The 144179-nt window shown below is 43.3% G+C and overlaps 2 protein-coding genes and 1 long non-coding RNA gene across 7 annotated transcripts in view; 2 read left to right on the plus strand and 1 right to left on the minus strand.

The window, feature by feature from the left end:
- The first annotated feature begins 14495 nt into the window (after window positions 1-14495).
- On the plus strand, window positions 14496-24811 carry LOC133538834 (uncharacterized). Of its 2 annotated transcripts, XR_009803122.1 has the most exons (8): window positions 14496-15705; window positions 16243-16377; window positions 19532-19607; window positions 20503-20580; window positions 21114-21191; window positions 21722-21800; window positions 24370-24441; window positions 24558-24811. It is a non-coding gene; the product is annotated as an uncharacterized LOC133538834 (long non-coding RNA). The 2 variants fall into 2 exon arrangements; XR_009803121.1 differs by lacking the exon at window positions 14496-15705 and having other exon boundaries at window positions 15768-16377.
- Window positions 24812-35473: 10662 nt separating this feature from the next.
- On the minus strand, window positions 35474-70885 carry LOC133538835 (neuronal pentraxin-1-like). Its single transcript, XM_061880672.1, has 5 exons — window positions 70414-70885; window positions 68770-68977; window positions 47488-47726; window positions 38784-38963; window positions 35474-36456 (listed from the first exon to the last, which is right to left on the minus strand). Exons 1-5 carry the CDS (start codon window positions 70828-70830, stop codon window positions 36235-36237), a joined length of 1266 nt encoding a protein of 421 aa, XP_061736656.1. The 5' UTR covers window positions 70831-70885; the 3' UTR covers window positions 35474-36234.
- A 65792-nt stretch (window positions 70886-136677) lies between these two features.
- The window catches only part of rptor (regulatory associated protein of MTOR, complex 1), a 480971-nt gene continuing 473469 nt past the window's right edge, over window positions 136678-144179 (plus strand). For all 4 annotated transcript variants that reach the window (XM_061880673.1, XM_061880675.1, XM_061880674.1 and 1 more), the window contains exon 1: window positions 136678-137095. The gene's annotated coding sequence lies outside the window, so the exon portion shown is untranslated. The remainder of the gene's footprint in view (window positions 137096-144179) is intronic.

Genomic DNA, 144179 nt, shown 5'->3' on the forward strand with positions numbered 1-144179 from the left:
TGATTTGTCTTTGTTGGAAATATAGCTTGGTCCAATTTGTTATATATTCAAACAAAGTGCAGATTGGATTTTAACCTATTTAAAACATATCATCAAAATTCTAAAATTAATCTTAGTCAGGAAACATTACTAATGATATTCCATAAATTATTTTTAAATTTTTTTCAAAATTAAAAGTGTACGACGGAATGATGGACCGAAATACCCATTTTTTTATTAATATAGATTTATTTATTAAAGGCAAATTGAGCAAATTGGCTATTTCTGGCCATTTATTTAAGTGTGTATCAAACTGGTAGCCCTTCGCATTAATCAGTACCCAAAAAGTAGCTCTTGGTTTCAAAAAGGTTGGTGACCCCTGATATAAGATATCAAACAACAAAATATTGATCTGATTCTGATACTAAACCCTTGGTATCGACCTCCATGTGTTCCTTCACTTCTTCCCCTCCTGTTATTCTATTCTGTGTTATGTGTTTTATGTTGCACCATTGCACCAGGTAAACTTCCTAGTTTGTGAACCCGTTCTCAAACAATGGCGATAAAAAAATGTCTGATTCTGATTCTGATGGTCAATGCAGCAGACCACTGCAAGGCTCGCCCCCCGGCCCCTGAAGATAATGTCAATCTCTCAAGTAAAAAGTAGTTTTCTTCCTGACGACTGAAAAGTGGCATGATCATGTTGACAGTGTAAGACTCTGCGGGGACCGTAGGAAGGCGAGTAGGCTCGCTGTGAGAATAAAGAAGGAATGGTACGTCTGCCAAAGTCGTGCTGGCAGAAAGTGGGAGTAGAAGAATGTGAGCGGCTGCCAAAGATGTGGTGACTAATGTATCAAACCTGAAAATACACCAAAATATAGACTCTTGTTATAACAAAAGAGGAGCGATTGTTGTTGTACTTCCTAATGTACAGCAGTGAGTCCCAAACACTGTTCCGAATGATGTATCTTCATCTATTCTAAGACATGCCCAAATAAGGGTAACAGGTGTATAAATGTTTGTTTATGTTAGAATAATTGTCTCTAAGTTATCACAAAACTTTGTGTTACATTGAGTTCAGCTCTCCCGGCGAGCAGACAAAAGCTGTCTTTGATCCTACCAAACAAAAGGCTTGTAAAACTCCACTGTGTAGGATGGGAAGCAACATGAAGGTGTTCGGTTTCTTTGATGTATTGTATTCCACAGAAAAGATTTTGTCTTGACCCGAGATCTACAAAGCGGAGAGGAAGCCGGACCTGATTCCTCTCCAGGGACCTTTTCTGTGAACTCTTTTACGACCTTTTCTTTGAACTTGTTAAGGTCTTAGTCAAGATGGGGGGGTGGGGGGGTGACCCTAGGATACAGAGACTGGGGTGACCCAAGGATGCAGAGACGGGAGACAAGGTGGAACTACAAAAATGAAAGAAGGCAAAGCTCTTGTTCTACCGAGCTATCTGCATGCCTACTCTCACCTATGGTCAATAAATGTGGGTCATGACCGAAAGAGTAAGATCGCGGATACAAGCGGCCGAAATGAGTTTTCTCAGAAGAGTGGCTGGCATCTCCCTTAGAGATTGTGTGAGAAGTGCTGAACTCCTCAATATTTGCACCTGGCTCGCTGACAACAAGCTATCCATACACTTGGGTAAAACGGAATCCATCCTATTTGGGTCCCATATCAAACTTAAGAAGGTCAGTGACTTCACTATAAAAGTGGGTGACATTGTTATCACCAGGAAGGATGAGATCACCTACCTAGGTTCCATTCTAGAGGCTAATCTTTCCTGTGATAAAATGGCAACCAAGGTGATCAAAAAGGTCAACCAAAGAACAAGATTCCTCTACAGAATCTCCTCTCTGGTCAACAAAAGCACCTTGAGGATTCTAGCGGGAACTCTCATTCAACCCTTCTTCGATTACGCTTGCACCTCCTGGTACCCCAGCACCTCCAAAATCCCCAAATCTAGACTCCAAACATCCCAGAATAAGCTAATCCGGTTACTTTTAGACCTCCACCCCAGATCACACCTCAATCCAACCCACTTCTCCAAAGTGGACTGGCTCAGGGTGGAGGACAGAGTAAAACAACTTGCACTGAGCCTAGTCTATAAAATCCGCTACACCTCCTTGATACCGAAGTACATGTCAAAGTACTTCCTTAACGTAGATGACCGCCATAACCACAACACCAGGGGGAGCTCCACAAACCACGTTAAACCCAGATTTCGATCTAACAAAGGTCTTAACTCATTCTCTTTCTATGCCACATCAATGTGGAATGCACTCCCAACAGGTATAAAAGTAAGTGCATCTCTCTATTCCTTCAAAACCGCTCTAAAACAACACCTCCAGGCAACTTCAACACTTTACTAATACCCTCCTCCATTCACATCCCATCTCCCCGGATTATAAACAACTCAAATGTACTTCTAATGTATATACTTGTTCTTATGCTATCTGAACTCACTATGTTTGTTCTCTGCTGGCTGTACATATCCTACTAAATAAGACCTACACTGTTTCAATGTCCACATTTCTCTGTTGATGCAATTGTTGATGACTGAAGTTCTGATATCAACCAAAGCTCCTCATCCCACCCCCCGGATTGTAAATAATGTAAATAATTCAATGTACATACTATGATGATTAACTTGTGTGATGACTGTATTATGTTGATAGTATATATTTGTACCATGAATTGATTAACGTGGACCCCGACTTAAACAAGTTGAAAAACTTATTCGGGTGTTACCATTTAGAGGTCAATTGTACGAAATATGTACTGTACTGTGCAATCTACTAATAAAAGTATCAATCAATCAATCAAAAGTTCAGTCACCCGAGAGGGACTCGGAGTAGAGCCGCTGCTCCTTCGCTTGGAAAGGAGCCAGCTTAAGTGGTTCCGGCATCTGGTGCGGATGCCTCACGAGCGTCTCCCTAGGGAGGTGCTCGTTGCACGTCCCACTGGGAGGAGACCCCGCGGCAGGCCAAGGACCAGATGGGGGGGATTACATCTCCTCACTGGCCTGGGTACGCTTCGAGATCCCCCAGGAGGAAGCTGCTAATGTTGCTCTGGAGAGGGAAGTCTGGGGGTCTCTGCTGGAGCTGTTGTGCCCGCGACCCAATTCCAGATAAGCGGTTGAAGATGGATTGATGGATGGAAAAAATGTAATCAGACAAAAGGGATAACTAAGGGCGATGGGGCAGAAGCGCACACCATGTAACCTGGACAAAATATGTTCCTCAGAGGTCGACAGGAGAAAAGGCCAGGGCGCACTGAACAGGGCAAGAGTCCAAGAAAATAATCCCCTTTACTTTAGGGAGGTTAGGAAACAAACACAGAAGAGGTTAGGAAATTTAGGACTTAGTGGCAACAACACACCAGGTGTGGTCAGGTGAAGCAGGCGCATGCACGAGAGGGATTCAGGATACATTAACCGGCGAGGCCAGGCTGTCGGTGATGAGCCTAGATACTGGCGGGCTCTTTGCGAGCAGGTGTGCTTCAAGGTCCGCCCCTCGCCGAGGACGAATCACTAAATACACAGGTGAAGACAAGAGGAGAAGGCAGGATAAATCTTAAAACACAACAGAACTGTTTGTAATCATGGCTGTTTACGACACCTGTCCCTTAGAAACAGCTGTTGCCATGTAATAGGGCAAAGTCCAAATAAAAGAGAAATTAAGGCTGTGAGACACCAAAATATAAAGGGGAGTGATTAAGGGCACAAACAGGTGAGGACGCTAATCAATAAACCAAAGGCAGGTGTGGCTAATCAGCACACCTAGAAACAGGAAAGTAGACAAAAAGGAGCACACACTGGGACTATAATATAGTCTGACCATACGCCCTCTTTTCCCCAGGAAAATTCGGCATTTTGTGTCAAGGTTGCGTGTATTTTCAATGTACGTACAGGGTAAAGAGGGGTTAATAACAAAACAAATAGTGAAGGTGTGCTCACGCAGCAACATTTGTGAGGGAGAGGCAGAGACAGAGAGAGCGAGAGAAGGAGGTCGTGGATTGATTGTCAATCAAGGCATACTTGGTCAACAGCCATACAGGTCACACTGAGAGTGGCCGTACAAACAACTTTAACACTGTTACAAATATGCGCCACACTGTGAACCCACACCAAACAAGAATGACAAACACATTTCGGGAGAACATCCGTACCGTAACACAACATAAACACAACGGAACAAATACCCGGCAACCCTTGCAGCACTAACTCTTCCGGGATGCTACAATATACACCCCTGCCCCCCACCCCAACCCCAATTACGTCACATCAAATATTCCACTTTGTAAAATATTTTTGGTGGAAGATTTTACATATTTTGCATGTTTGCCATAAAAAAACAGTGTTATCCATAGCCTGGGGCACTAATACACCCCCATACCATCACAGATGCTGGCTTTTGAACTTTACACCTGTAACAATCAAGATGGTTCTTTTACTCTTTGGTCCAGAGGACACGACTTCCACAGGTTCCAAAAACAATTTCAAATGTGGACTCGTCAGACCACGGAACACTTTTCCACTTTGCATCAGTCCATTTTAGATGAGCTCGGGCCCAGTGAAGCCGGCGGCGTTTCTGGGTGTTGTCGATGAATCGCTTTCCCTTTGCATAGTAGAGTTTAACTTGCTCTTACAGACATAGCGACAAACTGTAGTTACTGACAATGGTTTTCTGAAGTGTTCCTGAGCCCATGTGGTGATATCCTTTACACACTGATGTCGTTTTTTTGAGGCAGTATTGCCTGAGGGAATTCAATGTTGGTTTTCAGGCTTGCCGCTTACGTGCAATGATGTTTCCAGATTCTCGGAACCTTTTGATGATATTACGGACCATAAACGGTGAAATCCCAAAATTCCTTGCAATAGCTCGTTGAGAAATGTTGTTCTTAAACTGTTGGACAATTTGTTCACGCATTTGTTGACAAAGTGGTGACCCTCGCCCCATCCTTGTTTGTGAATGACTGAGCATTTTCATGGAGACTGCTTTTATACCCACCACCTGTTCCCAATGAGCCTGTTCACCTGCGGGATGTTGCACATAAGTGTTTGATGAGCATTCCTCAGTCTTTTTTGAAACATGTTGCAGGCATCAAATCTCAAATGAGCTAATATTTACAAAAAAAATAACAGAGAGTTTACCAAGTCTATTCAATTGAATATAAGTTGAAAAGGATTTGCAAATCATTGTATTCTGTTTTTATTTACCTTTTACACAATGTGCCGACTTCACTGGTTTGGGGTTTTGTATGACATTTCATATTTTAAAGTCAAAACATTGCCTCTGTAAATTCAGTTTTAGGGCATATTATATTTCAATATCCCTTATCGTATGTGTGATATGGTGATGTGTTTGCGACCTGTGTGCTTGATGGACCGACTCTCCTTGCACACAGGAATGATGAATGCGATGAGGACTGCAGGCGACCCCGTGCCTCCTCAATGTCCCCCCACGTCCGTCCCTCATGTCCCATTCCTGCTCCTCTGCCATACATATTTCAGTCAGGATTCAGCAGGGGAGTGAGTGGCAGTGGTTTAGGGCCCGGCGTATTAATAAATCAAAGCCGAGGGATGTGGAGGGATTCTGTGCTGAGTTGGCAGTTATTAAAGTAAGCCAAAGCTCCTGCAGGTCAAAGTCTCACATGTTGTTGTTCCTCTCTCCAGAGCAGGGGGATCCTCAATATTTCTTGACTCGTCCGAGCTCCCCCACAATCCAATCCGTTGTACTGTCATGATTATCCAAATGTGTGTTGGATTTTTGCTTGTTTTCAGTCAACTATGTCAAGTATTCTTTATGCCACATCAATCAGTCAATCAAAATGTAAAGAGTCCTTACAGTAATCACAGGTCTGGACTAATCAATCAATGTTTATTTATATAGCCCTAAATCACAAATGTCTCAAAGGACTGCACAGACCACTACGACTACGACATCCTTGGAAGAACCCACATAAGGGCAAGGAAAACTCACACCCAGTGGGCAGGGAGAATTCACATCCAGTGGGACGCCAGTGACAATGCTGACTATGAGAAACCTTGGAGAGGACCTCAGATGTGGGCAACCCCCCCCCCCCCCCCCCCCCCCTAGGGGACCGAAAGCAATGGATGTCGAGCGGGTCTGACATGATACTGTGAAAGTTCAATCCATAGTGGCTCCAACATAGCCGCGAGAGTTCAGTTCAAAGCGGATCCAAGACAGCAGCGAGAATCCCGTCCACAGGAAACCATCCCAAGCGGAGGCGGATCAGCAGCGTAGAGATGTCCCCAACCCATACACAGGCGAGAGGTCCATCCTGGGTCCCGACGAGCGGTCCATCCTGGAACTCGACTCTGGACAGCCAGTACTTCATCCATGGTCATCGGACCGGCCCCCCTCCACAAGGGAGGGGGGGACATAGGAGAAAAAAGAAAAGAAGCGGCAGATCAACTTGTCTAAAAAGGAGGTCTATTTATACAAATGAGTTTTAAAGTGAGACTTAAATGCTTCTACTGAGGTAGCATCTCGAACTGTTACCGGGAGGGCATTCCAGAGTACTGGAGCCCGAACGGAAAACGCTCTATAGCCCGCAGACTTTTTTTTGGGCTTTAGGAATCACTAATAAGCCGGAGTCTTTTGAACGCAGATTTCTTGCCGGGACATATGGTACAATACAATCGGCAAGATAGGATGGAGCTAGACCGTGTAGTATTTTATACGTAAGTAGTAAAACCTTAAAGTCACATCTTAAGTGCACAGGGAGCCAGTGCAGGTGAGCCAGTATAGGCGTAATATGATCAAACTTTCTTGTTCTTGTCAAAAGTAATGACAGTTTTAGTAATTTTCTTCTGTTCTGCATTGTTTCCTGGCTTGGTGCTCTTATTTAGTTCATACTTCCTTATTTTCTTGCACCTTTACGTCTATTGGTGCTCTTATTTAGGTTATACTTCCTTATTTTGTTGCACCTTTACGTCTATTGGTGCTCTTATTTAGGTCACACTTCCTTATTTTGTTGCACCTTCACAATCTAATTTTGTTGCACCTTCACTATCTATTTTTGTTGCACCTTCCCCATCTATTTTTGTTGCACCTTCACAATTTATCAGTGCTCTTATTTAGGTCGTACTTCCTTATTTTGTTGCACCTTCACGATCTAATTTTGTTGCACCTTCACCATCTATTTAGTTTGCTTGCTATTACACCTATACTATGCTTCAAATTAGAGATGTCCGATAATATCAGACTGCTGATATTATTACTTAGATCAAACTTCCTTATTTTGTTGCACCTTCACAATCTAATTTGTTTACTTGCTATCACGCCTACCGTATTTTTCGGACTACAAGTCGCAGTTTTTTTCATAGTTTGGCTGGGGGTGCGACTTATACTCAGGAGCGACTTATGTGTGAAAGTATAAACACATTACCGTAAAATATAGAATAAGATTATTTAGCTCATTCACAAATATCAAATAAGATTATTTAGCTCATTCACACTCCTCTCTGAGCTGCCACCTTACCGTGGTAGAGGAGTTTGCGTGTCCCAATGATCCTAGGAGCTATGTTGTCTGGGGGCTTTCATGCCCCCTGGCAGGGTCTCCCAAGACAAACAGGTCCCAGGTGAGTGATCAGACAAAGAGCAGCTCAAAGACTTCTATGGAATTACAACAAAATGAACTCAGATTTTTCTCACCCGGACGCGGGTCACCGGGGCCCCGCTCTGGAGCCAGGCCCGGAGTTGGGGCACGATGGCGAGCGCCTGGTGGCCGGGCCTGTCCCCATGGGGCCCGGCCGGGCACAGCCCGAAGAGGCAACGTGGGTCATCCCTCCAATGGGCTCACCACTCATAGGAGGGGCCATAGAGGTCGGGTGCATTGTGAGCTGGGCGGAAGCCGAAGGCAGGGCACTTGGCGGTCCGATCCTCGGCTACAGAAGCTAGCTCTTGGGACGTGGAACGTCACCTCACTGGGGGGGAGGGAGCCTGAGCTAGTCCGAGAGGTAGAGAAGTTCCGGCTGGATATAGTCGGACTCACCTCGACGCACAGCAAGGGCTCTGGAACGAGTTCTCTCGAGAGAGACTGGACCCTCTTCCACTATGGCGTTGCCGGCAGTGAGAGGCGGCGGGCAGGGGTGGCAATTCTCGTTGCCCCCCGGCTCAAAGCCTGCACGTTTGAGTTCAACCCAGTGGACGAGAGGGTCGCTTCCCTTCGCCTTCAGGTGGGGGGGACGGGTCCTGACTGTTGTTTGTGCTTACGCACCAAACAGCACATATTCCGTACAATTGACCACTAAATGGCCACCCGAATAAGTTTTTCAACTTGTTTAAGTCGGGGTCCACGTTAATCAATTCAGAATACCCACCCTTTTTGGGTACACTCGAGGGAGTACTGGAAAGTGCTCCCCCGGGTGATTCCCTTGTCGTACTGGGGGACTTCAACGCTCATGTTGGCAACGACAGTGAAACCTGGAGAGGCGTGATTGGGAAGAATGGTCGCCCGGATCCAAACCCGAGTGGTGTTTTGTTATTGGACTTTTGTGCTCGTCACGGATTGTCCATAACAAACACCATGTTCAAACATAAGGGTGTCCATATGTGCACTTGGCACCAGGACACCCTAGGCCGCAGTTCCATGATCGACTTTGTAGTTGTGTCATCAGATTTGTGGCCTCATGTTCTGGACACTCGGGTGAAGAGAGGGGCGGAACTTTCTACCGATCACCACCTGGTGGTGAGTTGGCTGCGATGGTGGGGGAGGATGCCGCACAGACCTGGCAGGCCCAAACGCATTGTGAGGGTCTGCTGGGAACGTCTGGCAGAGTCTCCTGTCAGAGAGCGTTTCAATTCACACCTCCGGGAGAACTTTGAACATGTCAAGAGGGAGGTGCGGGACATTGAGTCCAAGTGGACCATGTTCCGAACCTCTATTGTCGATGCGGCTGATTGGAGCTGTGGCCGCAAGGTTGTTGGTGCCTTTCGTGGCGGTAATCCCAGAACCCGTTGGTGGACACCAGCAGTGAGGGATGCCGTCAAGCTGAAGAAGGAGTCCTATTGGGTTCATTTGGCTCCTAGGACTCCGGAGGCAGTGGACGGGTACCGACGGGCCAAGTGGTGTGCAGCTTTAGCGGTCGCGGAGGCAAAAACTCGTCCATGGGAAGAGTTCGGGGAAGCCATGGAAAACGACTTCCGGACGGCTTCGAAGCGATTCTGGACCACCATACGCCGCCTCAGGAAGGAGAAGCAGTGCACTCTCAACACCGTGTATGGTGCGGATGGTGTTCTGCTGACTTCGACTGCGGATGTTGTGGATCGGTGGAGGGAATACTTCGAAGACCTCCTCAATCCCACCAACACTTCTTCCTTTGAGGAAGCGGTGCCTGGGGAATCTGTGGTGGACTCTCCTATTTCTGGGGCTGAGGTCGCTGAGGTAGTTAAAAAGCTCCTCGGCGGCAAGGCCCCGGGGGTGGATGAGACCCGCCCGGAGTTCCTTAAGGCTCTGGATGCTGTGTTGCTGTCTTGGTCGACAAGACTCTGCAGCATCGCGTGGACATCGGGGGCGGTACCTCTGGATTGGCAGACCGGGGTGGTGGTCCCTCTCTTTAAGAAGGGGGACCGGAGGGTGTGTTCCAACTATCGTGGGATCACACTCCTCAGCCTTCCCGGTAAGGTTTATTCAGGTGTACTGGAGAGGAGGCTTCACCGGATAGTCGAACCTTGGATTCAGGAGGAACAGTGTGGTGTTCGTCCTGGTCGTGGAACTGTGGACCAGCTCTATACTCTCGGCAGGGTTCTTGAGGGTGCATGGGAGTTTGCCCAACCAGTCTACATGTGCTCGGGAAGTCCTGTGGGGAGTGCTCAGAGAGTATGGGGTACCGGACTGTCTTATTGTGGCGGTCCGCTCCCTGTATGATTAGTGTCAGAGCTTGGTCCGCATTGCTGGCAGTAAGTCGGACACATTTCCAGTGAGGGTTGGACTCCGCCAAGGCTGTCCTTCGTCACCGATTCTGTTCATAACTTTTATGGACAGAATTTCTAGGCGCAGCCAAGGCGTTGAGGGGATCCGGTTTGGTGGCCACGGGATTAGGTCTCTGCTTTTTGCAGATGATGTAGTCCTGATGGCTTCATCTGGCCGGCATATTCAGCTCTCACTGGATCGGTTCGCAGCCGAGTGTGAAGCGACCGGAATGAGAATCAGCACCTCCAAGTCCGAGTCCATGGTTCTCGCCCAGAAAAGGGTGGAGTGCCATCTCCGGGTTGGGGAGGAGACCCTGCCCCAAGTGGAGGAGTTCAAGTACCTAGGAGTCTTGTTCACGAGTGCGGGAAGAGTGGATCGTGAGATCGACAGGCGGATCGGTGCGGCGTCTTCAGTAATGCGGACGTTGTATCGATCCGTTGTGGTGAAGAAGGAGCTGAGCCGGAAGGCAAAGCTCTCAATTTACCGGTCGATCTACGTTCCCATCCTCACCTATGGTCATGAGCTCTGGGTCATGACCGAAAGGATAAGATCACGGGTACAAGCGTCCGAAATGAGTTTCCTCCGCCGGGTGGCGGGGCTCTCCCTTAGAGATAGGGTGAGAAGCTCTGCCATCCGGGAGGAGCTCAACGTAAAGCCGCTGCTCCTCCACATCGAGAGGAGCCAGATGAGGTGGTTCGGGCATCTGGTCAGGATGCCACCCGAACGCCTCCCTAGGGAGGTGTTTAGGGCACGTCCAGCTGGTAGGAGGCCACGGGGAAGACCCAGGACACGTTGGGAAGACTATGTCTCCCGGCTGGCCTGGGAACGCCTCGGGATCCCCCGGGAAGAGCTAAACGAAGTGGCTGGAGAGAGGGAAATCTGGGCTTCCCTGCTTAGGCTGCTGCCCCCGCGACCCGACCTCGGATAAGCGGAAGATGATGGATGGATAGCTCATTCACGTAAGAGACTAGACGTATAAGATGTCATCGATTTAGCAACTATATGTTATAGTTATTTGAATGACTCTTACCATAATATGTTAGGTTAACATAGCAGGCATCTTCTCAGTTGGTTATTTATGCCTCATATAACGTACACTTATTCAGCCTGTTGTTCACTATTCTTTATTTATTTTAAATTGCCTTTCAAATGTCTATTCTTGGTGTTGGGTTTTATCAAATACATTTCTCAAAAAAATGTGACTTGTACTCCAGTGTGACTTATATATTTTGTTTCCTTCTTTATTATGCATTTTCGGCAGGTACACCTTCACCATCTAATTTTGTTGCACCTTCACCATCTATTGGTGCTCTTATTTAGGTCAAACTTCCTTATTTTGTGGCACCTTCACAATCTAATTTTGTTGAACCTTCACCATCTATTTTTGTTGCACCTTCCCCATTTATTGGTGCTCTTATTTAGGTCATACTTCCTTATTTTGCTGCACCTTCACGATATAATTTTGCTGCACTTTGACAAACTATTTAGTTTGCCTGCTATTACACCTATTTTATGCTTCAGAATAGAGATGTCCGATAATATCGGACTGCTGATATTACTACTCAGGTCAAACTTCCTGATTTTGTTGCACCTTCACCATCTATTTAGTTTACTTGCTATTACACCTATTTTATGCTTCAAAATAGAGATGTCCGATAATATCGGACTGCTGATATTATCGGCCAATAAATGCTGAAAAATGTAATATTGGAAATTATCGGTATCTTTTTCAGAAAGTAAAATGTATGACTTTTTCAAACGCCGCGGTACAGAGTGGTACACAGACGTAGGGAGAAGTACAGAGCACCAATAAACCTTGAAGGCACTGTCTTTGCGTGCCGTCCCAATCACATAATATATACGGCTTTTCTCACACACAAGTGAATGCAAAGCATACTTGGTCAACAGCCATACAGGTCACACTGATGGTGGCCGTATAAACAACTTTAACACTGTTACAAATATGCGCCACACTGTGAACCCACACCAAACAAAAATGACAAACACATTTCGGGAGAACATCCGCACCGTAACACAACATAAACACAACAGAACAAATACCCAGAATCCCTTCTAGCACTAACTCGTCCGGGAGGCTACAATATACACCCCCGCCCACCTCAACCTCCTCATGCTCTCTCAGGGAGCGCATGTCCCAAATTCCAGCCTTCTGATTTGAGGCATGTTAAAAAAAATAATGCACTTTGTGACTTCAATAATAAATATGGCAGCGCCATGTTGGCATTTTTTTCCATAACTTGAGTTGACTTATTTTGGAAAACCTTAATGCAATCACAACAAAATTAGGCATAATAATGTGTTAATTCCAAAACTGTATATATCGGGATCGGTTGATATCGGAATCGGTAATTAAGAGTTGGACTTTTGAACTTTGCGTCGATAACAGTCTGGATGGTTCGCTTCCCCTTTGACACGATCTTGAATATTTCCAAAAACAATTTGAAATGTGGACTCGTCAGACCACAGAACACTTTTCCACTTTGCATCAGTCCATCTTATATGATCTCGGGCCCAGAGAAGCCGGCGGCGTTTCTTGATTTTGTTGATAAATGGCTTTCACTTTGCATAGTAGAGCATTAATTTGCACTTACAGATGTAGCGACAAACTGTATTTAGTGACAATGGTTTTCTGAACTGTTCCTGAGCCCATGTGGTGATATCCTTTAGAGATTGACGTTGGTTTTTGATACAGTGCCGTCTGAGGGATTAAAGGTAACGGTCATTCCATTTTGGCTTCCGGCCATGCTGCTTACGTGGATTTATTTCTCCAGATTCTCTGAACCTTTTGATGATATTATGGACCGTAGATGTTGAAATCCCTAAATGTCTTGCAATTGCACTTTGAGAAACGTTGTTCTTAAACTGTTTGACTATTTGCTCACGCAGTTGTGGACAAAGGGGTGTACCTCGCCCCATCCTTTCTTGTGAAAGACTGAGAATTTTTTGAGGAGCTGTTTTTATACCCAATCATGTCACCCACCTGTTCCCAATTAGCCTGCACACCTGTTGGATGTTCCAAATAAGTGTTTGATGAGCATTCCTCAACTTTATCAGTATTTATTGCCACCTTTCCCAACGTTTTTGTCACATGTTGCTGGCATCAAATTCTAAAGTTAATGATTATTTGCAAAAAAAAACATGTTTATCAGTTTGAACATCAAATATGTTGTCTTTGTAGCATATTCAACTGAATATGCGTTGAAAATGATTTACAAATCATTGTATTCTGTTTATATTTCCATCTAACACAATTTCCCAACTCATATAGAAACAAGTTTTGTAGGTTTAATCCAAGTCTTTCTCCAGCAGAACGTGACTTTTCAGTCACGTCCGTATCCTCTCTCCCCCCCTGCTCCCATCCGCTTACTATTAAAGACAACAGACCATTAGATTAACGCGTACCACCTGGGAAATCTAATCTTCTGTCAGCTGTGTCTCGCCGCCAGCACATGCCCAGACCCCCATCCGAACGGTACTCCTCCTCAGCACCATAGACAGAGGCGGTGGCCTTTGCTCCTGCAGAAGTGCTGGCCACACTTCCCTCCACATAGACATATCGTTTAATTCATGTCATGGAGGAAAAAGGGCAGCAGAGGAAATCGTGTCCAATTCCAGCATGGTTCAAATGGTCCAAATACAAAACTTCAGCACTGGTAATTATTCACCTCAACAGTACAGCGGTAGATGGATCACTGAGTCCTCTGTTTTCCCGCCACATATTATGTATGGGAGCAACGTACGAGGCTACTGTGTATAGATGTTGTAATGAAAGGCATTTATGGGTCTTGGCAATGTGCAGTCCACATTTAGAGGAAAAAAATGTGTCTTAGGGCAAAAGTTAGTTTGTGACGAACCCCAAGATGCAGAGAAGAAGGCAGGCATTTTGCAGGTAAACATGATTTCATTTATCACTAAGACAAAACCGAACAAAAGGGTACAAACAAAAGGCGCGCAGGAGGCGGATAACAAACTTGGCTATGAAAAAACAAACTGGAAGCGGGGAACAAAAGACAGTAAGCTACAAAAAGCTACCGAATATAGCTTCCCGCTACACTGCATTGACACGACCAGTAGGAACGACAAGTAGAAATGACATTGACATGACAATAATCCAGCCCAGACTGGATGGGAAGGCAGGTTCAAATAGCAGCTGGCTGATTGACACCAGGTGGGGCCAGGTGCCAATAAGCCACAGCTGAGAGGACACAGCACTCAGGAAGACGGGCAGGAAACAGAACTAAAACAAGAGCCCTGACAGGAAATACTACACACACACAGAGGAAAAACTAAAACACAACACAGTGTGTCCAAACTTTGGGCCTAATTATTTATGTTTTTTTGTGTCTGTATGTGTATGAGTGTATGTATGTACAGTATATATATATATATATATATATATATATATATATATATATATATATGAATATATGAATATGAGCTATGTTTATATGTTGTCAATACTCCATGTTTTATCGTTCATAGTTAATATCGTATATATCCGATTATTGTCATGTACTTTCTGGGTGTCTCATTCAGTAAAAAGTGTGTGTGTGTGTGTGTGTGTGTGTGTGTGTGTGTGTGTGTGCGTTTGTCAAAGTGACATATGGGGACATTTTTATGAAATTTCACCTTACATATGAGGACCTGTTGAAATATGGGGACATTTTCCATGTCCCCATATTTCCCGCAATGCTATCGTGTTCTAGACCCTCCCAGCATGTTCCCAGACCAAAAATCTCTGAAGTCTTCATTTGTCAAATTTTCAGAAAAAGTGTGTGAAAGTGTGTTTAATTTTTTTGGTCACCTTCGATTTTGCCCCTAGTGGCCATCTTTGCTATTATGACACACACACACACACACTTGTCCTCATATGTCATATGTCCTCATATGTCATGTGGGTCAGAAACTCACACACTCCAACATTTTGAAAAACATCTAACCATTACAGCAATGAACATACTCTTGAATTCTGAATTAAATAACAACACATTTTCAACTGATCTGATGATCTCATCCTTTTTAGTGTTAGTTTTATCTATTAATTTGGTTTATCTGGAGAGGATTTGGGCTAGACAATTAGTAATAAAGGGATTATGGTGATGATTTAATTTGTTTGATTCAGTATTTTACTGTATTGGACTTTTTGCTATTCTGTTGACTAAAATACAATGCCGCACAATAATTGCTTTAAATGTGCCTGAAATGTAGGTTTTTGCATAAAAAAAAAACAACCTTCAACCTTGATTGAGACAAAGGCAATAATTCAAATGCAATTCAAACTACATCCAGTATTTAATATTTTCAAATGGTTACAATAGCACATTATTTGGGTATTTTTATCTTTGGGGCAAATTTAGGATTAATATGGGGATTGTTTTTGGAGGTATTCACTTTACATGGTGTTCAAGACGGTTACTTCCGCCCACTCTGAAGAGTCTCGGCGTCTGATTGGTCCAATTTTCAGTTAGGCGACGCCTGATTGGCCGCTGGACGATGTCTGCTCCTAACAGAGGGCTAAATCACTAGTTAACTATTTTCATCATGGAAGTTATACAGCTCATGTATCACACTTAATATTGAATATATATAAAAAGGGTTTTCCAAAAGGACCATTTATAATCGAAATACACAACTTCACACACGATTTTGAGCACAACAGAGCGCTCAGTGAACATCACTTCCGGGACCTGCATCACCGGAGGGGGACATCTATCTTGGCCACAAACCATCTTTGACAGTCTTCGACAGCATGGTTGAATCAGGTGAGCATAAAATTGAGTTTAACGTAATTAAATAGACCAATGTTTTTTAACATAGGAAAATAGTTCATTATAATCAACAGTTAAATGTTGTTGTTATTAATTGCAATCAGATTTGATTTTATGAGGTTAAATTAAGCATTTCAGTTCTGGGCCAAGCCCAAGGCATTTAACTTTTTTTTTTTAAAGTTGCATGGAAGATTATAAGTAGCAGTGATTGGCACACACACACTAGGTGTGGTGAAATTATTCTCTGCATTTGACCCATCACCCTTGATCACTATGCTAGTAAACCTTTTCTTAATTTTAAACAAGACAGACTAGAGTTCTTCAAATTGTTTATACTTTTTCTCAAATACAAATATTTCAAGCTGATAAGCACTGTGGAGTTGGCATGTTACTGATATTGTTACATTAGTTCTTTGTTTGAGAAGCTTCATGTCTGCATTGAGCCTAAATTTAACAGTTTTTGAAGGGTTTAGTTCTTTGTTTTATTTCTGTGTCACTGACTTTTTTCATTTTTATGTGTGGATTTGTTAGGCGCATCAACACATGATATAGACATCGTGCCCAAAAGAAGAGCGAGACGTAATCCTGAGGCTGAAGCCACCGAGTTTATTTGATCTGGATGTGACAAGTCTTGTTTTAAGGCCCAGTGGATCAATGATTGGAAAGGTATGTCTTGTTATGTAACATATCAATGGTAACTGTATCAACATCTCATTTGGATCATTTCCTTACTGTCTAATAGAGGTTGTATTATATGGCTTTAATTAGAAGTGTTTGGAATAACAGCGTTCCACGTCCCAAGAGCTAGCTTCTGTAGCCGAGGATCGGACCGCCAAGTGCCCTGCCTTCGGCTGCCGCCCAGCTCACAATGCACCTGACCTCTATGGCCCCTCGGAGTCTTGTTCACGAGTGGGGGAAGAGTAGATCGTGAGATCGACAGGCGGATCGGTGTGGCGTCTTCGGTAATGCGGACGTTGTATCGATCCGTTGTGGTGAAGAAGGAGCTGAGCCGGAAGGCAAAGCTCTCAATTTACCGGTCGATCTACGTTCCCCTCCTCACCTATGGTCATGAGCTTTGGGTCATGACCGAAAGGATAAGATCACGGGTACAAGCGGCCGAAATGAGTTTCCTCCGCCGGGTGGCGGGTCTCTCCCTTAGAGATAGGGTGAGAAGCTCTGCCATCCGGGAGGAACTCAAAGTAAAGCCGCTGCTCCTCCACATGGAGAGGAGCCAGATGAGGTGGTTCGGGCATCTGGTCAGGATGCCACCCGAACGCCTCCCTAGGGAGGTGTTTAGGGCACGTCCAACCGGTAGGAGGCCACGGGGAAGACCCAGGACACCTTGGGAAGATTATGTCTCCCGGCTGGCCTGGGAACGCCTCGGGATCCCCCGGGAAGAGCTAGACGAAGTGGCTGGGGAGAGGGAAGTCTGGGCTTCCCTGCTTAGGCTGCTGCCACCGCGACCCCACCTCGGATAAGCGGAAGAAAATGGATGGATGGATGGATGGTATAACAGCGGTATATGAAAACGATGTTACTAATGCTGTTACTTTTACCGGGAACGAGTAATCTAATAACTTTTATGTACGCTACAACGCTGTTACGATGCGTTTTATGTAATCTGGCATGCTACTTTTGATGTGATTGTATGTCAACAAGACAGCGTTAGAAGCACAAAAGGTTTAGTGCAGGTAATATCTTTTTACTAATGAAAGCAACCCCCGGAAGTAATTACGAACACGATATCAAATAGAAAGAGGCCTCATCCACACGCAAACAAAAACATTCAACAGAACTATCTTAACTGCCACTGCTAAGCTAAAAAATACAGCTGAACTATTTTGCTATGTCTGGGCGCTGACGTCCCACGTCACTTGGCAAAAGGCACAGCTTTTTAAAGGCACACACACACTCTGCTCTCATGAAATGTCTCTCAACTGCATATGCTAGATATTTAAAACTTTTCTTTTTCAAGTAACACATTAATTACAAACCCCGTTTCCATATGAGTTGGGAAATTGTGTTAGATGTAAATCCAGACGGAATAATTTTTTTTACAAATAATAATTAACTTAGAATTTCATGGCTGCAATACGTGCCAAAGTAGTTGGGAGAGGGCATGTTCACCACTGTGTTACATCACCTTTTCTTTCAACAACACTCAATAATCGTTTGAACTGAGGAAACTAATTGTTGAAGCTTGGAAGGTGGAATTCTTTCCCATTCTTGTTTTATGTAGAGCTTCAGTCGTTCAACAGTCCGGGGTCTCCGCTGTCGTATTTTACGCTTCATAATGCACCACACATTTTTGATAGGACTGCAGGCCGGCCAGGAAAGTACCTGCACTCTTTTTTATGAAGCTGAACACGTGCTGAATGTGGCTTGGCATTGTCTTGCTGAAATAAGCAGGGGCGCACATGAAAAAGTTGGCGCTTAAATGGCAGCAAATGTTGTTCCAAACAGATGGGTAACTTACAGATGTGTAAGTTACCCATGCCTTGGGCACTAATGCACCCCCATACCATCACAGATGCTGGCTTTTCAACTTTGCGTCGATAACAGTCTGGATGGTTCGCTTCCCCTTTGGTCCGGATGAAACGGTGTCGAATATTTCCCAAAAAAATTTGAAATGTGGGCTCGTTAGACCACAGAACACCTTTCCACTTTGCATCAGTCCATCTTAGATGATCTCGGGCCCAGAGAAGCCGGCGGCGTTTCTGGATGTTGATAATTGGCTTTCGCTTTGCATAATAGAGCTTTAACTTGCACTTACAGATATAGCAACAAACTGTATTTAGTGACAGTGGTTTTCTGAAGTGTTCCTGAACTCATGTGGTGATATCCTTTAGAGATTGATGTCGGTTTTTGATACAGTGCCGTCTGAGGGATCGAAGGTCACGGTTATTCAATGTTAGTTTCCAGACATGCCGGTTACGTGGAGTGATTTCTCCAGATTCTCTGAAACTTTTGATGATATCATGGAGCGTAGATGTTGAAATCAGTAAATTTCTTGCAATTGCACTTTGAGAAAGGTTGTTCTTAAACTGTTTGACTATTTGCTCACGCAGTTGTGGACAAAGGGGTGTACCTCGCCCCATCCTTTCCTGTGAAAGACTGAGCATTTTTTGGGAAGCTGTTTTTATACCCAATCATGGCACCCACCTGTTCCAAATTAGCCTTCACACCTGTGGGATGTCCCAAATAAGTATTTGATGAGCATTTCTTAACTTTATTAGTATTTATTGCCACCTTTCCCAACTTGTTTGTTGCGTGTTGCTAGCATCAAATTCTAAAGTTAATGATTATTTGCACCAAAAAAATGTTTATCAGAGTGAACATCAAATATGTTGTCTTTGTAGCATATTCAACTGAATATGGCTTGAAAATGATTTGCAAATCATTGTATTCTGTTTATATTTACATCTAACACCATTTCCCAACTCATATGGAAACGGGGTTTGTACTTAATTTAATAATTATTTACATTTATGAAAGAGTAATTCTGTTTGTAAATGAATTTTTAGTCAAGTAACGACTATTATTATTCCTTTTTAAAACAGATATTCCAAACATTGTTAATTGATAAACTGTTTTATCAGGATATGGTGTATTTGCTCTTGCATCAATTTAAAAAGTTTCTTTTCGGGTCGAGTACCGAGGGAAGTTCATCTCAAGACATGAGCGGGACAAGAGACAGAAACCCTCTATAAATATCTTTACTATTTATCTGGCATTATATGCACATAATGTTAACAACAAAAAGTGCTGATAATGTTATAATTAATAAGTTCTAACATTATTTTTATGTGTTTTGTTGCAGACACCAACTGTTGATGTTCTATCTCAACATTCTCCAGATTCATGTGAGCGATAAACCGACTTCATCCCTCCAACAGGTTATTACTTGACTATTTTACTATCCATCCATCCATCCATTTTCTACTACCTGTCCCTTTTTTGGGTTGGCGGGGTGTGCTTGAGCCTATCTGAGCTGCATTCGGGCGGAAGGCGGAGTACACCCTGGACAAGTCGCCACCTCATTACACGGCCAACACAAATAGACAACATTTACACTCACATTCACACACTAGGGCCAATTTAGTGTTGCCAATCAACCTATCCCCAGGTGCATGTCTTTGGAGGTATGATGAAGCCGGAGTACCCAGAGGGAACCCACGCAGTCACGGGAAGAACATGCAAACTCCACACAGAAAGATCACGAGCCCAGGATTTAACGATTTGTGACGCACATGCACTAACCCCTGTTCCACCGTGCTGCCCTATATCTGCTAAAAACTTGACACAACCTATACTTCAAAAGACATTTAATCCTTTTAACCTCTCACAGATCAGTTTATATGACAACATTTTTTAAGCGTACATCCATGTTAGTCTGTGGAATTTACAACTCATGTTTAGCAAAACAGGAGATGTTACAGGTCAGCAACATGAATTCTATATGTGATCACTTGTCATGTACTCATATTGTTTGAACTAAAAAAGACTTCAGTGTGTTTCATATAAGGTCCTCATATTTTTCTGAACCACATTAGTGTGTGTCACAATGTTTAATTCAAAGCTTTAAAATGAGTGTTTCAATCCAGGTCCTCATATTTTCTGAACCACATTTTAGTGAATGTTACATTCTTAAATAATAGTCTAAGAGCTAAAACGCTATAATAATCTTTACTGTTTATGTAGAATTATATGCTCAGAATATTATCAACCAAAAGTGGTTGTTAATGTTATAATTAATTAGTTCTGACATTATATTTTTGTGTTTTGTTGCAGACACCAACTGTTGGGGTTCTATCTCAACATTCTCCAGATTCAGATGTGAGCGATAAACCGACTTCATCCCTCCAACAGGTTATTACAAGTCTATTTTTACTATATCTGCTCTAAATGTGACCCAACCTATATTTTGAAAGACATTTATTAATTTTAATCTCTCACAGATCAGTTTATATGACAACTTTTTCGTAAGGGTACATCCATGTTAGTCAGTAAGGAGTTTGGAACTCATGTTTAGCAAAACAGGAGATGTTACAAGTCAACAACATACATTCTACATGTGACCACTCGTCATGTCCTTATATTGTTTGAACCAAGAAAGACTTAGGTGTGTTTCATATAAGGTCCTCATATTTTCTAAACCAGATTAGTGTGTGTTACAATGTTAATGTCCAAGCTTTAAAATGAGTGTCTCAATTCAGGTCCTCATATTTTCTGAACCCGATTTTAGTGTGTTTTATATTCTTAATTAATTGTCTAAGAGCTGAAACTCTGTAATAATCTTTACTATTTATCTGGCATTGTATGCTGAGAGTTTCATCAACAAAAAGTGCTGATAATGTTATAATTAATTAGTTCTGACATTATATTTTTGTGTTTTGTTGCAGAAACCAACTGTTGAGGTTCCATCTCAACATTCTCCGGATTCAGATGTGAGCCATTAACTGACTTCATCCCTCCAACAGGTTATTACATGTCTATTTTTACTATATCTGCTCTAAATTTGACCCAACCTATATTTTGAAAGACATTTATTTATTTTAATCTCTCACAGATCAGTTTATATGACAACTTTTTCGCAAGGGTACATCCATGTTAGTCAGTAGAAAGTTTAGAACTCATGTTTAGCAAAATAGGAGATGTTACAAGTCAACAACATAAATTCTACATGTGAGCACTCGTCATGTCCTTATATTGTTTGAAGCAAGAAAGACTTAGGTGTGTTTCAAATAAGGTCCTCATATTTTCTGACCAGAAATGTGTGTTACAATGTTAATGTCAAAGCTTTAAAATGAGTGTCTCAATTCAGGTCCTCATATTTTCTGAACCAGATTTTTGTGTGTGTTACATTCTTGATGAATTGTCTAAGAGCTGAAACTCTGTAATAATCTTTACCCTTTATCTGGCATTGTATGCTCAGATTTTTATCAACAAAAAGTGGTGAGAATGTTATAATTAATTAGTTATGACATTATATTTTTGTGTTTTGTTGCAGAAACCAACTGTTTGAGGTTCTATCTCAACATTCTCTAGATTCAGATGACAGCCATAAACCGACTTCATCCCTCCAACAGGTTATTACATGTCTATTTTTACTATATCTGCTCTAAATTTGACCCAACCTATATTTTGAAAGACATTTATTAATTTTAATCTCTCACAGATCAGTTTACATGACAACATTTTCGTAAGGGTACATCCATGTTAGTCAGTAGGGAGTTTGGAACTCATGTTTAGCAAAACAGGAGATGTTACAAGTCAACAACATAAATTCTACATGTGAGCACTCGTCATGTCCTCATATTGTTTGAACCAAGAAAGACCTAGGTGTGTTTCATATAAGGTCCTCATATTTTCTGAATCAGATTAGTGTGTGTTACAATGTTAATGTCAAAGCTTTAAAATGAGTGTTTCAATTCAGAAAATGCAGTGCCTCTTGTTTACAGCCGGTTTCTGCAGTGCTGTTTTCATTGATCAAAGTATTTTTTCGGTGGTCGTGTTTTTGGTACATAACTTGTAAATAGTGAGCAAATAATAGGCTATATATATATATATATATAAATACATTCAAACCCCGTTTCCATATGAGTTGGGAAATTGTGTTAGATGTACATATAAACAGGATACAATGATTTGCAAAGAATTTTCAACCCCAATTCTGTTGAATATGCTACAAAGACAACATATTTGATGTTAAAACTGCTAAACATTTTTTTTGCAAAGAATTTAGGGATTTTACCATCTACGGTCCGTAAAATTATCAAAAGGTTCAGAGAATCTAGAGAAATCACTGCACGTAAGCGATGTACTGCATTAAAAACCGACATCAGTGTGTAAAAGATATCACCACATGGGCTCAGAAATACTTCAGAAAACCACTGTCAGTTACTACAGTTGGTCGCTACATCTGTAAATGCAAGTTAAAACTCTACTATGCAAAGCAAATGCCATTTATCAACAACACAGAGGAACGCCGCGGGCTTCGCTGGGTCCGAGCTCATCTAAGATGGACTGATGCAAAGTGGAAAAGTGTTCTGTGGTCTGACGAGTCCACATTTCAAATTATATATGGAAATTGTGGACGTGGTGTTCTCCGGAACAAAGAGGAAAATAACCATCCGGCACAAAGTTCAAAAGCCAGCATGTGTGATGGTATGGGGGTGTATTAGTGCCCAAAGCATGGGTAACTTACACATCTGAGAAGGCACCATTAATGCTGAATGGTCCATACAGGTTTTGGAGCAACATATGTTGTCATCCAAGCAACATTATCATGGACGCCCCTGCTTATTTCAGCAAAACAATGCCAAGCCACGTGTTACAACAGCGTGTCTTCGTAGTAAAAGAGTGCGGGTACTTTCCTGGCCCGCCTGCAGTCCAGACATGTCTCCCATCGAAAATGTGTAGCGCATTATGAAGCGTAAAACACGACAACTTAAGCTGTACATCAAGCAAGAATTGTAAAGAATTCTACTTTCAAAGCTTCAACAATTAGTTTCCTCAGTTCCCAAACATTTATTGAGTGTTGTTAAAAGAAAATGTGATGTAACACAGTGGTGAACATGCCCTTTCCCAACTACTTTGGCACGTGTTGCAGCCATGAAATTCAAAGTTAATTATTATTTGCAAAAAAAAAAAAGTTTGAGTTTGAACATCAAATATGTTGTCTTTGTAATGCTTTCAATTGAATATGGGTTGAAAAGGATTTGCAAATCATTGTATTCAGTTTATATTTACATCTAACACAATTTTCCCAACTTTTTTGTATATATATTAGGGCTGGGCAATGATTAAAATTTTTAATCGAAGTTAATCGCACTATTTCTCTTATTAATCGCGATTAAATGCATTGTATACGCAAAGCCCAATAATGAATTCAAAAGTAGTGTGTAGTGCACCTTTATTGGAATATTCTCCCACATGAACAAAAGCGCCAAAACATTTGTTGAGCAAACACAATTTAAATCAGTCCTTGTTAAACAGTAGCAGTTAAATAGCAAATTTTATGAAAATCAACTCAAAAAATGTAAATACAAACATTTAAGCTTATTGCCACTGCCAGGGTATTTAAGTTATCCTGTTTGTTATGGAAAATAAATATAATCTACATACAAATCTCTGAGCCACAATCATAACATCTGAACAGGCAATTTCTGAGCTAACAACAGAAACATTTTTTTTTATCAGGGATCTTATGTTTAAAAAACTTATATTATAGGTAGTGGGCTGTTTTAGGGAATTTTTGATCAAATTATCCGTAGTAGCAATATTAATAATGTTGTGTTTATTCTGCGTAGTGCACTTAAAATAATTATGACCATATCTGTTTGCTTGGTGCTTTGATAAACTGAACACATATACATGGTACTATATTGTGATGTTATGAGCCAGGGGAAAAAAGAACTACCCTACCCAGCATGCAACAGGAGTGATGAGCATGCGCGGTAGCCCGGTATAGGTTGTGTCGCCATGACGGCATCTTGTATGTTGTGATATGCACGCTCTGAAAGCAAACGTTAAGAACTCAGCCAACACTCCTGGTCTGCATTATTCATAAATAGACAGACAACACATACTCCGCTGCTTCACAAAGCACAATATGTTAAATGTTTACTTTTACAGTTTTCTAATTCTTCCTTTCAGATTGACAGCAGGACAAATCGCTGGAAGTGGGTATGTCTCAAGCTTCTTCCACTTGGTCCACTCCAAAGCGGGGTAAATAAATAATCCACATCATTTACTAGAATATTATATTACGTTTTGCACCTTTTCACTGTGTTATAGTCATTTTTCCTTCAGTAAGAAATTGTATTTTGTCTCCTTTATGACAGCTGCAAAGGGGAAGAAGTGGAAGGAGTTGAATGACACATGTTGCATTTTGTAACTGGCAACAAAGTACCAGGTAAAAAAGATTGTGAAGCCTGCCTCCATAAAGAACTAGTAGCTCTACAGGACAGAGATTGGCTTGCCATCAAGTACTACATCCATAACAGAATTATATTAAAAAAAGGGAAAAAAAATGTTTTCCCACATCTTCTGTGGTAGTTTGAGTATGTTACCAGCAATTAAAAAAGCAAAATAAACAGCAAGCGTTTTGTATTTATTCCAGATAATTCTTAGCGACAAAATCCACAAAAACAATTCAGTTACACTTAGTTGACAATTACATTTTTACCCATGTTTCTTTTAAACTCTTCTTGGTTTTAGATTACAGTAGCATGGGATTTGGATTTTTTTTTTTAAATGACAACACATCAACTAAACCAACTCAGGTGGTTTTGTTAAGTCTCTGATGTCATTAGCCTCATATGTCACATGAACCTGAAATCTTAAACACTCTGTGACGTCATGGTTGTCATATTTCACAAACTTGAAATCTTAAACACTCTGTGACGTCATGGTCATCATATGTCACATAAACTTGAAATCTTAAACACTCTGTGACGTCATGGTTGTCATATGTCACATGAACCTGAAATCTTAAACACTCTGTGACGTCATGGTTGTCATATGTCACATGAACCTGAAATCTTAAACACTCTGTGACGTCATGGTCGTCATATGTCACATAAACTTGAAATCTTAAACACTCTGGTCTTCATTTGTCACCTAAACCTGACAAGTCCTCATATGTACCATAAAAATCAGGTTCAGAAAAAAACAAAAGAGTTGCAAAAATCTCAATAGACCACTGTGTTTCTAAAATTCTGGTTCACTAACCGTCTGATTCCCAGGCCTGCAGGACCATTGGAAAGGCATGTCCCCATATGTCACGTTTTTGTCATAAGTCCTCATATGTCACCCAAACACGTATGTGTGTGTGTGTGTGTGTGTGTGTGTGTGTGTGTGTGTGTGTGTGTGTGTGTGTGTGTATATATATGTATATATGTGTACATGTGTGTGTATATGTATGTATGTACGTTTGTATATATGTTTGTATACAGCAGGGTCACCAGGTGGCCTGTAAGGACCAGATGAGTCGCCCGCTGGCCTGTACTAAAAATAGCTCAAATAGCAGCACTTACCAGTGAGCTGCCTCTATTTTTCAAATTTTATTTATTTACTAGCAAGCTGGTCTTGCGCTGCTCGACATTTTTAATTCTAAGAGAGACAAAACTCAAATAGAATTTGAAAATGTTACGGTCCTCTTCAAGGTTTCTCATAGTCATTCACATTGACGTCGTACTGGGGTGAGTTTTTTCCTTGCCCTTACCGCTACTTGCTCTGTACCGCGGATGTCGTCGTGGCTTGTGCAGCCCTTTGAGACACTTGTGACTTCGGGCTGTATAAATAAACATTGATTGATTGATAATATACCCTGAGATTTTTGGGTTCAAATAATGCCAATAATGCCATTTTTGTGGTCCCCTTTATTTAGAAAAGTATCAAAGTATTGAAATAATCTTGGCACTGTTACCTAAAAATTGGTATGGGGACAAGACTACTTTGTATTTGCCCAGGTCTGTTGAATGCATCTTATATGCACAAGATTGTGTGACGATGCCACTCTGTATGATGTACAAGAGACAAAAAGATGACAGAAGCAATCTATCAGTGAGAGCAGGGGGGAAAAAAACATCCTCATATGCGCTGCAAAACAGATCAACAGCATAATTACAGAAGTCTCTGTGGCGACATAAAGAGCATCTGTCACTCCCTCTTCCTGTTTGCACCAATCCATGTTCCTGCAGCTGACGGCTCATTCAGCGTCACTTCACTTAAGCCATCAATTTGCTTTTACGATGCTTTTTAAGTTTGCCTGTTTACACATGCGTCTCTGCGGTGGTAAAGGATATAGAACGGAGACAACTTCTCTACTTTTATTGGGCAGCTTGAGCTCGGTCCAAGATGACTTGGGGTTCCAAAGCGTCAACGCTATACTGGGGCGGTACCGCTAAGGTTGGTAGGGTGGTCGTGCCAGCAACTTGAGGGTTCCAGGTTCGATCCCCGCTTCCAGCCATCCTAGCCACTGCCGTCGTGTCCTTGGGCAAGACACTTTACCCACCTGCTCCCAGATCCCTTTAAACATTGGTTGAAATGTAACTTAGATATTGGGTTTCACGATGTAAAATGATCGGGTATCGCGCGGTTGACAGCGAGACAGAACAGAAGAGACTCGACGTGGATCTGCTGGTCCCACGAGAATCGTACCACTTCAGCTGGGTAACCGACACAACTGAGGGTCAAATCAATAAAGATAAAACTGCGTGACATCCGGAATCACCCTTTATGAATATTCTTCTTCCTACGAATGTTGAGTAGCAACATTTTAATGTGACAATACTCCAACACATTCAAACATATTCTCAAAATCAACATTTTTCCAGCACCCATGTAATTTCTTTTAAATGAAAACAGTCCTGCAAATCCCAAGAATTCACCTCGTATTTGACATTTTCCAAGCGCAAAGTTCATCCAAAACATTCCTATTCCACACATGTTCAGCCCATTTAAAGCATTCCAGCATCAAAACATCAAAGACTGTTCTTACAGTGTACAAATTTAAATGTTTCCCACTATTTGCGGTATGGCTCGGTTGGTAGAGTGGCCGTGCTTGAGGGTTGCAGGTTCGATTCCCGCTTCCGCCATCCTAGTCACTGCCATTGTGTCCTTGGGCAAGACACTTTACCCACCTGCTCCCAGTGGCCACCCACACTGGTTTACATGTGACTCAGATATTGGGTTTCACTATGTAAAGCGCTTTGAGTCACTAGAGAAAAGCGCTGTATAAATATAATTCAATTCAATTCAATTCAAAAGCGCTTTGAGTCACTAAAGAAAATGGCTATATAAATATCATTTGCGATTCGCTTTGCTTCGCAACACTTGCTGTTGGAGAGACGCTACTGTAGTCTGGTAATGGACTACTACCCTGTTCCGCAACCCGCAGACTCTTTAGCGCCGCCCTAGTGACTCTCTGGAGCTTTTTCAAAAATGTGTGAACAATGGAAAAAGATGAAGGGGGAAAGAAAACATTTTTTGTTTTAATATGGTTTCTGTAGGAGGACAAATATGAAACAAACCTCTCTAATTGTTATAAGGCACACTGTTTATATTAAACATGCTTTACTGATTCGAGTATTTTGCGTGCGCCGTTTTGTCCTACTATTTTTGGCGGTCCTTGAACTCACCTTAGTTTGTTTACATCAGGGGTCACCAACTAAAACACAACACAGTGTGTCCGAACTTTGGGCCCAATTATTTATGTTTTTTTGTGTCTGTATGTGTATGTGTGTATGTATGTACAGTATATATATATATATATATATGAATATATGAATATGAGCTATGTTTATATGTTGTCAATACTCCATGTTTTATCGTTCATAGTTAATATCGTATATATCCGATTATTGTCATGTACTTTCTGGGTGTCTCATTCAGTAAAAAATGTGTTTATGTGTGTGTGTGTGTGTGTGTGTGTGTGTGTGTGTGTGTGTGTGTGTGTGTGTGTGTGTGTGTGTGTGTGTGTGTGTGTGTGTGTGTGTGCGTGTGCGTGTGTGTGCGCATGTGTGCGTGTGTATATGTGTATATATATGTATATATGTATACATGTGTGTGTATATGTATGTATGTATGTACGTTTGTATGTATGTTTGTATACATCAGGGGTCACCAACGCGGTGCCCGCGGGCACCAGGTAGCCCGTAAGGACCAGATGAGTCGCCCGCTGGCCTGTTCTAAAAATAGCTCAAATAGCAGCACTTACCAGTGAGCTGCCTCTATTTTTTAAATTGTATTTATTTACTAACAAGCTGGTCTCGCTTTGCTCGACATTTTTAATTCTGTGAGAGACAAAACTCAAATAGAATTTGAAAATCCAAGAAAATATTTTAAAGACTTGGTCTTTACTTGTTTAAATAAATTCATTTATTTTTTTACTTTGCTTCTTATAACTTTCAGAAAGACAATTTTAGAGAATAAATACAACCTTAAAAATGATTTTAGTATTTTTAAACACATATACCTTTTAAATTCCTTCCTTTTATTTCCTGACAATTTAAATCAATGTTCAAGTATTTTTTTTTAATTATTATTGTGAAGAATAATAAATACATTTGAATTAAATCCTTCATTTTAGCTTATGTTTTTTCGACGAAGAATATTTTTGAAATATATCTTCAAACTTCTTATGATTAAAATTAAAAAAAAATATTCTGGCAAATCCAGAAAATCTGTAGAATCAATTTTAAATCTTATTTCAAAGTCTTTTTAATTTCTTATAAAATTTTTGTTCTGGAAAATCTAGAAGAAATAATGATTCGTCTTTGTTAGAAATATAGCTTGGTTCAATTTGTTATATATTCTAACAAAGTGCAGATTGGATTTTAACCTATTTAAAACATCCATCCATCCATTTCTACCGCTTATTCCCTTTTTTTGGGGTAGCGGGGGGCGCTGGCGCCTATTTCAGCTACAATCGGGCGGAAGGCGGTGTACACCCTGGACAAGTCGCCACCTCATCGTAGGGCCAACACAGATAGACAGACAACATTCACACTCACATTCACACACTAGGGCCCATTTAGTGTTGCCAATCAACCTATCCCCAGGTGCATGTCTTTGGAAGTGGGAGGAAGCCGGAGTACCCGGAGGGAACCCACGCATTCATGGGGAGAACATGCAAACTCCACACAGAAAGATCCCGAGCCTGGATTTGAACCCAGGACTGCAGGAACTTCGTATTGTGAGGCAGACGCACTAACCCCTCTGCCACCGTAATGCTCCTATTTAAAACATGTGATCAAAATTCTAAAATTAATCTTAATCAGGAAAAATTACTAATGATGTTCCATGAATTCTTTTTATATTGTTTTCAAAAAGATTCAAATTAGCTTGTTTTCCTATTAAATTTTTTCGGTTGAATTTTGAATTTTAAAGAGTCGAAATTGAAGATGAACTTTTTTTTCAAAATTGTATTTTAATTTTTTACGTGTTTTTTCCTTTTTTAAAACCGTTCAGTTAAGTGTTTTTTTCATCATTTATTCTCTACAAAAACCTTCCGTAAAAGGCAAAAAAATGTACGACGGAATGACGGACAGAAATAACAATTTTTTTATATACATATAGATTTATTTATTAAAGGTAAATTGAGCAAATTGGCTATTTCAGGCAATTTATTTAAGTGTGTATCAAACTGGTAGCCCTTCGCATTAATCAGTACCCAAGAAGTAGCTCTTGGTTTCAGAAAGGTTGGTTTACATGTATAACTTTCTCCGACTTTCTAAGACGTGTTTTATGCCACTTCTTTTTCTGTCTCATTTTGTCCACCAAACTTTTAACGTTGCGCATGAATGCACAAAGGTGAGTTTTGTTGATGTGATTGACTTATGAGGAGTGTCTAATCAGACATATTTGGTCACGGCATGACTGCAAGCTAATCGATGCTAACATGCTATTTAGGCTAGCAGTATGTACATATTGCATCATCATGCCTCATTTGTAGCTATATTTGAGCTCATTTGGTTTCCTTTAAGTCCTCTTAATACAATTTATATCTCATGAGACACTATCTGTATGTAATATGTCTTTTAATTTGTTGCGGCTCCAGACGGATTTGTTTTTGTATTTTTGGTCCAATATGGCTCTTTCAACATTTTGGGTTGCCGACCCCTGCCCTAGCTCTTTAGCGCCGCCCTAGTGGCTCCCTGGAACTCTTTCAGAAATGTGTGAAAATTGTATTTTTTGTTTTAATATATTTTCTTTAGGAGAACAAACATGACCCCAACCTTCCTTATTGTTAGAAATCCCTCTGTTTGTATTAAACATGCTTCGCTGATGAGAGAGTTTGGTGACCGCCGTTTTGTCCTACAAATCTCAGCGATCCTCGAACTCGTTATTGTACAACTTTTTCTGATGTTGCCCCGGAAAAATGTGTTTCATCCCACCCGTTTTCTGTTGTGTTTTGTCCACCAAACGTTTTATGCTGTCCGTGAATGCATAATGGTAAGCTTTGTTGAATTTATTGACTTGTCTGGATTGCTAATCAGGCATGTTTTGGTCAATGCATGATTGCAAGCTAATATGCTACTAAGGCTACATACTGTATTCATGTGTTCGTCCTTCATTTTCGAAGATGACTAGGTGACTTCACATTGATTTGTGTTTGCGAAGATGGCTGATGAGGCCGATCCTTGTACGGAACGACTGCAGTTAGGGCAGGTTATAGCTGGAGGGTGGCTGGCTGAGAGGGAGGAACTGTCACTGGTCTTGCGGAGCTGTCGTTTCTGTTCGGCTTCATGGATGCGTTTTTCCTTGAAGTCTGCTACATCATGCCAGACTGCAGAGTCCCAGTTTGAACAGAGTTGGGGATCGGCTTCCCAGGTCTCTGGGTACAGAACACAGACCTTGAGACTGATCTTTAGGGTGTCCTTAAAGCGTTTCTGCTGTCCACCCATGAGCGCTTTCCATGGTGCAGTTCACCGTACAGAAACATTTTTGGTAGGCGTTCGTTTGTCATACGGAAGACATGGCCAGCCCATCTCAGCTGGGAACGCCTGAGGATGGCATAGATGTTCTCTATCTCAGCCCTGTGGAGGACTTCAGTGTCTGGGATCTTGTCCTGCCACCTGATGTTGAGGAGCCTCCTGAGGGAGCTCATGTGGAAGGCGTTGAGTTGTTTAACATGCCGGCTGTATACAGTCCAGGTCTCACAGGCATACAGCAGGGCGGGTAGGACAACAGCACGGTAGACCTTAACTTTGGTCCGTAGGCTGAGCCCTCTGCGCTCCCAGAAAAAACTGCGGAGTCAGCCAAACGCAGCACTTCCATTCACTGTCCTATGCATGACTTCCTCGTCGATGTTGCCCATGCGTGACAAGGTGCTACCCAGGTAGACACATTTTTCAACAGGTTTGAGCATCATTTGTTGCATGAATTGATTAACTTGGATCCCGACTTAAACAAGTTGAAAAACTTATTCGGGTGTTACCATTTAGTGGTCAATTGTACGGAATATGTACTGTACTGTGCAATCTACTAATAAAAGTATCAATCAATGATGGGAAAATCCAAGATGGCGCCAGTATGTGCTGTGGCTTACCGTCTCTCGCTGTCAGCTCTGTTTGTTTTTGTGCTGTTCACGTTTTTTGTTGTCCCTGTCAGCTCACTGTTGGTGTATGATCGCCAAACGTTGATCGTGACAAAGGACAGCCTTGGCGGGGTCCAACCCTCACTGGAAACGGGTCCGACTTACCGCCGGCAATGCGGACCAAGCTCCGATTGTACAGGGAGCGGACTGCCACAATCAGACAGTCCGATACCCCATACTCTCTAAACACTCCCCAAAGGACTTCCCGAGGGACACGGTCAAATGCCTTCTCCAAGTCCACAAAGCACATGTAGACTGGTTGGGCAAACTCCCATGCACCCTCAAGGACCCTGCCGAGAGTATACAGTAAAGCTGGTCCACAGTTCCACGACCAGGATGAAAACCACACTGTTCCTCCTGAATCCGAGGTTCGATTATCCGGCGTAGCTTCCTCTCCAGTACACCTGAATAGACCTTACCGAGAAGGCTGAGGAGTGTGATCCCACGATAGTTGGAACACACCCTCCGGTCCCCCTTCTTAAAGAGAAGAACCACCACCCCGGATTGCCAATCCAGAGACACCGCCCCCGATGTCCACGCGATGCTGCAAAGTCTTGTCAACCAAGACAGCCCCACAGCATCCAGAGCCTTAAGGAACTCAGGGCGGATCTCATTTACTCCCGGGGCCTTGCCGTCGAGGCGCTTTTAAACTACCTCAGCAACCTCAGCCCCAGAAATAGGAGCGCCCACCACAGATTTCCCAGGCACCGCTCCCTCATAGGAAGACGTGTTGGTGGGATTGAGGAGGTCTTCGAAGTATTCCCTCCACCAATCCCCAACGTCCGCTGTCGAAGTCAGCAGAACACCATCCGCACCATACACGGTGTGGACAGTACACTGCTTCCCCTTTCAGAGGCGGCGGATGGTGGTCCAGAATCGCTTCGAAGACGTCCGGAAGTCGTTTTGCATGGCTTCCCCGAACTCCTCCCACGTCCGAGTTTTTGCCTCTGCAACCGCTAAAGCCGCACACCGTTTGGCCTATTGGTACCTGTCCGCTGCCTCTGGAGCCAAAAGAACCCGGTAGGACTCTTTCTTCAGCTTGGTGTGCATAAAATGTGGATGGAGGGTTTTTGAAGGCTACAAGGCTGACTCCCATTACCTGCGTCTTTCAAACATTTTTTTAATCATCTTTAAACTCGTTGACGCCTTGTGTGGTGTTCGGGTCTGTGGGACCCGTTTTCACTTTTTATCCCCAAAAAATGATACAATTGATTAATTGTTCAAACTCAGACTCACTGATTTGGCTCATTTTCTGTGAAGAACATATGTCCGAATACATATTTAATGACTACACCATATACCCCCCTACACATTTCTGTTACATATAAGATGTCCGGGTCCACTGGACCTGGGGCTAATAGAAGTGTAGAAATTGATGTTCTATGTATCACACACACACACAAACAAAGCAGGCCTAGACAGGAGGAGGACAGCGTGTATGTTGACAGAACATCAGAGGGTCAAATGTGCGAGAAAATGAGAGCAGACGGTGTTGACAAACAATGTTGCAACCTTGTGTGAGAACCGCAATTGCAGAAACACAGAAGAAAAATCCTTGTGGGTTGTAGAAACTGACACAGAAATTTTCCGTGCAACGTTCATATTGTTGTTACTCAGCCAGCGTTTGTGGGTCTGATGGACCCGTTGCATTTCGTGGATTTTAATGCCTCACAATCAAACACTTTTATGTTAAAATACTGAACCAGTGTTTACCTTATCCCAATAAACGTCTGTTAAAATACTGAACAGATGTTTACCTTATCCCAATAAACATTTGTTCAGTATTTTAACATGAAAGTGTTTGACTGTGAGGCATTAAAAGCCACAACATGCAACTGGTCCATCAGACCCACAAACGCTGGCTGAGTAACAACAATTTGAACATTACACAATGGTTCAAAGAGACGTGTGTTCTTGTCTTTTATTATAAAAATTCTGAACAATAGGCTAAATTCCCCCACAAAAAAGTGCAGTTCCTCTTTGAAGTCTTATTTACTCTCCCTCTACGTGTCCACAACATCAGTCATTGCAAGACTAAGCAGGTTGGATATCTTGTTGAAAGGAAGTGTGTATTTTATTCAATAGATTTGAGATCCTTCTGCTGTTTGTTGATTTATTGACTTTTTCCTCACCTTCAGCTTCTCCTGCTATGGAGGAATCTCTCCAGGGGACTTTGCCACATTGTCACACGCCAGCCCTGGAAATGCTCATATATGCTCTGCGGCGGCTTCAGATCTATGTAGCCCACCCCGACAAGTGTAGGATGCAGAGAGGAAGGAACGATAAAAACCTTTGTCAGTATTTGTCAGAGGATCCTAAAGTAAGTGCTGAAAGAAAGGTTTAGGGTTAGTATTTCTGTGGTGTCACCTCCTATTCACTTTAATCCCTGCCTGGGTTCATCGTCCCTGAATTGGAAGATGACCGATCTCTAAATGCCAAGAGTTCCATTCCGTACTGCAGCTAATGATGCTCCTCATATGTAAGCTGGAAAGACATTGTAAGACATAACTCATCATCATCGGCGGTCACTCGAACGAGTATGACGGTCCTCCTGGTAGGGGTCTATCCCTTTAATGGAGGATGCCTGTGACTGGTACACAAAGAGTCACTACACGATCCTTGACAGAATCCGGTCAGGGTCCAGTCGCATGGAGTTCAAGACGACTGGGGACCCTTTCCTTTTGCAGCCTTCTTCCGCCTGCTCCGCCGTTGAGGTCTTCAACGTATCCCTGGCTAGGGGGCAGTCAACTAATAGGCCTTTGCCAAGGGTCACCTGGGGTAATAGTAGTAAAGGAAAGGGGTTAACCTCTTAGTGTCCCAAGACCCCATAGAGGAGCCGCCACTGCCAAATGCACTTTAACGTCATGCCCAGGACACAACACATAACTACATGATTTGTCAAGCCATATAACTAGCTAAGATTATGTAAGAAGTAGCTTAATTGAATTTGAACTTTGGATCAAGTTTCAAAATAACTTGTGCTCCAGCATTATGTGTACTGTCCATACAGTGCAGTGGAACCTCCATTTTAGATTTACGATTGAATAGAAATATGCTTGTCGCCATTTACAAATGTTTTAGCCACCCATTGTTGTTTTTAATAATTTATATATATATATATATATATATAATAATTAACCATTTTAATGGCCCTGCGATGAGGTGGCGACTTGTCCAGGGTGTACCCTGCCTTCCGCCCGATTGTAGCTGAGATAGGCGCCAGCGCCCCCCGCGACCCCGAAAGGGAATAAGCGGTAGAAAATGGATGGATGGATGGATTAATAAAACAATATTGTCTTTGCAGTCCATTCAATTGAATATAGGTTGAAAAGGATTTGCAAATAATTGTATTCTGGTTTTATTTAGCTTTTACACAACGTGCCAACTTCCCTGGTTTTGGGGTTTGTATAAGCAGCACTTTGTCCGTTTTTTTTTCAACCAGGATCAGTTTATTTTGTGAACCTACCAAGGGCATAAAGCATTTGAGAGCTAAGCTGATAAGGCACAACTGTGTTCCCCTGTTTACAGAATAGCAACCCCTTAGATTTTGAGAAGGGCCTGAGAGAAAAAAAATGAAATGAATAAAAAGCTGGGGTTGAAGAGCACTTTGTTCGTGACCTTCATGAGCAGATTGGGTAACCACACACAAGACCAACATGAAAGTATCACAATTTTATTACAAAAATTAAATTCTTCATCTCTCAGGTTTGCCATGCTTGGAGCATATAACAATGCAGTAAAAAACCCACGCCCAGAAAAGATAGTAAAGCAGATTTCAACAATGCTTTCACAGCACTCTGTCTTTCATGCTGTTACTATACAGATACTGTAACATTCCTAATACACAGCAGTACAAACACCTGCGGAAAACATGTCGGATGACGATCTGCGACAATCAACTTAACCAAGCTCAAGAAAAGAGGAAACGGAAAGCCATAAACACGGACTTTGCTGAATATTTGTACCAGGCCAAGGCACCCAGGCTTTGTGACAAGTTGGCGACATTCTTACAGAAAGACTTTGAAGCAAACGACAAATAGAAAGTTGCTTGTGATGGATCCGATCCTTCCGTTCTTTTTTGTCCGTCACAGTGCAAGTTCCGGGTTGGCTTGACAGCCTATCCGGATGGTTTTCTTCCCACGCCAACAACCATTGACAAGAATTAGCAACAATGATCCTCGCTTGGTCGATGACTTGTCCCGACACAGGAAGCCAAAACAAAGAACGAACTTGTGCTTTCAATTGAACTCAATGTTTTTTTTTTTCTGTTGTTCGGCACATAAATACTTAGGAATGGTAAAAATCCCAGGTTAAGCTTTACAACTAAAGTCAAGATCCACTGGCCTCTAAACAAACATCAAATGAAGACGAGAACGACAAAAGCTCAGAAAACGCACAGAGGCCAATCTCTTCTCAGTTCAGTTGGCTGAACGACAAGGCTCGAACGACCATTTGGTGGCTCCGCCGAATATTTCGATGCTGCTCTCCGTCCAAGAGAAGACGTTGCCGGTCAGCGCTTTGCTGTTGCACGTGGCCAAGTTGTAGATTTCGGTGATGGACAACTTCCTGTTCCAGATGTTTAAGTTCGCTAGTTCGCCCACGAAAGCTTGCGTTGCATCAAAGCCTCCTCCCAGTATGTCCTGTGAAAGATGCACAGAAACACAAAGAGGTTTATAAACAAGCTCCTGTTCTGTGTGATAGGATAGGATAGGATAGGATAGGATAGGATAGGATAGGATAGGATAGGATAGGTCTTTATTGGTATTGCAACAAGTACAACAAAACTATGTTTTCAGCACAAACCCGTTCAAGATTAGACATACAAACAGTGTACAGGGTTACAAATACAATCTAGACTGGGCTCTTAAGGGGGCCCAGTCTAGAGTGGGAAAAAACCTCCATGCCATGCACACACCAACATGTTACATATAATCACGACAACTCGCAACAGAGGGTGGGGGGGTTGGGGCCCTGGAGGTCGACTGCTGCTATGAAGCGCTGCCAGCCGTCCATCACCCCGAAGGGGATTTAAGAGGTGGTGAAGGCGTGGGGTGGGAGACTGGGGGGACGTGTGTGTGTGTGTGTGTGTATATGCCCGTTGTCTTGGGTGTGTTGATGTTGTGTCCATAGGCCTGGGGCCGTTCTGCATGCAAGCAAAAGTTGGACTCCAGGTGTCGTTGAGGAGGGAGGGAGGTCAAAAGCGTCCATCATTGAGGTGTCCTTGGGGATATTTTCAGAACAGCCTGCTCCTGCGTCAAGGCCATTCCAGGGAGTCAAATCAAGAGTAGGATTTTTGTTTTGCCGTGAGCAGACATTACAATGGCTTGTCTGTTCTATTTGTTCTGTTCACTGAGGCCCCTTCTACACCGGCTAAGGTTATCCAGGGTAGATCCCACCTAACCTTATCCTGGTCTACACACACAATGGTCGTTTAAGAAAACAGGAAGTGGCACCGGGGTTATACCAACCATAGAAAACTACAGAAAACTTACCGGTACTCACAAATAAGGAGAGCAAAATGTTGATATATATTTGCAAGGCCATTTTCAAGAGGGATATTTAAAGATAAAATACATCTTGTGAGACGGAATCGACCAAAACCGGAAGCTTCAGAATCAACTTTCACATGAATCGACCGACTACGAACAACTACCGACTACGAGTGGTACCCATGACTTATACGGCGTCGAATGGGTACTAAAAATTGCGAGTTCGAATATTTAGTTTAATATTTTCAGGCTTCATTTGTTTTACATAATTCTTTTAATTTTGACAGTACCACGTAAGATATGTTTGAATTGCTGAAGCGTGTTTATTGAATGTTAAATGTGCCGAAAAATAGACCGCTTTGTACACTGTTGAGGGGTTTCAATGACCAGTAGGGTGCAAGTGTGTTTCTGTATGGTATTTCTCCAGCCGTGTTCATGTGGTGACATCAATTACGTTATTTTGAGAGGTGAAGTCGGACTAAGTAGGACATCGCTGAAGTGTGTGTGTGTGTCTGTATATGCATATATATATATGTGTGTATATATATATATATATATATATATATATATGTATATATAAGTGTTTGTATGTGTGTATATATACAGTATGTGTGTGCGTATGTGTATGTATATGTGTGTGTGTGTGTGTGTGTGTGTGTGTATGTGTGTGTGTGTGTGTGTATATGTGTGTGTATATATATATGTGTATTTATGTGTTTGTGTGTGTATATATATTTGTATGTATACATTTTTATATATATATACATTTATTTGTATATATATACATTTATAAAATATACATGTATTTATATATATATACATTTATTCATATTTATATAATATACATACATACATATATAGGTGTATATATGTATGTATACATGTATATTGTGTATATATATGTATATTATATATATGTATATTGTGTATATATATGTATATTACATATATGTACATATGTTTTTTGTGTATTTATATATGCATATTATATATATATGTATGTATGTATGTATGTATATGTTTGTATATATATATATATATATATATATATATATATATACATATATACATATATATATATATATACATATATATATATATATATATAAAAATACATACATACACACAGATACTATAGCTAGTATAGACACTTACGTCATGTGTTTCCTTCATTACAACACTTATACCAGACTTTTAAAGTAATTTTGATAGTAGGTTAATTTAGCTAATATCGACACTTACATCATGTGTTGCCTTCATTATAACAGTTAATTTAATTTTTTGCGGCTCCAGACAGATTTTTTTGAAAGTATTTTTGGTCCGATACGGCTCTTTCAACGTTTTGGCTTGCCGACCACTGCTAAATACATTCCGAGCATGATACCCCCTAACCTTCACACACGTGCACACCAACACACATTTAACTGTCCTGGGTTATATTAAATACAGTTTGTGTATTTACAAAAGCTGTACTGCACCTGCTCTTGTCCAAGGACCAGCACCCCCTCCGGTTTGATGGGATGATACGGTGCCAGATTTTCCCCGTTTCCCCTCATCACTCCGTCCTGGAAGGCCTCCCACATTCCATCTCGGGTCGTCCACGTGATGCAGAGGTGATGCCATTTGCCATCGTTGATGAGGAACGGCAGCTTTGCAACCTGAACAAGACACATTTTGAGACTTAAAGGTACTATCAGACAGGTTTTATCCGGCCCGCGGGATGAGTTTGCTAAATATAAAAATGAACCGAAATTTTTGAATGAAAGAAACGGCTGTTCTGAATGTGTCCACTAGATGTCACAATAGCAATTTTTTGAATGTTTGTAGATCAGGGGTTGGCAACGCGGCACCTGAGCCACATGCGGCTCTTTGATCACTCTGATGTGGCTCGGCTGCATATTTGCCGACCCTCGAAATTTTTCCGAGAGGTTGTCTGGATTTAAGCATTCTCCGGTTTTCAGCCGCATAATTATTTTAAGGGCGTGTCGACAAAGCTTTTAACGTATTCTTAAACATAACGTCGTGCGCGCCTTCACACAATGCTATCCGCGTGCCAGCCGGTCACATGTAGGATACGACCCCTGATCGCATACATCATCAATTGCAAGGCATACTTGTTCAACAGCCACACATGTTACACTGATGGTTGTGATATCAATAACTTCAACACTCTTACTAATATGCGCCACACTGTGAACCCACACCAAACAAAAATAACAAACACATTTCGGGAGAACATCCGCGCTGTAACACAACATAAACACAACAGAAGAAATACCCAGAATCCCATGCATCTCTTACGGGCCACGTAATACACCCCCGCCCCCCAACCACGCCCACCTCAACCGACGCACAGAGTGAGGTGTTTGTATATATATATATATATATATATATATATATATATATATATATATATATATATATATATATATATATATATATATATATATATATATATATACGATCGGCCACCGTGTTCAATGGAGAAGTCTGATCTACAAAATTTGCAGGCAGCATACCCCTTCCCCTCCGAGCTGTCCTGGATGAACTGAAATGATTTTTTTCCAATCATTTTGGAACTTGCAAGCGTACCTCTTCTTCTTACTCGTCGTCGCCATGTCTCTTCTTCGTTCTTCTGCTTCGTCTCTGTTATGTTTTTTTGGACATACTACTTGCCGTAGTTTTGAAGCAATGCATGATGGGAATCCGAATGTTGTGTGTCAGTGTATTAAGGTGCCGGCTGGAATAAACACACGCTGAGAAATAGCTCCGTGCCTGCGGTATAGCTCAGTTGGTAGAGTGGCCGTGCCAGCAACTTGAGGGTTGCACGTTCGATTCCCGCTTCTGCCATCCTAGTCACTGCTGCTGTGTCCTTGGGCAAGACACTTTACCCACGTGCTCCCAGTGCCACCCACACTGGTTTAAATGTAACTTAGACATTGGGTTTCACTATGTAAAGTGCTTTGAGTCACTAGAGAAAAGCGCTATATAAACATAATTCACTTCACTACTTTATGGGTTATAGATTAACCTATGGATAACGGAGACATATATAATAGTCTCCTTTTCAGGTTGTAGAGGACGCTAAAGGCACGCCCTCAATATTGTTGTCCGGGTGGAAATCGGGAGAAATTCGGGAGAATGGTTGCCCCGGGAGATTTTTGGGAGGTGCACTGAAATTCGGGAGTCTCCAGCGAAAATCGGGAGGTTTGGCGAGTATGGTTTGGACCATATTTGTCAATAAATTTTGGTAACTTCTTTATTGCCGAAACACGTCTTTTTAAAATATGGACGTAACAATAGCAAAACAGACTTAAAAATAGTTTTTCATTCTCTTTGATGACACACAACGGTTGGAGCAAAACAAATTTAATAGTGCAAAACTCAAAAACCAGTGAAGTTGACACGTTGTGTAAATGGTAAATAAAAAGAGAATGCAATGATTTGCAAATCCTTTTTAACTTATATCAACTTGAACAGACTGCAAAGACAAGATATTTAACGTTCTAACTGAGAAAATTCTTTTTTTTTTGCAAATAATCATTAACTTAGAATGTAATGGCAGCAACAAATTGCAAAAAAAGTTGGCACATGGGCATTTTTACCACTGTGTTACATGGCCTTTCCTTTTAACAACACTCAGTAAACGTTTGGGAACTGAAAAGACCAATTTTTGGAGCTTTTCAGTCGGAATTCTTTCCCATTGACGTACAGCTTACGTTGTTTAACAGTCCGGGGTCTCTCTTGTGGTATTTTAAGCTTCATAATGTGCCACACATTTTCAATGGGAGACAGGTCTGGACTACAGACAGGCCAGTCTAGTACCTGCAGTCTTTTACCATGAACCCACGCTGTTGTAACACGTGGCTTGGCATTGTCTTGCTAAAATAAGCAGGGGCGTCCTTGATAACGTTGCTTGGATGGTAACATATGTTGCTCCAAAACCTGTACGTACCTTTCAGCATTAATGGTGCCTTCACAGATGTGTAAGTTACCCATGCCTTGGGCACTAATACACCCCCATACCATCACAGATGCTGTTTTTCAACTTTGCGCCTACAACAATCCGGATGGTTCTTTTCCTCTTTGGTACGGAGGACACGATGTCCACGGTTTCCAAAAACTATTTGAAATGTCGACTTGTGAGACCACAGAACATTTTTGTACTTTGCTTCAGTCCATCTTAGATGACATTGGGCCCAGCGAAGCCGGCAGCGTTTCTGGGTGTTGTTGATAAATGACACAATGTCCACGGTTTTCAAAAACAATTTGAAATGTCGACAACACTGATAACACTGGCTTAAATGCTGTTTTGTTTTATGCAGCTCTGTATTGGTCTCACGTGCTCTTTGGTGTTCAGTATATCCTACTTGATAGCAATGTTCCCTCTAAGCCAGTGTTTCTTAGCCATTGTAGGGCCGCCAAGAAATATCTGCCAGCTTTGGATTGCGTGGGTTGCTGAGGTGATCAGTTGTAGTACAGTTTTCCACCACCTGTGGCAGTAATCACAATATCAATCGGAAGGAGTCTAGAGCTAAAGTCATCAAAGTTTCTTAAGCGCAAAAATTATATTAAAGTGTTTTCATTTTAATTTTTAATTTTCATTTTAGCACTGCGTAATTGTATGTGAATACCTTTTTTTGTCAGTTTTTATTATTCCCTTCTTTTTCAGTGTATTTAATTATTTTTATAATGGGCCTTGATATTAATCGTCGGAATTAACACAAGGTTTCATATCGTTTGACAAGGTTTATCCTGTTAAAATGTTAGTAGGTTACATATAATTATTGAATACGATTCAAATTAAAAGTGGCTAGGCGTGGCTAAGAGGGGAGGAGTATATTTATAGCTAGAATTCACCAAGTCAAGTATTTCTTACATATATATATATATATATATATATATATATATATATATATATATATATTACATATATATACATATATATATATATATATATATATATATATATATATATATATGTGTGGGCTTCACGGTGGCAGAGGGGTTAGTGCGTCTGCCTCACAATACAAAGCTCCTGCAGTCTTGGGTTCAATCCCAGGCTCGGGATCTTTCTGTGTGGAGTTTGCATGTTCTCCCCGTGAATGCGTGGGTTCCCTCCGGGTACTCCGGCTTCCTCCCACCTCCAAAGACATGCACCTGGGGATAGGTTGATTGGCAACACTAAATTGGCCCTAGTGTGTGAATGTGAGTGTGAATGTTGTCTGTCTATCTGTGTTGGCCCTGCGATGAGGTGGCGACTTGTCCAGGGTGTACCACGCCTTCCGCCCGATTGTAGCTGAGATAGGCGCCAGCGCCCCCCGCGACCCCGAAAGGGAATAAGCGGTAGAAAATGGATGGATGGATGGATGGATATATGTGTGTGTGTGTGTGTGTGTAAATAAATATATATATATATGTATTTTTATTTATATATATATATATATATATATATATGTGTGTGTGTGTGTGTGTAAATAAATGAACACTGAAATTCAAGTATTTCTTATATATATAACTACAATTCACTGAAAGTCAAGTATTTCTTATATATATATATATATATATATATATATATATATATATATATATATATATATAATTCTAGTTTTATATATATATATATATATATATATATAAGAAATACTTGATTTTCAGTGTTCATTTATTTACACATATACACAAATAACACTCATCTACTCATTAAAGAATTAAGGGTTGAATTGTCCATCCTTGTTCTATTCTCTGTCACTATTTTTCTAACCATATGCATGTACAGTAGATGGCAGTATTGTCCTGTTTAAGAGTGTCACAACATTGCTGTTTACGCCAGACAAACTGCTTTAGGGCAGACGAAAACGTGACTGCTGTTGTTGTGTGTTGTTACCGCGCTGGGAGGGCGTTAATGAAACTGCCTAAAATAAACCCACATAAGAAACCAAGAACTCTCCCTCGATCATTCTACAGTTATAACGTCATTGGGCAGACACACTGTTTATATTGTGGGAAAGCGGACGTGAAAACAGGCGGTCATCACTCAGGTCCGCATGGCCTCTCCGCCTGAATTTCCGGAGATTTTCGGGAGCAAATTTGTCCCGGGAGGTTTTCGGGAGTGGCGCTGAATTTCGGGAGTCTCCCGGAAAATCCGGGATGGTTGGCAAGTATGGCTACAATATATTACAAAAAGTCGGACCCCCAAAATGTACTGTTGGACCCCATTTTAATGACTTGATGGGGTCCCCGGGACCCCATTTTGAAAATTCCTTCCACCAACACTGCTGTCAACAGAGAAGAAAAAATGTTTTGTTCAAATAAATGTATTATTGAAAAAGCAAGTTCAAGTATCATTGGCAAATGTTCACCTAGTCCCGGCCTTGGCACGCATATATTTGTCCTCTTTGGGATTTCACAATATGGTCGGCGTAACATAAATTGGGTTATCAAAACAACCCAGCATTTTTGTGTGTGTATGGTGTGTTTATAAGGAACGTAAAACGACACCTAATAGCAGACATTTTTTGGCGTTTTGTTTCGCAATATTATGCAGAAGCAACTTTTCTTACCTTCTGGTACCTGCTGATGTGTATTTGGGATCTGCATAAGTCCTGAAAATTTGAGCGCTTACGCCATTGTAGTCCGTGATGACACTGTAGTCGATAAGCTTATCTTCTCGTTATGGGACATTCATCCTCCGCTGTTGCCATTTTGTAATGTAAAGCAGTTGTCATGATCTGTGGTCCGGATCATGTTTTGTACTTTCTGTTAGTTTTGGACTCATTTAGTTGCTGTTTGTGCACCTCTGAGTTTGTTTTGGTTGCCATGGTTGCTCATTATGTTCACCTGTCTCTGATCAGTGTTCGCCCGCTCACCTGCTTCCGAGCACTAATCAGAGGCATTATTTAAGCCTGCCTTTGCCGGTCAGTCGGCCTGGCGCTGTCAAGTCTTGTGATCATGTTCTGTTTAGTTATGTTCTGTTTGTTTTTGACTCCATTAGCTCCTATTTTTGCCCATTTAGTTTCCAGTACAACTCATTAGTTTCACCTGCCTCATTTGTTTGAACGCACGCACCCGTTGTTAATCATGTCACTATTTAAGCCTGTCATTTTCTGTTGGTCGTTCCGGTGTCACCACTCTTGTTTTTGCTCTGTACATGCCATAGTTTGTACTGATCTTCATTGTTCATGCTGCTTTGCTCATGTCACAGTAAGTGTTGTTTATTTTATGTTCATAGTTTATGTTTAAGTATTAGCTGTGTTCCCCGCGTTAAGTTTTGTGCCTCCACTGTGAGTGCCTTTTGTTTGTAGCTTTTGAGTTCTGATTAAAATCATGTATTTACCTTCACCCCATGTCCCGTGACTTTCTTTTGCATTCCAGGACAACAAACCCCACCCCAGTCCACGTTCTGACAGGCGTCATTGTTTGCTACATGCAACCTGTCTACGGACGTTTTGCTTGTCTACTAGCCAATGCTAAGTGGTAGCCTTGTGTTCGTGAGTATGACTTGTCTCAAGTCCATGCTAAGTTTGAGTTTATTTGGAACATGCAAGCATACAACATGATACATCACAATTTCCGGTTTCTCTTTTCAACATGTTCGAAAAGTAGTAGGAAGAAGCAGAGCTTGTTCAATCCTACATAACCGTTGCTTAAACTTCACTTCCTGTTCACAATTTATTCCCGAAATACTCCATAAGTAATCACAATACAAATAAATAATACTCGGTGAAGTAGGGCATATTTTATATGACGAGATAAGTAAGATTATTTTGAGAATGAAATAAATGAAATAAATTCAGAATGTTTATCAAGTGATAGCGATAGCTCCAAGTGCCGTCGGCTTGTTTTCCGTTTTTTTGTACTCCTTTGATTTTTTGGAGAATTAAATCATGTTTTTACCTGCACGCTTTGTCCGGAGTGGTCCGTCTGCATCCGGGAAAATGACCCCCGCAGTAAGCCTCGAAAACCCTGTCGTGACAGTAGTGTAAAGTTCTAACTTATATCTGTCAGTAAACTCGCCATGAAAGCGCTAAAACATACCGGTGTAGTGAGTTTACATTATTCACCCAAGGAACTTTAGTTATTAGAGAGTTCCGGTCGAACGGTTTTTCATGGGACACATTTCCAACTCAGCCTTCCCGGTAAGGTCTATTCAGGTGTACTGGAGAGGAGGCTGCGCCGAATAGTCGAACCTCAGTTTCATGAGGAACAGTGTGGTTTTCGTCCTGGTCGTGGAACTGTGGACTAGCTCTATACTCTGGACAGGGTCCTTGAGGGTGCATGGGAGTTTGCCCAACCAGTCTACATGTGCTTTGTGGACTTGGAGAAGGCTTTTGACCGTGTCCCTCTGGAAGTCCTGTGGGGAGTGTTCAGAGAGTATGGGGTATGAGACTGTCTGATTTTGGCGGTTCGCTCCCTGTATGATCAGTGTGGATGGACATTTCCACCGTTGTTGTTGCACCAGTGAGCCACGGATGAGGAGATGCTGCTTCGTTATTGATTAAAGTAATGTCTGAACGTCATTAAAACAGTTAGCGCCATTTTTTGACACTTCTTCCACTCCCGTCCTTGCACGCTACACCGCTACAACAAAGATGACGGAGAGAAGACGCTGAGCCACTGTCAGAAAGCGGCTTATGCAACATTTTGACCAAAGAACCACCATCACATGTTATGTAGACCACATGGAAGTGTTTTACATTCAGAAAAAAATCACAATATCAGGCCAAACTACTGCAAGAACATCCAGAAGCTGCAATACATACAGAATAGTGCTGCTAGAAACCTGATGAGAGTGCGGAAATACGACCATATCACACCAATTCTCAAATCCCGTCACTGGCTTCCTGTTCCACTCAGGATTGAATACAAAGTCCCCCCCCCCCTCTACCTCAAAGAACCACTTGCTCCCAAATCCTCCACACGACACCTCCGCTCCGGACAGGCTAACCTCCTCCAACCTCCGAGGACAAAGCTATGGACAATGGGAGACCAGGCTTTCTGCCTGTCAGTCTGCGGAACGCTATCCCTGACCACCTGAGGGCACCAAAGACTGTGGATGCTTTTTAAAAAAAGACCTATCTTTTTTTTAAAAAAACAAAAAAGTTTTTTTTAGATATATGCATACTTGTTCTAGCTATTAGACTGTTTTAGTTTTCATTTCATTTTTTTTCTATTATCTTTTTTTTTCACCTGGGGATTGGTTGATGGCCCTGCGATGAGGTGGCTTCTTGTCCAGGGTGTCCATCGCCTTCCGCCCGAATGCAGCTGAGATAGGCACAAGCGACCCCCCCCACCCCCTGCCACCCCAAAAAGGGACAAGGGGTAGAAAAATGGATGGATGGATGGGATTGGTTGATTGGCAGCACTAAATTGAATGTTGTCTGTCTATCCGTGTTGGCCCTGCAAAGAGGTGGCGACTTGTCCAGGGTGTACCCTGCCTTCCGCCCGAATGCAGCTGAGATAGGCTCCAGCACCCCCCGTGACCACCTGAGGGCACCTCAGACTGTGGATGTTTTGAAAAAAAGGCTTAAAAACCTTTCTTTTTTTTAAAAAAAACAAAAAAGTATTGGGGGATATATGCTTACTGAGATAGGCACAAGCAACCCCCCCCCCCCTCCACCCACCCACTGCCACCCCAAAAAGGGACAAGGGGTAGAAAAATGGATGGATGGATGGGATTGGTTGATTGGCAGCACTAAATTGGCCCAGGTGTCTGAATGTTGTCTGTCTATCTGTGTTGACCCTGCGATGAGGTGGCGACTTGTCCAGGGTGTATATGCCTTCCGCCTGAATGCAGCTGAGATAGGCACCAGCATCCCCCACGACCGCAAAAGGGACAAGCGGTAGAAAATGGATACATGGATCTTTTTGTTTATTTTTTTTTTAATACACTGTAGCACTTTGATGTTGTTTACTCAATGTAAAGTGCTTTTTTACAAATACAATCTATTATTATTATTATTATAATAATATAACTCCTTTCAAGGCGCCTTATATATGAAAATAAACCTGAATAGACCTTATAGTCTTATAAGGTCTATTGGCCTATCTCACTCCTGAAAGATTGTTATCGGCAGCATAAAATCCTGATCCCGAATCGCTCCATTTATTTATTTGCAATCCAACCCAAACTTTGCAACCCATTGAGACGTGCAAGGAAAAAATTTGCTGCAGCTGCCATACCTTGTCGTTAATGAGGAACTCCATTGGGTTGTTCCCCCATTCGATCAGCACCAGCTCGTTGGCCTGCCCGGGGACGGCGTAGGAGAAAGGTGTTCCGACCCCCGGCGAGGCGTTGGATTTGATCCACAGACACACGGTGAGCGAGTACATCTCGGGCAGGCTCCTCTTGGCTTTGGCGTACATGTAGTTGGTTCTCAGGGGGAAGGTCAGCTGGAACTTATCAGCCGGTCTGTCTTTGCCTGGGTAGGAGAGGAACATCGGGGGTGTCACATTCAGCTTCTGTGCACTCAGGCTACTGTTACTGTTTGCACGGCTGTCTTTAATGGAGCAGCATTGTGCTAATAATGAAGAATATTTGACCGACCACACTTCCTGTTACATACCTTTTTACAGATACACATAAATGCAGAGTAGTTTTTGTATTTCTAGGATTTGTGTTTGGCTCCCTCTATTACACAGGTGTCAAATTGAAGGAAATAATGCATATATTTTTATTCAAAATTATCTAATATTGTAACAAATATCATGATAATAATATTCATCTTATTACGCTTATCTGAGGTTGGGTCGCGGGGGCAGCAGCCCAAGCGGGGAAGCTCAGACTTTCCTCTCCCCAGCAGTGTTAATTTTGTTGACGAAAAATTGTCCTCATAGTTATCGTCAACGACCTTTTTTTTCTGACTAAAACGAGACAATAACTAAAAAAAAATAATTTACGTGGACAAAGACCATGACGAGGTGTATTGACATATTCGTCGACGAATAAAAACGAGAGGAAAATGTCTGCCGGAGACGAGATCCAATCGGAACTCATTTGGTTAGGAAGAGGCGGAAGGAGTTGGGTAGAGAACCAATCAGAGCGACGTGGTAAGGAAGTTACGTAAACGTAGTTTGCGTTTGAGACTGACCCGGGAATGTGCTGCAGAAGACAACATGTCAACGCCGGGGAGGAAGAGGAGAGAGGACATATGGGGAAATTTTATATTTGACGTCACAGATAACAAGACGCGGTGTAACAAAATGCAGCGCCAGGATTACAGGGAAAAACACAACAAACTTGAAGCGACATTTACAGTCGAATCACCCCGAAATCCACACACAGGTAAGCATTTTCCACAACATACAACTCACTCGACGTTATCCCGTTTACTACACGGCTTACTCCTGAAATACTAAATTTGAGACATGATTTTCGTCAAAATACGACTTGTATCGGTGATTTTTCCGCTGTTTTGCTTTGACTTTCAGAAATTGAAGGGAAAGTTTACATATTACCCTTTAGTCGACTAAATCTACTGTAGTTTTTCTCGACTATAATCTTAGGATATTTCGTCAACTAAAACAATTTAAATAACTAAATTATGACAAAAACTAAATTACATTTTAGTCAAAAGACTATGACTAAAACTAAATCAAATTTTGCTGTCAAAATTAAAACTGCTCCCCAGCCACTTTGTCCAGCTCCTCCAGGGGGATCCCGAGGCATCCCCAGGCCAGCCGGGAGACATAGTCTTGCCAACGTGTCCTGGGTCTTCCCCGTGGCCTCCTTCCGGTCGGTTGTGCCCTAAACACCTCCCTAGGGAGGCTTTTGGGTGGCATCCTGACCAGATGTCCGAACCACCTCATCTGGCTCCTCTCCATGTGGAGGAGCAGCGGCTTTACTTTGAATTTGTCCCAGATGGCAGAGCTTCTCACCCTATCTCTAAGGGAGAGCCCCGCCACCCAGCGGGGGAAACTCATTCCGGCCGCTTGTACCCGTGAGCTTGTCCTTTCGGTCATAACCCAAAGCTCGTGACCATAGGTGAGGTTAGAAACGTAGATGGGCCGGTAAATTAAGAGCTTTGCCTTTCGGCTCAGCTCGTTTTTCACCATAACGGATCGATACAGCGTCCGCATTACTGAAGACGCCGTACCGATCTGCTTGTCGACCGCACGATCCACTCTTCCCTCACTCGTGAACAAGACTCCGAGGTACTTGAACTCCTCCACTTGGGGCAGGGTCTCCTCTCCAAATTGGAGATGGCACTCCACCCTTTTCCGGGCGAGAACCATGGACTTGGACTTGGAGGTGCTGATTCTCATCCCAGTCGCTTCACACTCGGCTGCGAACCGATCCAGTGAGAGCTGAAGATCCTGGCCAGATGAAGCCATCAGGACCACATAATCTGCAAAAAGCAGAGACCTAAACTTAAATCTCCTCAACGCCCTGACTGCGCCTAGAAATTCTGTCCATAAAAGTTCCAAACCCTAACCCTAACCCCTAACCCTCATTGGAAACATGTCCGACTTACTGCCGGCAATGCGGACCAATCTCTGACACTGATCATACAGGGAGCGGACCGCCACAATAAGATAGTCTGATACCCCATACTCTCTGAGAACTCCCCACAGGACTTCCCGAGGGACACGGTCAAATGCCCTCTCCAAGTCCACAAAGCACATGTAGACTGGTTGGGCAAACTCCCATGCACCCTCAAGGACCCTGCCCAGAGTATAGAACTGGTCCACAGTTCCACGACCAGGATGCAAACCACACTGTTCCTCCTGAATCCAAGGTTGGACTATCCGGCGTAGCCTCCTCTCCAGTACACCTGAATAGACCTTACCGGGAAGGCTGAGGAGTGTAATAATATAAGTAATAATAACATTTTAAATGTTTTTAATGTTAATAATGAATTATTAGTTATATTTGAGTGAATTTCGGTTGAAAATTTGGAAAATTTATGGGTTCTTCCGAGGATGTCGTAGTCGTAATGGTTTGTACAGTCCTTTGAAACATTTGTGATTTAGGGCTATATAAATAAACATAGATTGATTGATTGATACAATCTGTAATAATAATCAACTATCAATTTGCGTTTCCTGATCATGTAACACAAGTTGTAATATTATACATTACAAGCTTATTTTGTAAAAATAAAAACAAATATCTAATTGACTTATGATTTCTGAGCAAGTTATCCAATAAATTGTTAATTATAAAAATTACAATATATTTTACAGTAAAAAAATAAAATAAAATAAGCTGCTCAGTCTTCAGATGTCTATCATTAAAAACATGGTACCTCTTTTGTATTTACAGTAATTCACTATAAAAAAAAAAAAATTTTTTAAAAACAGTCATAGGTCTTACTTTAAAACTGGCTGCTATGTTGCCAGAATCTTACCATAAAAAACAATGGTCTCATTTTTCTTTAATATGCTGTAAAAAAAAACAACAACAACAAAAAAATAAAATAAATTCGACAAAGAAATTCCAGCTATTTTTATTTTATTTTATTTTTTTATTTTTTTTACTGAGTGCATAAAAAATTATGTAATGTACAGTACAGGCCAACAGCTTGAACACACCTTCTCATTCAAAGCGTTTTTAATTTTATTTTCATGACTATTTACATTGTAGATTGTCACTGAAGGCATCACAACTATGAATGAACACATGTGGAGTTATCTACTTAACAATAAAAAAGGTGGAATAACGGAAAACATGTTTTATATTCTGATTTTTTCAAAATAGCCACCCTTGGCTCTGATTGTTTTGCACACTCTTGGCATTCTCTCCATGAGCTTCAAGAGGTGGTCACCTCAAATGGTTTTCACTTCACAGGTGTGCTTGAAGCTCATGGAGAGAATGCCAAGAGTGTGCAAAGCAGTAATCAGAGCAAAGGGTGGCTATTTTGAAGAAACTAGAATACAAACCATTTTTTCAGTTATTTCACCTTTTTTGTTAACCCTTCTATTATGTTGAGGGTCAATTTGACCCATTTCAGTTTTTGTGTTTATCAAAGTACTGGTTATCCTTTCTTTTTCTTGCTGAAATGTGGTGACTTTTCCTCATCTATGGTCATGAACTAGTGTGTAAAATCTGGACACTTTGTTGTGTAGTGGAATGTCTTGCAGAGTTTGTATACAAAGATGATGTTGCGGGTCATTTTGACCCTGACGCTTTAATGTGGGTAAATAGCCAAAATAAACAAGTCTCTTTGATGTACTTTTTACTTTGATGTACAATTGTTTGTACTTTGATTGCCTCTGAGACCCAGAGCCAGGTGTGTGAAGAGAGGAAACTTTCTCACGCTTGTCCTTGTCACTGTTCTCATGTCATCTCTTTGACAAACTCACCAAAAATGAACTCCAGAAGTATGACATCTGAGGAGACAAGGACAGGTGTGAGAAAGTTCCCTTTCTTCACACACCTGGTTCTGGGTCTCAGAGACAATCAAAATACAAACAATTGTACATCAAAGTAAAAAGTACATCAAGGAGACATGTTTATTTTTGGATCTGAACATTAAAGCGCCTGGGTCAAAATTACTCACAACATCATCTTTTTATACAAACTCTGCACAAACATTCCACTACTCAACAAAGTGTGCAGATTTACACACCAGTTCATGGCCCTAGATGAGGAAAAGTCACCAGATTTCAGCAAGAAAAAGAAAGGATAACCAGTACTTTGATCAACACAAAAACTGAAATGGGTCAAATTGACCCTTAACATAATACAATTGGAATAAAATATGTATTGTATGTCACTTTTCTAAATGTTTATACAACCTAAAATAAAATTGTTATTGGTTTAACCTGTTTTCTTGACTGTTTTAAGTGCATTTACACAGTACGGGTCAAAACGACCCGCAACATAATCAATGTCATTTTTTCCAACATAATACATAACTCCTCATGTGTTCATTCATAGTTGTGATGCCTTCAGTGACAATCTACAATGTAAATAGTCATGAAAATATAGAAAACACATTAAAATGAGAAGGTGTGTCCAAACTTTGGGCCTGTACTGTATTAAAATAATATCATGAGTGAATCCTTATACATTATTCACGGTGAATAATCTATGAATATATGTGGCTCTCACTGAAAACGACCTTGACACCCGTACTCTACTGCCATGATGATGTCAACAATTGTTTGACACCCCTTGACGAGTCATTATTAACTGAGTACTTTGTTTTGTTTAAAGTACGCAAAAGTCATACCGTATTTCCCGGACCATAGGGCGCACCGTATTATAAGGCGCACTGCTAAAGAATGGTCTGTTTTTGATCTCTTTTCATATTTAAGGCGCATTAAATGAGTCATAGGTTTTTTATTCCTTCTCAATGTAAAATACTTCTGTCAGAGTTCCCCTAACAGTTTGTCTATGTTTTAGTTTTTTCCTCTGCATTTGTCTGTTTCCTCTGTGTTTAGTAATTCCTGTCTTTAGTTCCTGTCTAGTGCTCTTATTTTGTCAGCTTCCTGTCTTGTTCTCTGAGTGCTGTGTTCCTCCTCAGCTGCGGCTGATTGGCACCTGGCCACACCTGTTGCCAATCAGCCCGCTTCTATTTGTACCTCCTTTGTCTTGTGTCAGTTGCTGGATCATTGTATTGTCGTTGCCTCATGTTTGATTGATTGATTGATTGATTGATTGATTGATTGATTGATACTTGTATTAGTAGATTGCACAGTTCAGTACATATTCCGTACAATTGACCACTAAATGGTAACACCCGAATAAGTTTTTCAACTTGTTTAAGTCGGGGTCCACGTTAATCAATTCATGGTAATGTCACTCTTGTGTCTTTGCTACCTGTCGTGTCGGGCATTATTTCAGCTATTACCTGTCGTGCTACATCTTGTCCTGGTCGTCGTAGCGGTAAGCTGTTTTTGTTAGCCGTTAGGTATTTCCAGTTTTTCTGTTTGTTATCCTCTAGCTTCCATGCTAAAGTTCCTTTTTGTTTTTCTAGCTCCCAGTGCTAGCTCTCTTAGTTTGTTATTCCGCCCACGTGCGTGCTTTTTGTTTGTTCTTGTGTAGTTTTAATTAAATCATCTTTTCATATACCATGCCTGCCTCCGTCTCTGCATCTTGGGGTTCAACAACAAATAATCCTGACAACTTCCTTGTGGTCTACACAACATGTCATGGTGGTTCTTTGGTCAAAATGTTGCGTGGATGATGTTTTACAGATCAGGACGCACCGTTTTGTGGGCGGTCTAATTTACGTGGGTCACCTTCGACAGCGTCTTCTCCCCGTCATCTTTGTTGTAGCGGTGTAGCGTGCAAGGACGGGAGTGGAGGAAGTGTCAAAAGATGGAGCTAACTGTTTTAATGACATTCAGACTTTACTTCAATCAATAACGGTGAATGTGTCCCGTGGAAAACCCTCCGACAGGAACTCTCTAACTAAAGTTCCTTGAGTGAATAATGTAAACTCACTACACCGGTATGTTTTAGCGCTTTCATGGCGAGTTTACTGACAGATATAAGTAAGAACTAGAGATGACCGATAATGGCTTTTTTGCCCATATCCGATATTCCGATTTTGTCCAAATCTTAATTACCGATTCCGATATCAACCGATACCGATATATACAGTCGTGGAATGAACACATTATTATGCCTAATTTTGTTATGATGCCCCGCTGGATGCATTAAACATTGTAACAAGGTTTTCCAAAATAAATCAACTCAAGTAATGGAAAAAAATGCCAACATGGCACTGCCATATTTATTTTTGAAGTCACAAAGTGCATTATTTTTTTTAACATGCCCGAGAGAGCACGAGGTTGAAGTGGGCAGGGCTGAGGGGGGTGGGGTTGAAGTGGGGGGATAGGGGTTAGCGGGGGATGTATATTGTAGCGTCCCGGAAGAGTTAGTGCTGCCCAGGGGTTCTGGGTATTTGTTCTGTTGTGTTTATTTTGCGTTACGGTGCGGATGTTCTCCAGAAATGTGTTTGGCATTTTTGTTTGGTGTAGGTTCACAGTGTGGTGCATATTTGTAACAGTGTTAAAGTTGTTTATACGGCCACCCTCAGTGTGACCTGTATGGCTGTTGACCAAGTATGCCTTGCATTCACTTGTGCGTGGGAAAATGCGTAGATATTATGTGATTGGGCCGGCACGCAAAAGCAGTTCCTTTAAGGTTTATTGGCGCTCCGTACTCCTCCCTACGTCCGTGTAACACTCCGTACAGCGGCGTTCTAAAAAGTCATACATTTTACTTTTTGAAACCGATACCGATAATTTCTAATATTACATTTTAATCCATGTATCGGCCGATAATATCGGCAGTCCCACATTATCGGACATCTCTAGTAAAATCTTAACACTACTTTATATTAGAAATGGCAACTGTGGAGGATGAATGTCTCATATGGTAAATGGTAAGTGGGTTATACTTGTATAGCGCTTTTCTACCTTTTTAAGGTACTCAAAGCGCTTTGACACTATTTCCACATTCACCCATTCACACACACAATCACACACTGATGCGGGAGATGCCATGCAAGGCCCTAATCAGGGCCCATCAGGAGCAAGGGTGAAGTGTCTTGCTCAAGGACACAACGGATGTGACTAGGATGGTGGAAGGTGGGGATTGAACCAGGAACCCTCAGGTTGCTGACACAGCCACTCTCCTAACCCGCGCCACGCCGTCCCCATAACAAGAACATAGAGAAAAAGAAGAAGCTTATCGACTACAGCGTCTGCACGAACTACAAAGGCGGACTTGCGCAAATGTTCAGGACTTATGCAGATCCCAAATACAGATCACCAGGCACCAGAAGGTAAAAAAAAAGTTGCTTTTGCATAATATTGTGGAACAAAACGCCAGATAATATGTCTTACCTTATACACACACCATAATAATACTCCTATGTTGAAGTTATGAAGAAGTGCGGCTTCATAGCTTACCAAAGTCGTACTAAAACATTTTTATACATTTTTGAGCATTGTGTGTAATGTTCTATATTTTCAATGGAACATTTAAAATGGTGTTGTTTACTTGAGTCAAATTGCAGTCTACACATATCTTTAGTGTGTGACTGCCATCTACTGGTCACACTCATTACACAATGGACCAAATAAAATAGCTTTGAGGTCTAGAATTATTCACCTCTGGGTTATAAGGCGCACTGTCGAGTTTTGAGAAGAAAAAAAAGGATTTTAAGTGCGCCTTATAGCCCGGAAAATACGGTACATGTGGAAAAGTATGTCTTTGATTAAAATGTAATGTAGCGTGTTTGCCCAATTATCTTGGGTGTGATGATGTAATGTTTTTTTAGACTGGGGCCGATCTGCAAAAGTTTGACTCCAGGTGTCGTTGAGGAGGGAGGGAGGTCAAAAGCGTCCATCATTGAGGTGTCCTCGGTGGTGTTTTTTACAACGGCCTGGTCCTGTTTCCACAGCGTCAAGGCCATTCGAGTGAGTAAATTGTAGATTAGGATGTTTGTTTTCCGCGAGCAGACAAAACAATGACTTGTCTGTTCTGTCCGTCCATGCTGGGTGCTCTCAAATTCAATTCAATTTTCCTTTTCAGCAAGCTTCACCATGATGTGATCCATCTTGCGATTCAGTAGAGAAATGGCCGCAGTTTATGTTCCCACAGCCCTGCCCAAACCATCCTTTGCGACGAACAGCCTTTGGGCTCAATAGTCTACATATTGATCCGGCCTTGTAGTTGCATGTGACATGGACGTGGTATCAGATCAATATTGAAGTTGACAATACAGAATCGTCCCTGACTTATGGGATTTAGGAAATACGAGAAGCCAGGCTGTAACTTCCTGTCTATGTCAGCGCTTCAAACCAAGAACCAATCCTATGCCTTCTTTAGATTGATCAACGTGGTACGCTAGGCTCTTAGGGCCTCTCAAATTGAAATTAAATACCGTTGTTGTAGCAAAGTAAAGCAATCTTTTACTTTTTTTTTTCCAAAAATATATAGCAAAATACAAGTAAAAGGCACATACATTTTAGTATTTGTACTTAGTAACAAACATGGTGGGCCAACAAGCAAATTTTTTCTCAAAGAAAGCAGTGTGGAAATGTCGCATACATGCTCAGTTCTCTGCTGTGGAAATGCTTCCCACAGGGATTTGGGTGAAAGTTAGTTCAGAGTTCCTTAAATAGTCCATGAAAAAGTTGTCAAAACAAACCAAAAAAATGCGGAGAAAGTTGTTCAGATAGTTATTCTTGAGCCCAGTCAAAAACACAAGCCGCCGGTTTAGGATTTGTTTACCTTTCTGATCCTATATTTGTTACATATGAGCAGTTTGGAATTAATTTGTGCTTTCTTGCTGTATGTTAAAATTTTTATCATCAATTTAGACACATGTATTATCTTATTTAGTCACATTTAATATGTTGTAGTTATTTACTCATGTTTAATATATATAGTCACATTTAATATTTTTATTCAGTCAATTTAATATACTGTAGTTATTTAGTCATGTTTAATATATTTAGTCACATTTAAAATGTTTTATTCAGTCACATTTAATATACTGTAGTTATTTAGTCACATTCAGTATATTTAATTTAGTCAAATTTAATATACTGTAGTTGTTTAGTCATGTTTAATATATTTAGTCACATTTAATATATTTTATTTAGTCAAATGTAATATACTGTAGTTATTTAGTCATATTTAAAATATTGAGTTACATTTAATATACTATAGTTATTTAGTCATATTTAAAATATTTAGTCACATTTAATATATGTTATTTAGTCAAATTGAATACACTGTGGTTATTAAATTATGTTTAATATATTTAGTCACATTTATTATCTTAGTCACATTTAATATATTTTATTTAGTCAAATTTAATATACTGTAGTTATTTAGTCATGTTTAATATATTTAGTCAAATTTAATATACTGTAATTATTTGGTCACAATTAATATATTTTATTTTGTCGAATTTAATATACTGTAATTGTTTAGTCGTATTTAATATATTTAGTCACATTTAATATATTTTATTTAGTCAAATGTTTTAATATACTGTAGTTATTTAGTCATGTTTAATATATTTAGTCACATTTAATATATTTTATTTAGTCAGATTCAATAAACTGTAGTTAATTAGTCATGTTTAATATAATTAGTCACATTTAATATACTACAGTTATTTAGTCATATTTAATATATTTAGTCACATTTAATATATTTTATTTTGTCAAAAATTAATATACTGTAGTTATTTAGTCATGTTTAATATATTTAGTCACATTTAATATATTTTATTTAGTCAAAAATTAATATACTGTAGTTATTTAGTCATGTTTAATATATTTAGTCACATTTAATATACTATAGTTATTTAGTCACATTTAATATATTTTATTTAGTCAAATTTAATATACTGTAGTTATTTAGTCATCTTTAATATATTTAGCCACATTTAATATATTTTATTTAGTCAAATTCAATATACTGTAGTTATTTAGTCATGTTTAATATAATTAATCATATTTAATAAATGTTATTTAGTCAAATTTAATATACTGTGGTTATTTAATCTTGTTTAAATTATTTAGTCACATTTAATATACTAAAGTTATTTAGTCATATTTAATATATTTAGTCACATTTAATATATGTTATTTAGTCAAATTTAATACACTGTGGTTATTTAGTCATGTTTAATATATTTAGTCACATTTCATATATTTCATTTAGTCAAATGTATTACTTGGTGGTTATTTAATCATGTTCAATATATTTACTCACATTTATTATCTTAGTCACATTTAATATATTTTATTTAGTCAAATTTAATATAGTGCAGTTATGTAGTCATGTTTAATATATTTTATTTAGTGAAGTGTGAAGTGAATTATATTTATATATACTGTGGTTATTTAGTCCCATTTAATATATTTTATTTAGTCAAATAGAATATACTGTAATTATTTAGTCATATTTAATATATGACTAAATAATTTGACTCAATAAATATATTTTATTGAGTCAAATTTAATATACTGTAGTTATTTAGTCATATTTAATATATTTGGTCACATTTATTATAATTTTTTCAGTCACATTTAATATATCTTATTTAGTCAAATGTTTTAATATAATATAGTTATTTAGTCATGTTTAATATATTTAGTCACATTTAATATATTTTATTTAGTCAAATTTAACTCACTGTGGTTATTTAATCATGTTTAATATACTTAGTCACATTTATTATCTTAGTCATATTTAATATATTTTATTTAGTCAAATTTAATATACTGTAGTTATTTAGTCATGTTTGATATATTTTATTTAGTCACATTTAATATACTGTAGTTATTTAGTCACATTTAATATACTTTATTTAGTCAAATTTAATATACTGTAATTATTTTGTCATATTTCATATGTTTAGTCACATTTAATATATTTTATTTAGTCGAATTCAATATACTGTAGTTATTTAGTCATGTTTAATATAATTAGTCATATTTAATACATTTTATTTAGTCAAATTTAATATACTGTGGTTATTTAATCTTGTTTAAATTATTTAGTCACATTTAATATACTAAAGTTATTTAGTCTTATTTAATATATTTAGTCACATTTAATATATGTCATTTAGTCAAAATTAATACACGGTGGTTATTTAATCATGTTTAATATATTTAGTCACATTTCATATATTTTATTTAGTCAAATGTATTACTTGGTGGTTATTTAATCATGTTTAATATATTTAGTCACGTTTATTATCTTAGTCACATTTAATATATTTTATTTAGTCAAATTTAATATACTGCAGTTATGTAGTCATGTTTAATATATTTTATTTAGTCACAATTAATATACTGTAGTCATTTAGTCACATTTAATATATTTTATTTAGTCAAATTTAATATATTGTAATTATTTAGTCACATTAAATATATTTAGTCTCATTTAATATATTTTATTTAGTCAAATGTTTTAATATACTGTAGTTATTTAGTCATGTTTAATATATTTAGCCACATTTAATATAATTTAATTTAGTCAAATTTAATACTTGGTGGTTATTTAATCAACTGTAATATATTTAGTCACATTTATTATCTTAGTCACATTCAATATATTTTATTTAGTCAAATTTAATATACTATAGTTATTTAGTCATGTTTAATATATTTTATTTAGTCACATTTAATATACTGTAGTTATTTAATCACATTTAATATATTTTATTTAGTCAAATTTAATATACTGTAATTATTTAGTCATACTTAATATATTTAGTCACATTTAATATATTTTATTTAGTCAATTTTTTTAATATACTGTAGTTATTTAGTCATGTTTAATATATTTAGTCAGATTTAATATATTTTATTTAGTCAAATTTAATACACTGTGGTTATTTAATCATGTTTGATATATTTAATCACATTTAATATACTGTAGTTAATTAGTCATGTTTAATATATTTAGTCACATTAAATATATTTTATTTTGTCAAATTTAATATACTGTGGTTATTTAATCATGTTTAATATATTTAGTCACATTTAATATACTGTAGTTATTTAGTCACATTAAATATATTTTATTGAGTCAAATTTAATATACTGTAGTTATTTAGTCATATTTAATATATTTGGTCACATTTATTATATTTTTTTCAGTCACATTTAATACACTTAGTTTTTTTAATCATTTATAATTATTTAGTCACATTTATTTTATTTAGTCACATTTAATATACTATAGTTATTTAGTCACATTTAATATCTTAGTCACATTTAATATATTTAATCACATTTACAAAAATGTTTCCAGTCACAATTGATATACTGTGGTTATTTAATCCTGATAAATATATTTAGTCACATTTAATATATTTTATTTATTCAAATTAAATATACTTTAGTGGACGGTATAGCTCGCTTGGTAGAGTGGCCGTGCAAAGCAGCTTGAGGGTTTCCAGGTTCGATTCCCGACTCGGCTATCCTAGGCACTGCCGTTGTGTCCTTGGGCAAGGTACTTTACCCACCTGCTCTCAGTGACACCCACACAGGTTTAAATGTAATTTAGATATTGGGTTTCACTATGTAAAAGTGATTTGAGTCACTAGAGAAAAGCGCTATATAAATATAATTCACTTGAATCACTTGATATGTTGCTGGAACTTATCGCTGGACAAGAAAACAACCTAAAAATCTGATTCAACATTGACACGAAACAATCACTTCACACCTGCAGATGCCGGATTATAAATGACCAAGTCATATTTGGAGCTCAAATAACTAACAACTAATGTTATACCTCCTTTCAGTGGCCTGTCAATCAATCAATCACTCAATCAATGTCTATTCATGTAGCCCTAAATCACAAGTGTCTCAAAGGGCTGCACAATCCACAACGACATCCTCGGTTAAGAACACTCATAAGGGCAAGGAACAACTCACAACCCAGTGGGATGTCAATGTGTATGACTATGAGAAACCGCAGATGTGGGTGACCCCCCCTCCTCTAACATAATAGTGAGAGTCCAGTCCATAGCGGATCTAACATAATAGTGAGAGTCCAGTCCATAGCGGATCTAACATAATAGTGAGAGTCCAGTCCATAGCGGATCTAACATAATAGTGAGAGTCCAGTCCATAGCGGATCTAACATAATAGTGAGAGTCCAGTCCATAGCGGATCTAACATAATAGTGTGAGAGTCCAGTCCATAGTGGATCTCGCATAATAGTGATAGTCCAGTACATAGTGGATCTAACATAATATTGTGAGAGTCCAGTCTATAGTGGATCTAACATAATAGTGAGAGTCCAGTCCATAGTGGATCTAACATAATAGTGTGAAAGTCCAGTCCATAGGAGATCTAACATAATAGTGTAAAAGTCCAGTCCATAGTGGATCTAGCATAATAGTGTGAGAGTCCAGTCCATAGTGGATCGAACATAATAGTGAGAATCTAGTCCATAGTGGATCTAACATAATATTGTGATAGTCTAGTCCATAGTGGATCTAACATAATAGTGTGAGAGTCCAGTCCATAGTGGATCTAACATAATAGTGAGAGTCCAGTCCATATTGGATCTAACATAATAGTGAAAGTCCAGTCCATAGCAGATCTAACATAATAGTGTGAGAGTCCAGTCCATAGTGGATCTCGCATAATAGTGATAGTCCAGTCCATAGTGGATCTAACATAATATTGTGAGAGTCCAGTCCATAGTGGATCTAACATAATAGTGAGAGTCCAGTCCATAGTGGATCTAACATAATAGTGTGAAAGTCCAGTCCATAGGAGATCTAACATAATAGTGTAAAAGTCCAGTCCATAGTGGATCTAGCATAATAGTGTGAGAGTCCAGTCCATAGTGGATCGAACATAATAGTGAGAATCTAGTCCATAGTGGATCTAACATAATATTGTGATAGTCTAGTCCATAGTGGATCTAACATAATAGTGTGAGAGTCCAGTCCATAGTGGATCTAACATAATAGTGAGAGTCCAGTCCATATTGGATCTAACATAATAGTGAAAGTCCAGTCCATAGCAGATCTAACATAATAGTGAAAGTCCAGTCCATAGCAGATCTAACATAATAGTGAAAGTCCAGTCCATAGCGGATCGAACATAATAGTGTGAGAGTCCAGTCCATAGTGGATCCAAGATAATAGTGAGAGTCCAGTCCATAGTGGATCTAATATAATCCTGAAAGTCCAGTCCATAGTGGATCGAACATAATACTGTTAGTCCAGTCCATAGCGGATCTAACATAATAGTGTGAGAGTCCAGTCCATAGTGGATCTAACATAATAGTGAGAGTCCAGTCCATAGTGGATCTAACATAATAGTGAAAGTCCAGTCCATAGTGGATCTAACATAATAGTGTGAGAGTCCAGTCCATAGCGGATCTAACATAATAGTGTGAGAGTCCAGTCCATAGTGGATCTAACATAATATTGTGAAAGTCCAGTCCATGGTGGATTTAACATAATAGTGAGAGTCCAGTCCATGGTGGATCTAACATAATAGTGAGAGTCCAGTACATAGTGGATCTAACATAATAGTGAGAGTCCAGTCCATAGTGGATCTAACATAATGATGTGAAAGTCCAATCCATGGTGGATCTAACATAATAGTGAGAGTCCAGTCCATAGTAGATCTAACATACTAGTGAGAGTCCAGTCCATGGGGGGCCAGCAGAAGACCATCCCGAGTGGAGAAGGGTCAGCAGTGCAGAGATGTCCCCAACCGATGCACAGAAGAGCGGTCCAACCCGGGTCCTGACTCTGGACAGCCAGCACATCATCCATGGCCACCGGACAACATATTCTGGTTGTTTTTAATGAATACTTAGGCTTAATGTTGGTCATTATTGTGGTACTTGGTGAAGACAGTTTGAGAACCACTGTATTATCTTATTGAGGAGAGGATTGTGGTTTGTGCAGCCCTTTGAGACCCTTGTGATTTAGGGCTATATAAATAAACATTGATTGATTGATTGATTGATACATACTTTGGATATTGCACCATGCTCTCAGACAAAAGCTGTCCTATCTACTAAGCCTGTGAGCAGGAACTGATTCATTGAACGTCTTCGACAATCCAAACAGTCCAGTGGCGGTCCATTCCACTGCAGACTGGCTAAAAAGTTATACACCACGTACAAAAAGTTAGGAATAGGGATGTCCGATAATATCGGACTGTCGATATGCTTTAAAATGTAATATCGGAAATTATCGGTATCGGTTTCAAAAAGTTCCGGTTTGGTAACCGCAGGATTAGGTCTCTGCTTTTTGCAGATGATGTGGTCCTGATGGCTTCATCTGACCGGGGTCTTCAGCTCTCGCTGGATCGGTTCGCAGCCGAGTGTGAAGCGACCGGAATGAGAATCCGCACCTCCAAGTCCGAGTCCATGGTTCTCGCCCGGAAAAGGGTGGAGTGCCATCTCCGGGTTGGGGAGGAGACCCTGCCCCAAGTGGAGGAGTTCAAGTACCTAGGAGTCTTGTTCACGAGTGAGGGAAGAGTGGATCGTGAGATCAACAGGCGGATCGGTGCGGCGTCTTCAGTAATGCGGACGTTGTACCGGTCCGTTGTGGTGAAGAAGGAGCTGAGCCGGAAGGCAAAGCTCTCAATTTACCGGTCGATCTACGTTCCCATCCTCACCTATGGTCATGAGCTTTGGGTCATGACCGAAAGGATAAGATCACGGGTACAAGCGGCCGAAATGAGTTTCCTACGCCGTGTGGCGGGGCTCTCCCTTAGAGATAGGGTGAGAAGCTCTGCCATCCGGGAGGAACTCAAAGTAAAGCCGCTGCTCCTTCACATCGAGAGGAGCCAGATGAGGTGGTTCGGGCATCTGGTCAGGATGCCACCCGAACGCCTCCCTAGGGAGGTGTTTAGGGCACGTCCAACCGGTAGGAGGCCACGGGGAAGACCCAGGACACGTTGGGAAGACTATGTCTCCCGGCTGGCCTGGGAACGCCTCGGGATCCCCCGGGAAGAGCTAGACGAAGTGGCTGGGGAGAGGGAAGTCTGGGTTTCCCTGCTTAGGCTGTTGCCCCCGCGACCCGACCTCGGATAAGCGGAAGATGATGGATGGATGGATGGATGGTTTCAAAAAGTAAAATGTATGACTTTTTAAAACGCCGCTGTACGGAGTGGTACAGAGCGGCAATAAACTTTAAAGGCACTACCTTTCCGTGCCGGCACCAATCACAAAATACCTACGGCCTTTTCACACACACAAGTGAATGCAAGGCATACTTGCTCAACAGCCATACAGGTCACACTGAGGGTGGCCGTATAAACAACTTTAACACTGTTACAAATATGCGCCACACTGTGAACCCACACCAACACAAGAATGACAAACACATTTCGGGAGACCATCTGCACCGTAACACAACATAGCAAATACTCAGAACCCTTTGCAGCACTAACTCTTCCGCCTCTCACTCAACCCCGCCCACCTCAACCTCCTCATGCTCTCTCAGGGAGAGTATGTCCCAAATTCCAAGCTGCAGTTTTGAGGCATGTTCAAAAAAATAATGCATTTTGTGACATCAAAATGCATTTTTTTCCATAACTTGAGTTGTTTTATTTTGGAAAACCTTGTTACATTGTTTAATGCATTCAGCGGGGCATCACAACAAAATTAGGTATAATAATGTGTTCATTCCACAACTGTATATATCAGTATCGGTTGATATCGGAATCGGTAATTAAGAATTGGACAGTATCGGAATATCGGCAAAAAAGCCATTATCGGACCTCACTACAGCTTTCGGTTGAAATTTCATTATGAAGCTAAAACCTTTTGAACACACACGTTTGGCGTTTCAAAACTTCTTGTCCAAATTTTTCTAAGAAGAAACTGAACAGCCCAAAAACTTGTCAAGTGAAAAATATTGTCACATTCCCGCAGAATGTAACTTATTTTTCGGACTATAAGGCACACTTATAATCCGGGATAGTTTGGGTTGTGCTTACCGACCTCGAAGCTATTTTATTTGGTACATGGTGTAATAAGTGTGACCAGTATATGGTAGTCACACATAAGATATACTTGTAGACTGCAATATGACTCAAGTAAAGAACACCAAAATGTTACATGTTTCATTGAAAATATAGAACATTACACACAAAAAATCAAAAATCTATCAAAATGTTTTAGTACGACTTTGGTAAGCTGTGAAGCTTGAGGGATTGTACTGTGCTTCAACATAGGAGTATTATTATGGTGTGTGTATAAGGTAAGACATATTATCTGGCGTTTTGTTTCGCAATATTGTGCAAAAGCAACTTTTCTTACCCTCTGGTACATACTGATCTGTATTTGGGTAATTCCTAAAAATTTGCACGCATCCGCCTTTGTAGTCTGTGCCGACAACGTAGTCGATAAGCTTATCTTCTTGTTATGGGACAGTCATCCTCTGCTGTTGCAATTTCTAATATAAAGTAGTGTAAAGTTCTTACTTATATCTGTCAGTAAACTCGCCATGAAAGCACTAAAACTGTCAAGATCCGTGGTCCGGATCATGTTTTGTTATGTTCTGGTAATTTTGGACTCCGTTAGTTCCTGTTTTTGTGCACCCTTGTTTGTTTTAGTTACCATAGTTGCTCATTATTTCCACCTATCTCTGATTAGTGTTCGCCTGCTCACCTCTTTCCCGAGCACTAATCAGAGACAGGTGGAAAGAATAAGTAACCATGGTAACTAGAAGAAACAAGGGTGCACAAAAACAGGAACTAATGGAGTCCAAAACTTACAGCAGACGGATCATGACAAAAACATACCGGTGTAGTGAGTTTACATTATTCGCCCAAGGAACTTGAGCTATTAGAAAGTTCCGGTGAGATGGTTGTTTACGTGACACATTTCCGACGTTGTTATTGCACTAGGTAGCCAAGGATGAGAAAAATTATTAAAAAAAAGAACCATAGAATTGAATTGTTCATACACCATATGAAATGTTATTAAATCACTCATACACTAAATCGAATCATATGTACCGTATTTTTCGGACTTTACTCAACATAGGAGTATTATTATGGTGCGTGTATAAGGTAAGACATATTATCTGGCGTTTGTTTGGCAATATTATGCAAAGGCAATTTTTGTTACATTCTGGTACCTGCTGATCTGTATTTGGGTAATTCCTAAAATTTTGCACGCATCCGCCTTTGTAGTCTGTGTCGACTCCATAGTCGAAAAGCTTATCTTCTTGTTATGGGACATTCATCCTCTCCTGTTGACATTTCTGATATAAAGTAGTGTACAGTTCTTACTTATATTCGTCAGCTAAAACTGTCATGATCCGTGGTCCGGATCATGTTTTGTTATGTTCTGTTAAATTTGGACTCCATTACTTCCTGTTTTTGTGCACCTTTGTTTGTTTTAGTTATTATGTCCACCTATCTCTGATTAGTGTTTGCCCGCTCACCTGTTTTCCGAGCACTAATCAGAGACAGGTGGAAATAATATGTAACCATGGTAACTAGAACAAACAAGGGTGCACAAAAACAGGAACTAATGGAGTCCAAAACTTACAGAAGACGGATCATGACAAAAACATACTGGTGTAGTGAGTTTACATTATTCGCCCAAGGAACTTGAGTTATTAGAGAGTTCCGGTCGGATGGTTGTTTACGTGACACATTTCCGGCGTTGTTGTTGCACTAGTGAGCCACGGATGAGAAAAATTATTTAAAAAAAGAACCATAGAATTTAATTGTTCATACACCATATCAAATGTTATTGAATCACTCATACACTAAATCAAATCATATGTACCGTATTTTTCTGACTTTACTCAACATAGGAGTATTATTATGGTGTGTGTATAAGGTAAGACATATAATCTGGCGTTTGTTTGGCAATATCATGCAAAGGCAACTTTTGTTACATTCTGGTACCTGCTGATCTGTATTTGGGTAAGTCCTAAAAATTTGAAAGCATCCGCCTTTGTAGTCTGCGCCGACAACGTAGTCGATAAGCTTATCTTCTTGTTATGGGACAGTCATCCTCTGCGGTTGCCATTTCTAATATAAAGTAGTGCAAAGTTCTTACTTATATCTGTCAAAAAACTCGCCATGAAAACGCTAAAACTGTCATGATCCATGGTCCGGATCATGTTTTCTTATGTTCTGTTAGTTTTGGAATCTATTAATTCCTGTTATTGTGCATCCTTGTTTGTTTTAAATACCATGGTTACTTATTATTTCCACCTGTCTCTGATTAGTGTTTGCCCGCTCACCTGTTTCCCGAGCACTAATCAGAGACAGGTGGAAATAATAAGTAACCATGGTAACTAGAACAAACAAGAGTGCACAAAAACAGGAACTAATGGAGTCCAAAACTTACAGAAGACGGATCATGACAAAAACATACCGGTGTAGTGAGTTTACATTATTCGCCCAAGGAACTTTAGTTATTAGAGAGTTCCATATCAAATGTTATTGAATCACTCATACGTACATACACTAAACCGAATCATATGTACCGTATTTTTCGGACTATACTCAACATATGAGTATTATTATGGTGTGTGTATAAGGTAAGACATACTATCTGGCATTTTGTTTCGCAATATTATGCAAAAGCAACTTTTCTTACCCTCTGGTACCTACTGATCTGTATTTGGGTAATGATCCATGGTCCGGATCATGTTTTGTTATGTTCTGTTAAATTTGGACTCCATTACTTCCTGTTTTTGTGCACCCTTGTTTGTTTTAAATACCATGGTTACTTATTATTTCCACCTGTCTCTGATTAGTGTTCGCCCGCTCACCTGCTTCCTGAGCACTAATCAGAGACAGGTGGAAATAATAAGTAACCATGGTCACTAAAACAAACAAGGGTGCACAACAACAGGAACTCCATCCATCCATTTCCAACCACTGATTCCCTTTGGGGTCGCGGGGAGCGCCGGTGCCTATCTCAGCTACAATCGGGTGGAAGGCGACGTACACCCTGGACAAGTCGCCACCTCATCCCAGGGCAAACACAGATAGACAGACAACATTCCCACTCACATTCACACACTAGGGGCCATTTAGTGTTGCCAATCAACCTATCCCCAGGTGCATGTCTTTGGAGGTGGGAGGGGCCTATCCCAGGTGCATGTCTTTGGAGGTGGGAGGGGCCTATCCCTAGGTGCATGTCTTTGGCGGTGGGAGGAAGCCGGAGTACCCGGAGGGAACCCACGCAGTCACGGGGAGAACATGCAAACTCCACACAGAAAGATCCCGAGCTTGGGATTGAACCAAGGATTACTCCGGACCTTCGTATTGTGAGGCAGACGCACTAACCCCTCTGCCACCGTGAAGCCCACAACAACAGGAACTCATCGAGTCCAAAACTAACAGAACAGAACGGATCATGACAAAAACATACCGGTGTAGTGAGTATAAATTATTTACCCAAGGAAATTTAGTTTTTACAGAGTTCCGGTTAGACGACCCCTTTAATGCACCTCATAATCCAGTGCGATTTTTGTATGAAAACAGACCTGACTAGACCCGCTCATCGGCAGTGCGCCTTGTAATCCGGTGCACCCTATGGTCCAGGAAAGTACGGTAGGCCTTTCTCTGACTGCAGTCTGGCTGCTGCAACTCATGTGGCCCTCCAAGCCTCTCGGAACATTCCGTTTGATGCCTGTGGCCAAGTACTGTGGATCAAGTTCAAAAGTGTAGACCTGTAAAGTTTTCAGTGGGTTCTATAACGTCATACTAAAAGTTGACTATCCCACACTAGTTATGTGTGTGGTATCCCATAATGTGATACGGTTTTGTTGCTTTTTCTGTATCTTAACAATAAGTCACGGGCTATTAGAAATTGAGCTTCTACCTGCAAGTTAAACGTGGAACATCAGCATGTAAAATCTTAAGATATGCAGAGCAATGCGGCTCCTCTCCCTCTCAAGGCGGTGCGGCAGCAAACACATCCCAGCCCGCGAGAGTTCATCAAATATTTTGTTTCTGGAGGACGCGGCGCCCTTGAGCAACGACACCAAGTCAAACTCCTCGCCAACGCACCTTTCTCCAGGTCTGTGATGCGGTGGTGCAGCGAGGTGAGCGTGGACTCCACGCGGTTGCGCTGCTCGCTGTCATTCCTGGAGCCGCTCTTGGACTCCTCCAGCGTGTTGACCCGGGACAGAACCTGCTTCTCCATGTCGTCTATCTTGTTCTGGAGCAAATCCTTCAGGCTGTTGGCCTGCACGCTGTTGTTCCCCCGGCTGTAGTGCTGCAGCGCACAGCGGGAAGGAAGCTCAGATGAGGGAGAGGGAATCTGCTGGAAGTCTGCTTTCAAATCAGCGGATGTTTACGCTCTGCGTCAAATTACCGCAGCGCACTTTCCCGTATCTGCACTCTCGCCACGTTATCCAATATAATAGATGTACTGTATCGCATGTCCTGTATCTCCAAATAGCAATTGTGCTGCTTAAAGACATTAAGTGTTATTTTATACACTTTGCAACTGCACTGACTTAAACCTGTGTGTGTGTGTGTGTGTGTGTGTGTGTGTGTGTGTGTGTGTGTGTGTGTGTGTGTGTGTGTGTGTGTGTGCGTGCGTGCGTGCGTGCGTGCGTGCGTGCATGTATGTATGTGTGTATATACGTACGTATGTGTGTATGTATGTATGTACGTACGTATGTATGTATGTGTGTATGTATGTATATGTGTATGTACGTACGTATTCATGTATGTATTTATATATATGTGTATGTATGTGTGTATGTATGCACATATGTATGTATGTGTGTATGTATGTATGTACGTATGTATGTGTGTATGTATGTATGTACGTACATATGTATGTATGTGTTTATGTATGTACGTACGTGTGTATGTATGTGTATGTACTGTATATATGTATGTATATATATGTGTATGTATGTACGTTTGTATATATGAATGTATGTACATATGTATGTATGTATATACATATGTATGTATTTATGTATGTTCCTATGTATATATGTATGTATTTATATATATATATGTATATATTTGTATTTATGTGTGTGTATATATATATGTGTGTGTGTATATATATATATATACATATATTTTTTGTATTAATGTAATATAATAAAACAACAATTATTACAAAATGCCTACAATTATATTATATATATTTATAACATGACTACGTATGTTCTTCTTTTGTACACTTTGCAACAGCACTGACTTTAATATATATATATATATATATATATATATATATATATATATATATATATATATATATATATATATGTGTGTATGTATATATATATATATATATAATAAAACAACATTTACAACAATTATTACAAAATGCCTACTATTATTGTATTTATAACAAATGACTACATATTTTCTTCTTTTAATGTAATAAAAAAGTTATTTGTTATTTAATTTCTTGAATACTTATTGTCAATAAATCACTCTTCTTTTTAAACGTATTAATTATAATATATTTGTGATGACTAAATTACTATTATCTTTATTTTTTTCAATTGCATCTCATTAATTAAATACTTAATACGACCCTATCTTGTTGCATTGTGCAGGGGTTTCTATAAAAAAGAAATATATCAAGTTCCAAAAAAAAAAAAAAAAAAAAAGTTCCACGCGTGGCTGAGGTTTACCGCCAAAAGCAAGGCTATATTTGCTGTGATTGTGTAAGTTGCCTACCTCGAGGTTCTCCAGTCTCTGTTTGAGAGTCTGTAAAGTGTGTCCCAGCTGGGCCAGGGTCTCCGCAGTACCCCGGGATAAATCCCCCATGGTGTTCTTGGAGCCCGGCCGCCTCCCGCCGGGTCCCGCCGGGAAGCTCTGACTCTCACAGCGGGTCAACTTGGACGTGAGCTCCCTGATGGTCTCTCTCTGGTGGATGATGGTCTCCTTCTGCTGCAGCACGGTCTCCCGCAGCTGCAGGACCGTCGACTTCAGGTCCTCCGCCGGTCCGCTGCTCTGCATGGAGGCCGTGCACAAGTCCACGTCTTTGGGCACTGACGTGCAAATAAACTGCGTCTGTCCCGCGTCTTGCGCCCGTGTCCCGGCGGCGGCGGCCAGGCAGAGAAGCAGAAGGACTTTCCACGCGGGTCCGTCCATGATTCGACGACGCGAGTGAGCTTCAGCACCACGGAACTGTCCAGTGGAGCCGGGACGCGCAGCCGTGCTTTATATAGCCGACATGACGCAACTCCGCCGGGCCAGCCCCTTCTTTCAAGTCGTGGCGCACACGCCCACGCCGCGGGTGGATGTGCAGCACCCGCGTGTTTGTTCCGACTGCCGCTCCGAAGCAACAAAAGACGTGTACAAAATAATCACGTTCACTCCGTGTGGGAGATGCGGGGAATGAGTGGGTAATGTGGACAGCGTGAAGAGATCAGCGTGGGGTCATGTGGAGAGAGGAGGCTGAATGCCATCCAAACAAGTGACTTTTTTTTTGGTGGGAATGACTGAAAGCGGGTTGTGTTCAAAGTGCAACTCCGGGGCCCATTTGTGGCCCGCAGCTCTTTTTTTTATTTTTATCTTTTGAAAGAGAGAGAGAGAGACAGAGAGAGAGCGAGAGAGAGACCCTCATATATATGTATATATATTTATGTGTGTGTGTGTGTGTGTGTGTGTATACATACATATATATGAATAAATGTATATACTGTGTATACATATATATGTATATATACATACATGTGTATATATTTGTATATACTGTATATTTATACATACATATATGTATGTATGTATGTATATATGTGTGTGTGTGTGTGTGTGTGTGTGTGTGTGTGTGTGTGTGTGTGTGTGTGTGTGTGTGTGTGTGTGTGTGTGTATACGTATATATGTGTGTGTGTACATATGTATAGTATAAAAATGTGTATGTATATGTGTAGGTATGTATGTATGTATGTATATATATATACATATATATATATACATATATATATGTATATATATATGTATATATATATATATATATATATATATATGTATGTATATATATATATATATATATATGTATATGTATATATATATATATATATATATCATCAATCAATCAATCAATGTTTACTTATATAGCCCTAAATCACTAGTGTCTCAAAGGGCTGCACAAACCACTACGACATCCTCGGTAGGCCCACATAAGGGCAAGGAAAACTCACACCCAGTGGGACATCGGTGACAATAATGACCCAGTGGGACGTCGGTGACAATGATGACTATGAGAACCTTGGAGAGGAGGAAAGCAATGGATGTCGAGCGGGTCTAACATAATACTGTGAAAGTTCAATCCAAAATGGATCCAGCACAGTCGCGAGAGTCCAGTCCAAAGCGGATCCAACACAGCAGCGAGAGTCCCGTTCACAGCGGAGCCAGCAGGAAACCATCCCAAGCGGAGGCGGATCAGCAGCGCAGAGATGTCCCCAGCCGATACACAGGCAAGCAGTACATGGCCACCGGATCGGACCGGACCCCTTCCACAAGGGAGAGTGGGACATAGGAGAAAAAGAAAAGAAACAGCAGATCAACTGGTCTAAAAAGGGAGTCTATTTAAAGGCTAGAGTATACAAATGAGTTTTAAGGTGAGACTTAAATGCTTCTACTGAGGTGGGATCTCGAACTGTTACCGGGAGGGCATTCCAGAGTACTGGAGCCCGAAATGAAAAAGCTCTATAGCCCGCAGACTTTTTTGGGGCTTTGGGAATCACTAATAAGCCGGAGTCCTTTGAATGCAGATTTCTTGCCGGGACATATGGTACAATACAATCGGCAAGATAGGATGGAGCTAGACCGTGTAGTATTTTATACGTAAGTAGTAAAACCTTAAAGTCACATCTTAAGTGCACAGGAAGCCAGTGCAGGTGAGCCAGTACAGGCGTAATGTGATCAAACTTTCTTGTTCTTGTCAAAAGTCTAGCAGCCGCATTTCGTACCAACTGTAATCTTTTAATGCTAGACATGGGGAGACCCGAAAATAATACGTTACAGTAGTCGAGGCGAGACGTAACAAACGCATGGATAATGATCTCAGCGTCTTTAGTGGACAGAATGGAGCGAATTTTAGCGATATTACGGAGATGAAAGAAGGCCGTTTTAGTAACACTTTTAATGTGTGCCTCAAAGGAGAGAGTTGGGTCGAAGATAATACCCAGATTCTTTACCGTGTCGCCTTGTTTAATTGTTTGGTTGTCAAATGTTAGAGTTGTATTATTAAATAGAGGTCGGTGTCTAGCAGGACTGATAATCAGCATTTCCGCTTTTTTGGCGTTGAGTTGCAAAAAGTTAGCGGACATCCATTGTTTAATTTCATTAAGACACGCCTCCAGCTGACTACAATCCGGCGTGTTGGTCAGCTTTAGGGGCATGTAGAGTTGGGTGTCATCAGCATAACAGTGAAAGCTAACACCGTATTTGCGTATGATGTCACCTAGCGGCAGCATGTAGATGCTGAAGAGTGCAGGGCCAAGGACCGAACCCTGGGGAACTCCTCACGTTACCTTAACGTAGTCCGAGGTCACATTGTTATGGGAGACACACTGCATCCTATCAGTAAGATAAGAGTTAAACCAAGACAGGGCTAAGTCCGACATACCAATTCGTGTTTTGATACGTTCTAATAAAATATTATGATCGACAGTATCGAAAGCAGCGCTAAGATCGAGGAGCAGCAACATAGATGACGCATCAGAATCCATCGTTAGCAATAGATCATTAGTCATTTTTGCGAGGGCTGTCTCCGTGGAGTGATTTGCCCTGAAACCGGATTGAAAGGTTTCACATAGATTGTTAGACACTAAGTGTTCATTGAACTGCTCCGCAACAATTTTTTCGAGGATTTTTTAAATAAAGGGAAGGTGAGACACCGGTCGGTAGTTTACCATGAGGTCAGGATCGAGGTTAGGTCTTTTAAGAAGAGGATGAATAACCGCTTTTTTGAATGCTAGGGGAACAGTGCCCGAGGAGAGTGATAACTTTATAATATTTAGCACTGATGGACCTAATAATACAAAGAGCTCCTTGATCAGTTTCCCAGGAAGAGGGTCAAGTAAACATGTTGTCTGTTTTATTCCATTTACACGTTGTAACAATTCCTCTAATGCTATTTCCTCAAAACGAGAGAAACTATTTTGGAGGGCAGTATCCGCCGTATATACCATCGTATCAGTGTTAATAGAACCCCGTTGTAGCTGGGACGCATTGTCTTTAATCTCCTTTCTAATGACTTCAATTTTCTTACTAAAGAATTGCATAAAGTCATCAGCTGAGTGGGTGGAGCTAATGGAAGGGGTCCCTTGTTGGGTTAGCGATGCTACCGTACTAAACAAAAATTTAAGATCGTTTTTATTACGGTGGATCAGATTTGAGTAATATTTAGCTTTAGCTAAGGTAAGCATGCGTTTATAAGTTATTAAACCATCACTCCATGCTTGATGGTGCACCTCAAGTTTAGTCGTGCGCCATTTGCGTTCCAGCTTTCTACATAATAATTTCTGAGCTTTAGTTTCTTCTGTAAACCACGGGGTACGCTTTTTTGGAGCCTTTTTTAACTTTAGCGGTGCTATGTTATCAATGGTTTCGCGCAGGGCGTCGTTAAAGTTGTTAGTGAGGTTATCAATAGAGCCCACATATTTTGGGAATGGTACCATTACCGAGGGCAGTAGGTCAACAAGAGTTGTCGTTGTGGCCGTATTAATGTTGCGGCTGCTATAGCAGTTATTATTATTATTAGTTTGACGAAAATGCGTCTGAAACTCGAATTTTATAAGGTAATGATCGGACAATACTTTAGTATACGGGAGTATCGTAACTTTGGAAACGGTGATACCCCTGACAAGCACTAGGTCTATCGTATTACCGTTGCGATGCGTGGGTTCATTTATTATTTGTGTGAGACCACAGCTATCAATTATAGTCTGGAGCGCTACGCACGGTGGGTCCGATGGGGTATTCATATGGATATTAAAGTCCCCCATTATGATTATATTATCGGCGTGTGTCACTAGATCAGCAACGAACTCTGAGAATTCATTGATAAAGTCCGAATAGGGCCCTGGGGGGCGGTAGATAACAGCCAGGTGTAGAGGCAGCGGTGTGACAGACCTCATAGTAAGCACCTCAAACGATTTATATTTATTATTTATGTTAGGACTAAGGTTAAAGTTTTCGTTGTATATTAGTGCGACCCCCCCACCCCTTTTAAGAGGACGGGCAATATGCGCATGTGTAAAGTTAGGAGGACATGCCTCATTTAGCGCAAAAAAGTCGTTTGGTTTAAGCCAGGTTTCGCTGAGACCGATGACGTTAAGATTGTTGTCTCTGATGATATCATTAACTAACAACGTTTTGGGAGACAATGATCTTATGTTTAAAAAATCTATATTATAGGTAGTGGGCTGTTTTAGGGAATTTTTGATCAAATTATCCGTAGTAGCAATATTAATAATGTTGTGTTTATTATGCCCAGTGAATTTAGTATAATTACGACCATATCTAGGAATTGATACGACGGGAATTTTCCGATTGTTTGATTGTTGCTTTGATAAACTGCACGCATCATGGTTAGCCACCTCAGTAGTACACATGTTCCGATTGTTTGTTTGTTGCTTTGATAAACTGCACGCATCATAGTTTGCCACCTCGGTAGAACATATGTCAAACTCTGAAACAATCAAAGCAGAAAAAACTTGTTCTAATTTAACTGACTCCTTACCCAGACCAGTAGTCTCGCATCTTCCATTTAAATCCGGCTTCAGGATGGAGGGAAGTGGTGTTCTGTGGGGATTAGCCTTCTGCTTTGTTTTTAGCCCCGCTCAACATGCGCGTTTCCGATCACACCGCTGGCGTCTGCTCCGTAGACGGCCCCCGCTGCTACTATACTCCGCTGCTTCACAGGCCGCTGGATGTAGCCGCCGAACTATTCCCGTGCTATTTAGCAGGTGTAACAAGCACGCGTCTATCAGTCCAAAACGGCCCGATATGTCCACATCCAGAAGTGTCTGGCGGTCGTACGTGATCACGGAGTGACCACGATGTGAGCCAGCCATGAAGTTTGCAGAATTGTCCGGTATTTCTGCCAAATGTTCCATCTTTAGCAAGAGCTCCGTGATGTTGCAGCCCGTCCGGGCGCCGCCATCTTGATTGTATATATATATATATATATATATATATATATATATATATATACAGTGGGGCAAAAAAGTATTTAGTCAGCCAGCGATTGTGCAAGTTCTCACACTTCAAATGATGACACAGGTCTGTAATTTTCATCATAGGTACACTTCAACTGTGAGAGACAGAATGTGAAAAAAAAAATCCAGGAAGTCACATTGTAGGAATTTTAAAGAATTTATTTGTAAATTATGGTGGAAAATAATTTGGTCAACCATTCAAAGCTCTCACTGATGGAAGGAGGTTTTGGTTCAAAATCTCACAATACATGGCCCCATTCATTCTTTCCTTAACACGGATCAATCGTCCTGTCCCCTTAGCAGAAAAACAGCCCCAAACATGATGTTTCCACCCCCATACTTCACAGTAGGTATGGTGTTCTTGGTATGCAACTCAGTATTCTTCTTCCTCCAAGCACGACGAGTTGAGTTTATGCCTAAAAGTTCTATTTTGGTTTCATCTGACCACATGACATTCTCCCAATCCTCTGCTGTATCATCCATGTTTCCATTTTGGTATAAACTCAACTCGTTCTGTTTGGAGGAAGAAGAATACTGAGTTGCATCCCAAGAACACCAGACCTACTGTGAAGCATGGGGGTGGAAACATCATGCTTTGGGGCTGTTTTTCTGCTAAGGGGACAGGACGATTGATCCGTGTTAAGGAAAGAATGAATGGGGCCATGTATCGTGAGATTTTGAGCTAAAACCTCCTTCCATCAGTGAGAGCTTTGAATGGTTGACCAAATACTTATTTTCCACCATAATTTACAAATAAAGTCTTTAAAATTCCTACAATGTGAATTCCTGGATTTTTTTTCCCACATTCTGTCTCTCACAGTTGAAGTGTACCTATGATGAAAATTATAGAACTCTGTCCACATTTTAAGTGGGAGAACTTGCACAATCGGTGGCTGACTAAATACTTTTTTGCCCCACTGTATATACACATATATACACATGTATATGCATATATGTGTATATATACACACATATATACGCATTTATATACATATATATAATATATATATATACATATATATCAATATATATATATGTATATTGATATACATACATATATATATATACATGTATGTATATATACACACATATATATATATATATATATATATATATATATATATATATATATATATATATATATATATATATATATACACACACACACACATACAGTCCAGGCCAAAAGTTTGGACACACCTCATTTAAAGCGTTTTCATGACTATTTACATTGTAGATTGTCACTGAAGGCATCACAACCAGGAATGAACACATGTGGAGTTATGTACTTTACAAAAAAGGTGAAATAACTGAAAACATGTTTTATAGTCTAGTGTCTTCAAAATAGCCACCCTTTGCTCTGATTACTGCTTTGCACACGCTTGGCATTCTCAATGAGCTTCAAGAGGTAGTCACCTGAAATGGTTTTCACTTCAAAGGTGTGCTTGAGGCTCATGGAGAGAATGCCAAGAGTGTGAAAAACTTTTTTTTTTGTTGTTGTTGTTTTTGCAAATAGTCTTTCACTTAAAATTTGATGGCATGCAACACATTGCAAAAAAGTTGGCACAGGGGCATTTTTACCACTGTGTTCCATGGCCTTTCTTTTTTGCAAACACTCAGTAAATGTTTGGGAACTGAGGAGACTCTTTTATTAAGTGGAATTCTTTCCCATTCTTGCTTGATGTACAGCTTAAATTCTTCAACAGTCCGGGGTCACCTTTGTGGTATTTTAGACTTCATAATGCACCACACATTTTCAATGGGAGACAGGTCTGGACTACAGGCAGGCCAGTCTAGTACCCGATGCTTTTACTATGAAGCCCTGCTGTTGTAACACGTGGCTTGGCATTGTCTTGCTTAAATAAGCAGGGGCGTCCATGATAACATTGCTTGGATGGCAACATATGTTGCTCCAAAACCTGTATGTACCTTTTAGCATTTTAGTAAGTTACACATCGGCGACGGCCTTGGGTAACTTACCATCACAGATGCTGGTTTTTTAACTTTGCGCGGAAACAATCCGGATGGTTCCTTCTGGAGGAGGTGACGTCCAAAGTTTCCAAAAACAATTTGAAATGTGGACTCGTCAGACCACAGAACACTTTTCCACTTTGCATCAGTCCATCTTAGATAACAAAGCAAAGTCGATTTTTGAGAAAATTAAAGGATTTTATTTGTGCCTTATAGTCCGAAAAATATGTTTTCTCAGTGTTGATTTTTGATTGTGTCACACCGCGCTGAGGGATGTCTTGTCTTGGTTTTTCTGTCTTGTGATTTGCATGTTTTATTTTGAAAAGCAATTCCTCTTGTGTCACCAGTCTGACGTCATCCCTGACCCTTGATTGTTTCCACCTGTTTCCCATTACCCTCATGTTCCATATAAGCCTGTGCCTCCCCTTGTTCTGTGCCAGATTGTCTCGAGCGTTCGTGCCTGTCTAGCCTCCATGTTCATGTTCACGTCCATGCCTTGCCTCGTCCCTCGTCTACTTCCTTGGATACTGAATTCCGCTGTAATTTTGAATTTAACTTTTTCTCCTCCTCAGAGCGACTTTTGTTACCTAGCCTTTGTTCTTCCGAAGTGGGGGAGTTATGATTTTTTCCTAATAATATTTCCGTCCTCAAAGTTTTTGAGTGATTATTTGTTTACCTTTTTTGGACTAAGATAAGAGTAGATGTTTTTTATAGCAATTGTTTTCTTCCTCCTGTTGGCGCGTTTTATGTTAAACTTTCATAGGCGCTAATTATAGTTAGTCATTATTTTCGTATTTTCCTTCTTTTTAGGAGTGCTTTTCGGTTGTTCCCCTTTTTGGAACCTGACTTTTTTTTGCTCCTTATAGGTTTGGTATATTCTGGCTCCGGAGGTTTAAGAGTTTTCAAAATAAAAGCTTTATTAAGAATCTCATCTCTGCATCTGAGTCCATTCCTTAGTCCAAGCCTGACAGATTGGGCCCAGGATCCTTCTGTTGTGGAAAAGTTGGGCCAAGTGGTTAGAAAGGTAAATAACCTCTACTTTATGATATCATATGTGTAAATGGTCTTTAGGTTCAACAACAAATGTGGAGTCGTAGTGTAGTGACTGACACTTAAAGGGAACTTTCCAGTTAGAATGGATCATGGGTGTGTTAGTTAGTTGTCACTGAGTGAGGGAATTACTGCATGTACAAAAAGCTCTCTTCTTGCTCGTCGCGGCACGCCTTTCGGTGGCCGGTGGCTGCGTCTTCCGCGGGGGCTCATGTCTCTCTGAGTCGCTCTGGGTTCCTCTCCTACTTCTGCCACGATTGTTCCTCCTTCTCCCCTTTTATGCTGCAGCAGAAGATGCAGAGATTGAGAGCAGGTGTGTCGTTTACGCACCTGTCTCTGATGGCTGCAGTGTCGCTCCAAGCGTGCCCCCGCCTCTCCGCTCCGCTGCATGCTCCGCCTCCTGGCCGCCATCTCGGTTAGGACCACTGTCTGTTCTATCCTGCTGTCGGCTCGTCGGCTCCGTCTCTCCACAATCACATTCTTTAAAAAAAAATCTATAAAATATTTTTTTGCCAAATTTAATGCGACGTTATGCCTGGTACGTTTAGCACACCCCTTATTTTTAAGTCTTCTTTATAATCCATAGTCATTGTTAGGTTCAAACACTGATGACATCTATTAAACAAGACAAGAAGCAAGGAATCAAACAGGGAGAGAATTAAATTTGGCTCAATTGAGGAGAAACATCTGGGCTGTACTATCGTACAGTCTCCATCACGCTCCTGTACGCCGCCTCTTTTATTTGGACTTTCCCTGATTGCATGGCAACAGCTGTTTCTAAGGGATGGGGGTCGTAAACAGCCATCGCCATTGTCACACAAACAGTTTAAAGAAAAGGTCGGTTCAAATAAGAGGTCGCCTGGAGGGGAGGTTTGTTTGGTCATGCTTCCTCTCCTCTTTGTAGTTCTCGGGTCAAGGCAATATCTCTCCTGCTGATTACAATACAACAAAGAGACGGAACACCATCATGTTGCTTCCCATCCTACAAAGTGGAGTTTTACAAGCCTTTTGATTGGTAAGAACAAAGAACAGCTTTTTTTTGTCCTCTCGCCGGGAACTCATGGCAACACAAAGTTTTGTGATAACTTAGATGCAATTATTCTGACAGTCATGTTAAAAGCAGCTAGTATGAATAAATAAATGATAAATGGGTTGTACTTGTATAATGCTTTTCTACCTTCAATGTACTCAAAGCGCTTTGACACTAAATCCACATTTACTCATTCACACACTGATGGAGGGAGCTGCCATGCAAGGCGCTAACCAGCACCCATCAGGAGCAAGGGTGAAGTGTCTTGCTCAAGGACACAACGGACATGACAAGGTTGGTACTAAGTGGGGATTGAACCAGGGACCCTCGAGTTGCGCACAGTCACTCTCCCAATAGAATAGAATAGATCTTTATTGTCATTGCACAAGTACAACAAGATTGATTTTTTGGTACAATTCCCGCTAAGAGCAGACATACGTTACAGGGGAGGACAAGACGAGACCACCAACGGATCAGCCACTTACGGCGCTCCTTAAAAAGGTGAGAAAAGGGTGACATTGGGAGAGAGAGGGGGAGTAAAAAAAAATATCAGTCTAAGGCTAGACCCTCAGGAGGGGTCCAGACTGAGTCCAAGGAAAAAACCTCACATATCACACCGACTTGGAACAGAGGGGGGGGGGGGTGGGTTTGAGGAGACTCACTGCCGCTGTATAGCGCTGCTCAGCCATCCACAGCCCCAGAGGAATTAAGCAGTGGTAAGGGCGTTGATTTCAAGGGTGGGGGTCATGTATGCCCAATTGACTTGGGAGAGAGGATGAATGTTTTTGTATGACGGAGGCCGATCAAAGTTCGACTGCAGGTGTTGTTGACAAAAAGGAAGGTCAAAAGCGTCTATCTTTGAGGAGTCCTCGGAAGATTTTCTTCAGAACAGCCTGTTCCTGTGTCAAGGCCATTCAAGGGAGTCCAAATCGTAGATTAAGAAGTTGTTCCTATGTAGTGTGTCTTCTCCGTGCTTGTAGTAATTTCTGAGTAATTTCTTTGGTTAATCCGTTCCCTAATTGAATTCCACATATTGATATGCTAAATGTTTTAGGTGTTGTACGAGCATCCAGATATTTTAAATGAGATTTTCCTCTAAGATTATATTTCTCTCCAAGTCCGAGTTCATGGCTCTCGCCCGGAAAAGGGTGTAGTGCCATCTCCCGGTTGGGGAGGAGACCCGGCCCCAAGTGGAGGAGTTCAAGTACCTCGGAGTCTTGTCCACAAGTGAGGGAAGAGTGGATCGAGAGGTCGACAGGCGGATCGGTGCGGCGTCTTCAGTAATGCGGACGCTGTATCGATCCGTTGTGGTGAAGAAGGAGCTGGGCCGGAAGGCAAACCTCTCAATTTACCGGTCCATCCACGTTCCCATCCTCACCTATGGTCATGAGCTTTGGGTTATGACCGAAAGGACAAGATCACGGGTACAAGCGGCCCAAATGAGTTTCCTCCGCCGGGTGGCAGGGCTCTCCCTTAGAGATAGGGTGAGAAGCTCTGCCATCTGGGAGGAACTCAAAGTATAGCCGCTGCTCCTCCACATGTAGAGGAGCCAGTTGAGGTAGTTCAGGCATCTGGTATGGATGCGACCCGAACGGCTCCCTAGGGAGGTGTTTAGGGCACGTCCGACCGTTAGGACGCCACTGGGAAGACGATGTAGACTATCTCTCTCGGCTAGCCTGGTAACGCCTCGGGATCCTCCGGGAAGAGCTGGGCCAAGTGGCTGGAGAGAGGAAAGCTGCAACGGGGTTCTATTAACACAGATACGATTGTATATACGGCGGATACTGCCCTCCAAAATAGTTTCTCTCGTTTTGAGGAAATAACATTAGAGGAATTGTTACAACGTGTAAATGGAATAAAACAAACGACATGTTTACTTGACCCTCTTCCTGGAAAACTGATCAAGGAGCTCTTTGTATTATTAGGTCCATCAGTGCTAAATATTATAAACGTATCACTTTCCTCGGGCACTGTTCCCCTAGCATTCAAAAAAGCGGTTATTCATCCTCTTCTTAAAAGACCTAACCTCGATCCTGACCTCATGGTAAACTACCGACCGGTGTCTCACCTTCCCTTTATTTCAAAAATCCTCGAAAAAATTGTTGCGGAGCAGTTAAATGAACACTTAGCGTCTAACAATCTATGTGAAACCTTTCAATCCGGTTTCAGGGCAAATCACTCCACGGAGACAGCCCTCGCAAAAATGACTAATGATCTATTGCTAACGATGGATTCTGATGCGTCATCTATGTTGCTGCTCCTCGATCTTAGCGCTGCTTTCGATACTGTCGATCATAATATTTTATTAGAACGTATCAAAACACGAATTGGTATGTCAGACTTAGCCCTGTCTTGGTTTAACTCTTATCTTACTGATAGGATGCAGTGTGTCTCCCATAACAATGTGACCTCGGACTACGTTAAGGTAACGTGTGGAGTTCCCCAGGGTTCGGTCCTTGGCCCTGCACTCTTCAGCATCTACATGCTGCCGCTAGGTGACATCATACGCAAATACGGTGTTAGCTTTCACTGTTATGCTGATGACACCCAACTCTACATGCCCCTAAAGCTGACCAACACGCCGGATTGTAGTCAGCTGGAGGCGTGTCTTAATGAAATTAAACAATGGATGTCCGCTAACTTTTTGCAACTCAACGCCAAAAAAACGGAAATGCTGATTATCGGTCCTGCTAGACACCGAACTCTATTTAATAATACAACTCTAACATTTGACAACCAAACAATTAAACAAGGCGACACGGTAAAGAATCTGGGTATTATCTTCGACCCAACTCTCTCCTTTGAGGCACACATTAAAAGTGTTACTAAAACGGCCTTCTTTCATCTCCGCAATATCGCTAAAATTCGCTCCATTCTGTCCACTAAAGACGCTGAGATCATTATCCATGCGTTTGTTACGTCTCGCCTCGACTACTGTAACGTATTATTTTCGGGTCTCCCCATGTCTAGCATTAAAAGATTACAGTTGGTACAAAATGCGGCTGCTAGACTTTTGACAAGAACAAGAAAGTTTGATCACATTACGCCTGTACTGGCTCACCTGCACTGGCTTCCTGTGCACTTAAGATGTGACTTTAAGGTTTTACTACTTACGTATAAAATACTACACGGTCAAGCTCCATCCTATCTTGCCGATTGTATTGTACCATATGTCCCGGCAAGAAATCTGCATTCAAAGGACTCCGGCTTATTAGTGATCCCCAAAGCCCAAAAAAAGTCTGCGGGCTGTAGAGCTTTTTCATTTCGGGCTCCAGTACTCTGGAATGCCCTCCCGGTAACAGTTCGAGATGCCACCTCAGTAGAAGCATTTAAGACTCACCTTAAAACTCATTTGTATACTCTAGCCTTTAAATAGACTCCCTTTTTAGACCGGTTGATCTGCCGTTTCTTTTCTTTTTCTTCTATGTCCCACTCTCCTTTGTGGAGGGAGTCCGGTCCGATCCGGTGGCCATGTACTGCTCGCCTGTGTATCGGCTGGGGACATCTCTGCGCTGCTGATCAGCCTCCGCTTGGGATGGTTTCCTGCTGGCTCCGCTGTGAATGGGACTCTCGCTGCTGTGTTGGATCCGCTTTGGACTGGACTCTCGCGACTGTGTTGGATCCATTATGGATTGATCTTTCACAGTATCATGTTCTCATATGTTCTCATAGTCATCAGTATCATCAGTATCACAGTATCATGTTCTCATAGTCATCATTGTCACCGACGTCCCACTGGGTCATTATCGTCACCGACGTCCCACTGGGTGTGAGTTTTCCTTGCCCTTATGTGGGCCTACCGAGGATGTCGTAGTGGTTTGTGCAGCCCTTTGAGACACTAGTGATTTAGGGCTATATAAGTAAACATTGATTGATTGATTGATTGAATGTCTGGGCTTCCCTGCTTAGGCTGCTGCCCCCTCAACCCGACCTCGGATAAGCCGAAGAAGATGGATGGATGGTTATATTTCTCCTCTTTTGCTGAGAAGAATTTGTGGTGGGCGTGTCCTACGGACCTACAGCGAAGCGGGGTGTGGCAGAGCCGGCTTCGAAATTAGCGACAGGTGAGTGGTTGACACAGCTGAGAGTGTTTGTCTAATCACCTGTCGCTCTGTTAAAGGCAGCAGTCGGGAAGGAGAGAGGAGGTTGTTGGTGGTGGAGCGCGAGAGAGAGCGAGATTGACCGACTCCAAAGAATTGCTGAAAAGCACAACAGACGATTTATTGAAAAATAAAAACAATGTTGAGAACCCGGAAGAAGCCTGTCATGTCAGTGCTTGGTGGTCCGGACAACCCGGAAGCAAGAGTCTTCCACAGAATTGTTGTACATTCTTGAGTGGCAGGTTATAGTTTGCTTTATACATCTTTTTAGCTATTGGAAGTATATTGTATTACCTTTTTGTGGAGGAACAAAAAGGCTGTATTTCTTTCTGGGCGGGAGGGTGCTGTTTTGGTACTAAATAATCTGACTCCTCTGGATTTTTAGACTGCTTCTTGATGCTGCTATTATAGCATTGTGAGGGCTGGTCTCCTAAAGCTTTAGTAAATCTTGATGGTATTGCCTTCTGTCCTTCTTACTCAACGCATATGTCATCCGAAAGAACTTGGGATGGACTGGTGTGTTTATGTCCCTGGTCGGACGCAACAGTATGACGAAATGGTCGCGCAGATCTTTAAGACGCAACCTTTGGAATCAAATTTGAGTAATAGGATATTGAGACTGATTTGGTGGATTTAAAGCAGGGGTCTCAAACTCAATTTACCTGGGGGGCCACTGGATGCAGAAACTGGGTGAGGCTGGGCCGTTAGAAAAGATTTCTTAAAAAAAATCTAACATGCACTTTTTAATGAGTTCACCATCTCACTCACCATGTTACTAGCTTTGACTGCGGCCTCGGTAGGCTGGTATTAAAATGTGCAACCCGGTTCACTCGCTCATCTCCCTGGTACTTTGCATACTCCTCAGCATGTCTAGTTGTGTAGTGACGTCTCAAATTGTATCCCTTGTGCACCGCAACTTTCTCTGTGCAAATAAAACACGTCGGGGTGCCGATGTGCTCAACAAAGAAATATTGCATCTCCCACTTTTCCTGGAATTGTCTTTGCTCATCACTAACCTTTCTGGCTTTGAAAAATACATGTTTGGGGTTGTGGAATATATTTGTATTTTGCCCACGCACTGAGAATAATATTATTTCCGCAATGTGTGTCGTACCGCATTTCCTCCCGACAGCAACACGCTGGTCGGCGTATAATAGCCGGGAAAGTACCTGGACAGCGAGCGCAAAAAAGTGCCTCGGAGTGTTATTTGGCGTCATATAGAAATATATGTAGTGTTCATCGTGTGAGACAATACAAATTAAACAATAAAAAAACAAATCCATCCAACTTTTTCCGCTTATCAGAGGTTGGGTTACGGGGGCAGCAGCCAAAGCAGGGAACCCTGCCTTCGGCTGCCGCCCAGCTCACGTTGCACCCGACCTCTGTGGCCCCTGCTATGGGTGGTGAGCCCATTGGAGGGGGGACCAACGTTGCCTCTTCGGCCTGTGCCCGGCTGGGCCCCATGGGCGCTCGCCATCGTGCCCCAACTCCGGGCCTAGCTCCATTTTTATTCTTCATAGATGTCTTCGAGCTGCTCTTTGTCTGATCCCTCACCTAGGACCTGTTTGTCTTGGGAGACCCTACCGGGGGCATGAAGCCCCCGGACAACATAGCTCCTAGGATCATTGGGACACGCAAACTCCTCTACCACGGTAAGGTGGCAGCTCAGAAAGAAGTAAAAAAAAAAAAAATAACGGTTTGAATGGCAAGGCAAGGCAACTTTATTTATATAACACATTTACAATTAATTTTAAATTAAGCCAAACCCAAAACAAAAAAAAAACAAAGAAAGAACACGAACAATGAATGAGCGGAACAAGATAGTGGAAAAGCAATATGGTAAAAGGAGTCGAATAAAAAGTAAAAAAAAAAAAAAAACGCTAAATAAAAATAATAATAATAAAAGTGCGCCAAATTGAAAAACATAAAATAAATATGAAAAAAAAAAAAGATACAAAAATAAAACAAAATGGTCCAGGTTATTGGGGACTCTTATTACTGACGGACAGGTGTTGCGGTGTGACTGCAGCCAGGCACGTAAGAAAACCCTTGTCTCCATGGCAACGTCTCTGTCGCTTTCACTCATTGGGTGGTATAGCTCGGTTGGTACAGCGGCCGTGCCAGCAACTTGAGGGTTCCGGGTTCGATCCCTGCTTCTGCCATCTGAGTCACTGCCGCTGTCTCCTTGGGCAAGACACTTTACCCACCTGCTCCCAGTGCCACCCACACTGGTTTAAATGTAACTTAGATATTGGGTTTCACTATGTAAAAGCACTTTTGAGTCACTAGAGAAAAGCGCTATATAAATATAATTTACTTCACTTCATTTTCCGCTTTTCCACTATTGCAGGGGTAGGCAACCCAGAACGTTGAAAGAGCTATTTTGGAGCCAAATAAAAAAAAAATCATCTCTGTTTGGAGCCGGAAGCAGGGAGTTTACAGTTACGGTATAGCACAATTAGCCCCAAACGGGCTAACATCATAACTGACGTGTCACACGTCCTATTCGCTCAGCGACTCTCTGATGGAGTACCAGCGCTGGGGTCCAGTGCACCACAGTTTTGTATTGTCGCTCGGTCCTTCGGCGCAGTGCTTTGGAAGCTACCCGGACCGCTCGTCTCCCCGCCCCGGACTGTTTACAGCGGCGCCGGGGGAGGGAGCAAGGGAGAGAGAGAGAGAGAGAGAGAGAGAGAGAGAGCGAGAGAGAGATGGGAGAGAGAAAGGGAAAGAGAGAGAGAGCGGGTCTAGTGGAAAAGCGGCAAAAAGTTTCTCTGCTTGCATCACGCATGTGACATCAATGTTCGGCCCTCCAGAGCCACATTCCACATACACCGTGCTACCGTAACTGTAAACTCCACGACATTTTTTGTTATTTGGCTCCAAAATGGCTCTTTCAACGTTCTGGGTTGCCTACCCCTGTGTGGAGAGGCGAAGCCTGAGCGGAGAAGCGGGGCGTGCCGGGAGCGACGCTTGAAGCGAGATCAGGTGCGTGGCTCGCACATCGGGACACAATTAACTCATCTCCTCATGACGTATAAAAGGGGAGAAGGAGGGGAGATCGAGGCAGAAGGAGTAGGAGAACCCGCAGCAATACCTGAGGACAGTTAGCGACAGAAAGCAAGCCGAAGACAGGGACGACGCGGCCGGCTGAAAGGGAGCGAGGAGCGAGCAGGTGAAAAGGAGCTAAAAGGCAACCCGATCGCAGACAAGCTTGTGTTATTATAAGAATAAACAGAAGTCAAACCTGCTCAAAGCAATGTCCTTCCTGAGTGGTCCATGGAACCTGCACGACGACAGCAAGAGTCTGTCACACCCTGCGTTAGTGGAAAAGCACACAACGCTGTCAAGCGCCATTCATATAAAACTTTCATATATGGGGACAGCATGGCCCTGTTGGGAGAGTGGCCGGGCAAGCAACCTGAGGGATCCTGGTTCAATCCCCACCTACTACCAACCTCGTCACGTCCGTTGTGTCCTTGAGCAAGACACGTCACCCTTGCTCATGATGGGTGGTGGTTAGCGGCTCGCATGGCAGCTCCCGCCATCAGTATGTGAATGTGTGTGTGAATGGGTGAATGTGGAAATAGTTTTTATTTTTATTTTGGTTCTATTCAAGAGGTTTTTTCCTCACGCTCGTGCTGAAAGCGGGAGAAAAATTGACCTGTGAGTCCACTTTAATTTGTTTAATTATCGACCCGGTGCGTTGTAATCAGCAAGACGCCCAGCTCCAGGCGAGCGGTGGCACGTGTGAAGGATGGCTATAGGCAGACATGCGGAACATTCTCCCGATGTCAGCAAAAATATTTTCATTAAAAGCCTGCGACGGGGAACGAGGTTTTAAAAAAAAAAAAAAGAACGACAACAGAGTGGTTGGCCACACCAATCTCAAGGTTGTGAAACAACTGTAACTAACAAGCTTGACGACTTACTGCAGGATTCAGAGGACGACCTTCTTCCTTGAATCTGTTAAGTGAGCAAAGCTTGGAGCATGACCCACAGGATACAGAGGTGGCAGGCTAGGTGCAGGTAAAAATTCATTTAATGAGAAAAAACACAAGGAATGCAGAAGGGGAGGTGCAAAGCACAAACTCTAACATGTACAAAACCCAAAACCGGTGAAGTTGGCATGCTTTGTAAATTGTAAAGAAAAAACAAATACAACTATTTGCAAATCCTTTTCAACTTATATTGAATTGAATGGACTGCAAAGACAAGATATTTAATGTTCCAACTTTTGTAAATAATCCTTAACTTAGAATTTAATGGCAGCAACACATTGCAAAAGACTTGGCACAGGGCAATTTTTACCACTTTGTTACATGGCCTTTCCTTTTAACAACACTCAGTAAACGTTTGTGAACTGAGTAAATTTTTAAGCTTTTCCGGTGGAATTATTTCCCATTCTTGCTTGATGAACAGCTTAAGTTGTTCAACAGTCCAGGGTGTCTGTTGTGGTATATAGGCTTCAGAATGTGCCACACATTTTCCATGGGAGACAGGTCTGGACTACAGGCAGGCCAGTCTAGTACCCACACTCTTTTACTATGAAGCCACGCTGTTGTAACACATGGCTTGGCATTGTCTTGCTGAAATAAGCAGGGGCGTCCATGATAACATTGCTTCGATGAAAACATGTCTTTGCCTACTTTGTCTTGTTATATTCTTATTTTACTGTTATATTGCTTTTTATTTTTTATTCTTATTGTAATATTTCTCTATTTTGTTTCCATTTAAACCCCCATTATTTACTTTTTACTTTTTTAAAATTGATCTCAACTCTGTACACTGCTGCTGGAATTTTAATTTTCCTGAAGGAACTCTCCTGAAGGAATCAATAAAGTACTATCTGTCTATCTATCTATCTAACATATGTTGCTCCAAAAGCCGTATGTACCTTTCAGCATTAATGGTGCCTTCACAGATGTGTAATTTACCCATGCCTTAGGCACTAATACAACCCCATACCATCACAGATGCTGGCTTTGAAACTTTGCGCCGATAATAATCCGGATGTTGTTGTTTTTTTCTCTTTGGTCCCGAGGACATAACCTCCACAGTTTCCAAAAACAATAAAAAATGTGGACTCGTCAGACCACAGAACACTTTTCCACTTTGCATCAGTCCATCTTAGATGAGCTCGGGCCCAGCGAAGCCTGCGGCGTTTCTGGGTGTTGTTGATAAATGGCTGTGGCTTTGCATAGTAGGGTTTTACAGTAACTTGCACTTACAGAAGTAGAGACAAACTGTAGTTACTCACAGTGGTTTTCTGAAGTTGTTCCTGAGCCCATGTGGTGATATCCTTTACACACTGATTTTGCTTTTTGACGCTGCGCCGCCTGAGGGATCGAATGTCACGGGCATTCAGTGTTGGTTTTCGACCTTTCTCCAGACTCTCTGAACCTTTCGATGATATTACGGAATATAGATGCTGAAATCCCTAAATTCCTTGCAATAGCTTGTTGAGAAATAATGTTCTTTAACTGTACAATACAGACCTTGCATACCGTGCTACCATCTTTTGGTGTTGACATGTTGATCAAAAATGTGCATCCCGTGCTTGGCCTTTACCAGCCGTTGGACTTGGACACCGCAGGTGAGGTGGAAAGGGACTGAAGTCTCTCAGGCATGTTTAATAATGCAAAGCTGTATAATAAAACCATGTCTCTAATGGCAAAGACGGATAAGAGCAATTCCATGGACGGCGAAGTTATTTATACAGCATTTGCTCTCACATTAAAAAAAAGAAAAAAAATTACAGGAGTGACTGAAAAATTGACGGACACAGACAGGAAGGACAGAAACAGTGCAGATACTGCTTTACACACTGCAAAAACTGATATTTAAGTAAGATTAAATATCTCAAATAAGGATGATATTTGCTTATTTTCTGTCTGATAAGATCATTCCACTCACTAAACAGATTTTATGTTAGAGTGTTTTACCCAGTAAATAGTGGATCTAACATAATAGTGAGGGTCCAGTCCATAGTGGATCTAACATAGTAGTGAGAGTCCAGTCCATAGTGGATATAACATAATAGTGAGAGTCCAGTCCATAGTGGTTCCAACATAATAGTGTGAGTCCAGTCCATAGTGGATCTAACATAATAGTGAGAGTCCAGTCCATATTGGATCAAACATAATAGTGTGAGACTCCAGTTCATAGTGGATCCAACATAATAGTCCAGTACATAGTGGATCCAGCATAATAGTCCAGTCCGTAGTGAATCTAACATAATAGTGAAAGTCCAGTCCATAGTGGATCTAACATAATAGTGAGAGTCCAAGCCATAGTGGATCTAACATAATAGTCCAGTCCATAGTGGATCTAACAAAATAGTGTGAGAGTCCAGTCCGTAGTGGAACCAACATAATAGTCCAGTCCATAGTGGATCTAACATAATAGTGAGAGTCAAGTCCATAGTGGATCTAACATAATAGTAAGAGTCAAGTCCATAGTGGATCCAACATAAGAGTCCATTCCATAGTGGATCTAACATAATGGTGAGAGTCAAGTCCACAGTGGATCCAACATAATAGTCCAGTCCATAGTGGATCTAACATAATAGTGTGAGAGTCCAGTCCATAGTGGATCCAACATAATAGTGAGAGTCAAGTCCATAGTGGATCCTATAGTCCATAGTGGATCTAACATAATAGTGAGAGTTCAGTCCATAGTGGATCTAACATAAAAGTGAGAGTCCAGTCCATAGTGGATCAAACATAATAGTGAGAGTCCAGTCCATAGTGGATCTAACATAATAGTGAGGGTCCAGTCCATAGAGGATCCAACATAATAGTGAGAGTCAAATCCATAGTGGATCTAACATAATAGTGAGAGTCCAGTCCATAGTGGATCTAACATAATAGTGTGAGTCCAGTCCATAGTGGATCTAACATAATAGTGAGAGTCCAGTCCATAGTGGATCCAACATAATAGTCCAGTCCATAGTGGATCTAACATAATATTGGAAGTCTAGTCCATAGTGGATCGTACATAATAGTGAGAGTCCAGTCCATAGTGGATCCAACATAATAGTCCAGTTCATAGTATATCTAACATAATAGTGGAAGTCCAGTCCATAGTGGATCGTACATAATAGTGAGAGTCCAGGCCGTAGGGGATCTAACATAATAGTGAGAGTCCAGTCCATAGTGGATCCAACATAATAGTCCAGTCCATAGTGGATTTAACATAATAATGGAAGTCCAGTCCATAGTGGATCGTACATAATCGTGAGAGTCCAGTCCATAGGTGATCTAACATAATAGTGATGGACACAGCACGAGAACTGCAGACCAAGCTCAACAGACTTATTGAGTGCTTGATGAATCCCTGGGGTGTGTATGCTACTATGTGTTGAATTAACCATATGTAAATACCGTAAGGTCTGTTGAAGTGCATGTTGGATGTACAGCGTCCAAGTCCGAGGCGAAGAAGCCAACAGATCCGAAGTCCGTGTGGGGTCGTAGACAGGAGGGAGGAGTCCGGAAGTCCAAAGCAGGGATCAAGGACCGGGGAGAGCAAACAAGGTCCAGGGGGGGGGGGGGGGGGGGAACAGCAGCGGAGGCGCACAGCAGAATCTGACACACGGATGACTGTGAGGGAAAACAAGAGACAAAAATGGGCACGAGGAGACAAGCAAACGAGCGAGGTCAGGGGGGAAGTCAGAGATGCGAAGCTTATTGCACACAGAGATACATTCAGACGAAGAGAAGTCAGCGCCGGAGCTCTTAATCCTGTCCTCTTTCTATAATACCACGTGCGTTGATTGCAGATTGCCTCCGGCTACGGCGGAGAGCAGGCACGTGTCTGACGGCGCTCACAGCAAATCTGTCTGGAGCTGCAAAAAATGAAAAGTGTTGTAATGAAGGCAACATGACAAAAGTGTCTATTTTAGCTATGATAGCCTACTATCAAAATGACTGTCGCAGGCTGAAGCAAATCTTCGTTGACAGAAATGTTCAAATGTAATATTTATTCTACACGTTTTTTACATTACAAACCATTAGTAAATCAGAGGCTACTCAGAAGGTGAGATAACTCCTGGAAATTACAAAATGTATTGTTGTGTGTGTCCAAGTTAAAGGAAACTGCAGACTATTTTTTTCTAATTGATGTATTACAATCTTTGCAAGTTGGGTAACATTTGCTGTGGTCTGGAACAACGTGGCACACAAACAACTATCTGAAATGTGTCATTCTACATGCAAATATAAATTATATACAAAGACGATAAAAGTAAAGGATATTAAATGAGCTCAACTATACCTACAAATGATGCATAATGATGCATTCAGCTTGCCTAAATAGCATGTTAGCATTGATTAGCTTGCCGTCATGTACTGACCAAGTATGCCGGATTAGCACTCCAACAAGTAAATAACGTCAACAAAGCTCACCTTTGTGCATTCAAGCACAGGTGAAAAGGTTTGGTGGACAAAATGAAACAAAGGAGTGGAAGATGTTACATGTAAACAAACTGTTTTATCACACCATGTTGAGTTCGAAAACCCCCGAAATTAGTAATGAAATACAGAGGCATATTCATACACTGATCGCGGTTACAAACCAGTTTGACATACCTGGTTTAGTTAATCTGGCCTTGTCATCTTGTTTGTGAATGTTCAGTCATTCACAAACAAGGATGGGGCGAGGGTCACCACTTTGTCAACAAATGCTTGAGCAAATTGTCCAACAGTTTAAGAAGAACATTTCTCAACCAGCTATTGCAAGGAATTTAGGGATTTCACCATCTAAGGTCCGTAATTTTCATGACGGGGAGGGGGTCGCAGCTTGCTGCGGGGTTTGTTCTCCCGGGATGCAAACGGACTATTCCGGACGAGGCGTGAAGGTAGGAACATATTTAATTATTCACTATCAAATAGGTACAAACAAAAAGGTGCACAACTTAGCGCAGGATACAAAATGGAACACTTAGGCAGAACTATGGACGTGAAACGAAAACTCGCTAACTGTGGCATGAATAAACAAAACTTACTTGGCATAGCCTGAAGCAAACAATCGCATGACAACAAGCATGAACCTGTGGCATGAAACGAGCATGAAACAATCAACACAGAGTAAATATACAGAGTAATGTCGCCTAACTGGCAAAACAGGCTTAAATAATAGTCTCTGATTGGAGCAGGTGCGTGATGAGTGAAACTAATGAGTCGTCATGGAAACTAAAACAAACAAGGGTGCACAAAAACAGGAACTAATGGAGTCCAAAACTAACAGAACATAACTAAACAAAACATGATCTGGACCACGGATCATGTCAGTAATATCATCAAAAAAGTTCAGAGAATCTGTAGAAATCACTGCATGTAACATTAAATGCCCTTGACCTTGGATCCCTCAGGTGGCACTCCATCAAAAACAGACATCAGTGTGTAAAGAATATCACCACATGGGCTCAGGAACACTTCAGAAAACCACGGACAGTTGGTCGCTTGATCTGTAGGACAAAACAATGTTCATCAAATACTCAAATTAAATGGTGGGTTTTCGAACAATTAGGAAGGTTTGTGTCATGTTTGTCCTCAAACAAAAACAATACTAAAACCCCCCCCAAAATTTCCCCCATCTTTTTTCATTTTCAGGGAAAAACAGACGGTATTGCCGTAATTGGAAACACGGTACATTTGTTTTTACGGGGAAAAATGGCAGTGGTTAAGTTTTTCCATTTACCCTAAAATGTTTTACAAAAATCAAAAACAAAACACAATAAAACCCCCCCACTATATTTCAAAGTAACATTTTGTAAATGTAAAGTTGTTTACTATAAAATCGACAATCTAATAAAAACAATTTGTATAATCCATCCATTTTCCTACCGCTTATTCCTTTAGGGATCGCGGGGGAAACTGTGGCCTATCTCTTAAAGGTCTTGGTCAAGTGGGGGTGACCCCAGGATGCAGAGACGGTAGACAAGGTAGAATTACCGAAAATGAAAAAATGTAATCAGACAAAAAGGGATAACTAAGGCTGCGATGAGGTGGCGACTTGTCATAGGTGTACAGCGCCTTCCGCCCGGTTGTAGCGCCCCCCCAAGACCCCAAAGTGAATAAGCGGTAGGAAATGGATGGATGGAAGGATAACTAAGGGCGATGGGGCAGAAACGCACACGAAGTTCGGCGAGAGAAAGGGCCAGGGCACACTGAGCAGGGCAAGAGTCCAACAAAAGAAATCCTTTTACCTCAGGGGGACCAGGAATTAAACACACAAGAGGTTAGGGAATTCAGGACAAAGTAGCAAAAACATACCAGATTTGGTGAAGCAGGTGCATGCACGAGAGGAGTTCTGGATACAATAACCGGTGAGGCCAAGCTGACAGTGACAAGCCTAAATACTGGTGTGCTCAGTGCGAGCAGGTGTGCCTCAAGGTCCGCCCCTCGCCGAGGACGAATATAGATAGATAGATAGATAGTACTTTATTTATTCCGTCAGGAGAGTTCCTTCAGGAAAATTACAATTTTCAGCACAATCCAATTCAAGATCAGACAAACATTACAGGGAGACAGAACAGGATCGTTGACGGGTCTGCCGGCTTCCAGCGCCCCTTACAAAAAAGATGACATACAGGTAAACAAGGGGGGGGGGGAGAAAAAAATAGAAGATTAAAATAAAATTTAAAAAATCGGTCTTAGCCTAGGCCCTGGAGTGGGGGTGCAGACTGAGGCCAAGGGAAAAAAAAAAAAAAACAAAAAAAAAACACAACAACTCATAGCCGTAGTACACATCCCTCTTCCATGTGTGTAAGAGGGAAACATCAAACATCAAAGAACACAGAGGACATTAAAGACATTAAAGTAGCAGATACAAGCAGACACTTCTACATACAGCTATGAATAAAAAGTAAAAGAAACATATCCACTGTGGTGGCCTCTGCGGTGTTCCACGCCATCGTCTGCTGGGGTGGAGGGAGCATGGCCAGAGACAGAAGCAGACCCAACAAGGCAACCAAGACAGCCGACTCCACTCTCGGCCAGTGTCCAGTCCGCATGGATGAGCGAGGATACGTCCAAGGTGACTGAGGTGTCCGACACCTGCTCACCCAGTCAAGACACCGCGAAGCCTCTCCGTCCCAGCGCTCAGTGCTAGCTCCGCAGCCCTGTCCCCTCATCCGCATCTCCTCCAGTCCCTCCAAACCGACTCTGGTGTGGCAGAGACCCTGCAGCTGGTCTCCATGGCCAAAAGGCTCCCGGGAGGCAGATCCAGAAGTCCACAAAAAAAAAGCACCACAGAGGTCACGAAAGTGCCACCCCTTGTCACACAGTCCCAAAGGGTCTCGGACCAAAATGAAAAAATATAATAACACATGAAAACAAGAGGGAAACACAAAAGGATGACACAAGAGCACAGAGCTCCTGCCTACAGCAGCCACTACAGCAGCGCCATCTTGGGAAAAATAAAAAATAAAAAAATAGCTAAATAGCTAAATACACAGGTGCAGACAAAAAGGAGAAGGGAGGAAAACACTAAAAACAACAATATCTCAGCTACAATCGGGCGGAAGGCGGCGTACACAGTGGACAAGTCGCCACCTCATCCCAGGGCCAATTTGTATAATAATAGAATCCAGAGGCATATTCATACACTAATCGCTGTTACAAACCAGTTTGACACACCTGGTTTAGTTGATCTGGCCTGAAAGATACATTTATGTCAACTTCAGCACTTTTTTTTTTTTAAGCATCTGCTTCCAAGATGGAAACTTGGGCATGAAGCAAACTTATTTGGACATTCCCACATCTAATTAGTTACTATGTGTGGAGAAGGGCGTGGCCTGCGGGCCTTCCTCAGAACGGGTTGTTGCCAGGACCGGCATCGAAGACAGCGACAGGTGCGTAGATGGCCCAGGTGGAACTTTTATCTAATCACCTGTCGCCTTTATTAGCAGCAGCCGTGATGAGAGGAGTAGTTGGAGTTGGATGTGCTGCTGGGCAGACGCAGAAAAGACTTGTTGCTGGGAAGCAAAAGGCTTGCACCTTGGAAACAAAATAAAACAGTGTTATACCCTAAATTCCTGGCAGTGTGTGGTGGTCCGAAGAACCCACCAGAGGGCAACTTCTACACTGTGCTAATCTAATTGGTTACTATTGTCATCTAATTAGTGAAGTGAATTATATTTCTATAGCGCTTTTCTCTAGTGACTCAAAGCGCTTTTACATAGTGAAACCCAATGTCTAAGTATGACGGTCTCGAGCCGTGGTCGCACGGGTTCTCAGGACCACCAAGGAATGACATTCTGTCAAGCAGGTGTTTTTTTGTTTTGTTTTTTGCAATATTTAAGTGTATTGTCAGTTTTCTTTGCAGTCTTTTCTGCTCGCTCTTCCGCTCCAGCTTTTCGGCTTCCTTGTGCTCTTTTCCTTTCGCGCTCAGCATCGGCTTCCTTCTGGCTCCTTTCTCTCTCCGTCTCTCCCCTCCGGCGTTTACGGCCGCTGTTCTTTTATACAGTGCGAGAGGAGAGTTAAATTGTGGCCAAATTTCTGGGTTGATTTCCGTCGCGACCCGCCTCACTGCTTGATCGCAGTACACGCCTCCTCGCCGCCATCTTGGGCTGGGCTATGGCGTGCCCTGCCTCACTGCCGGCCACGCCTCCTCGCCAGCGAGCCTGCCGTGCCTCTCTGTCGGACTAACAGCCACGCCTCCTCGCCACCATCTTGGGCCGGTCTCCGGCGTGCCCTGCCTTGCTGTCGGACTGCCGGCCACGCCTCCTCGCCGCCATCTTGCAGCGGGCTACGGTGTGCCCTGCCTCGCTGTCAGACTACCGGCCACGCCTCCTCGCCGCCATCTTGCAGCGGGCTACGGCGTGCCCTGCCTCGCTCTAGGACTGCTGGCCACGCCTCCTCGCCACCATCTTGCAGGTGGCAACGGTGTGCCCTGCCTCGCTGTCAGTCTAACAGCCACACCTCCTCGCCACCATCTTGGGCCGGGCTACGGTGTGCCCTGCCTCGCTGTCGGACTGCCGGCAACGCCTCCTCACCGCCATCTTGCAGCGGGCTACGGTATGCCCTGCCTCGCTGTCAGACTGCCGGCAACGCCTCCTCACCGCCATCTTGCAGCAGTCCACGGTTTGCCCTGCCTCACTGTAAAACTGCCGGCCACGCCTCCTCGCCACCATCTTGAGCTGGTGTCCGGCATGCCCTTCCATGCTGTCGGACTACCGGCCACGCCTCCTCGCCGCCATCTTGGGCCGGGCTCCGGCGTGCCCTGCCTCGCTGTCAGACTGCCGGCCACGCCTCCTCGCCGCCATCTTGCAGCGGGCTACGGTGTTCCCTGCCTCGCTGTCGGACTGCCGGCCACGCCTCCTCGCCGCCATCTTGCAGCGGGCCACGGTGTGCCCTGCCTTGCTGTCAGACTACCGGCCACGCCTCCTCGCCGCCATCTTGCAGCGGGCTACGGTGTTCCCTGCCTCGCTGTCAGACTACCGGCCACGCCTCCTCGCCGCCATCTTGCAGCGGGCTACGGTGTGCCCTGCCTTGCTGTCGGACTGCTGGCCACGCCTCCTCGCCGCCATCTTGCAGGTGGCTACGGTGTGCCCTGCCTCGCTGTCGGACTGCCATCTTGTAGGTGGCTAGGGTGTGCCCTGCCTCGCTGTCGGACTAACAGCCACGCCTCCTCGCCGCCATCTTGCAGCGGGCTATGGCGTGCCCTGCCTTGCTGTCGGACTGCCGGCCACGCCTCCTCGCCGCCATCTTAGGCCGGGCTCCGGTGTGCCCTGCCTCGCTGTCAGACTACCGGCCACGCCTCCTCGCCGCCATCTTACAGCGGGCTACGGCGTGCCCTGCCTCGCTGTCGGACTGCCGGCCACGACTCCTCGCCGCCATCTTGCAGCGGGCTACGGTGTGCCCTGCCTCGCTGTCGGACTGCCGGCCACGTCTCCTCGCCGCCATTTGCAGCGGGCTACGGTGTGCCCTGCCTCGCTGTCGGACTGCCGACCACGCCTCCTCGCCGCCATCTTGCAGCGGGCTACGGTGTGCCCTGCCTCGCTGTCGGACTGCCGGCCACGCCTCCTCACCGCCATTTGCAGCGGGCTACGGCGTGCCCTGCCTCGCTGTCGGACTGCCGGCCACGCCTCCTCGCCGCCATCTTAGGCCGGGCTCCGGTGTGCCCTGCCTCGCTGTCAGACTACCGGCCACGCCTCCTCGCCGCCATCTTACAGCGGGCTACGGCGTGCCCTGCCTCGCTGTCGGACTGCCGGCCACGACTCCTCGCCGCCATCTTGCAGCGGGCTACGGTGTGCCCTGCCTCGCTGTCGGACTGCCGGCCACGTCTCCTCGCCGCCATTTGCAGCGGGCTACGGTGTGCCCTGCCTCGCTGTCGGACTGCCGACCACGCCTCCTCGCCGCCATCTTGCAGCGGGCTACGGTGTGCCCTGCCTCGCTGTCAGACTGCCGGCCACGCCTCCTCGCCGCCATCTTGCAGCGGGCTACGGCCTGCCCTGCCTCGCTCTAGGACTGCTGGCCACGCCTCCTCGCCGCCATCTTGCAGGTGGCTACGGTGTGCCCTGCCTCGCTGTCGGACTGCTGGCCACGCCTCCTCGCCGCCATCTTGCAGGTGGCTACGGTGTGCCCTGCCTCGCTGTCGGACTAACAGCCACACCTCCTCGCCACCATCTTGGGCCGGACTACGGTGTGCCCTGTCTCGCTGTCGGACTGCCGGCCACGCCTCCTCGCCGCCATCTTGCAGCGAGCTACGGCGTGCCCTGCCTTGCTGTTGGACTGCCGGCCACGCCTCCTCGCCGCCATCTTAGGCCGGGCTCCGGCGTGCCCTGCCTTGCTGTCGGACTGCCGGCCACGCCTCCTCGCCACCATCTTGCAGGTGGCTACGGTGTGCCCTGCCTCGCTCTCAGACTGCTAGCCACGTCTCCTCGCCGCCATCTTGCAGCGGGCTACGGTGTGCCATGCCTCGCTGTCAGACTGCCGGCCACGCCTCCTCGCCGCCATCTTGCAGCGGGCTACAGTGTGCCCTGCCTCGCTGTCAGACTGCTGGCCACGTCTCCTCGCCACCATCTTGCAGCGGGCTACGGTGTGCCCTGCCTCGCTGTCGGACTGCCGGCCACGCCTCCTCGCCGCCATTTTGGGCCGGGCTCCGGCGTGCCGTGCCTCGCTGTCGGACTGCCGGCCACGCCTCCTCGCCGCCATCTTGCAGCGGGCTACGGTGTGCCCTGCCTCGCTGTCGGACTGCCGGCCACGCCTCCTCGCCGCCATCTTGCAGCGGGCTACGGCATGCCCTGCCTCGCTGTCAGACTGCTGGCCACGTCTCCTCGCCGCCATCTTGCAGCGGGCTACGGTGTGCCCTGCCTCGCTGTCGGACTGCCGGCCACGCCTCCTCGCCGCCATTTTGGGCCGGAATCCGGCGTGCCCTGCCTCGCTGTCGGAATGCCGGCCACGCCTCCTCGCCGCCATCTTGCAGCGGGCTACGGTGTGCCCTGCCTCGCTGTCGGACTGCCGGCCACGCCTCTTCGCCGCCATCTTGCAGCGGGCTACGGTGTGCCCTGCCTCGCTGTCGGACTGCCGGCCACGCCTCCTCGCCGCCATTTTGGGCCGGAATCCGGCGTGCCCTGCCTCGCTGTCGGAATGCCGGCCACGCCTCCTCGCCGCCATCTTGCAGCGGGCTACGGTGTGCCCTGCCTCGCTGTCGGACTGCCGGCCACGCCTCCTCGCCGCCATCTTGCAGCGGGCTACGGTGTGCCCTGCCTCGCTGTCAGACTGCTGGCCACGCCTCATCGCCGCCATCTTGCAGGTGGCTACGGTGTGCCGTGCCTCGCTGTCGGACTACCGGCCGCGCCTCCTCGCCGCCATCTTGCAGCGGGCTACGGTGTGCCCTGCCTCGCTGTCGGACTGCCGGCCACACCTCCTCGCCGCCATCTTGCAGCGGGCTACGGTGTGCCCTGCCTCGCTGTCGGACTACCGGCCACGCCTCCTCGCCGCCATGTTGCAGCGGGCTACGGTGTGCCCTGCCTCGCTGTCGGACTGCCGGCCACGCCTCCTCGCCGCCATCTTGCAGCGGGCTACGGTGTGCCCTGCCTCGCTGTCGGACTGCCGGCCACGCCTCCTCGCCGCCATCTTGCAGCGGGCTACGGCGTGCCCTGCCTCGCTGTCAGACTGCTGGCCACGCCTCTTCACCGCCATCTTGCAGCGGGCTACGGCGTGCCCTGCCTCGCTGTCGGACTGCCGGCCACGCCTCCTCGCCGCCATCTTGGGCCGGGCTCCGGCGTGCCCTGCCTTGCTGTCGGACTGCCGGCCACGCCTCCTCGCCACCTTCTTGCAGCGGGCTACGGCGTGCCCTGCCTCGCTGTCGGACTGCCGGCCAAGCCTCCTCTCCACCATCTTGCAGCGGGCTACGGTGTGCCCTGCCTTGCTGTCGGACTACCGGCCACGCCTCCTCGCCGCCATCTTGCAGCGGGCTACGGTGTGCCCTGCCTTGCTGTCGGACTGCCGGCCACGCCTCCTCGCCGCCATTTTGGGCCGGGCTCCGGCGTGCCGTGCCTCGCTGTCGGACTGCTGGCCACGCCTCCTCGCCGCCATCTTGCAGCGGGCTACGGTGTACCCTGCCTCGCTGTCAGACTGCTGGCCACGTCTCCTCGCCGCCATTTGCAGCGGGCTACGGTGTGCCCTGCCTCGCTGTCGGACTGCCGGCCACGCCTCCTCGCCGCCATCTTGCAGCGGGCTACGGCGTGCCCTGCCTCGCTGTCAGACTGCTGGCCACGCCTCTTCACCGCCATCTTGCAGCGGGCTACGGCTTGCCCTGCCTCGCTGTCGGACTGCCGGCCACGCCTCCTCGCCGCCATCTTGGGCCGGGCTCCGGCGTGCCCTGCCTTGCTGTCGGACTGCCGGCCACGCCTCCTCGCCGCCATTTTGGGCCGGGCTACGGTGTGCCCTGCCTCGCTGTCGGACTGCCGGCCAAGCCTCCTCTCCACCATCTTGCAGCGGGCTACGGTGTGCCCTGCCTTGCTGTCGGACTGCCGGCCACGCCTCCTCGCCGCCATCTTGCAGCGGGCTACGGCGTGCCCTGCCTCGCTGTCAGACTGCTGGCCACGTCTCCTCGCCGCCATCTTGCAGCGGGCTACGGTGTGCCCTGCCTCGCTGTCGGACTGCCGGCCACGCCTCCTCACCGCCATCTTGCAGCGGGCTACGGCGTGCCCTGCCTCGCTGTCAGACTGCTGGCCACGCCTCCTCACCGCCATCTTGCAGCGGGCTACGGCGTGCCCTGCCTCGCTGTCGGACTGCCGGCCACGCCTCCTCGCCGCCATCTTGGGCCGGGCTCCGGCGTGCCCTGCCTTGCTGTCGGACTGCCGGCCACGCCTCCTCGCCGCCATTTTGGGCCGGGCTCCGGCGTGCCCTGCCTTGCTGTCGGACTGCCGGCCACGCCTCCTCGCCGCCATTTTGGGCCGGGCTCCGGCGTGCCCTGCCTTGCTGTCGGAATGCCGGCCACGCCTCCTCGCCACCATCTTGCAGCGGGCTACGGCGTGCCCTGCCTCGCTGTCGGACTGCCGGCCACGCTTCCTCGCCGCCATCTTGGGCCGGGCTCAGGCGTGCCTTGCCTTGCTGTCGGACTGCCGGCCACGCCTCCTCGCCGCCATTTTGGGCCGGGCTCCGGCGTGCCGTGCCTCGCTGTCGGAATGCCAGCCACGCCTCCTTGCCGCCATCTTGCAGCGGGCTACGGTGTGCCCTGCCTCGCTGTCGGAATGCCGGCCACGCCTCCTCGCGGCCATCTTGCAGCGGGCTACAGTGTGCCCTGCCTCGCTGTCGGACTGCCGGCCACGCCTCCTCGCCGCCATCTTGGGCCGGGCTACGGTGTGCCCTGTCTCGCTGTCGGACTGCCGGCCACGCCTCCTCGCCGCCATCTTGCAGGTGGCTACGGTGTGCCCTGCCTCGCAGTCAGACTGCTAGCCGCGTCTCCTCGCCGCCATCTTGCAGCGGGCTACGGTGTGCCATGCCTCGCTGTCAGACTGCCGGCCACGCCTCCTCGCCGCCATCTTGCAGCGGGCTACAGTGTGCCCTGCCTCGCTGTCAGACTGCTGGCCACGTTTCCTCGCCGCCATCTTGCAGCGGGCTACGGTGTGCCCTGCCTCGCTGTCGGACTGCCGGCCACGCCTCCTCGCCGCCATCTTGGGCCGGGCTCAGGCGTGCCCTGCCTTGCTGTCGGACTGCCGGCCACGCCTCCTCGCCGCCATTTTGGGCCGGGCTCCGGCGTGCCGTGCCTCGCTGTCGGAATGCCGGCCACGCCTCCTTGCCACCATCTTGCAGCGGGCTACGGCGTGCCCTTCCTCGCTGTCGGACTGCCGGCCACGCCTCCTCGCCGCCATCTTGCAGCGGGCTACGGTGTGCCCTGCCTCGCTGTCGGACTGCCGGCCACGTCTCCTCGCCGCCATCTTGCAGCGGGCTACGGTGTGCCCTGCCTCGCTGTCGGACTGCCGGCCACGCCTCCTCGCCGCCATTTTGGGCCGGGCTCCGGCGTGCCCTGCCTTGCTGTCGGACTGCCGGCCACGCCTCCTCGCCGCCATTTTGGGCCGGGCTCCGGCGTGCCGTGCCTCACTGTCGGAATGCCGGCCACGCCTCCTCGCCGCCATCTTGCAGCGGGCTACGGCCTGCCCTGCCTCGCTGTCGGACTGCCGGCCACGCCTCCTCGCCGCCATCTTGCAGCGGGCTACGGTGTGCCCTGCCTCGCTGTCGGACTACCGGCCGCGCCTCCTCGCCGCCATCTTGCAGCGGGCTACGGTGTGCCCTGCCTCGCTGTCAGACTACCAGGCCACGCCTCCTCGCCGCCATGTTGCAGCGGGCTAAGGTGTGCCCTGCCTCGCTGTCGGACTGCCGGCCACGCCTCCTCGCCGCCATGTTGCAGCGGGCTACGGCCTGCCCTGCCTCGCTCTAGGACTGCTGGCCACGCCTCCTCGCCGCCATCTTGGGCCGGGCTACGGTGTGCCCTGCCTCGCTGTCGGACTGCTGGCCACGCCTCCTCGCCGCCATCTTGCAGGTGGCTACGGTGTGCCCTGCCTCGCTGTCAGACTAACAGCCACACCTCCTCGCCAGCATCTTGGGCCGGGCTACGGTGTGCCCTGCCTCGCTGTCGGACTGCCGGCCATGCCTCCTCGCCGCCATCTTAGGCCGGGCTCCGGCGTACCCTGCCTTGCTGTCGGACTGCCGGCCACGCCTCCTCGCCGCCATTTTGGGCCGGGCTCCGGCATGCCGTGCCTCGCTGTCAGACTTGGCCATGCCTCCTCGCCACCATCTTGCAGGTGGCTACGGTGTGCCGTGCCTCGCTGTCGGACTGCCGGCCGCGCCTCCTCGCCGCCATCTTGCAGCGGGCTACGGTGTGCCCTGCCTCGCTGTCAGACTACCGGCCACGCCTCCTCGCCGCCATGTTACAGCGGGCCACGGTGTGCCCTGCCTCGCTGTCGGACTGCCGGCCACGCCTCTTCACCGCCATCTTGCGGCGGGCTACGGTGTGCCCTGCCTCGCTGTCGGACTGCCGGCCACGCCTCCTCGCCGCCATCTTGGGCCGGGCTCCGGCGTGCCCTGCCTTGCTGTCGGACTGCCGGCCACGCCTCCTCGCCGCCATTTTGGGCCGGGCTCCGGCGTGCCGTGCCTCGCTGTCGGAATGCCGGCCACGCCTCCTCGCCGCCATCTTGCAGCGGGCTACGGCGTGCCCTGCCTCGCTGTCGGACTGCCGGCCACGCCTCCTCGCCGCCATCTTGCAGCGGGCTACGGCGTGCCCTGCCTCGCTGTCGGACTACCGGCCGCGCCTCCTCGCCGCCATCTTGCAGCGGGCTACGGTGTACCCTGCCTCGCTGTCAGACTACCAGGCCACGCCTCCTCGCCGCCATGTTGCAGCGGGCTACGGTGTGCCCTGCCTCGCTGTCGGACTGCCGGCCACGCCTCCTCGCCGCCATCTTGCAGCGGGCTACGGTGTACCCTGCCTCGCTGTCAGACTACCAGGCCACGCCTCCTCGCCGCCATGTTGCAGCGGGCTAAGGTGTGCCCTGCCTCGCTGTCGGACTGCCGGCCACGCCTCCTCGCCGCCATGTTGCAGCGGGCTACGGCCTGCCCTGCCTCGCTCTAGGACTGCTGGCCACGCCTCCTCGCCGCCATCTTGGGCCGGGCTACGGTGTCCCCTGCCTCGCTGTCGGACTGCTGGCCACGCCTCCTCGCCGCCATCTTGCAGGTGGCTACGGTGTGCCCTGCCTCGCTGTCGGACTAACAGCCACACCTCCTCGCCAGCATCTTGGGCCGGGCTACGGTGTGCCCTGCCTCGCTGTCGGACTGCCGGCCATGCCTCCTCGCCGCCATCTTAGGCCGGGCTCCGGCGTACCCTGCCTTGCTGTCGGACTGCCGGCCACGCCTCCTCGCCGCCATTTTGGGCCGGGCTCCGGCATGCCGTGCCTCGCTGTCAGACTTGGCCACGCCTCCTCGCCACCATCTTGCAGGTGGCTACGGTGTGCCGTGCCTCGCTGTCGGACTGCCGGCCGCGCCTCCTCGCCGCCATCTTGCAGCGGGCTACGGTGTGCCCTGCCTCGCTGTCAGACTACCGGCCACGCCTCCTCGCCGCCATGTTACAGCGGGCCACGGTGTGCCCTGCCTCGCTGTCGGACTGCCGGCCACGCCTCTTCACCGCCATCTTGCGGCGGGCTACGGTGTGCCCTGCCTCGCTGTCGGACTGCCGGCCACGCCTCCTCGCCGCCATCTTGGGCCGGGCTCCGGCGTGCCCTGCCTTGCTGTCGGACTGCCGGCCACGCCTCCTCGCCGCCATTTTGGGCCGGGCTCCGGCGTGCCGTGCCTCGCTGTCGGAATGCCGGCCACGCCTCCTCGCCGCCATCTTGCAGCGGGCTACGGCGTGCCCTGCCTCGCTGTCGGACTGCCGGCCACGCCTCCTCGCCGCCATCTTGCAGCGGGCTACGGCGTGCCCTGCCTCGCTGTCGGACTAACAGCCACACCTCCTCGCCAGCATCTTGGGCCGGGCTACGGTGTGCCCTGCCTCGCTGTCGGACTGCCGGCCATGCCTCCTCGCCGCCATCTTAGGCCGGGCTCCGGCGTACCCTGCCTTGCTGTCGGACTGCCGGCCACGCCTCCTCGCCGCCATTTTGGGCCGGGCTCCGGCATGCCGTGCCTCGCTGTCAGACTTGGCCACGCCTCCTCGCCACCATCTTGCAGGTGGCTACGGTGTGCCGTGCCTCGCTGTCGGACTGCCGGCCGCGCCTCCTCGCCGCCATCTTGCAGCGGGCTACGGTGTGCCCTGCCTCGCTGTCAGACTACCGGCCACGCCTCCTCGCCGCCATGTTACAGCGGGCCACGGTGTGCCCTGCCTCGCTGTCGGACTGCCGGCCACGCCTCTTCACCGCCATCTTGCGGCGGGCTACGGTGTGCCCTGCCTCGCTGTCGGACTGCCGGCCACGCCTCCTCGCCGCCATCTTGGGCCGGGCTCCGGCGTGCCCTGCCTTGCTGTCGGACTGCCGGCCACGCCTCCTCGCCGCCATTTTGGGCCGGGCTCCGGCGTGCCGTGCCTCGCTGTCGGAATGCCGGCCACGCCTCCTCGCCGCCATCTTGCAGCGGGCTACGGCGTGCCCTGCCTCGCTGTCGGACTGCCGGCCACGCCTCCTCGCCGCCATCTTGCAGCGGGCTACGGCGTGCCCTGCCTCGCTGTCGGACTGCCGGCCACGCCTCCTCGCCGCCATCTTGCAGCGGGCTACGGTGTACCCTGCCTCGCTGTCGGACTGCCGGCCACGCCTCCTCGCCACCATCCTGCAGCGGGCTACGGCGTGCCCTGCCTCGCTGTCGGACTGCCGGCCACGCCTCCTCGCCACCATCCTGCAGCGGGCTACGGCGTGCCCTGCCTCGCTGTCGGACTGCCGGCCACGCCTCCTCGCCACCATCTTGCAGCGGGCTACGGCGTGCCCTGCCTCGCTGTCAGACTGCTGGCCACGCCTCCTTGCCGCCATCTTGCAGCGGGCTAAGGTGTGCCCTGCCTCGCTGTCAGACTGCCCGCAACGCCTCCTCACCGCCATCTTGCAGCAGTCCACAGTTTGCCTTGCCTCACTGTAACACTGCCGGCAAAGCATCCTCGCCGCCATCTTGGGCCGGTGTCCGGCGTGCCCTTCCTTGCTGTCGGACTGCCGGCCACGCCTCCTCGACGCCATCTTGGGCCGGGCTCCGGCGTGCCCTGCCTCGCTGTCAGACTGCCGGCCACGCCTCCTCGCCGCCATCTTGCAGGTGGCTACGGTGTGCCCTGCCTCGCTGTCAGACTGCTGGCCACGCCTCTTCGCCGCCATCTTGCAGCGGGCTACGGTGTGCCCTGCCTCGCTGTAGGACTGCCGGCCACGCCTCCTCGCCGACATCTTGGGCCGGGCTCTGTCGTGTCCTGCCTCGCTGTCGGACTGCTGGCCACGCCTCTCCACAGCAGTGTGAGGGTGGCACTGGGAGCAGGTGGGTAAAGTGTCTTGCCCGAGGACACGACGGCAGTGACTAGGATGGCGTAAGCGGGGATCGAACCTGGAACACATGACCAATTCCCAGCTTCTCATGACAACATGTCTGAAAAGGAGCAGCCCTTAATTAATTCTGCCTTTCACAGCAGTTATTAACACATTTCTGCAAACTTCTTTTTGAAGAAGAACCCAGACCTACACAAAGGTTAAACTGCCTGTATGTTACATTATGATCCACACGTACACCGCCAAACAAAAGTCATGTTTTTGTGTCATCTTGTTGATTTGTTCGGCTTTATAAGGCTGCAGCGTTCACAGCACACATATTAATCCTTGTTGTTCCACCCAGACTTGTCCTTGCCCCTTTGAAGGGGGATTTTAGAGCTAGGCCTGATAGGCAGCCCAGCAGGTCCTCACACTTTCAATTTTCCCTAAGGGCAGGGAGAAAAGGTCTTATTGCGTCCAAAAATAAAATAAATACATTCTTATTCGGATTCACTATTCAATTTGGCAGGTCATTTTTCAGCAGGCGCATCCTCCACTGAGAGCTTAATTGGTATTGGTTGTGTAAAACAACATATTCAAAATCCAAAACCAGTGAAGTTGTCACGTTGTGTAAATGGTAAATAAAAACAAAAAGCAATATTTTGCAAATCCTTTTCAACTTATATTCAATTGAATAGACTGCAAAAACCAGATGAGAGGAACAATTTTTTTTGTGCAAATAATCATGAACTTGGAAAAAAGTTGGCACATGGGCATTTTTACCACTGTGTTACATGGCCTTTCCTTTTAAAGGAGAACATTATCACCAGACCTATGTAAGCGTCAAAATATACTTTGATGTTGCAGAAAAAAGACTATATATTTTTTAACCGATTTCTGAACTCTAAATGGGTGAATTTTCTATTATTTGCTCTCGGAGTGACGTCACCTAGGTAATAAACCGCCATTTTCTTAAACACATTATATACACCAAGTCAAATCAGCTCTGTTATTTTCCGTTTTTTTGACTGTTTTCCGTACCTTGGAGACATCATGCCTCGTCGGTGTGTTGTCGGAGGGTGTAACAACACCATCAGGGACGGATTCAAGTTGATTCACGTAGAATGTGCATCGATTAGCACGGCATGCTAATCGATGCTAACATGCTATTTAGGCTAGCTGTATGTACATTTGTAGCTATATTTGCATCCAGCCTTTCCCTCCACCCACATTTAATGCCAAACAAACACTTACCAATCGACGGATTTAAGTTGCTCCAGTGTCAAAAGATGCGAAAATCCCGATCGTTTGGGCTGCACATTTTACCGGCGATGCTAAGACAGACATGGCACAGAGATGTATGGAGATCCTGCTGATGCATTTCCAACGATAAAGTCAACGAAATCACAAAGGTGAGTTTGTTGATGTTATTTACTTATGTGCTAATCAGACATATTTGGTCGCGGCATGACTGCCAGCTAATCTATGCTAACATGCTATTTAGGCTAGCTGTATGTACATGTGTAGCTATATTTGCATCTAGCCTTTTCCTCCACCCACATTTAATGCCAAAGAAACACTTACCAATCGACAGATTTAAGTTGCCCCAGTATCACAAGATGCGAAAGTCTCGATCGTTTGGTCTGCACATTTTACCGGCGATGCTAAGACAGACATGGCCGAATAGCGTCAATAGCTATTTGCTCAGTAGCTTCAGTTTCTTCTTCAATTTCGTTTTCGCTATCTGCCTCCATACCCGGTTTCAATACATGCGTAATCTGTTGAATCGCTTAAGCCGCTGAAATCCGAGTCTGAATCCGAGCTAATGTCGCGATATCTTGCTGTGCTATCCGCCTGGATAGCATGTATATCACTGGATGACGTCACAGGAAAATGGACGGTGGCTTCACAGATAGCGAAAATCAGGCCCTTTGAAGCCTTTTTTGGGGATATTCCACGATGGGTAAAATTTTGAAAAAAAAGTAGAAACATAAAATAAGCCACTGGGAACTTATTCTATTGGTTTTAACCCTTTTGAAATTGTGATAATGTTCCCCTTTAACAACACTCAGTAAACGTTTGAGAACTGAGGAGACCAATTCTTGAAGCTTTTCAGGTGGAATTTTTCCCCATTCTTGCTTGATGTACAGCTTAAGTTGTTCAACAGTCCGGGGTCTCTGTTGTGGTATTTTAGGCTTCAGAATGTGCCACACATTTTCAATGAGAGACAGGTCTGGATTACAGGGAGGCCAGTCTAGTACCCGCACTCTTTTACTATGAAGCCACGCTGTTTTAACACGTGGCTTGGCATTGTCTTGCTGAAATAAGCAGGGGCGTCCATGATAACATTGCTTGGATGGCAACATATGTTGCTCCAAAACATGTATGTACCTTTCAGCATTAATGGTGCCTTCACAGATGTGTAAGTTACCCATGACTTGGGCATTAATACACCCCCATACCATCACAGATGCTGGCTTTTCAACTTTGTGCCAATAACAGTCCGGATGTTTCTTTTCCTCTTTTGGGCCGGATAACACAACATCCACAGTTTCCAAAAACAATTTGAAATGTGTACTCGTCAGACCACAGAACACTTTCCCACTTTGCATCAGTCCATCTTAGATGATCTCGGGCTCAGAAAAGCCGCCGGCATTCCTGGGTGTTGTTGATAAATGGCTGTGGCTTTGTATAGTACAGTTTTACCTTGCAATTACAGATGTAGCGACCAACTGTAGTTACTGACAGTGGTTTTCCGGAGTGTTCCTCAGCCCATGTGGTGATGTCTTTTACACACTGATGTCGCTTTTTGATGCAGTATCGCCTGAGGGATGGAAGGTCACAGGCCTAGCCAGTTATGTGCAGTGATTTCTCCATATTCTCTGAAACTTTTAAAGATATTACAGACTGTAGATGGTGAAATCCCTATCTTCCTTGCAATAGCTGGTTGAGAAATGTTGTTGAACTGTTGGACAATTTGCTCACGCATTTGTTCACAAAGTGATGACCCTCGCCCCATCCTTTTATACCCAATCATGGCACCCACTTGTTCCAAATTAGCCCGTTCACCTTTGGCATGTTCCAAATAAGTGTCTGATGAGCATTCCGCGGCTTTCTCAGTCTTTTTTGCCACTTGTGCCAGCTTTTTTGAAACATGTTGAAGGCAACAAATTCCAAATGAGCTAATATTTGCAAAAAATAAGAACGTTTTCCAGTTCGAACATTAAATATCTTGTCTTTGCAGTCATAGTCGAAAAGGATTTGCAAATCATTTACACAACGTGCCAACTTCACTGGTTTTGGGGTTTGTATATATATATATATATATATATATATATATATATATAATTTTTTATTTTTTTATTTTTTATTTTTTTTTTATTATTATATTTGTAAAGACTGGTTAATTTTGAGTACAACAGGAGAAAAAAAATTCAAAACATGAAACTGCTTAGCTTTTGCATTAACTGTTTTTTTAAATGGAGAATACAAAACTATAAACTGCTGTCAGGTAATTCTCCAATAAATACAATTCTCAAAAGAAAAATTAGAAAAAATTGGGGAAGACCAATTGTTCATAAACTTTAAAAACACATGAAGGTTTTCAGGCTCTAGCTTCTGCTTGGCACCCTTGACTAGTGCTAGTCAAAGGCTGGGCTGCACTCTATTTGTAGACCAAGTATATGTGTGAAGAGATAAACATGTTCATGTACCTCACTTAAGGAAATTGTCATAATAGAAAAAAAAAAAATCTGAATAAATGCACCGATACACCCTGAGGTTTACCTACTGTGGCAACCGGATCAAAGTACAAACCTCAAAACCGTTCAAGTTGGCACTTTGTCCATCCATCCATCCATTTTCAAACCACTTGTCCTTTACAGGGTCGCATGCTGTGCTGGAGCCTATCTCAGCTGCACACGGGCAGAAGGCGGGATACACCCTGGACAAGTCGCCATCTCATCGCACGAGTTGGCACCTTGTGTAAAAGGTAAATAAAAACAAAATACAATAACATGAAAATCCCTTTCAACTTATATTCAATTGAATAGACTGCAAAGACAAGATATTAAATGTTCGAACTGGAAAACGTTATTTTTTGCAAATATTAGCTCATGTGGATTTTGATGCCTGCAATATGTTTTAAAAAAGCTGGCACAAGTGGCAAAAAAGACTGAGAAAGTTGAGGAATGCTCATCAAACACTTATTTGGAACATCCCACAGGTGAACAGTCTAATTGGGAACAGGTGTCATGATTGGGTATAAAAGCAGCTTCCATGAAATGCTCAGCCATTCACAAACAAGGATGGGGCGAGGGTCACCGCTTTGTCAACAAATGTGTGAGCAAATTGTCCAACAGTTTAAGAACAACATTTCTCGGCCAGCTATTGCAAGGAATTTAGGGATTTCACTATTTAAGGTCCGTAATTGTCATGACAGGGGGGGGCATCTTGCTGCGGGGTTTGTTCCCCCGGGATGCAAACGGACTATTCCAGACCAGGCGCAAAGGTAGGAACATATTTAATTATTCACTATCAAATAGTTACAAACAAAAAGGCACACACGGCGAAGGCACAACTTAGCGGATGATACAAAAACTAACACTTAGGCAGAACTATGGACATGAAACAAAAACTGTGGCATGAATAAACAAAACTTACTTGTCATAGCATGAAGCAAACAATCGCATTAAAGCAAGCATGAACCTGTGGCATGAAACGAGCATGAAACAATCAACACAGAGCAAATACAGAGTAATGTCGCCAACATGACTTGCTGGCAAAACAGGCTTAAATAATAGTCTCTGATTAGAGCAGGTGCGTGATCCGAACACATATTCAGGTGAAACTATTGTGTCGTCATGGAAACTAAAACAAACAAGGGTGCACAAGTGTCCATAACTAAACAAAACCTGATCTGGACCAGGAATCATGACAGTACTATCATCAAAAGGTTCAGAGAATCTGGAGAAATCACTGCATGTAACATTGAATGCCCGTGACCTTGGTACTAAATCAAAAAGTGACATCAGTTTGTAAAGGATATCACCACATGTGCTCAGGAGCACGTCATAAAACCACTGTCAGTAACAACTGTTTGTCGCTACATCTGTAAGCGCAAGTTAAAACTCTACTATGCAAGGCAAAATCCATTTATCAACAACACCCGGAAACGCCTCATCTAAGATGAACTGAAGCAAAGTTGAAAAATGTTCCCTCGTCTGACGAGTTCACATTTCTAATTGTTTTTGGAAACTGTGGACGTCGTGTCCTCCGGACCAAAGAGGAGAAGAGCCATCCGGACTGTTGTTGATATGTGATGGTATAGGGGTGTATTAGTGCCCAAGGCATGGGTGACTTACACATCTGTGAAGGCACCATTGATGCTGAAAGGTACATACAGGTGGAGAGGCGGAGCCGGCGAACGAGCAGCGGGACAGGGCACGCTGGAGCCTGGCCTAAGATGGCGGCGAGGAGGCGGAGATTGCGGCCGAGCGGAGAGGCGGGGCATGCCGGGAGCGACGCCGCAGTCAAGTGCAGGTGTTTGGATTGATTAACAGTTCTCCTCATTCTGTATAAAAGGGGAGAAGGAGGAGGAGAGCCCGCAGCAGCGACCGAGGAGCGAAAACTACAAAGAGCAGACGATGACGACGGTGGCTGAAAAGCGGACCATGAGCGAGCAGTGGAGAGGAGGAGCTGAAAAGCGACCCGACCTGAAGACAAAGCTATATTGGAAAATACAGCGAGTCAAACCTACTCAAGCGAGATGTCCTTCCTTGATGGTCCTGGGAACCCGCACGACGGCAAGAGTCCGTCACAACAGGTTTTGGAGTAACATACGTTGCCATCTTAGCAACGTTATCTGCCCAATAAAAGTAGTGTAGGTTCCCTTATAGTCCTGCCACACACCGCACATCCTGTGACTGAAGGGAATGAAGTAGCCGCACTATTTATCTTCGAGAAAAGGGTGGAGAGGGGATCAAGAGGATCTTGTCCACTTTAATGGATGGAGAGTGTAAAAGCTGAACATTTATTGAGATGCTGCACCTCCACACACATGCAGAAGCGTCCGCCATTTGTTGAATTATTAGTTCCCAAGAGCCGCCCTGTGAATGATTTGATACATTGTTTTGGTAATGTGCAGCCGCACTAACTTTGGTTCCCACTAATTAAAACGCAGTGACATAAACAAATGTGCTTGGCATTACATGTTCTGTTAGGCGGCGGGAGAACTTCATCATAATTCTCCGAAGGCTGCAGATTAGCACTTTCCCCACGGCAGAGTCCTTCATCAAGGCACCGGCGTTGGGATCTCTCCAGAAACAACATATTTGTTCTTCAAGAACAAAATCTAGTCTTTTAAAGACTAACCAAAGATTAAATAATTCCATATGTCTTGTACAATAGGTTTAGTTCAAAGGTGTCCGAGTCAGATCTCGCCCGCAAACACCTGGAAATGACACGTGTCATTAAAGTACTTCATATTTTATCACTAAATGTAACGGATTGTTTTCATTTTGACAGAAAAAAGATATTTACTGCTTAAAATTGCCCGCCTTTTAAACTTTAATACAAACCCTGTTTCCAGATGAGTTGGGAAATTGTGTTAGATGTAAATATAATCAGAATACAATGATTTGCAAATCCTTTTCAACCCATATTCAATTGAATGCACTACAAAGACAAGATATTTGATGTTCAAACTCATAAACTTTTTCTTTTTTTGGACAAATAATTAAATTTCATGGCTGCAACACATACCAAAGTAGTTGGGAAAGTTAAAGTTAAAGTACCAATGATTGTCACACACACACACTAGGTGTGGTGAAATTTGTCCTCTGCATTCGACCCATCCCCTTAATCACCCCCTGGGAGGTGAGGGGAGGAGTGGGCAGCAGCGGTGCCCACTCCACCCAGTCACATGACGTAAGCGGCTCGTATGCACACGTAAGTGAATGGAAGGCATACTTGGTCAACAGCCATACAGGTCAAACTGAGGGTGGCCGTATAAACAACTTTAACACTGTTACAAATAAGCGCCACACTGTGAACCCACACCAAACAAGAATAACAAACACATTTCGGGAGAACATCCGCACCGTAACACAACATAAACACAACAGAACAAATACCCAGAACCCCTTGCAGCACTTACTCTTCCGGGACGCTACAATATACACCCCCCCGCTACCACCTCTCTTGCTACTTCAAGGCTTGAATGGTTGATTCATTCATTATTATTTTATTTTCAAATGTATTATTAGCCTGTGGAAAAAGTTAATGTTGATATTTACCTCAGAAGGGCACAAATAGAAAAAAAGGCATTCAATGTTTATTTAAATGTTATTTGATATGTCATTGATGTTTTTTAATTATTATTATTTGAAACTCCATTTTGCATGTCACTATAAAGTTATATAAGCCTTACTTGTTCAATATTCAATGCAAAACTTGTTTGGGTCCCTATTAAAAGGTTAATTTGTTCAACCTTGGCCCACGGCTTTGTTCAGTTTTACATTTTGGCCCACTCTGTATTTGAGTTTGACACCCTTGCTCTAACCACTAGGCCAATAAGTAGGTTGTTTGTAACAGTGTTAAAGTTGTTTATGCGGCCACCCTCAGTGTGACCTGTATGGCTGTTGACCAAGTATGCGTGGCATTCACTTGTGTGTGTGTGTAAAAGCTGCATATATTCAGGGATTGGGCCGACACGCTGTTTGTATGGTTCTTTTGGCACAAGCGGCAAAAAAGACAGAGAAAGTTGATGAATGCTCATCAAACACTTACGTGGAACATCCCACAGGTGAACAGGGTAATGTGAACCTTCCATGGAAGCTGCTTTTACACCCAATCATGGCACCCACCTGTTCCCAGTCATTCGCAAACAAGGACGGGGCGAGGGTCACAAATTTGTGAACAAATGAGTGAGCAAATCGTCGAACAGTTTAAGAACAACATTTCTCAACGAGCTATTGCAAGGAATTTAGGAATTTCACCATCTACGGTCCGTAAGAGAATCAGGAAAATCACTGCACATAAGCGATGATATTACGGACATTCGATCCCTCAGGCGGTACTGTATCAAAAAGCGACGTCAGTTTGTAAAGGATATCACCACATGGGCTCAGGAACAATTCAGAAAACCACTGTCAGTAAATACAGTTGGTCGCTACATCTGTAAGTCAAAGTTAAAACTTGACTATTCAAAGCAAAAACCATTTATCAACAACACCCAGAAACGCTGCTGGCTTTGCTGGGCCCGCGCTCATCTAAGATGTACTGATGCAAAGTGGAAAAGTGTTCTGTGGTCTGACGAGTTTTTGGAAACTGTGGACGTGGTGTCCTACGGACTAAAGAGGAAAAGAACCATCCGGATTGTTCTAGACACAAAGGTGAAAAGTCAGCATCTGTGATGGTATGCGAGTGTATTAGTGCCCAAGGCATGGGTAACTTACACATCTGTGAAGGCACCATTAATGCTGAAAGGTATATACAGGTTCTGGAGCAACATATGTTGCCATCCAAGCAACGTTATCATGGACGCCCCTGCTTATTTCAGCAAGATAATGCCAAGCCACGTGTTACAACAGCGTGGCTTCATAGTACTAGACGGGCCTGTCTTCAGTCCAGACCTTCCATCCATCCATTTTCTACCGCTTATTCCCTTTTGGGGTCGCGGGGGGCGCTGGCGCCTATCTCAGCTACAATCGGGCGGAAGGCGGGGTACACCCTGGACAAGTCGCCACCTCATCACAGGGCCAACACAGATAGACAGACAACATTCACACACTAGGGCCAATTTAGTGTTGCCAATCAACCTATCCCCAGGTGCATGTCTTTGGAAGTGGGAGGAAGCCGGAGTACCCGGAGGGAACCCACGCATTCACGGGGAGAACATGCAAACTCCACACAGAAAGATCCCGACCCTGGATTTGAACCCAGGACTGCAGGAACTTTGTATTGTTAGGCAGACGCACTAACCCCTCTGCCACCGTGAAGCCAGTCCAGACCTGTCTCTTATTAAAAATGTGCAGCGCATTATGAAGCCTAAAATATATTAAGTACAATCGTGTATCTACATCAATATTTTTTATCATCACAAAGTCTTTTTTCCTTTTTAAAAAAATGTATATTATGTCTATAAACTCATGAATTATGTCCCTGGACTTTAAATATGACCAATGTGTGATCTTGTAACTACTTGGTATCGGATTGATACCTAAATGTGTGGTATCATCCACTACTATTGTAAAGTACTCAAACATGAGAATAATTAGTGATTATTAGATTGTAACAGAAGTGTAGATAGAACATGCTGAAACGGAAAATAAGCAGATATTAATAGTAAATAAACAAGTAGATTAATAATTATTTTTTTACTGCTTGTTCTTTATCATTTTGACAAAATAATAGAATAGAAATGACACAATAAAAAGTTAAAGTACCACTGATAGTCACACACACACACACACACACACACACACACACACACACACTAGGTGTGGTGAAATTACCCTCTGCATTTGACCCATCCCCTTGTTCCACCCCCTGGAAGGCGAGGGGAGCAGTGAGCAGCAGCGGGAATCATTTTGGTGATTAAAGGTGCCTTTGTTTGCTTACTTACTACTAAAAGACAAGTTTTCTAGTATGTTCACTATTTCATTTAAGGACAAAATGGTTCTTCGATTCCAATAAGAAACATGTTTCTTGTACCCTAAGATTTTTTGGTCAAATAAAGCCATTTTTTGTGGTCCCCTTTATTTAGAAAAGTACCAAAATATTGGTATCGGGACAACCCTACATTCTTCTGTCTCAAGTCTGATAATGGCTGTGTGTGTGTGAGAAAAACAACAACTTTCTCCACAAGTGGTAATTAATACCGGTCAAAACATGCCGGCTTAGCTACGGCACCTGGCAGCCATCTTGGTATAGACGATCACAGTCCCTCCCTCACGAATGTCGGTGCGTGCGCACCAGCAGCAGACGGTGTGGAAAAAAACGGGAAAAAAAACATCTCCCTCACTGTGTCTGCGCATGGCAGCTATCTTTGAAATGGTTTCCAACGCAGCGGTTCTTTGAAGGCTGATAAAATCAAAACCGTAGCAGTAATTAAAACTATTTCATCAACTTTTAATCAGAAGGATTCACTCTCTCTCTCGTGTGGTAGTTTGAAGCTGACACGACAAACGCGCTCGGAGGAGATGTTTTAAAAAGGTGACCGGTTTTTACAAAACTTTTGTTTTGAAGGGGGATTTGCAAACATCCTGTTGATTTTTGCTGAAGGTTGTCAGTGTATGACATCTAGGTCTTAGTGAGACCTACATAGAGGTTTTTGTTTCATGTCGCTACGACATTCCTACTGGGAGTCACAGGGTGTTTTGTCTGTTTTCTTCCTAGGAGGTGCTAAAGCGCAATTTTTTAGTTTTGGGGTTAGGTTTTTTGAATTAATCGCAATGTTCGCCAGTCCTGATGTGTGTGTCAAATTTGGTGAGTTTTGAAGCATGTTAAAGGGGAACATTTTCACAATTTCAAAAGGGTTAAAAACAATAAAAATCAGTTCCCAGTGGCTTGTTGTAGTTTTTGAAGTTTTTTTCTAAATTTTACCGGTCTCGGAATATCCCTAAATGAAGCTTTAAAGTGCCTTATTTTCGCTCTCTGCGAAGACACTGGCCATTTACCTGTGACGTCATACAGTGCTGCTAATGTAAACGAACAATGGGAATACCACAGCAAGATATAGCGACATTAGCTCGGATTCAAACTCGGATTTCAGCGACTTAAGCGATTCAACAGATTACGCATGTATTGAAACGGATGGTTGGAGTATGAAAGTATTGAAGAAGAAACTGAAGCTATTGAGCGAATTTATAGTCATAGCATGACCGAATAGCTGCGTTAGCATCGCCGGTAAAATGTGCGGACCAAACGATCAGGACTTTCGCATCTTTTGACACGGGAGCAACTTAAATCCATCGATTAGTAGGTGTTTTTTTCGCATTAAATGTGGGTGGAAGGAAACGTAATATAATTGCAAATGCATCTACAGGTTATCCATACATCTCTGTACCATGTCTGCTTTAGCACCGCCGGTAAATAGCATGTTAGCATCGATTAGCGTAGCATGTTAGCATCGATTAGCTGGCAGTCAACATCAACAAAACTCACTTTTGTGATTTCGTTGACTATCGTTGCAAATGCATTTGCAGGTTATCCATACATCTCTGTGCCATGTCTGCCTTAGCATCGCCGGTCAAATGTGGAGACACTCTGGCACATTCAATGGGGGTCTGGCGGCAGATTTCTTGCCAGTGGTGCAACTTGAATCCCTCCCTGTTAGTGTTGTTACACCCTCCGACAACACACCGACGAGGCATGATGTCTCCAAGGTTCCAAAAAATAGTAAAAAAAAAACGGAAAATAACAGAGCTGTGACCCGGTGTTTGTAATGTGTCGAAAATGAAAATGGCGGGTGTGTTACCTCGGCGACGTCACATTCTGACGTCATCGCCTCCAGCGCGATAAACAGAAAGAAGTTTAATTCGGCAAAATTCACCCAATTAAAGTTCGGAAATCGGTTGAAAAAATAGATGGTCTTTTTTCTGCACCATCGAGGTATATATTGACGCTTACATAGGTCAAGTGATAATGTTCCCCTTTAAGGGTGTCAAACCACAGCTTGAAGCTGCGGGATAATAATAAAGAAAGAAAGAATAAAACACTACAAATTCAATAGGGTCCTCTGTCCCAAAGGGACATTCGGTCCCTAATAAAACGTCACGTAGCAACGTGTGGCAAGCAATTAATGGAAAAACGATCCCACTCCTTTCCCCAGTGAGTATGTCACCCTGATCCCTACCATCTCAAGGAAAAGAACACACAGCTTCTCTCTGTTGTCCCGAGTCCACTCAACCTTGCTCCCACTTCAGATTGGATTGCTTCCACAATGCAGCGGACATTAGTGACACGAGAGGGACGGGCTCACCTCAGATGGACCGATGAGTTTCCTCCACACCGGATTGCTGTGTTGCTTTGAGTAATGCCGGTGAAGAGGCGGAGTGACTGGAAAACGCATTGAGAAGGATGCAATCATGCTCTGTCCATCGGATGCAACAATTTCATGTTTTCTGATGAGGTGACAGCCCAAAGAACCATTTTGTCATTTCACCACAACTAAGGTGAACTACTATAGTACCATGATACGAATGAATCATATTCATTACTGTACTGCCTCTAAAAAGTACAGGTCCACCACCCCCACCCTGCTCCCGGTCGTGTCATTGGTGGTTTTACAAGCAAAGAAGGGGAAAACGGAGGGTGTGTTCCAACTATCGTGGGATCACACTCCTCAGCCTTCCCGGTAAGGTCTATTCAGGTGTACTGGAGAGGAGGCTACGCCGGATAGTCGAACCTCGGATTCAGGAGGAACAGTGTGGTTTTCGTCCTGGTCGTGGAACCGTGGACCAGCTCTATACTCTCGGCAGGGTGCATGGGAGTTTGCCCAACCAGTCTACATGTGCTTTGTGGACTCGGAGAAGGCATTCGACCGTGTCCTTCGGGAAGTCCTGTGGGGAATGCTCAGAGAGTATGGGGTATTGGACTGTCTGACTGTATGTCGGTCCCTGTATGATCAGTGTCAGAGCTTGTTCCGCATTGCCGGCAGTACGTCGGACACGTTTCCAGCGAGGGTTGGACTCCGCCAAGGCTGCCCTCTGTCACCGATTGTGTTCATACCTTTTATGGACAGAATTTCTAGGCGCAGTCTGGGCGTTGAGTGGATCCGGTTTGGTGGCCACAGGATTAAGTCTCTGCTTTTTACAGATAATGTGGTCCTGATGGCTTCCTCTGGCCAGGGTCTTCAGCTCTCACTGGATCGGTTCACAGCCGAGTGGGAGGCGACTGGGGTGAGAATCAGCTCCTCCAAGTCCGAGTCCATGGTTCTCGTCTGGGAAAGGGTGGAGTGCCATCTCCAAGTTGGGGAAGAGATATTGCCCCAAGTGGGGGAGTTCAAGTACCTAGGAGTCTTGCTCACAAAGGGGGAAGAGTGGATTGTGAGATCGACAGGTGGATCGGTGTCGCGTATTTACAGTAGTAATGCGGACGCTGTATCGATCCGTTGTGGTGAAGAAGTAGCTGAGCCGGAAGGCAAAACTCTCAATTTACCGATCCATCTACGTTCCCATCCTCAGCTATGGTCATGAGCTTTGGTTTATGACCGAGAGGACAAGATCACGGGTACAAGCGGCTGAAATTAGTTTCTTCCGTCGGGTGTCGGGGCTCTCCCTTAGAGATAGGGTGAGAAGCTCTGTCATCCGGGTGGAACTCAAAATAAAGCCGCTGCTCCTCCACATCGAGAAGAGCCAGATGAGGTGGTTCGGGCATCTGGTCAGGATGCCACCCGAACGCCTCCCAAAGGAGGTGTTTAGGGCATGTCCGACCGGTAGGAGGCCACGGGGAAGACCCAGGATACGTTGGGAAGACTATGTCTCCCGGCTGGCCTAAAAACGCCTCAGGATCACTTGGGAGGAGCTGGACGAAGTGGCCGGGGAGAAGGAAGTCTGGACTTCTCTCCTTAGGCTGCTGCCCCCACGACCCAACCTCGGATAAGCGGAAGAAAATGGATGGATGGATGGATGGATAGCTAGCTAGCGGCTAAAGTCCATCCACAGTTTGCAGTGTTTCAGCTACTTCTAAATGACTAATCCTCGACTCCATGGCAACAAAGTAAGTTAGAAGTATCATCCCTGCAGGACGAGGAATAGCTAAACATACTTCAGTACACACCGTAGCTCACAATGTCAACACTTGACATCCACTGTAATGATACCAAGTACAGGAGCGTACCTAGTCGATACTACTATGATTACGTCGATATTTTTTAGCATCACAAAATCTTCTCCCATCCATCCATTTACTACCGCTTATCCCTATAGCGGTCGCGGGGGCTGCTGCAGTCTATCTCAGCTACAATCGGGCGGAAGGCATGGTACACTCTGGACAAGTGGCCACCTCATCACAGAAATAATAAATAAAAAATTATATTGTGTTTATAAACTCTGGTAATACATCTCTGGACACATGAGGACTTTGAATATGACCAATGTATGATCCTGTAACTACTTGGTATCGGATTGATACTCAATTTGTGGTATCATCCAAAACTAATGTCCATCCATTTTCGACCGCTTATTCCCTTTCGGGGTCGCGGGGGGCGCGGGCGCCTATCTCAGCTACAATCGGGCGGAAGGCGGGGTACACCCTGGACAAGTCGCTACCTCATCGCAGGGCCAACACAGATAGACAGACAACATTCACACTCACATTCACACACTAGGGCCAATTTAGTGTTGCCAATCAACCTATCCCCAGGTGCATGTCTTTGGAAGTGGGAGGAAGGCCGAGTACCCGGCGGGAACCCACGCTTTCATGGGGAGAACATGCAAACTCCACACAGAAAGATCCCGAGCCTGGATTTGAACCCAGGACTGCAGGAACTTCGTATTGTGAGGCAGACGCACTAACCCCTCTGCCACCATGAAGACCCAAAACTAATGTAAAGTATCAAAACAACAGAAGAATTAGTGATTATTACATTTTAACAGAAGTGTAGATAGAACATGTTAAAAGAAAAAGTAAGCAGATATTAACAATTAGATTAATAATTCATTTTCTACCACTTGTCCTTCAATAAAAAAATGATAAATGACACAATGTGTTACTGCAACTAAATTAGGAGCCTTTATTTGTTTATGTTAGGAACTCGCATGGCTGCAGTTGTGTGTCCCCGATAATGCAAGAATCCAGGAGAGTTGAGTGAAGGTAAGAAAATAATTTAATACCCATAAGAAAGAGAAATAAACATGAAGCAGTCTTGCAGTAAATTCTCCAACATAGATTTTATCATCGAGCACTGAGGAGTGCTCGAGTGCAACATAAATAGACACTAGTGTGATTGACAGCAGGTGTGAACCGCTGCCAATCAATGAAAAGAGAAAAACAACAGTGCTCCGTGAATAAAACAGGAAATACAACAAAATAAGAGCACTGAACAGGAAGTAAATGCCAAAACACGAAAAACTAACAGAAATGAAGTGACAGATTGTCACAGGACCTCCACCTCAAGGAACAGATACCAGATGTTCCCTGGAAAAGAAAAAATGGAAACAAATCCAAAATGTAAGGGAGGGTGGAGGGAGGATTTGGTGGAAGGTCGCCAAACCTCGTGTCCCCGCAGCCGGCGAGGGAAAGTCAGGTGGCGGCGGCGCATAGAGCGCCGCTGGAACTGGCGAGGCGGGCGGCCAGGGAACGGCCACATCACTGGCCGAAAAAGAGGAGAGTGCGTCCCGCGAGGAGAACGCCCAGGGCACGGCCACATCCGCGGCCGACGTAGAGGCGGGCGCGGCGAAGCAGGCCGGGAAGCAGCAGGCTTCATCGGCGGCGTGAAAGCGGCAGATGATGACGCCGGGTGAGGAGAAGCAAATGCCGGCCGAGGGGCAGCATATGCCGGCGTTGGAGCAGGCGGCGACAAAGACAACAACGATGATGGCGGTGTCGTGCAAAGTCCCATCGGCGACGAGGACGTCCCCGTGGAAGAGAACGATGGCGTGGATGACAGTGGCGTGAAAGCGGCAGACGTCATCGGTGGAGTGGAAGCTGACAGCGGCGTGTGCTCGGCTGCACCGCCGCGAGTAGTGGCAGCTGTCATCGGCAACGTGAAAGCGCCAGATGAAGACGCCGGGCGAGGAGCAGCAAATGCCGGCCGAGGAGTAGCGGATGCCGGCGGTGACGAAGCCCAGCGTGGTGCTGCTCTTGGCGGCGTTGGAGGCCGTCGTGGTGCTGCTGATGTCAGCGTTGCAGCTGTGCGTAGTGCCGGCGTTGGAGCTCGGCGTGGAACCGGCGTTGGAGCTCGGCATGGAGCCGGCGTTGGAACTCGGCGTGGAGCCGGCGCTGGAGCTGTGCGAAAGCCCGCCAGGGACGTAGATGTCTCCGTGGAAGGAGACGCTGGCGAGGATGACAGCGGTGTGTGCCTGGCTGCACCGCGGTGTATTGTAGGCCCCCCTCCACTAGGCGGCTGCCAGACGCCGTCCACACTAGCGGGAAGACGTGCCTCGTCGTCAGAGTCCCCCGGTGCGATAACCGGGGACGGGGGGGAGGGGGCCAGGAGGAGGGACGAAGACACGTCCCGCGCCGAGTCCCAGCAGGAGGACAAAAGAGACCTCACAGTGGTCTCCACTGGAGCCCTCAGCGAACCAGAAAAGAGAGCGGGAGCCGGCAGGAAAAGTAGCCTGGGAGAAACCGCTGGAAGCTGCGTAGGAGCAGGGAGAAGCAGCACAGTAGACGACGGGAAGGATGGCGGCGGCGGGTGTGCCGGTCGGAGAGCCGTAGTCGGCGACGGAGCTGCGGGAGCCGCGAGACGTGAAGGAGGAGGCGGGCGCGCCGGTCGGTGAGCCGTAGCCGGCAGCGTTGCCGAGAGGAAGGATGGCGGCGGAGGACGCGCCGGTCGGAGAGCCGTAGCCGGGAAGAGGGTCCGCGTCTGTTGGCTGGGACCGCACAAACCTGGCCTTCAAGTCCTCCAGGAATTGTGCAGTCCAGAACGTCGGCTGAGGATTGCCAACAGGAATTCTCGCGAGGACACTTTCTGGCTCGATGATACTGTTGGGAACTCGCATGGCTGCAGTTGTGTGTCCCTGATGATGCAAGAATCCAGGAGAAAGTAGTGAAGGTAAGATGAATTTAATATGGCACTCATAAGAAAACAAATAAACATAAAGCAGTCGTGCAAAGTAACGTTCTCAACATGATATTATCTTCGAGCACTGAGGAGTGCTCGAGTGCAACATAAATAGACACTAGTGTGATTGACAGCAGGTGTGAACCGCTGCCAATCAATGAAAAGAGAAAAACAACAGTGCTCCGTGAATAAAACAGGAAATACAACAAAATAAGAGCCCTGAACAGGAATTAAATACCAAAACACGAAAAACTAACAGAAATGAAGTGACAGATTGTCACAATTTACTTACTAATAAAAGACAAGTTGACTTGTCTGTTCACTATTTTATTGAAAGACAAACTTGCAATAAGAAACATATGTTTAATGTACCATAAGATGTTTTTAAATAAAGTCATTGATGCAATTTTTTGTGGGCCCCTTTATGTAAAAAAGTATCAAAATACATTTTGGTACTAAATATTGATATCGGGACCACACTAATCACAACATATTGCTACCAAAGACGGCCTGACTCCTGCTTGGTTAAAACAATTAAAGCCCTGAAGGAACTGTATTTTTCTACCAGCATGTTGATTGCACTTTCAAAATAATATGGTTCTATAGGAGATGGCCTGACATACTGCATGGGAGAGTACTTTTAAACTTGGGGTCAGACTGGGGCGGACATATTCTCCCTGGGATGTAGTATGTCTAAACAAAAAAAACCTCTGGCTCCTGCTGTGTAACTTATTATTTGTTGCAAATAATCATTCACTTTAATTTTAATAGCAGCAACACATTGCAAAAAAGTTGGCATCGGGGCATTTTTACCACTGTGTTACATGGCCTTTCCTTTTAACAACACTCAGTAAACGTTTGGGAACTGAGGAGACCAATTTTTGAAGCTTTTCAGTCTGAATTATTTCCTATTCTTGCTTAAGTTGTTCAACAGTCCAAAGTCTCCGTTGTGGTATTTTATGCTTCATAATGCACCACACATTTTCAATGGGAGACAGGTCTGGACTACAGGCAGGCCAGTTTAGTACCCGCACTCTTTTACTATGAAGCCACGCTGTTGTAAGACGTGGCTTGGCATTGTCTTGCTAAAATAAGCAGGGGCGTCCATGAAAAAGACGACTTATGTTGCTCCAAAACCTGTATGTACCTTTCAGCATTAATGGTGCCTTCACAGATGTGTAAGTTCCCCATGCCTTGGGCACTAATACACCCCCATACCATCACAGATGCTGGCTTTTCAACTTTGCGCCTATAACAATCCGGATGGTTCTTTTCCTCTTTGGTCCGGAGGACACGACGTCCACAGTTTCCAAAAACAATTTGAAATGTGGACTCGTCAGACCACAGAACACTTTTCTACCCAGAGATTCTGGGTGTTGATCAATGACTTTCGCTTTGCATAGTAGTCCTTATTTTGCACTTACAGATGTAGCGACAAACTGGAGTTACTGACAGTGGTTTTCTTAAGTGTTCCATGTGGTGATATCCTCTCCACACTATCGCTTTTTGATGCAGTACCGCCTGATGGATTGAAGGTCCGTAATATCATCGCTTACATGCAGTTACTGTGAGGCTTCCATGGTGAGTTGCATTCATTCTTACGAATGCGGCTGGTCTAACATTAGCATTTGTTGGGTCTGTAAGAACAATAATGTCCTTCAGTGGTGTATATTAGTTGAATATCAACAAACTGAGCTTTCCAATCACATGTTTAAGCATGCAAAAAAGGTGGGGCATTGTTAAAATAATTATGTATATATTATCACACAACTCTTTTGCTTAAGGGCCGTTGCTATAGTTATTATCAATTGTGCTGAAATTGTATTTTTGTTTGTCTGTACAAAGCTGGCAATCCAAAAGATTGCAAGCGGCCTGCTGACTGCCAAGGCCAAACACCACCGTGACGCAGACAAAGCAGAGACAGGGCGATATCACCAGTGTCAACACATTTGCATTTTTTTATGATCATATATTGTGTCTAACTGGAGCTGTTGTGATTACCCCTTTCCTTCAGCGACAGCTTCAGTGATGTAACCAGGGACATCCCAAATAAATAGAGGAAGCATGTGGGCTGGACTTTTAGAACGTAGTTTGGATCTGTAACTAGAGTACAACCCAAAAAACGTGTCGCTTCAATTGAGCCAAATTTAACTCTGTTTCTGCATGATTCCTTGCTTCTCGTCTGTTTCATAGATGTCATCAGCGTTTGAACCTGACAGTCATAAAATCCTAAGCTCTGTAATGAATAAGGGGTAGAAGTTGAAGTAAACCTGCCATTTTTTTCCTTTGACGATAGTGTCACAACGATGGCATGTTGGCACGTAAAAGCATTGGTTGGAATGCAGTGACCAGAGTGTGAGCACCCGCAAATGATGGGGCACGGAGCACCTGCAGCCAGTGTAGTGATTGTGGGGTTAAAAAAATGCCTGTCCTGGGAGGAGGCAGACTCCTTGTAAATGGTGACCGAGGGCTTGCTTGGGACAGTGTGGGTGAGCCGGGGATTACTTAAGTGGGTGTCCTGGGCATGAGGTTAAAGTGCATCTGGCAATGGAGGCTCCTCTATGGGGTCTTGGGGCACTAGGAGGTTAACCCCTTTACTACTGCTACCCAACATGGCCCTTGGAAAAGGCCTAGTACCTGATTGCCCCCTAGCCAGGGATACTGTGAAGACCTCAACGACTGAGCAGGTGGGAGACGGTAGGGAACTACCACAACGGCTACGATGGCAGACGAGCTTGTTTGGGACAGTGTGGGTGAGCCAGGGGCATACTTAAGTGGGTGTCCCGGGCATGAGGTTAAAGTGCATCTGTCAGTGGAGGCTCCTCTATGGGGTCTTGGAGCATTAGGAGGTTAACCCCTTTACTGCTGTTACCCCAGGCGGCCCTTGGCAAAGGCCTAGTACCTGACTGCCCCCTAGCCAGGGATACGGTGGAGACCTCAACGACGGAGCAGGTGGGAGACGGTAGGGAACTACCACAACGGCTACGATGGCAGACGAGCTTGTTTGGGACAGTGTGGGTGAGCCAGGGGCATACTTAAGTGGGTGTCCCGGGCATGAGATTAAAGTGCATCTGGCAGTGGAGGTTCCTCTATGGGGTCTTGGGGCACTAGGAGGTAAACCCCTTTACTACTGTTACCCCAGGTAGCCCTTGGCAAAGGCCTAGTACCTGACTGCCCCCTAGTCAGGGATACAGTGAAGACCTCAATTGTGGAGCAGGCGGAAGACGGTAGATGTAAGAACTACCGCAACGGCTGCGATGGCGGAAGAAGGCACCCCCACATCCATGTGGGCCCAGTTATGGGGAAATAACAACCCAAGACCTCAACGGTGGAACAGGTGGAGGATGATTGCTAACCCTATGGAGCGTCACACCGGCTGGGATGGCGGATGAAGGCTGCAACAGAAAAGGGTCTCCAGTCGTCTTGGACTCCATGCCACTTGACCCTGACCCAGATCTGTCAAGGATCACTTGGTGACTGTCTGTGCACCAGTCTCCCCAAGTTAAACTAAGTCACGCACAGGCATCCTCCACAAAGGGATACACCCCTACCAGGAGGATCGTCGTACTCGCGTCGAGTGACCGCCTATGATGACTTCAGTGGGCATGGAAGGAACCAACACGGGAGAGGACAGGTCGCAGGTGATCTTCCCCAAAAGTCTACAGGGGGACTGTGCTCAACCCCATACATGGATTCCAGGCACTTTGGCATGACTGAATGTGCTGCAGAAGAGATTCGTAAGATTTTGCGAGATAGGCCCACTGCCCTTCTTCGGCAAGCCACGGTGGGTGCTCGGTCCAGTGACAATTTAATTTTTGCACACAGCGACTAGGGAAAAAAACTTTCTGTTATGAGTGTTTGTTTCAATATGTGTGAGCCCGGGCATGAGGAATGCACATACCTTCCCCAACTATAGCCAAAGAGTGATGGGTTGGCAGAAAGATTTCACAATTTTGCACTTTGTGTGAGCAGCTGACATTGCTGCAGCAGTGATTGGAATGATCATCTTTCTCTCTTGTTAATGGCTTGCTGTGCTGCCACTTAGGAGTCCGCAGTGACAGCCTGCACCCCATTCCTGCTCATGAGGGCAAAGTGCTTTCCATGCCGGGATAAGTAGAGAGCGTCCATGGGGTAGAAGACAAACTCCAGAGTTGGACTTGGCCAAGTCTTTGAGAGAGAGTAGGAGGGGTTGTGTACAGAGTGCAGATGCGAGCCAACGATGTAAATTTGAGGAAGAGTGTTGGTGGTTGTTAAAGTGGAGATTAGGGAGCTAAAGGGCTGTTTTGTGGACGCCAACAAAAGACTGACTTGTGCACATTAAGTCGTCTCGCCTCAGTGTTACTCCACCAACGGTACACTGTCAACAAAACAATACAATGATTTCTTTTTAAATATACAATTGTTGGTGCGGAAAAAAATCGACAGTGAAAAATAATAAACATCAATTCAAACTGCTATTTGTCATTCAAATGTTGTATTCATTTGCCCCAAGGCTCTTCTGTGTCCAAAAACTTAGTCCCAGAGTTTGAAAAAAACAAAAAAAAAGTATATATATGTATATATATATATATATATATATATATATATATATATATATATATATATATATATATATATATATGTATATATATATATATATATATATATATATATATATATATATATATATATATATATATATATATATATATATATATACATATATATATGTCTTGATTGGATTATCCAGAAAATAGTGCTCGATACCGTGGTAGGGCGCAATATGTAGGTGAGGGAAAAATCACAAGACTACTTCATCTCTACAGAACTGTTTCATGAGGGGTTCCCTCAAACATCAGGAGATTTTAATGGAAGCATTCACATACAATGGTTCATATAGGGCACAGAGTGGGTGGGTACAGACAGGCGTAGGGTGTGGTGATTGGCTCATGTGTTACCTAGGAGGTGTTTCCGTCTGTGGCGGCATGTTGAAATGATTTCACTGCGCTTGTTGAGGGATGATAGATCTGGATGATATATAATAAACAGTTTCTCTTTTAAGCATAGGTTGCATCTTTTATTACCACTGTTGTAAGGTGTGCTGGATGCAAGAATTTGCCATGTTATTGAATATTCAACATTATTGTCTTTGAGGTTCCAAATGTGTTTGCTGAGTTCTGTAGAATTCTGCAAAGTCTGGTTTCTAAAGGAGGCATTGTGATTATTCCATCTTGTTTTGAACGCTCCTTCGGTTAATCCAACGTAGGTGTCGGATGTGTTAATGTCCTTGCGTGTTACCTTTGCTTGGTAAACGACTGATGTCTGTAAGCACCCTCCGTTGAGAGGGCAATCAGGTTTCTTGCGACAGTTACATTCATTATTGGTTTCAGAGTCGTTAAGTCTGGGGGTGGGCAGACCTTTTGCAATTGCTTTGTTGTGGTTTGAAATGATTTGTTGTATGTTATGCATACAGCTGTAGCTCAATTTAATGTTGTTCTTGTTGAATATTTTTCTTAGGGTGTTGCCTTTGGGGAAGTGTTTGTCGATCAGAGTGAGGAACTTGCGGCCGATGTTGGTTGAGACGTTTTTACTGAATGGCGGATTGTACCAGATGAGAGAACTGTAGAGTTCTGTAGAGATGAAGTAGTCTTGTGATTTTTCCCACACCTACATATATATATATATATATATATATATATATATATATATATATATGTATATATATATATATATACATACATATATATATATATATATATATATATATATGTATATATATATATATATATATATTTTTATAAAACAATATAATTATTTTTTTTTCTTTTCACATTTTTTTCTTTCCATGATGGCAGGTGAGACCCCGCCTCCCCTGACTGCACGTCACTGGCCCGACCACTCTACCAACCCAGTTGTGAAAAAATGTGAAAAGAAAAAATAATAATTATATTGTTTTATATATCTATATATATATATAAAACAATATAATTATTTTTTTTTCTTTTCACATTTTTTTCTTTCCATGATGGCAGGTGAGACCCCGCCTCCCCTGACTGCACGTCACTGGCCCGGCCACTCTACCAACCCAGTTGTGCCACCTTATATAGGTTTAAATCTCTATACAGGTATCTAACAAAAATGTTGTTTTTAAGCCTTTTTTAAAAGCATCCACAGTCTGGTGTGTCCTCAGGTGGTCAGGGAGAGTGTTCCACAGACTGGTAGCGGCGGGGCAACGTTTTTTTTTTAAAGATGTTTAAAGTTGTATGCTCTTTTTGTCGGGGCAGCACGGTGTCATAGGGGTTAGTGCGTCGGCTTCACAATATGAAGGTCCTAGGTTCGATCCTGCGCTCTGGATCTTTCTGTGTGGAGTTTGCATGTTCACCCCGTGACTGCGGGAGTTCCTTCCAGGTACCGCGGCACAGTGGTTGAAAAACACTGGCTTAGATATAGGGTTTCACTATTTGAAAGCGCTTTGAGTCACTAGAGAAAAGCGCTATATAAATATTAGTCACTTCACTGGGACACAAAGGCAGTGATTAGGATGGCGGACGCGGGAATTGAACCTGGATCACTCAAGTTGCTAGTGCGCCCACTCTACCAATCAAGCTATGCCGCCTTATTCAAGGTTTAAATGTCTAGTTCAATAATAATAATAAATATTATTTGTAAAAGCACTTGACTTTGAGTAGACAATCTCAAAGTGCTACAGTGTGTAAAAAAATAAATAAATAAAAAGAAATAAAAAACTAGAACACCCTAATAGCTAGAACTAGTATGCATGTATTTAAAAAAAAGGCTTTTTTAAAAAGAAGGGTTTTTAAGCCTTTTTTAAAAGCATCCACAGTCTGTGATACCCTTAGGTGGTCAGGGAGAGCGTTCCACAGACTGGGAGTGGCGGAGCAGAAAACATTAAGTCTATCTGTCAATATAACGTTAAAAAAAATATATATATTTCTGTGTGGCGTTTGCATGTTCCCCCCGTGACTGCGTGGTTTCCCTTCGGTGGTTGAAAAACACTGGCTTAGATATTGGGTTTCACTATGTAAAAGCGTTTTGAGTTACTAGGGAAAAGCGCTATGTAAATATAATTCACTTCACTTTACTGGGACACAAGGGCAGTGACTAGGATGGCGGATGCGGGAATGGAACCTGGAATCCTCAAGGTGCTGGCACGGTCACTCCTCCAATCGAGCTATGTCGCCTTATCAAGGCTTAAATCTCTAGATCAATAATAATAATAATAATAATAATAATTATTATTATTATTATCATTATTATAATAATAGTAATAATAGATTTTATTTATTTAAGCACTTTACTTTGAGTAAACAACCTCAAAGTGCTACAGTGTATTACAAAAAAATAATAATAAAAAGCTGCGATGAGGTCATGACTTGTCCAGGGTGTACACCGCCTTCCGCCCGATTGTAGCTGAGATAGGCTCCAGCACCCCCCGCGACACCGAAGGGAACAAGCGGTAGTAAATGGATGGATGGATACTAATAAAAAGATAATTAAAAATAATTGAAAATAAATAATAACTAATAGCTAGAACTAGTATGCATACATCTAAAAAAAAGTTGTTTTTGTTTTTTTAAAAGAGGGGTTTTTAAGGTCTTTAAAAAAAAAAAAAGCATCCACAGTCTGTGGTGCCCTCGGGTGGTCAGGGAGAGTCACTCGAGAAAAGCGCTATATAAATATATGTACTTCACGATAATAATACTGAATAGTAAATAGTGATAAAAAATAACTTTAATTTTCCTGAAGGAACTCTCCTGAAGGAATCATTTAAGTACTATCTATCCATCTATCTATCTATCTATCTATCTATCTATCTATCTATCTATCTATCTATCTATCTATCTATCTATCTATCTATCTATCTATCTATCTATCTATCCATCCATCCATCCATCCATCCATCCATCCATCCATCCATCCATCCATCCATCCATCCATCCATCCATCCATCTATCTATCTATCTATCTATCTATCTATCTATCTATCTATCTATCTATCTATCTATCTATCTATCTATTTATCTATCTATCTATCTATCTATCTATCCATCTATCTATCCATATATCTGTCTGTCTGTCTGTATGTCTGTCCGTCCGTCCGTCTGTCCGTCCGTCAGTCCTATCTATCTATCTATCCATCTATCTATCTATCTATCTATCTATCTATCTATCTATCTATCTATCTATCTATCTATCTATCTATCTATCCATCTATCTATCTATCTATCTATCTATCTATCTATCTATCTAATGACACATTTTTAATTTTTCTTTTTTTACCAAAACCCTTTGGGATCAAGCCTAAATGTATAGTTTTTATACATACTGTATATGGCAGGGGTGTCCAAACTTTTTCCACTGAGGGACGCAGACGGAAAAATAAAAGTATGCGGGGGCCATTTTGATATTTTTCTTTTTTTCGAAAGCAATACAATAGTTGTTGTTTTTTTACCTTTATGGCTTTCCTCAAGTTTGGTCTCCGGTCTCCGGAAGGGTCTCAGTCATAAAAATGTTAGAAATAAGTCATCAATTTTTTTTTTTTTTTCATTTAACGCTTGAATCTCGAGATCAACTTGAGGTCTGTCTGTCATAATGACAATTTTTCAAATGTGTTTTTTTTTTATGTTTATGGCCTTTATGTCGAAACCTTTATTTATATGGCAAACACACAAACTATGCAACATTTTCCCCCAAAACATTTTAAAGTGGAATATTTGACATGAAGTAATTGGAACCCTAAAAAAGTCAATAATTCATAACAATAAAAAAAGAATAAGTGTTGAAAATAAGCCAAATGTATATTTATATTTGTTTACTTTAAACGCTTAAAGGCCTACTGAAATTAGATTTTCTTTTTTAAACAGGGATAGCAGGTCCATTTTATGTGTCATACTTGATCATTTCACGATATTGCCATATTTTTGCTGAAAGGATTTAGTAGAGAACATCTAAGATAAAGTTTGCAACTTTTGTTTGCTAATAAAAAAGCTTTGCCTCAACCGGAAGTAGCAGACGATGACGTCACTGGTTTTAGGGCTCCTCACCTCATCACATTGTTTATAATGGGAGCCTCCAACAAACAGAGCTATTCGGACCGAGAAAACGACAATTTCCTCATTAATTTGAGTGAGAATGAAAGATTTGTGGTTGAGGATATTAATAGCGAAGGACTAGAAAATAAATAAATAAAGTTAAAAAAAAAAAAGCGATTGCATTGTGAGCGATTCAGATGTTTTAGACACATTTACTAGGATAATTCTGGGAAATCCCTTATCTTTCTATTGTGTTGCTAGTGTTTTAGTGAGATTAAATAGTACCTGATAATCGGAGGTGTTTGTCCACGGGTGTCTTGACGCCATGTCTCAGGGGAGTCGGCGGCAGCTGTACGGATGGCACAAGCTCAGCTTTTCTCCGGTAAAAAGCGACTTTTTAACCACAATTTTCTCACCGAAACCTGCTGGTTGACATTCGGTAGGATCCATGTTTCGCTTGACCACACTCTGATCCATAGTAAAGTTTCACCTCCAGGAATTTTAAATAAGGAATCACCATGTGTTTGTGTGGCTAAAGGCTAAAGCTTCCCAACTCCATCTTTCTACTTTGACTTCTCCAATATTAATTGAACAAATTGCAAAAGATTCAGCAACACAGATGTCCAAAATACTGTGTAATTATGCTGTTAAAGCAGACGACTTTTAGCTGTGTGTGTGTGCAGTGCTCATACTTCTTAAAAACCCGTGACGTCTTGCGTACACATCATCATTACACAACGTCTCCAGGACGAAACTCCCGGGAAATTTAAAAATGTAATTAAGTAAACTAAAAAGGCCGTATTTGCATGTGTTGCAATGTTAATATTTCATCATTGATATATAAACTATCAGACTGCGTGGTGGGTAGTAGTGGGTTTCAGTAGGCCTTTAATCCAACCTGTACTTTTTGATTAATGGGTAAATAAAACTTTTCTACTAAAACCACTTTGTTTGCAGTTTAATTTTTGGACTTTCCACCACATAAGCATGCGCTAATTATTTTAAAACCTCTTCTCACTCCGGCACTTACCAAAGTTATGCAGTAAAAATTTGAGTGTGTTGTAAGCTTGGACCTTAAATCCTACTGAATAACTCTTAATCTTCTTCCTTTTATTTAGGGGCGGCATGGCGTAGAGCAGGGGTAACCAACCTTTTTGAAACCAAGAGCTACTTCTTGGGTATTGATTAATGCGAAGGGCTACCAGTTTGATACACACTTAAGTAAATTGCCAGAAATAGACAATCTGCTCAATTTACTTTTAATAAAGAAATCTATGTATATATATATATATATATATATATATATATATATATATATATATATATATATATATATATATATATATATATATATATAAAAAATGGGTATTTCTGTCTGTCATTCCGTCGTACATTTTTTTTCCTTTTACGGAAGGTTTTTTGTAGAGAATAAATGATGAAAAAAACACTAAATTGAACGGTTTAAAAGAGGAGAAAACCCGAAGAAAATTAAAATTAAATTTTGAAACATAGTTTATCTTCAATTTCGACTCTTTAAAATTCAAAATTCAACCGAAAAAAAATTAAAAGAAAAACTAGCTAATTTGAATCTTTTTGAAAAAAAAATATAAAATAATTAATGGAACATCATTAGTAATTTTTCCTGATTAAGATTAATTTTAGAATTTGGATGACATGTTTTAAATAAGTTAAAATCCAATCTGCACTATGTTAGAATATATAACAAATTGGACCAAGCTATATTTCTAACAAAGACAAATCATTATTTCTTCTAGATTTTCCAGAACAAAAATTTTAAAAGAAATTCAAAAGACTTTGAAATAAGATTAACATTTCATTCTACAGATTTTCTAGATTTGACAGAGTATTTTTTATTTATTTATTTTAATCATAATAAGTTTGAAGAAATATTTCACAAATATTCTTCGTCGAAAACACAGAAGCTAAAATGAAGAATTAAATTAAAATGTATTTATTATTCTTTACTGGGGCGGTATAGCTCGGTTGGTAGAGTGGCCGTGCCAGCAACTTGGGGGTTGCAGGTTTGATTCCCACTTCCGCCGTCCTAGTCACTGCCGTTGTGTCCTTGGGCAAGACACTTTACCCACCTACAGAGGTGGGTAGCAACGCGTTACATCTACTTGAGTAACTTTTGGGATAAATTGTACTTCTAGGAGTATTTTTTATGCAACATACTTTTACTTTTACTTGAGTATATTTATAGAGAAGAAACGCTACTTTTACTCCGCTCCATTTATCTACATTCAGCTCGCTGCTCGCTACTTTTTTTTTATCGATCTATTAATGTTTGTTTTGTTTTTTCAAAGTAGGATCGATGCATGCCTGCGTTTCACCAATCACATGCAGTCACTGGTGACGTTGGACCAATCAAACAGGGCCTGGCGGTCACATGACCGTCACACGTAAACCCGATTTAAGCAATTGTTTTTGATTGATTGATGGATACTTTTATTAGTAGATTGCACAGTACAGTACATATTCCGTACAATTGACCACTAAATGGTAACACCCGAATAAGTTTTCAACTTGAAAAATGTATTGGGGTGTTACCATTTAGTGGTCAATTGTACAGAATATGTACAGTACTGTGCAATGTACTAATAAAAGTTTTAATCAATCAATCAAAAGTGTAAAGGAAAAAAGACACTTTTTATTTCAACCGTACTTCCCGTCAAAAGCCTAAAGACTAATCGCACAGTTCCTGTCTTCACAATAAAAGTGCCGCTCGATCGCGCCTTCGCTAACAAAATAAGAGTCTCCGAAAGCCAGAGCATACAAGCTAGCAAACTACGGAGTTTGCCGCCAATGTATTTCTTGTAAAGTGTATAAAAACGAATATGGAAGCTGGACTAATAAGATGCCAAAAACCAACGAGTTTCATGTGGTATTAGACAGAAAGGAGGAACTTTTTTTTCTCCTCCATTTGAAAACGTGGACGTTATCAGCAATACTGTCTGATTCCAATCAATGCAAGTCATCAGAATCAGGTAATACATCAACTTAAATTCTTGTCTTCATGAAAAATAGAAATCTATATGTTAAACATGCATGTATATTCATTAAAACACCTTTAACATGTGAACAAAAACGACAAAATAATAGAAATTATATACTGTATATATATATATATATATATATATATATATATATATATATATATATATATATATATATATATATATATATACATATATATATATATATATATATATATATATATATATATATATATGCTATGTGTGTGTATATGTATATATGAGGTAGATCACCTCGACTTGGTCATTTACTAAGTAATTGATTAACTTTAAAAATCTTATTGGGGTGTTACCATTTAGTGGTCAATTGTATGAAAATATGTACTGTACTGTGCAATCTACTAATACAAGTTTCAATCAATCAATCAATCAATCAATGCCTTCTGAGCCTATGGTGGTGTCAAGTTATTGTGGCTCAATGTGCCTTATTTTTAATTGTATTTTTATGTAGTATTATTTAATATATATTATTGTTTTAGTTGCTTAAGAGATATTCCTGGCTCTGAATTTGCTCGTTGCTATTTTTATGTTTTTGTGCATTATGTGTTGCCGTAATCATTAAACAAGCAGGTTACTCATCAGTTACTTAGTACTTGAGTAGTTTTTTCACAACATACTTTTTACTTTTACTCAAGTAAATATTTGGGTGACTACTCCTTACTTTTACTTGAGTAATAAATCTCTAAAGTAACAGTACTCTCACTTGAGTACAATTTCTGGCTACTCTACCCACCTCTGCCCACCTGCTCCCAGTGCCACCCACACTGGTTTAAATGTAACTTAGATATTGGGTTTCACTATGTAAAGCACTTTGAGTCACTAGAGAAAAGCGCTATATAAATATAATTCACTTCACTTCACTTTACAAAAAAATAAAAAATACTTGAACATTGATTTAAATTGTCAGGAGAGAAGAAGAAATTTAAAAGGTAAAAAGGTATATGTGTTTAAAAATCCTAAAATCATTTTTAAGGTTGTATTTTTTCTCAAAAATTGTCTTTTGAAAGTTATAAGAAGCAAAGTAAAAAAATAAATGAATTTATTTAAACAAGTGAAGACCAAGTCTTTAAAATATTTTCTTGGATTTCCAAATTCTATTTGAGTTTTGTCTCTCTTATAATTAAAAATGTCGAGCAAAGCGAGACCAGCTTGCTAGTAAATAAAAACAATTTAAAAAATAGAGGCAGCTCACTGGTAAGTGCTGCTATTTGAGCTATTTTTAGAACAGGCCAGCGGGCGACTCATCTGGTCCTCACGGGCACCGCGTTGGTGCTATATGGTATTGTTTTTATTTTTTATTTTTTATAAAAACTATCAAAAGAGTGGAAAAAGTTTGGACACCCCTGCTGTGCGGGCGCAGTGATGACGTAAGATGACGGCCTGGCGCCAACGGTGCATTGTGGGTGAGAACCCAAGATGGCGGCGCCCGAGCAGCAGTGCTGATGTTCCGAGCCTGAGTGAGACTTTCTGGGACTTCTGGGACTTCGTGAGACATTTCCACGCCAAACTTCGCACTCACCTGTCGGCCCCGACTGTCGCCGAGTGCGCGCGCTAGCTGGCTCGGCTGTGGCAGAGCGTCCGCGTGAAGATGGGCCTGGTCTGCAGCCTCTTCCCATAGCCAGGCGCCGCGGCTCGGCCTGCAAGCACGCCGCCGCCGGCCTCCCGCTCGACGGCCTCCTCTACCGACTGTGGACGCTGTCCTACAACCTCCTCCACGCCCTTGTCTGCGCTACCGTGTCCCTCATCGGCCCCCGGCGGAGAGCTTTCCCGGCCATCCTGGACATTCCCTGCACGCCAAGGTCCGCACACACTGCTTCTACACAGTCTTCAACATGTTTACACGCTCTTCTTTTAAACATAGTCTTCAACATGTTTACATATAATCCTCTTCTTTTTAAACATAGTCTTCAACATGTTTACACGCTCTTCTTTTAAACATAGTCTTCAACATGTTTACATATAATCCTCTTCTTTTTAAACATAGTCTTCAACATGTTTACACGCTCTTCTTTTTAAACATAGTCTTCAACATGTTTACACGCTCTTCTTTTAAACATAGTCTTCAACATGTTTACACGCTCTTCTTTTTAAACATAGTCTTCAACATGTTTACACGCTCTTCTTTTAAACATAGTCTTCAACATGTTTACATATAATCCTCTTCTTTTTAAACATAGTTTTCAACATGTTTACACGCTCTTCTTTTAAACATAGTCTTCAACATGTTTACATACAATCCTCTTCTTTTTAAACATAGTCTTCAACATGTTTACACGCTCTTCTTTTAAACACAGTCTTCAACATGTTTACTTCTACAGCCTCTTCTTTTTTAAGCATAGTCTTGAACATGTTTACACCCTCTTCTTTTTAAACATAATCTTCAACATGTTTACATCATCTTCTTTTTAAACATAGTCTTGAACATGTTTACACCTACAGCCTCTTCTTTTTAAACACTGTCTTGAACATGTTTACACCCTCTTCTTTTTAAACAGTCTAAAACATGTTTACATCTACATCTTCTTTTTAAACATAGTCTTCAACATGTTTACATCCTCTTCTTTTTAAACATAGTCTTCAACATGTTTACACCTACAGCCTCTTTTTTTTTTAGACATAGTCTTGAACATGTTTACACCCTCTTCTTTTTAAACATTGTCTTGAACATGTCTACATCTACAACTTCTTCTTTTTAAACATAGCCTTCAACATGTTTACACCCTCTTCTTTTTAAACATTGTCTTGAACATGTCTACATCTAGATCTTCTTCTTTTGAAACATAGTCTTCAACATGTTTACATCCTTTTCTTTTTAAACATAGTCTTCAACATTTTTACACCTACAGCCTCTTCTTTTTAAACAGAGTCTTGAACATTTTTACACCCTCTTCTTTTTAAACATAGTCTTGAACATGTTTACATCCCCCATTTTTAAACATAGTCTAAAACATGTTTACATTCTCTTCTTAAACATAGCCTTTAACATGTTTATATCCTTCTTTTTAAACATGTTTACATTCTCTTTTTAAACACAGTCTTTAACATGTTTACATTCTCTTCTTTTTAAACACAGTCTTGAACGTGTTTACATCCTCTTTTTAAACAGTCTTAAACATGTTTACATCCTCTACTTTTTAAACATAGTCTTGAATGTGTTTACATCCTTATATTTTCAAACGCAGAACACATCTCTTAAATAAATTTGTTCTGTTAATTTTTTAATTTTAATAATTATCTACTGAATTGACCTCACATGTATGGACATGTTTGTTTGTTTTTGTACTGGATAACAAGGTAAAATGAGAATCCCCTAAAGTTCACATGATTGTGAGAGGAGCTGGCTGTCAGTGTGTTCAGTTTTGGCTCTAATTATTGCTTGAAAATCTTATTTTTTAATAATTGGGTCAAAACCAACCCTAACAACTCTAAGGTCATAATTTCAACCAGAGCATTTTATAATCTAGTGGAAAAAAAAAGTTGTGTTTTGTTGAAATAGAGGTCCCTGACAAAGTCAAAAAGCCTTGATGCAAAAAAATTAATTAACGTGGTTCTTTTATGCATTTAAAAACTAAAACGGGTCGGTACCGACCCTAACACAAGACGAAGCTTAACATGTTTCCATCCTCTTCTTTTTAAACATAGTCTTGAACATATTTACATCCTCTTCTTTTTAAACATAGTCTTGAACATGTTTACATCCTCTTCTTTTTAAACATAGTCTTTAACATGTTTACAACCTCTTCTTTTTAAACATAGTCTTGAACATGTTTCAGTGTTTCCCCTTGAAAATGTGTTGGTTAAGGTGGTGTCTCCAGGGCGAAGGGGGTGGGTGGGTGTAAGGAACTGCGTAACTTTGCCTGTCGCAATCATGTCTACATCTCATTGCTGCCACCACAGCCTGGGGGGATATAGACTACAGACAGTGGTGAAGTAGGCCGGCTTCGTCGCGTGAAAAGGCCTACAATTTTGGGTTGTTTATTCCGCTCCATTTGCTGAATGATATACTATATATATATATTTCGATATTTTTTCCGTAAAATAAAAACAATACACAAAACAGTCATAGTTACCTGAGATACTAAGTATGTCATTATTATGACTTAGTAAGTCAATATTTTGACTTAGTAATTTACAAAGTCAAAGTAATGACAAAATAATGACTTAAGTCAAAATAATGACATAAGACAAATTAATGACTTGCTGTAAGTAAGCCTTTAAAAAAAGAGTTAAAAGTGGGGCCGCATGCTGACATATGCTCAACTCATCATGCTTAATTTATTACAGCATTTGGGAAGCCTGTAGTTGATTTTTATTATGTACATTTTATATTTTTATCAACATGTGATAGCAGGGACCCTGCCATTCAAAACTAGGCTGCTTCATTACTAATGATTAATGTAACTATAGCTGAAAAAATAGTACAATAGCAAAAGGAGTGACTACTCATCCCTGAAGACCATCGAGTTCATGTCGGGTTTATGATGCACTTACATTGTCATATCAACTATCAGAGACAGAAACTTTTCATTTAACATAATGTCCTTTTTTTCTGCTTAAACACAGCTCAATCAACACAGAAAAAAGTTAAGTGAAATAACTTAGTTTTTAACTAAGTCAATATTGCTTGTCTTTCTCTCAGACAGGCTTTGCTGTCCGTAACACATCCATACACACACGCACACACACTGCACAGTGAGCTAACGTTGCGCTAATAACTAATTAGCCTTCACCTCAAGGATTGCGAGTGAGCCGAGCTGCGGCTTGTTTCTAGAACATCATAGTGATGTTACTAGTAGTTGACTGGGAGGTGTTTATTATAATTTGGGGAGAGTCCACTGCCTTACCTCGTAAAAACAACTTCTGCTTGCTCCACGTTACATGTGCTCTGAATACGCACTGCTGATTGGCTGTTACCGCTCTGCGTGTAACCAATCAGATGGTTCTCTGAGTGGGTCAATGCTGGAGAGACAAACTGACAGAGGCAGACGCAGAACTAAGCAGACCAGCTTGTTAAGAATTATTTTTTTTGTTAAAACTTTAGTTTAGTTGGTGGCTCTTTGTTGTTAAGATGTCCGCCTTTATTTATTTTTTTTAAATTGTGGCGTTCTGTACAAAAAGTGCACTTTAATTTAGTGTTGTTTTAATATGTCATCCTAGTGACATCATGCACAAAAGTGCACTCATAGCTTGTTTTAAAATGTCTCTGACAATCTTGCACTTTCTGTTTTGGAAATGACATGAATGTTTGTGCCACTGCTTAATAACTGTTTAATAGATAGACTTTTGGTCAATTGACTTAGTTGTGATTTCCCTCTCTGCATGAAAGTTTAAAAGGAGCATATATTAATGCAGTATGATGGAGAATGTTTTAATGTAGACACATAGAATCATCATACTGCTGTGATTATATGCATCAAGTGTTCATTCAAGGCTAAGGCAAAATAGCGAGATATATATGGTATATCGTGACTTGGCCTAAAAATGTTGAGATATTGATAAAAGGCCATATCGCCCACCCCTAACATACACTTTAACCCCAGCAGGTAAATTGTGAGCGGATAAATATAGTTTATTCTTTGCGCACTACTAGTGATGCATCGGAAATTTGGCCGCTGAAAAAAATACGTACTTTTGACGTGTGCCTTTAAAAAAAAAAGCGGTGCCTGTTGCCCTCAGACGTGTGACATCAGCGAGTCCAGTGCTCAGTCAGAGTCACAGGCATAACTACAGTTATTTTGTTAGCTTTAGCAGACTACCAGCAGCAGCTCTTTTGAATCTTTGTGTTACCTCTGCTTGATAAATAGTTTGAATGTGATTCCATGGCTGTATGTTCTTGTCAACAGACGGGGTATTATTTGGATGGCAAGTTTGACACTTCAATCATTGATTTGTCGTTCAGTATTACAACCCTCAAGCCTAGCAGCGGTGCACTGCACAGTTTGTGTCAAGTTTTAAGGTGGTGGAAAAATACCTTATCTTTTTTGACCAGTTTTTTCAACTAAGAACTTGTTTTCTTGCGCTTTGCAAGACTTGGAGCGCAACCTCAGCCCTGTTACAGCTACTGCCCCGCTCCCGTCTGTGCATGCAGTGAAGGACACACACACTGGTTATCATTTGGAAGGGGGGCCAAGTTTTTGATCCTGACTTGTGGGGACCACCCTTTCTACAGGTTGTGGATGCATAAAAAATTAGGTAAAATGGCCACTGCCCAGTTAGCTCATACACGTCTTTAAATATCTGGATTGATGAAGTAATGTGCTGATCATACTTAGTGGGGACACTGGGGTAAAAGAGTTAATATGGTTCATGGGGACCAAATTTAAATAATTTTGCACAATTCAAACAAATTTGTACGTGACTACTGAGGACCATTAGAAAAAAAAATGTATGACATGATCCTCAGAATCATTTAAAAAGGTTTTCCTTTAAGGGAACTGCTTTTTTTGTCCCCATACCGTCAGAGTTCCCCCAAGGCCTGGGCGATATGGCCTTTTTTAAATATTTCAATATTTTTAGGCCATGTATATAAACCATATATATCTCCATATTTTGCCTTAGCCTTGAATGAACACTTGATGCATTTAATCACAGCAGTATAACTCTATGTGTCTACATTAAAACATTCTTCTTCATACTGCATTAATATATGCTACTTTTAAACTTTCATGCAGAGAGGGGAATCACAACTAAGTCAATTGACCAAAATTGTATTTATTAAACATTTATTAAGCAGTGGCACGAACATTCATGTCATTTCAAAACAGAAAGTGCAAAATTGTCAGAGACATTTTAAAACAAGCTATTAGTGCACTTATGTTCATGATGTCAATAAGATGACATATCAAAGCAACACTAAATTAAAGTGCACTTTTTGTACGGAATGCCACTGCAATAGTTTAAAACAAATAAAGTGCACTTCTGTGCATGATGTCACACAAGATATTTCAATAACTGTCTAAAAATGAGCTGCATAACTCCTCCGCCCCACATTTAACATATTACGGTTGTCTGTTCCACATATTCCCACTTGAATCCAAACCACCGCCAGACGATGGACCCCCTGCTGTTTTTCTTGGGAATTCACTCTTCCTTCATTTGTTACCAGATTCGCGCCTTCTTTCTCTCGTATTACCACTAGCATCACAGCTAACGTTACCCATGCCGCTACCTCTCTGCTCCGAGAAGGCGTATACGTATGTGACTTTTGTAAGAAGGTGCGCTTGCTGTCTGTGAGAAGGAAAGACAAGAAAGAGTGGGAAAAGCCTGTAGTGTAATGCCAGCAGCTGAAAACAACTGCGTGAGAACGTATACTCCAATATCACGGTATAGTCATTTTCTGTATCGCACAGAGACAAACCTGCGATATATCGAGTATATCGATATATCGCCCAGCCCTAAAGGTGACTGTGTAAACAGAGCGATGTCCCCATTAAGTAAGCATTGCCAGCACACACAGACACACACACACATACACACACACACACACACACACACACACACACACACACACACACACACACACACACACACACACACACACACACACACACACACACACCTGTTACCGCTCATAGACTGATCGGTGACACTTCTGCGTCAATCAGTTGTCCGTTTTTAACCGTTATGGTTTGAGTTTATTTCAAACATATACAGATGGGTGAACATTTGACCTAGTTTGATCAAAGTTAAATTGATCAATTTCAGGAACAATATGCTATTTAAAGGGTAAGATCTCTTCGCATGCATGCTACTTTTTTTTTTTTTAATCGCACAACCTATTGTTAGTCACAAATGCGGCCGAATTTCTGGCAGTGTACAGCCCTGGTTTATTATGGATAGATCCCCACTAAATCCAGTACATATTACTTTTGCTGGGACTTTGCCTTAATACTAAGTACTTTCAATTCATGGGAACTTTTTACAGACAAAAACTGTTTTTCCATGGCTTTCTTCTGTATAGCCAAATGAGGCAAACCTTTACATGGAGGACATGGATAAGTGAGCTCTGAGCTCTTTTAAGAGAAAAGCACTAAGTCGTTGGTACAGATGTGGATGACGTTTGGGTTAAAATCAGAAGCCAAGAAGGTAAAGCTTTCACTAAGCACATTAACTCAGTGGACAAAAAAAAAAAAATCAAGTTCACACGTTATTTTTGGACTGTGACCTCCACATTGGAGAAGACAGGGGACTCCACCTTGGGGTTTACAGAAAATACATTCCTATTGATCGATAGCTACTTTTTGACTCACGCTACCCACTGGAGCACAAGCTGTTTTTTTGTGTTTTTTTATCAGAAGCATTCAACACAGAGCTGATAGCATTCCCACCAGCCCACAGGCCAAAGAGAAACAACATAAGCATTTGAGGGAAACCTTTAAAGACTTTAAACACTTCGAGTTTGCGACAAGTGCACCCCAAGGGCTGGACATCCTACACCCACAAAAATAATCTGGTGTATGCTGTCCGGTGTATTGATCAATGCACTAATTTATATATTGGGGAAACAAAACAACCACAAACTCTTCAGGTTCTGACTCGGCTGTCTACCTGCACCTCAAGGAGAAACAGCATCCCGTTTACGAAGGAACATTTCCAGATTTTGGACTGGGAGGATGAATCTTAAGGGGTGTGAGAGAAGCCATCTGTGTCAAGGTTGAAAAAACATCCCTGAACACTACCTTTTCCCCACATGCTACACTGTCCTTTCAACCATTCCGAAAAGACTCTACAATTTAGGACCTGTCCCTACAGAACAATTTTTAGGTGAAAATGGTGAAGATATGTACCGTTTTAGCCTTCTATTCCCACGCAAACAGCGTTTCTGGCGGTCTGAAACAAAAGTTTTTGAAACTACCTAGCAGGTGCACCTCGATGATCATTCGA

This window comes from Nerophis ophidion, linkage group LG20, assembly GCF_033978795.1.
Source record: "Nerophis ophidion isolate RoL-2023_Sa linkage group LG20, RoL_Noph_v1.0, whole genome shotgun sequence".
In the NCBI taxonomy this organism is placed as follows: Eukaryota; Metazoa; Chordata; class Actinopteri; order Syngnathiformes; family Syngnathidae; genus Nerophis; species Nerophis ophidion.

What these genes read in the sequence shown, in the direction of transcription:
- LOC133538835 (XM_061880672.1), bottom strand. Translation starts at nt 70,830, where the DNA reads ATGGACGGACCCGCGTGGAAAGTCCTTCTGCTTCTCTGCCTGGCCGCC. An exon ending in AGAGACTGGAGAACCTCGAG is followed by an intron (nt 68,978 to 70,413) that starts GTAGGCAACTTA and finishes TGTGCGCTGCAG; the next exon opens with CACTACAGCCGGGGGAACAA. An exon ending in AGTTCCTCATTAACGACAAG is followed by an intron (nt 38,964 to 47,487) that starts GTATGGCAGCTG and finishes TGTCTTGTTCAG; the next exon opens with GTTGCAAAGCTGCCGTTCCT.